Raw genomic sequence first — 130,240 nt, 5'->3', positions numbered from 1 at the left:
TCAAACAGCTGATCCAGTATTTACGGAAACATACGTGGTTTACCATAGATTTTAAATTTTAGAACATTAATTAAAGCTTCGGTTTCATGAAATTAAACAAAATAGAAGTGTTGTCCCGCTGCGGCAATCCTGGGTGATTCATTGTTCCGTTTATAATTTAGACAGTTTTCACTATCTAATTTTCTTTTCATGACTATACCGGGATTTCAACCCAGGATATCCTGGCCACGCCCTCTATTCGAACCTCTTTTGCAATTTGGTTGCATGGTTAACTAATTGCAAGTTATCTACTGCAGGTTGTCATGCTGACTGCAAGCAGACCAAGTTAAAAGTAGATCTTGTAGGCTTATTTTACGCAACCGTTGTGCTCTTACCAAACTAGGCATTCGCTGACAAGGCACCATACATACCAGTGCTTCCCAACCAGTGTCTCGCGAAGCATTTTTCACAGTTTTCCATTAGATCACGAAATTATTGCATTATAATTGTTTTTTATTCGTTTGGTCATCTCATTGAGGGTCACACAATAAAACTTGCATTAAAAGTGGGTCGCGAACTGAAAAAGGCTGGGAAGCACTGATGTATACCAAACTATCATAGTTATCGACATTATACATGAAATTTAAATTTTGACACGTGCAATGCTCAATAAACAAAAAGCATAGCATGTTGCAAGGCACGCTACGCCAAACGGGACTAAAATTATTTTTCTGACACATTCTACTTCAAATTGCATTACCAATACGGACGTGCCGTGAGTGTCGTGGTGCAGGCTGTGTCTGTTTTTAACGACAAATATGCGAGAGCACAATGCGTTTCAGCGCGGTTGAGATAAAATGGCGTTTATAATACTAAATCTTTCAACTAAAATCCTTCGTTATCAGAGTCTGGCCATAGATATTTCACTAAAATCTACAGCACATTTTGTGGTAACGATTTGGGTCCTTGTATTGATGCGCGCCTCTGGCACAAATATATACAAGCTTACGTACCTTTCATGTGCTTGTAAAGTATTTGTTTACTCTTAGTTGACGAGTGTTAATCGGACAAAACAAGTCATTCTGGTCGTTTTCTGATCAAATCACAACGATAATATGGATTAAGCCCAAATAGTCCTCATGTAAAAATTAGTACAGATCAGAAAATATTTGTTGTCTGAAATTTGTAATGTAAAGTATTCTGAAGTCTCGATAACTATTCTTGAATTGGATTGAAAAGATGCTGAATAGCACACTGTGGTAATGTATGTGCATCATACAGTTGGAGAATTATAAATATGAACAAGAAATAAATCTTTGCCAGAATGTATACGCATATACCGCAGCTTGTTGACATAAAATTGGTGTGTATTTTTGACATTTTTAAAGCTTCACAACGTCTGACTGATCGAAAGAGAGTAGGTATCGCCTTTTTAACATCCACTAATCCTGTACCCAAAAGTGAATTTATCATTATCTTTAAATTGATTTCGGTTTACGTTTTATGTCATGCTAATGTTTTGCAATAGCTGGTGGCTCTGACTTTGCTGGTAGCTCTGAAGTTAAGATTGGAATATCCATTACACCAAACGTTTATTCTTGAATGGTTTATGTTTTGGTGGTCTAAGTATCGTTTCAAAACGTACGAATACAAGAACAAAAAAAAATGCAGCCTTGAAATCAATAAACACTGATTGGTTTGAATTAAATTTTAATCCATGCTCTGGGTGTGATTCAAGGGCATAGAGGTCATATTTCAGGCATAAAGCGAGAAATGAACACCAGCACAATCTGTCATTCTATGCTGCAACTCATGTCAAATCGATCTAGAAGGACACCATATGCAATTCAGTGTTAATGAGAATTTTAGAGAGCATTTGTTTTCTTTGCCCTGTTCACAATATCAATATCGAAAAAAAATCACTGCAAAAAATACGAGATTTGTAACTATTTTTATACATTAACATAATCAGCAGTTTCTGGCCTGACAACGTAAAACATGAATGGGTTTCCAATTTCTCGATTTCAGGTTATGTAGGATTGTTAAACACAAAAATCAACAATACATGCGCAATAAACCCATACACTTGTATATTCGTTTTATAGAAATGTTTAATCATTGCCAGATGTCGGGGGTGTTTTCAAGAAAACCTTTGGAGTTGTTAGGTTGTTATCCGTGCTGTTATCTACATGAAGAGTTACCACTACCTTGGGATTTGGGTTGTTCTTTCCTTGTGGACTTAACTTTATGCTTTTGGAAGAGGACTTCACGCAGTTGACCTTTGACCTTTCTCTGATCATGGCAAATGGAAACAAGCGTTTTTTGTAGTCCGGAAATGAGAGCAGTAGCGCCAATATGCCGACAATGAAGCACACTTCGAGAAAACAACCAAAAATTGCTTGCGACAGCCAACCCCATTCTGCAATTTTGGGTTTAAAGTAAAGAAGTAAAATTATTTTTAATACATCTGCACCCAAACAAACCGCAGCGCAAACTGCACAGCGTTTATACACTTTCGCAATGCCACTCAAGTGTCCGAAATACTTGCTCGATGGTAGGAAAAGCAAAATCAATACCCCGAAGTGGAAAAGCATTAGACCGGCTGTGTAAACTACTGAAAACGTCGCTGTGGTTCTTTCTCTCACACACAAATTTTCTGGCTCAAATACTGACGTGGTAAGAAGCGTTCCAGTGGTTTGCAGTATAAAGAAAAATGTCATTCCGCACAAAACGACCTTGCTGCAAAATTTTGACACAATCAACTGAGTGTTCACCGACTCGACGCGTTCATACATAAGACTCTGGCGCTGCCAAAGAGACAGATAAACGAGGTACGTTGAAACACTCATCGAAACCATTGCAATATTGGACACCCAAGTGCAAGTTCTGTCAGTGATCGTCTTCATAGTAAGCATCAACGGTAGTAAACTACGTGAAACCAGCAGACTCGCGCACGAAACCGAACACAGGCGGTTTGTGACTTTCAAGCTTTCATTCCTGGAACAGAGCTGATAGATCACCGAAGCAACGGTAAGATAGAAAAGTAGCAGAATCAGAAAACCGCCAAACAACCATTCTGCGATGATATTCGCCTGACCTCGGTTTTGTGATGATATTTCTGTCATGATGGTCCTGTTTGTCTCCATTTGTCAATTTCACAGTAAAATGCTGCTATTGATGAAAATCATCCAGTTGTAGTAAGCTGCAAGGGTTTGTTGATTAAATCAGTGTACTTGGCAAGGTATTTGTACCGAACAAATCGCAAATTAGATAACCAAGCAAATACCTCACCGTCGTTTTAAGCAAGCTATACAACTATTGCCAATATCTAGCCTACAGGAAGAGAAATATTGACTCCGCATAATTGCAATGACGATAAAGGCCGCTGTTATATGATAGGTGATCCAATATGCATACGTATGTTGTCAAAACGCATCTCCCGCTGATTATGTTTGGCTAAAAAGGTTTTCCCATATGTGTCACAAGCTAGGCTTACAACGATCCCTATTAATAGCAGTGTACTGGGTATAGAGGCCGATTTTTGGTTGTAGCTGTTTTTTTAGTTTAGACTCCAGCTTTACGTATTTATACATTTTCATCTCTTTTGTGCACACAAATCATTAAATTGTATTGTACCAAAATTAAAATGACAAACATTCTACCACTGTTGCCAGCTTGTAAACAAGCACCTTGTCAAATGTTTTTACCACCTGGTAAAGATTATTAATAATCTGTCTATTACTTGCTGCTGTGCTCATCACGATAAACATAGCAAATTATTATACAGAGCAGTAGTTAAATATTAACAATATACCAAGGAATTGGAGCATAATTTGGAACAAAGTTACTTTCACTTATACGAGCAGTTAAGCCCGGACGAGATATGAAAAAAGGCAGAAGAGAAATCCCGAATTTGAGCATTACGGCCACAAACACTACTGCATCGCTGGACTGCTGTATTACTCAAAAGTTACGGTTTGTTTGCAAGACTACTAACATGAGAAAATTGATATTCTCCTCTGTTTCTGTCATACTCGTTTTTAAAGTCTAATTCTAATTTATAAAATTAATCAATAGCTTTTTGCCATATTTTCATGTTAAGCACGAGAACACGTTTCGTTGACCAAGTTCGTTACATTTCCATACAGCCGAATTTTGCTGGGCGTCATTGAAATGACGTAATCCTTCGGGCAATTGCATGTTCGATAAATGACGTCGATTTCTGATGACGTAAGAACCCGAGGCCACATCACAAAGTCAGAAACAGTTCCGCTACAAAAGAATTTTCATTAGACAAAGTTGTCTAAAATTAGGGGTCCTATTCCATAACTACAAAATATCGTTATAACTGTTTGCTGCCTGGTTAATCCGGGAGTTCCCAACCTTTTTTGCAACCTGTGCCAGTTTATTTGGTTTGAACGTTCGCCGTACCGCTGTGATAGTTTTTAGGAATGAAACTAGGTATTCTTTTGCAATTGCATGTTAAAAAACAATCAAAGGCACATTTTAAAAATTTGTTTCCAATTACTGCACAGTTAATTATTGTTAAAGCAAAACACTATTTTATTAACTGAACAAGTAACTTCGTATCCCACACCAATAATCTATCAATAATATAGTGACCTAATATGAGTGTACCAATAAAGCCTAACTATACATCATAAATACTCAACAGAAAAGATTGGGCTGGGTCCAAGCGTCCTGCGTTAACAGCATCTTGTTCTTGTCCGATAATAAAGCTTCCATTAGCTGTGGTTGGTGATATATTAAACGTCTTTTCGTCCGTTTTGTTGGCGTTGCTGTAAGTTCCGGCCAAGTTCTTAGTTGTATCAAACCATACGCACAGATGAACCTGTCGTATTCAAGTATTCCATAACATATTAACAGCAAACTGTTGCTTTGATCAACTGCACAGAGATATGTACATAAGCAGCATGAGTTAATTTTATCTCTATTTGGAAGCACATGCACTCACTTGCACATAAAAACACAATAACACTTACACTTAGATGCAAAGACACAATGTTTTATTATGGCTCTTTTGCTTCTGTACTTACATTAGTTTTGAGAGGGATGCTGACGTTTAGAAACGTATACGTTTGCGAAACCCAGAATTCAACTACTTTCCCCGCATCTTTGCCGTAAAAGTATAGCAAAAAGTCGTTGTCTTTTCCTGGGACGGCGTAACTTGCCGTTGTCAGATCGTGGCTGTAGGTGGATACGTTCATCCACATGCAAGCCGTGGCACTTACAAACCGGGGAACATGTCCCTGGAACCATGCGTAGTCCACGATTTGTTCGTTGTGTGAAAATACAAGTTTTGATCTTGGGCATCCCATTCCTATAAAAAATGCAAATGCCCTCCCTTACGAATATATGGAAGTCAGAAATTTTGTGTTGTAATTGAAAATTGTATTCGCAATAGTAATGCGTTGGCAACTGCAAATATATTGTAATCTAGTACCTATACTGTATAACCTATAAATTCTATGATATCTGTAACGTACAAGTACTATAATTAATCACTGTGTCTTATTTGGTCCTGTTGCTGTATTCGTTGTTTTAATGTCGATATATCAAACCTGACACGGGTGTATATAAAATGCCTGGACACCTACCCGTTTCACAAGTTTTTCCGGTAAAAGCTGAAGCACAAATGCATGCGAAATCCCCCAACAGGTCAACACATGTACCACCGTTAAGACATGGGGAAGCAACCAAGCACGGATTAACGTCTTAAAATAACTATTGTTACAAGACTGCAAATATTTGTTTTAAAAAAAATGCAAAAACTTGGTGCAATGAAAACTTTCGAAAGATACATGTCTCCCGCCTGCTTTTTGTAAACCACAAGTTTCACGCAAAAAGTCCGCAACATACACGCACGTTATTAGAACTGGAATATTTAATGCAAATAAAAGCTGATATCGAAAAAATTACTTTGTGCTTCTTTTTCAGCTCATTGTTTGAAATACTGAGCAAAAATGTGTTTCATCACATCGCCAGAACAAAAAAAATTTAAACCAATATCGTACCTGTAAGTACAAACCACGACGAACTCCCACAAAAGTTGTTTCCACCAGCTGGAATCAGTATATTGCTGCCATTCGTGTACTTGTATATTGTAACTTCACCACCAGAAGCTTCACATATTGCATTGGTAATAAAACTTTGTGCAATTGCATTTTCTTCTCTGAGAAAATGAGTTTTTTTTATCGTTGCCTCACCTGTAAGTTTTCCCGTTCTAATCGCCGCGGCGCACACTGAACTATTCAAGTGAAACGCACTGTTTCCGCATGGATAGGTTTGACCTTGACAGTTTGCCGGACAATAGACCTTCGTAATTGCGTACTGGGTATTTCCTTTTGTTGTACATGTCACTAAAGTAAGAAGCAACTAACTGTTGATATCCACATGTTTAGTCTTCCCACGAATTAAAAGTTTTCATTTAAATTGATTAAACGCTTTCTTACTTTCAAAAGTGTAAGCAGTAGGACCTGCATGCGTGCATGTCTGACTTGCCACTCCATTCTGCACAGTTGAAGAAAATGTAGCCGGTTTTGAACTCTCGTACACGGTAAGAAGTCCGCCCGAAGCTTCAAAAAATATTTTCCTTGCAGTAGCAAATATTATAAAAAAAGTTCTTGGTAAGTACATTGCTTTCCACATACCTAATACGAAACTTTTTTCTGTACCGGGGTCGCAGATATTTAGAAAAAAGTTAGCTTTTGGGCTACACACAACTAACAGTTACTGCCCACTATTCTCAATGATGTATAAAAAGTGTTGCCAAGTCCCCAACTCGCACCTTTTTTTGAAGCAATACATTGCTTGCTTTGTTTCCTCGTTTAAACGTGTTGTAACCCATGTCTAAAAAGTTTAACACTTTACCGTCAATAAGCTGTTCCTGCATAGCTGCAAGACAAATTGGCCCCTTCGCGTAAACACCGCTTCCACATAAATTTGAGCGGCGTTTCCAGCAGTTTGGTGGACAAAACACCTTCGTGATAGAATGATTTAACGCCTGAAAATCCGTGTTGCAGGAAACTGTTTAAAAGTAGGTTAACTTGTAGTTACTCTCTTTTCAGGGCGTATCGTGATGTCTGTTGTTGTTTTTGTTGTTGGAGCAAATACTACAATTAGGAATATTATGCCATATGTGAGGCAAACCTATAACATACATTGATGGCTTAATAAATGCAACAGAAACTGGCGTTAGTTTGCCAAGATCTTCAAATAAGTAAATGCCTTAACTGGACGTTAGCAAAGTTTACATTTACATAATATTTACATACCTGTAAACGCCAAAACCTGCGGACAGAAATACCAAAGCAAAGCCAATAAAATCATCCTTGTATTGTAAAAAGTTTTAAACCAATATAATTCCTGAAAAGTGAGGTTGCTTGTAGATCAAATTCGTATGCCTGTTGACTGTACTTAATCAATCTATAAGTGAGAATTCCTGAGTTTACAAACGATGTTACTATTTAGACTGGTCATCAAAACTCAGCATTGCTGATGGAAGTTAATGTACCATCCTGTTCAACACTGTGGCTGCTTTTTAACCGGATATTTTACGGAAAAGGGTCATTTGTCAAACACACTTCCTAATTAGAGGGGTAGCTGGGTTGGAAGTTATTTCTTATGATGACGCAATGAACAAGATAAAGGTGGTGTTGATTTGAATGCCTCAACTGTGAACTGCTCCGGACCATATTTGTTTGGTGTCGTGAAAAATATTATTACAAACTTAAAACGACATTTACAAAGTGGAGGATGCGTGTTGTATGTCAGTGTGTGCAATAATCAAAGATAAGTACTAACAGCATAGGATGGGCACTGCAAGAAGCAAAAGAATAAATTCAATTCCGCGATTTCCCAACCCTGTGCCTTTAAAAGAGTACAAGACAATGCGGAAAGTGAACTAACGGTCGTGTATAACAGTAGGGAGGAAAGCAGCAAAAAAATTAATTTCAATTTCTTTCAATACACGAAAAAGGATTTTGCACTCCCCCAGAGTAGCAGCGAAAACAATATTGCGAAAATTGATGGCTCTTTAGAACGCGATGAACTCGTGGTAGCAATATTGGTCTGCAAAGTGTCATTACTAGTAGTTGCAGTAGCATTTGGACTCAACGAAGTGTCGTTGGCATTCGCGAAAGTCTCTTCTGTGTAGATTGTTGAAGCTGCTTCCAACTGCTTTGTCGTAGCAACATTGTATCCTGTAGTGGTTTGTGTGGTTGTTGTTGACGCATTGTTGGTCATTTCACTGGAATATGTCACACTTCCTGCGTTCGTTTCGGAATTGGTTCCTACAAGTGCTGTTAAAGAAACATTTTGAAGTTGACTTTATGTGGTGTGGGTCTATTTCTTGAAGGTCGCGTTCCTAACAGTTTTGCTTCATTAAACAAATGCTTTGTTATAACAACAAGTTTTGTGCAACTGTCAAAGATTATTAAGTGCAAACGCATGCTGCATGCTAATCATTTTTGCATTAATGTAAGCTCCATTCGCCTATTACCGCATCCAGATATAATTCCGCAAAGCATTGCGATAATTTGTGCCACGGTCAAGCGACCTGTGGATATTCTGTACCTTGCGTTGATTTTATTACTGTTGATGCTCGATAAGTGAAAGTGGTTGTATCTGAATTTTGTGTCTCAGTCTGTTGGGTGTCCGATGTTGCGTTTGAATTTGGATTTTTTTCCGTGGTCGCCCGGGTTCCTGCATTGACGGATTCATATGCTTTTAAACAATGCATATATTGTGTCAAAAAAAATTCATATAAAAACAAATACGTTCAGATAACTTGCAGGTGGTGGTATTCTAAAATACCTCGTACAGTGCTACATGGACAAACATCAATAGTAACAGTGGTTTACAAACCGAAGAAATGCAACAAATTAAGGCTAACGACAAAATCTGCTTCTCTACATCTAAACAGCTTCATTATATAAATCTCAACCAACTGAGCCACAGCAACAAAAACGCATACATTGCAAGTGCAAAGAACCGGATATCACCTTGGCCTGGCGCATTAGAGGCGGTGGAAAAGGTTTGATTTGGTTCTGTTGTTGTACCGCTGGTCACCCTGTCAGTGGTTGAAGTTTGTGAGGTGATCTCAGTTGGAAAGGTTGCTGCAGTTGTGATTGATGGAGTGGTAGACGTTTTTGCAGCTGATGTTGTTGGCGGTGTTGTCGTTGTTGGTGGTGCAGTAACAGACGCTTCTGTAGTTGTTGTCGCCATGACTGTTATCTCCGCAGTGCTCGCACTTGTTGATGTTTCTTGTGGGGGTGCTGGCGTCAGGGTGCTCCCTGGTGTAACTTCAATTTCGTTCAGTGGGACTAAACCTAAAGCGTTGAATATTATGTTGATAGTTACAGCAGAGCGTGACGTAACGCAAAACTCAAGCATATATTGGAAAAATGTTTTCATCAAATCATATTTACTCCACAGCAAAATAACGACCGGAAATTCAATCAAGTTGTGAAAAGGAAAATTAATATTATTGTAACGTTCCTTACAAACCTACCGCTGATCCATTCATAATACGATGATACTCGCGTGTAAATCCCTGGTTCACCCAGTTGACCACAGTTCAGACCAAACGAAGCGATACCATGTTGAAACCACGAGTTCTCTCCCATAAGTTGGACAAGCGGACCTCCATAGTCTCCCTGTAACACAACACAGATTTATACAACATGCATGGTAGACCAGGATTTACCCAGTTACGAGTGATGAAAGTAACGAAGGAGAGCAGTTTTTAAATCAATGGCCATGTAGTTTGAGGTTGTCAAATAGTCTCAATGTAGGACTTATTACAGTCGCAATGCGGAGATTTGCCATTACACCATATTGTAAATGTTTTTAACGTTAGATTTGGAACAAGAAATGTAAAAATCATAAAACCCAGTGACTGAAATCATTTAGCAAGACGTATTCTTAATGTTAAAGTAATCATTTGATATATTTTACTCTCAGGGCGCAATATTGACATACGTTGCACAAGTCTCGTCCGCCAGCTATTCCACCAGCACATAACTGTGAGTCGGTTATAGTGGTGGTTGCGCTGTAGCTGCTTACACAATCTTCCTGATTTGCAATGAGCAAACGTACTTGCCTCAAGTTGTCAGGTATGTTTCCTCCATTACCTAATACACAAGAATGTAAGTAATTAATATTTTGTAAATGGGTTCGAGTTACCCACCCAAGACTCCCCAGCCTGTAGCTACGGCCCATGTCCCTTCGGTTGCTGTTAAATTGGTTGTTGCGAGACATATCGGACGAACATTCCTGCTAAACGTTATGTTTGATTCCAGCTTCAATAAAGCAATGTCATTTCCAGATTCCTTGCTGTAAAAGCAAAAATGCGTTATGCGACCAAGAAGACAATTTGAGAAAACTCTTGATTTTGAACTAATCTTAGAGTTTCAACATACAATTATCGGAACATATTGTTTACAAACTTTGCAAAGTCAGGGTGAACAGTGATGGACTCAACGTTTAAAACTTGGTCACCAGCTTCAACAAAGCTGTGTTTTCCCACTCGAACTTGCAATGAAGCTCTACAAAATATCAAACGCATGTTGTCAGTGGTTGTTTATTTCTTAAGAAGAGCTCCGTTTATGCCTGTACATATAAATAAATAAGTTCCAAAAGATAAATTAGGAAAACACCTCAATCCTGTTTCTTAGTTTTAACATCTCTAGTGGTTCAAACTTTCCAGTCCTCAACTCAGTTAAAACAAACGCATTGAAACTATGAATTTACGGTGTTTCGGTTGCCACGCAGTGAGCTGCAGTTAATATCCAACTTTTATGTATTATAGAACCTCCGCAAGAGGGCGAAGTTGTACCAAGGGTGATAGCAGCTTGCCAAGGCCAAGAGTGTGCAACCGCTTCGCTGCCTCCTACGATGCGAGGATCCTTTAATGCATATTATATTGTGCTTATAAAGTCATGCATATGGGTTAGGTTTGTGGACTATTCTTAATTGAAAGTTGCTTACCCACGTGAAACTTGGTGGTATTTCCACCTTTCCGCATTGATTGATATTTGTTGGTATTTGCACTAAAAGCAAATACAATTCATTTTAAATCAATTTGACACTGTCATTGGCCCGCCAATGCTGAAGTTAACCAAACAAACTATGCAAATAATTTATGATATTGAATTTTGAAGTGACGTATTAAGCAACTTTCGACAATCTTAGCAGCGAATTGTTTTACTGAAGGTCACAAAAAATATATTTCTGGTTGTCCCCCTTCTAAGATTTGCGCAACTCAGTGTTGCCTAAACCCTTTCTTAAATGCCCTCATGTGGCGATATGTATTGTACACTTTTACCACACTCCGCTTCGTCACTATCGTCGGGACAGTTCTTTACCAGATCACATCGTTCACTAATTGGGATGCAGTTGCCATTCCAGCATGTGTATTCGGTATCCATGCATCTTGCTGCTCAAAATAAGTATTGTGTGGTAAAGTCCTGTATATAGAGATCTATTAAAACTAACGATCGTCAAGTTACACTTTAACGCACATTTATCAAAAGCATTTTGTATCTCACCAACTGTTGTCCATTCTACCAAGAATCCAGAAAAGCCTGTAGATTCGTCGCTGATAAATTCAAATCGTATAGTTGTGCTGTTTGCTGCGAAGTTGGGTGGAAGGGTTGTCCCACAAAAAGAAGTGCCAGTATACTAAATGTTTTCCAAACAACACAATTTTACACATTATTAGTACATTTTGACACAATTTAAAAAATTTCCAGGAGCCTAATTTTACATATTGTTAGTATATCTTGATATATAATGCCCGTTTGTAAACCTTCACCGAGAACGCTCTGTATGTGTGTCGAAAGTTTCCGGCAATGATGTTAACCCTACAATATCCAGACTTGTGCTATGAGATTCGGTTAAGGGAATTCTTGTTTCAACGGCTTGTGTCGACATGGTTGCTTGTTTATCATATCGCAAAATTACCACTTATAATTGACTTTTCGTCAATACAAGAGTTACATTGGGGCTAGTGAATGATTTAAAAATATCAGAGAGCACCTAATGGAAAGTTCCTTACCAGTAGATCTCCGTCGTACACACGCAGATAGTCGTAGATGCATCCTGGAATCAGTTCGATGTTAATCGCAAGAAACTTTATTTCCAAAACCTTTGAAAGTATTTTCAGTTACATTAGACCCTCAATGTTTGTTTCCAGGAGTTTTGCCGAAAAAAGCTTATCTTTATCAGAAGTTATTGTTATGCCGTTCACACAATTGTTTTTTTACGTATGGATTTCGATGTGATATTTGAATAACTCCGTAAATAATCCTAAGTCGTCGGTTTGACGTTGTTCAAAAAATATATATACATTTATAATAATCGAGAGCTGCTATATACATTTACATTTTCATAATCATAATCGTGTTGGTTTTTAAAATGCATTGTTTGTTTTTTTAGCGATACTGACGAGGCGAAACATATATATCCAGGAAAATCGTCAAACAATCAATTTAAGGATAACTTACAAGAGTTGATCAAAAAATATGTTATTCTTTGTTAGCTATAAAGATAACAGGGGATTCCCGTAGTGCAAAACCTTCATCCCCTATTGACTTAGTTGATTTTTGCCACCTCTTGCTCCATGCAAAATCAAACAAGGGTAAAATACACGCATTGCCTACCTGGTCAGGATCGCACTGTACAGTCCATTTACAATCTAAGTTATCCCCGTAAGTTCCAGGATGACCAGGGGTGGATATTCGACCAGTGTCATTTATAAGCGTAACGTCCCCGCAAGCTAAAAAGCAACAACAAACATTAAAATGCCATTTAGCTAATTGAACGAACTTACTGTCTACAGTAGGCGGTGTTGGTGCAGGCGTTGTTGTTGTGGTTGTCGTTGTTGTTGTTGTCGTTGTAGTTGTTGTTGTCGTTGTTGTTGTCGTCGTTGTAGTTGTGGTTGTCGTAGTTGTTGTGGTAGTTATTAAGTTTGGAATAGCTGTAACGAAATGTATCTGCGATTCGCATTACTCCGAAACTATATACAGTAAGGGAAAATGTCTGTATTTAAACGGAAATGACTGCTGACATCTTTCAGATGCATGAAAAAAAAACTAAAAAAAAAACGATTGTAAAAACACATACTTTCATTAATCCACTGCTCGTATTTGGAGACTCTGGTGTACACCCCTGGATTTGTGGGGCCTGCGCACGCGTTGCCCCTGGAAACCACCCCGAGTAAAAACCAGGCCCTCTCGTCAATGTAGCACACAAGAGGACCGCCAGAATCTCCCTAATTTGGAAAATAACTGTCAAAGTTTTTTCCCGTGGTTGTATCAAACAAATACAACAAACGTTGAAGCAGTTATAGTCATGTTGGCAGCTCACTTGAACGTTTGTAAAAGACAAATTTATGAAAATGCATAACTTTACACGGTAGGGCAACAATTTTATACAGGAAATTATATTGCAATCCATTATGGTTTATTATGTCAACAATCTCTTCACAACTAGATTTTGAAACAAAAATCTTACTTGGCATGCATCCAAACCACCAAATTCGAGATCCCCAGCGCAAATGTGATTTTCAGTGATGGAACTGGCTCGAAATTCACAATCTGACTGTGACACGATCGGAACACGAACTTGATGTAGCTCGTCGGGGCCACTACCCAAATACTCTTGGGGGTAAAGTGCAAAAAGTTAGGTACTGCTGGTTCTACAACAACACGTGTTCACCACTTGTGTTTTTGCATTTGTATTTAATTTCCTACCCATTTTTTTAAGTATTTTAACTTTTTTTGTCTAAACGTGACTTCACTTTAGCAAATGTCAGTTAAAACAAAGAAATATAAGCCATCTCTTCGGGGCCGAACTGCTTGCATGGGACCTCTTTTATTCCGATATAAGCTGTTTTCATTGCCTTTAACCGTTATTGTTGAATATGGAATTTAGAAATATGAATGGGTAATTTTTAGATTACGTGGCTTAAAAACAATATAACCAGTTATTGTGTATGATTCGTGAAGTGGAACTAATAATATACGAGGCCACAAACTGGTTGTCTGACAAATATGTCATAACATTTAATCCTTACAAAATGGAGTGTTCACAAAAGGGTACTTCTGACAAAAAACTGTTCTTGGGTTTTGATGCGAATGCTGGCAATGCGAAAAGGATAACCAAAATCATTGAATTATATCATGGTTTCTCACCCAGATTACCCCATCCAGTAACAATACATGTTGTTCCAGCTTTCGGGCTGAATCCCGGTGTGTCTGTTGGTAAACAGATCGGTCGAATAATCGAAGTGAAATTGAGGCTGGTGCTAAGGCGCAGCAAAGATATGTCATTGGCGAATGTAGGACTGTAACAAATAAGTCTTAGAATGAATAATAATAAAATATAACAGATTAGTAGGCCCAACTATTGATGTTGTCCATGTGCTGATGATTTTAACGTACCATAAAAGCGCAGTAAGGTGGTGAAACACTGTCATATGTCATCTTGAGCAAGTAGCATTTACATACATGTGGCTGCGCGGACTTGCGCTAACTTACTGGTCGTAATCAGGATGATCAACAACTTCCGCCACCGACCTTTGTTGAAAGCCGTTGGTCTGCGAAAGGGAATGAATCCCTGCCCTGATCGTCATCTGAGCGGCTCTGCAATTGTATTTGCTTGAAAATATATACGAGCCGTTATCAGCCACTGATGTGTTTATCACATCGTGCTATAGTCTAAGTGGAAACAAACTGATTTATCCTGAAATGCAAGGACATCGTGTTTTATAGTAGGGTCGTGTTTTTGTGCCATATACCCTTTACGTGATTGAACTCTGAAACCAGCGTTTATGAAGACAATGTTTTGTCCGGTGTTTTTATGAAAATTAAATCTAACAAAATAATCGTAAAATGTAGCACCCTACATTGACAAGATATATTGCTTACGTTCTTTCGTGAGTGCAGTGAGCAGCGGTTACCACCCAATCAGGATGAACAATCGACGCACCACAGAGAAACTGCTTTACTCCGACCACAATGGCAAGGTGGACTTGCCAAGGCCACGAACCAACCGTTGCCTCGTTGCCCCCGACAATCCTGTTGTTCTGTGATATAAAACTTATATTGCGCCTCAGATTACAAAAGCAACGTCTGTACGGTCACTATGGAGATGTAATACTCTATCACACTATAGGTGATTGTTATAGTGTGGTCCAATGCTTGCTTTGGCAACATGGTGTAAATACTGCAGACAATGGTGAACACTAAAGAAGGTATAAATAATCACCATGTCGATGTCTAAACGCAGTCATAACAATGTAATATTATAGTATGAAAAATTAATTTAAAAGCACAACCACTGTGATTGAACAACATGCATTCCTTTTTTGCTCCTTTTCGGTTAACCTTCACGGTCTACGAACTTTTATATGTTTAAGGAATTGTTTTGTCGAGATTTTGTGTGTGTTTTTCACGCACCATGTGACGTGGCGAACGTGGGTAAGGTCGCCGTAACTCATTGTTTTTCAAAACTGAGTTTCATGAGCTAACTTTTTTTTTCAAAGTAATGATGTGCCCAGAGATAATACATGCGTATAATTACGTGTAATTTAATACAAAAAGTAAAATAAAAAATAGCATATTGCTCAATCTGAAGGCTGCTATATTGAAACACTTAATACAACTTGCCCACAGAAATGCTGGTGCCGACGAAACCTTTCCGCATTCTCCAAAGTCTGTCGATTCTTGAACTACAAAAATTTTATAAACTTGATTTAGTGAAAAAGATGTAAAATCCGTAGAAATTAAAAAATCAATTGTCTGATACATAAAGCGTACCGCATTCAATTTCATCGCTGTCATCGGAGCAGTCTCCCTCACCGTCGCACTGATCTGATGAAGGAAGACAACTTCCATTCCAACAAGTGAATTGTGTATCTAAGCATCTATCTGTAAAATTTGAAAATTTAGATGTCGCACTGTGTATGATGAGATATGCCCTATGATGGGATTTGTTAGATCTTTTATAAGAAGAGGACCCTTTTTCCGCACGATGAGCAATGCAAAATACAACATGAATATTTATTGCTCAAAAAAGTTTATTTTTGATTACAAGTATTACCTTCTAAGTGCCACTGAAGAAAAAACCCTCTGCCGGTGACGTTGTTTTGATCGGAAGTGAAAACGAACGTTACGTTGGTGTGGAATGCAGCAACTGCACGTGGCCTGGCAGCAGGAAACACCAGGCCGCAGAACGGTCTACTTGTGTACTGGTAAAAAAAGGAGTCAAATGCAAAGCACCCCTTCACTTCACAATAACATACAGTAAAACCTATCCACATAAAGTTGAAATAACTATTTCTTTATTACGTGTTTGATTCACGTGGTTTGGAATGATTAGTGGATGAGTAAAGTGGATGCTTTGATTTGATTTTGCTGTTTCTTCACAATTAAAAACACGTTGCTAATATAGCTGGGCTTTAAATCTCGTGCAATTTACCAACACTGGTCCGTCGAACACTCTAAGCGAATCTTGGATGCAGTTTGCTTCAAATTCTACTTGGAAGTCGAGAAACTGAACGACTATTACCTAAAAATGTATTCGCTTGGTAACCATGTCACGGAAACCTTATAATATATAATATACGCCTACTGCGAATACACGAGAACAGTCAAAAAGGTATACGCAAAGTTCCAGAATGTTAGTCACGGGTTGTTGTTACGGGATAATAAAAGTTAATTGATATTGTACTGCATACGAACAGCGATCATGAATCTTCTTGAGTTTAAAAACATGAATTGCTCAAATGTCCATCCACAAATTCAAATGTGGTGAAATATTATCAATCAAATTCAAAAAAACCTTAGCAATACACTCATTCTACGATATCATCATTATTACGTCGGTATATGCACCTTGTCGTCAGTGGTGACAATAGACGAAGTACAATGCAATCCATCTCCGTAGGAGGACGGATAATCGGGCGTCGACAAATTGCCACTTGCGCCGTTCAATGTCAAACCATCGCAAATGTTGAATGCTGAAAGTAACAAATGAGAAATCAGAGTTGAACTTTGTCCCAACTCGAGCTTTAATCCTAAATAAACAGGCTACATATGCACCAGCACAGTCACTTTACACTTGTACACAGTAACTGTTTCCCGTGGTATTTGTGCATTATACAACTTTCGTTCAGCTTTAAAAGGCACAAATTTCCGACTGGCTCGTGAAATGGCACATTGTGAATCTAATTTTGTCAATTGCGTTTGTTTGCAAAATGACGTTTTGTTGCAAACATTTCGTTGTACGTACGTTTGGTTGAGAAAATCAACTCTATATTAACATAAAATGTTTCAATTCGTTAACAAAGGAAAAATATAAACGTATTTAGTCACGTCAAGTAGTTTGTCATTTTGGCCCTGATATCTCTTGGTTCTCACAAGATTAAAGATTCAACACCTATTTACCTTTGCTAACTGGAAGCAGAATAGCACTGACGACAATTACAAGCAAAAGCATGTCTTTCCTTGTCATGTAACGGTTGAGTCCTGCTTCAACAGTATGTAATCCTATTTTCCCTATTACCGTTCTCTACAAATGTACAGAAATGTGATTGTTGCTTGGTTAACATACAACCCCGAAGTGAACCTCAATTTGTTTGTCACCTTTGCAAGGCATGAACATTTTTACATGTTCGAATCAAAGCCCGATTAGGAATGTGCTGATACTCCAACCAATGTCAAAACTTTGATTGCCTTTTGCTCCCTGTGCTTTATACGGGAACGAAAAACAAAAGTTTGAGTTACATTATCAAGTTTCGTTTTCAATCAAGCCGCAGTGACGTAGCAAACAAAATCCCCGTCCAGGTACTATAACCGTACAGCGCTGGGCTCTTAAAACATTGCGCTGTATAGGCCCAGTATTGCCGTTTAAACTCAGTCTACAACCTCGATTGATTTCATTTTGAAACAAACTGGGAACTTCATGCCCTAAATTGTGTTGAAGGTATTGTCAGGAATTGATCAAATCAAAGGCATCTTATCATCACTGTTACAATACTGTGCTACATCAACAATGCTATCTGGCAACCCCTTTCACTACACATCTGTTTGTAACGCGAACTACCAACGCTCCTTCTCTTATTCACCTGCGATAAACAGGGTTACGCCACACACTTGTTTTGCTCACTGGGTCACGTGTGTCTGGTGTGACAGTGCCTTTGCACGCAACATGCTGTGCTTCAAACCAAGACAGTTATAACGAACGGCAGTAAACAATTTAAAAAAAGAGGTAGTACTTCGCCAAGTGGATCATACTGTCGGTGATATATGAGTACCATTCATAACAAACCGAGTGGGTTTGTTTACATTTTCTGTTTCCTTGCACTGTCACAATCGCAAGTTAACATTCGTAGATTGACTTACAGCCTTCTTAGCTTCGTTTGCCACATATTGTTTGCTTCATACCGTGTTGCAAATATACCTACTGCACCAAACATTAACATGTAATTGAAATATTACAGCCGTGACTTATCCTACTACACAGACAACCAAAACATCTTGACATCTTGCTGCAACACAACACACTGTAACCGTTTATTAACTATTTTGCAAAGAATCCTTTTTCGTACAAATGTGCGAGTAAATGTATTTGGAACACCTGTCATTTATTTAAAAGATGAAGTCTACAATCCACGCGGTAATCATCGGATATTTTCGACAAAGTGTAACAGCTTAGAGTGCAGCCAAGCGTAACGCAGCGGAACAGTCCTATTTTCAGTACATTTTGTTAGCTCCAACACAAAGGCAAAACATTTGCGATGCAGTGCTATCTGAAAAATTGAATGATTTGTCGAAAACACGTAACTTAAAATTAACATCGCAAAACTTCACGTTGAGCCTTTTAACTTCCTGCACGTTTAGGGAAGGCAATCGCCTGCTCTTTGGCCCTGTTGAGTGATTACAAAGGTAGCTTGTCAATATCTAACCCCTATTTCAATGTGCCTTTAGATTTTTAAATACTTCAGTGTCTTTTTGCGATTATTTAGGAAGCAATCGAATAAATTAAAACTAAAATGTTACGTTTACCGCATTATTGGCCTTCTCAGTGTTTTAAACATAAAATAATACACCAAATGCTTGATATGACCCATGGCACAAAAACCTCCGTCTACACAAAAAATGTTGGTGGGAACTTTGGGAAATTAAAAGCGCCGTTTTTTGCAGTGATCTGTTCGTTTACGTATGACCTTGCGGTATTACCAAGTAACCCACATCTTGCGGTTTTGAGACTGAAGCTGTTAGAATCTCCAATTGGAAAGCACAAGGGAATATTTGTGACAAGCTCCATCAAATGAAAAAACGACATATTCCTGCAATTGCTCGTACACATTGTTTATGGACCATTTACGACGTATGTTCTGCGTTGTTCTGAAAGATCTGCAATAGCTATTTTATGGCAGATATTAAGTCATGAACTTTAGTTTAATCCGTTGACGTTATACGTAGGCGTTGGTACGTACACACAAGCAAGACCGCGTCATACTGTCCTGCTGTTCAACTTCCTGCATCTTTCTCACTGGTAAATACTTGACAGAATATTTTATCTGGTGTTGTTATTCAGCTGCTTTTTGCGCTGTGCATTGAAGTAATGTGATAAACAAATACTATTTTCAACCACTATCAGCGTTGCAGAAAAACCGAGAAATACACATACGATAAGCTATTGGATACCCGGAAGACCTGCGATTTTGATACATGCGTGAAGGTTGTTGCTGTATTTCATAAGGTGGCACAAAAATAACCACATAACCTCCTGAACGAGAATTTGCAATTGCAAATGAATTCAAGAATCCTTTTATTCAATCCAAACCTCATAGAAGTTGTTCTTAATCTTTTCACCCCGGTTGGTGTGAGAATGCATAGCATTAACTCTTCCGAGTGTACTCGTTGACGTCACGCAGGACGCGCCAGCATCTGTTGTTTTACCATTGTCTATTTCCGGCAGAATAAACCTATTTGCCCACTATTACGTGCGTATTTGTGCGCCCACCTTCAGATTTACCGCGAGTGGCATTTCATCATTTGCCTACGCTTTTACGTCATTTGGTCAGGTGACAAATTCGTTTAAAGTGTTCCACTGTAGTGGTGGCTTCGTAACTTCGAAGAGACGTTTGTAGGAGCAGGCCGTATGTAGTAAGCAAGTCGTAGGTCTTTGGTATTAAATGACAGGATGCTTTTGTAATATAGACTGCTATACCTTTTGCTTTGTTAAAATAATTTAAAAGGATTTTAGTAACTTATGCAAGCATCATTGACGCGACAGACATTATGAGATCTCCATGTATGTTCCGATTGCGTTAAAACGGGAAAATTATTTAACGACCTACGTGGGTTTATGAGCTACGTAAACGCTATGCATGTAATAACCCTTATCATGCAAGAGATCCTCAATGCAACGAACCACCCATTGCTTATTGTGTTATTTTGCAGTGCTTGAAAACAATAAGTATCATTTTACCCAAGACAAATTTCATAGAGTGATGTATTTGATTTTCTCTTTCGTATGGGCAGCTTCTTTCATCATATGTGCTACAGGTATGCAATATCCATTTCCGTACATTGGGCTAATGCCGTTTTACAGGCATACGTAAGCACTGCTACGTAAGCAGTTCCATCATAATATCCTTCAATCTAACTTCCTGCCTTAGCGCGGGTGTTGTGTTGTTATGAGGCCTATACTGCACATTTTATACTGTCTACAAACACAGGCCGTATACGTGCGAGGAAATGGTTTAAGAAATCCTTTCGTATAATTCCGATTGTTTGATGTTTAAAAAATCTCACCAACGCAACTGCGAAAATTACGTTTTATAAGCTAGCTTATCCGCATGCTTGTTGTGTAGTCGTGTGAAACAATAACGTACAAACAAACGAATGTGGACATATAATTAACTAATAATTGAACAGGACAATACAATATATGCTCACAAGCAACACTCACACAAGCGAAAGGAAACATTTCTACTCCAAATTATCCCTCAAATTACGGCGACAACCTAGACTGCACCACAAAAATAACAGCCCCCACAAACAAGGTAACTCTTTTTTAAAACTGTTCTCTGTATTTACACGACATAATTATTCAACATATTATTTTCAGTTGATAACAGTCAAGTTTCTTGATTTCTCGCTGGAAGAAGATTCGACGTGTCCCAGATACGACAGTCTCACTATATTAGACGGGCCAGTGCAGGTGCGGTTTCAAAGTTTGGGCAACCATTATTTATTTTTTTACCAAAATACCTTGTCGTTCTGATAGTACACCAGCAGAAGTTACTGCAGCAAGGATCGTCCACCCGATTTTGCTGCACATCATTCTGAAGTAACCTTCCGCTTCGTGTCAGATTCAGGAACAAACGATAAAGGGTTTCTAATTCATTGGACAATAACAGGTACATGCTACTGTCAAGAGAGGAAAGTAGCGTTGTAATAAAAAACTACTTGTGACATGCAGTAAAGGATTTACAACACAACACACCAAAATTATCCACACAAGTATTATTCTTACAAATGTTCGGTTTGGGTGCTGGGCAGGTTGCAGGCATGGCGTACTCTATTAACGATCATTTTTGTTAATTCTGTGCAGATCGCTGTCCCGCCAACCAGTTCCAGTGTTCAGATGGAAAATGCATACAATTAAATCAGCGTTGTGACGGGTTACAGCAGTGTACAGATAACAGCGATGAAATGGAGTGTGGTAAGGCGATGTGAGATACGGTCGTTACTCGTTATAGAGTTTACGCAAAGGTTACGCGCGTCACGTAACGATACTCTATGCGTCTTTAAACAAATTACTTTGACGACTATGATTTACGTGCGTCAATCGGTGTTCATTCGTGCGCATTATTAGCTTTATACGTACAGGTCCAATGCATTGGCCTACAGGTATGAGGTTTTTAAACTTTTGTGTACCCTGGCCCCACCCACATTAACGTTCCTCCTGCTGTACACTGACCTTCGTATTCTGTTAGCTTCAATTATTTATGGTATGCGTTAATGGCAACATTTGCCTTTGTGACGGACCAACCTTTAGTGATATGGCATATATATCGTTGATAAATGAGTTTTTTCATACGGCTAAAATCAGAGATCTTCTACTCACGTTTTTAGTATTACCAAGTTCCAGTGATAATGAATGTGGAAAACCGCAGAACGCGTCTTCATTTATGTGGGTAAGTGAACACACATAGCTCCTTAGTGAAAAACCATGTGTCGGTCTGTTGACTACTTTACAAGTTTTGAACGTTTTTTACATTTTACACACTTTACATTATAGGATGTACTGACTACATACATTTTTAAATTGTTGTTTGTGGTTGCATTCAGTTTCGAAAACTGACTGGATTTGATTTGGTTGTTTTTGTGTTTTATAAGTTCCCACGTCATGTAATGTATAGGAGTGTTGAGCCATGAAATCTAGTCCAAAATAAAATAACTTTCACGTAAAAAATAATGTTTCAATAAATTGCTGAAATAGTTTTTCATAGTATGATATATCAAATATTCCTCAGAATGCGAGAATCGTTGGAGGAAACGAGGCTACTGAAGGCTCATGGCCTTGGCAGGTGTATCTGGGAATTACAACAAATACGATACAAACATCCTGTGGCGGATCTCTAATTACATCCCAGTGGGTTGTGTCGGCTGCTCATTGTACAGTGGATGTTCGGGATCAAACGTGAGTCAAACAGTAGCTTGGTATGAGTACATTTTCAGACAGGTGATTCCCAACCTGAATTGTATGGCCGCGAACCACCTATTTATATGTTTCAATAAACAATATATCTAGTCTTATTAGTGAGGTTAGTGCTGCTTTCTTCTGAGAGAGCAACCGTCTATAAGCCTCGCCCTGCTTCGGTTGGTAGGCACAGAACAGTAGAACATCCCACACACAAAACAACAGTTTGTGTGTGACTGAAAACGGTTACATTCATGAAATGGCAGTGTGGTGAATGAACCAATCTCTATTTCTTGTGTTTCCTTCGTACCTCCTCTGGAGATGGGGTGCAACAATTTTTTTGCCAACGGCATTGCCTCACTCGTCAACAGCAAACTTGAAAGAAGTTCAATAAAATATATATGGCACAAACGTCTGAAGTCCCTTCATTACGCCTTGTTTTGGCCGCATTGTTTGAGGACTGTACATGAGTATCTCATTAATTAAAAATTTTAATATGTAAGTGGGTTTGTCCACATTAAACGTTTTTGTAAAATGTTCTCGAGACCTCCTAAGTGCCCGTTTTCGCGATTTGTTTTCTTCCAGATATTATACACCAGTGTTTCTCAAACATTACAGGTTTAAAACCCAATTGTTAAATGCTTGCATGTTTATTTAATACTACCAGTCAATTTGAAATAAAATGTTAGTGATGAAAAGGTTAAATGGTTACTGAAATTGATAAACTTGGTCATATTACACGAGCCCAGCAGAGGTTTGCGCTGTCCTTCTTCTCCTTCTCACACGCACCAGTTAACTAACTTTTTGTTTTTCCACAATTATTTGTTTACTTACATCGTTTCAAATATTGTTATATTTTTGTGTGAAAATGTATCCTCCAAGTATTGTTGAATAAGATATGGTGTCCTTTAAGAGTATCTCTTTTCAATTATTTTTATTTTTGCTAGGTCAGTAACTGCGTACGCCGGAATGAACGCCTTATCCCAAGCAGAACTGTCCCGCAAATCTAAGCGAGTTATAAACCACGAATCCTATACACCGTAAGAGTAAGATTTCAAAATATTCCAACTAATATGTGACTAAAAAAATTGCACTAAAGGCTATTAATAAAATTAATTTTTTATATGTCAAAATTTTTGTTTTTTTTAGGGTAAATTTTCGAAACGACATTTCCTTGATCGAACTGGAAACCCCTTTCGTGTTCACAAGTAAAACCCGACCAGTTTGCTTACCGACAGACACGCCGACATTCAATATTCCAGCCGGCACGGTCTGTGTTGCCACTGGTTGGGGTAAATTAGGTAATATCATCGTTAACAGTAATTTTGTGACTACAATCAACAACCTGTTTAGTAACACTGTTCCTTAGCAATTACAAACTCCCATATATTTGGTAATGATAACTTTGATCAATGAATAAATAGTCTCCTATAAGGAAACGTGAAGAAATGACTGGTACATTATAAACAATAGCACGAGGAAACATAGTACTTTTTGTCAACAACTTTTCATTCCGACCTTTTTGATTAATAAACGCGAATAATCTAAATACGTACAAAAAATGTAAAGCTTTCGTATCTGAAAGGAAACGGACTTAAAGTCTCAACACCGGACGTCCTCCACCAAGTTCGCCTTCCAATCGTGGACCAAGAGATCTGCAGGAATTCGTTTACGATTTTTGAAACTAGCATTTGTGCTGGAGGGTCGGCGAAAGGTGGAAGAGACACTTGCCAGGTTCAAAGAATATCAGATCAACACGGTCTTAAATATTATTTATGAGTTTTCGTAAGATTTGTCAAAACATGTTTATAGACGTCTATTTGAGTTTAACGCCATAAAATATTGCGTGACATATGTTGTTTTGAAGTTCTATGCATGGAACATTTTACTCTTTGTCCTACTCCCTATTGTTGTTCTCGAAGAATCTATTGTCTAAAAATAGTTTGGTTTAACGAATGTAAATATAACTCTTGTGTATAAGCTGCAGACAGATGGCCACTGTTTCGACCTAAAAGGCCATCTGTCTGCAGCTTATACACAAATTCATATTATTGGCTCCACATTGCTTATCGTAAATATAACTCTTTTAAATTTTAATAAAGTCTGAAAAACTCTTTGTTCATAAATACCAGTGTAAGTCCCAAAAACACTATATCATGTACAATTCCTATGAACGTCAAAATAATTGTTTCAGGGCGATTCTGGAGGACCACTGGTGTGCTTGATTAACAGCCAGAGGTGGTATCTCATTGGAATAACCTCTTTTGGGCCAAAAAAATGCGGAACTCCAAACGAACCAGGAGTGTACGCACGCGTGGCAAAGTACAACTCCTGGATCAAAAAATGTAAGGATTTGCCATTTCGATGCATTGTTTCAACAGCAGTTTCAAGCATGTGCTTGAGCAAAGTTTGTGAAGTATTTCGGTATTATGTGCTAATGCCTTTCATGAGCCATTAATGAAAAACATGCTGGTGCCGTAAACAAATTTGTCATTTAATAAATAAAGCACAGCTGACAAAATCTCTTTAGAAGTATTTCAGCATTTCATTTTTCATTTAGAGTATTGTTAACAAGTAATTTTTGGTACCATAGATGTATCGTTACCTGATACACCCGTTCCAACAAAACCAACAGCACTAACCAGCGAAGCGACAACATCTACCAGCGCAGCTACTACATCCACCATAAAAGCAACAACATCTAGCATCGCAGCAACAACATCCACCATAAAAGCAACAACATCTAGCATCGCAGCAACAACATCTACCATAAAAGCAATAACATCTACCTTTGCAGCTACTACATCTACCATAAAAGCAACAACATCCACCATAAAAGCAACAACATCTACCATCGCAGCAACAATCACACCAAGAACAACCTCAGCACGAGAGGCATCAACATCTACATCAATAGCAACAATCACACCAAGAACAACCTCAGCACGAGAGGCATCAACATCTACATCAATAGCAACAATCACACCAAGAACAACCTCAGCACGAGAGGCATCAACATCTACATCAATAGCAACAATCACACCAAGAACAACCTCAGCACGAGAGGCATCAACATCTACATCAATAGCAACAATCACACCAAGAACAACCTCAGCACGAGAGGCATCAACATCTACATCAATAGCAACAACGACAAAAGACACCGATGCTCGACAAGGTTAACATGACTTTTTTACTTGTTATTTTGCACTAGATACCAACAAAAATCCAATACATAAGTATGTGGTAGTCTGCAAATCGTTAAGGAATTGCTGCCTGAATATCAATTTGTAAAATAACAGCATATAAACTATAGCGGATAAACTGTGCTGTTCTCGTATTGTTTTTTGAATGAACACAACAACGTGATATGCATTCGTGAAACGATGCCTGAAGTCTGACATAAACATGCTTTTCAGCATCCTAAAAAGACCATGGAAAAATACTAATTTTAATTATGTTTGACTGAGCAGAAAACTTTTTATTTTTGCAGATTCTGTAGCAGTTGAAGCCGTTTATGGCCGAAATATGACAAACAGGAGTGTTCCTTCCCCATTATTGCTGTTTTCGATTTTGTTGGCGTCACTGGTGTCACTGGTGTCATTGGTGTAATTGCGTTTTATAGTTTGCAAGATTGTGAAGATAGTTATACATATTTGCAAAAATATTGCAATAAATCTCCCAAAAGAAGTATGTTAAGGTTAAATGACTGATTTCAATATTGTGACAATCGCAATTATTGTTTCATTTTGACTGTTTTCTGTGTTTTACAATATACTTTATTTTTTTAATGGTGTTTCTGTGATATATTAATAAGACTTTTTGTTGCTATACAATATGTTTTATTTCTTTATTAGTGTTTTCTGTGATATATTTATAAGACTTTATTTTGTTTTACAATATACTTTATTTCTATGTTAAATGGTGATAAGAATAAAAATAGTGAAATGGTCTTAATATATGCTATACGTACAAACGTCGGTGTTGCAAAAGTGCGGGTTCAAAGTTAAATTTCCATTATATTTACTGGGTAAAAAAGGGGATGAAAGGACTTTCTACGTTCTTTTTGCAAGCAAGACTTCCCTCAGATAGGTGAAAAATTTAATCGTTACTTTACAGTACGTTTTAGTTTGACATAAGAGTGGCGAATTTTTCACGAAATATCCGAATTTGGGTCTTTTCCCAAATGGTCGGCACATTCACCATGTAGCATAAATAAAACATAAAACAAGAGATTTTGAGCCTGTGAAAGAATCTATAAATGTGAATATTGCCTTTATATACATTAGGGGTATTTACTAAGCTGAACTGCGGGTAAACTGGCATGATTATCATTACCTTGACGGAAATATGCAGATGTTTGCATGCAGGCGCGTGTATACACACGAATTCTCCAGGAACTGTGAATGACTTTATTGCTGCACATATGGATTTTCTTACTGTAGCTTAAATGAGTTGAGCAAATTCGCTTTAAATATAAATACATGCACATATACAAACGCCGCATTTCGTCAATGAAGTGTTCAACTATCATTTTTAAAGTAAAATAATTATACGACACGATAAAAATAAAAAACGACTTTTACCAAACGAAATCACATGAGTGGCAAATCACAATAAACCGTAAAGTTGAAAAAAGGAAAGGCCCAATAAATGCATTTCGACAGATAATAATTCTCCAGCACATATTCCAGATAGTTTGTGTGCCATTGATTGCAGAAAAGGTGACTTTAGAAGCAATAATTTTCAATAGAAGAAATCCAAACAAAACAATACTATAGGGCAGCTACTTTACGGCTATTTAAATCTACTCATATGTACCCCACGCTTCTACCAATTTCTCATTAACAATCAATTCACAATTAAACTCCTTGTCGTCGATTCTGGTTCCTTTCACAACAGCCAGCTTGCTTAGGATCAGTTCAAGTGCAAATGAAATCATGCTCAATTGTGTGGCAAATTGTGTATTTCCACTCAATATCTCTTTCTGCATTTCCACAGCCTTTAATCTAGCGTTGTTGTAATCCATGAGCTTCAAAGCGGTATTTATAGAATAGAAGGTGGCGTATACTCTAGTAAGCGACATGGTTTCTTGGTGTGATTGGTTATCGACGATCAGTTGGAACAGGTTCTCATATTTAATGACCAACGTATCAAACAAGTTAATGGTCATGTTGTGTTGTGTCTGAACTATGTCTGATGTTATTCTGTCCTTTACCATTAGATTGACGGCGTGCACAGACACCAGTGGGGTGAAATTGTGTGTCTTTACTGGCGAACAACCGAGCTGTCTGTGTGAGTCGTTGAGCAGAATGATGAGGGCACACAACGTTTTGTCATCGCAAGGGTTTTGTGCAATTTGTCTTCTAATATCAATGGCGCATTCGCAAACAGATATCGCTTCATTTTGGCGACCGAATTCACGGTAACATCGTGCCAAATTAAGTAGGAACTGGGTGTCTATATCGTCAAAATGTGTGCAGGACATCGCACGAATCTCCATAATCTTTAGATATGCCTCTTTGAAGCTTTTTCCTTGCACGAGATCTTCAACTATGTTAAGGTTTTTTGTACGGTCATAGTTGCTAATGGAACCAACAAGAACTTTAATCCATTTCCATTCTAAGGAAGTGCATGATTTAAAGAGAACTTTTACTGATATCCTACCCTGGCAATAGGTGATTAGCTTTTCATTGAACTCAACGTGTTCAGGATTAGCAAACGGTTCTTTCTGAAACTGCTCCTTGGCTTCCTGCAGTATCGCCAACCCTTCATCATACTTTTGTTGTTTGTACAAACATTCTCCATAGAGGCTTAAAAAGCTTCCGAACGTATAACCGACGAAGTCTGTACCGGGATCAGTAACTTTACCAAGATTTTCGGTAACTCTTGGACTGTGAACCGGGATCTCGCCGTTAGCGAAACAGGCATGCAATTGCGGCTTGATATTGCGGCAAAATTCCACACCCTGCTTAGGAGTCTGCTGAAGAAAGACTGCTGTGGCGCAGGCGTATAGCAAGAGATCCCCACCCTCGAAGCGGTCACTCGGATTTCCTGTAACAAACTGCAGTGCGACTTTGATATAAGAGTCTGGGCGTTTCATATCCATAAAACAACAAAAAAGTCCCAACTGGTACTGGCACCAGAAGTTGTCGCGTCCTGGGTCGGCGGCCACTCTTCTTCGCCACTCAACGCATTGATTAAGACATGCAACCGCTTCTTCAGTCAGTTTTAGTTTCTTCAGTAAATCAGATTTTGCTTCCAAGGTGTTGTAGTAAATCTGCTCGGAAATAAAATCACACTTGTAAAGTTTCATCGAGCGTAAAATTCTCTCCGTGGCCTCTAGCGCTTCTAGTGGTTTCCCTATTTCTTTATAGCATATATGCATCAAGCTCAAGAACGTCAACAAATACAAGTTGCCGTGAATTTCTGAACTGTTTTCGACTAATTCAATCGCATGCAATGCCTTTTCTAGGCGTTTGAGGCATGTTTCGAAATGTTTCATTGTGAAAGATGACATCGCCACGGACAAATAAACTCGACATTGCAGGGAAAAATCGTTTTGCCCATCTTCATTGCTTTCGTATTGATTCAGTATTTTTGAGGCAAGCTGCATCGCTTTTTCGGGAAAAATCTCGATAACGTGCCCCACGAGCCATGTATCTGTATTGACCTCGCCAGTAAAGCGCAACTCGTTATTGTCGATGTACTTTGTTTCCACCAATGTTTTAACTTCGGATGTCGGCACTCCTAACATGTCCAAGACACTTAAGTCATAAGAATGCAGCAAACCGTTAGTTTGGAAGTCCAAAGACCAGTTCAGGTAAAAGTGTCCGTAAGTAAGTTCTTGTAATATGAGCCCTGTTTCAAGACAATTCCTCAGGGCCTGTTTTCCCACCAAAATTTCAAGGTGTTGAGTTGTTGCCTTGCTATTGAATGCAAAAAGAAAACTTCTGCCATTGCGACCATAGTTGTCGTTTTGTGCGCTGCGCTCGCAGTAAACCTTTTGACGCAGCTCACAAGAAACAGCCAAAGTGTATTTAATCTTGTGTGCATCTGACGTGGTGAGAAGTTGTTTCTCCGCCAGTAGGCCGACAATTTCATTACAAGAAAAGTCACGAATGCCGTGATATCGTCCCAGGGACGCGACTGCCAATGTTGGCGTTCGGAACACAAACTTTTTCACGTCTACTTGAGTAGCGAATTGAATTTTCATAGCGTTGAGCAGGAAATTGAACTTGTCGTAGTCCTCACGAAACTCGCTTAAAATTTTAGACATATAGACATCCCTCAGTGGCCCATCAGACTTTAGATACGTTTCCAGCTCCAAGCATACTCCATTGTAAAATTTATCATAAACCGTTTCATCTCCTTGGACGAAACATGTCTTCGTTAGCATGTCAGCTATGTGATAACCGTTTTTGAGATCTTCGTCTTTACTCAGGTATTCAAGCATGTCGCTTACTGTTCGTATCAGCTCAGTCTTCCATGGTTTAGCGTCAGTGTGCTGCTGACGACCGAGGGGAGATTTGCAAGCAAAAGGGACCATTCCGTCGAAAGATATACCAGACGGAGTGTAAGCATCGTAAAACCACCTGTACTTTTTCTTCACAGCGGGATCGTTGTTGTAAGCGTTATTTAAAGTCGGGACAGCGACACAGGGCACTAGAGTTTCTCCAAAGTTGATCAGAATCATTTGAAAAACAACCGCAAACCACCGAAAATATTCAACATTTGTCGCTATATTAGTTTCTGGCTGATCTTCAAGAATAATAATGCACTCGAAATCAGAGTAGGGCGTCACCTCCCGTTTTGCGAGCGATCCCATGCCGACTAAGGCGTATTGGCAAGGAGGTTTTCCGAGTGCTTCTACACAGCATTTCGCGATACGTTTCATAATATCTCCAAATGTCGCTGAAATATTCTCTTGTATCACTTCCATGTCGTTGACTCGTTGAGATTCAAATTTGTGGCGTTCACCTGCTGTCAAACCTTCCTGCATGTTTTCGAGGCTGTTCAGGTCGTCGTTGACTTGCATTCTAAGCAAATCAAATTCTTTTTTAAAGTCAGTTGCCAGATTTAACAAATTTGAATGATTCACAGCGTTTGACAAGACCAAAGTGTGTGAGCACAGTTCCTCTAAACTTTCTTTGACGTATTCGGCATCGGGCTTTCTCACTATCGCAGCATTAAACAAAGCTGCACTCTGAATAAGGGAAATTTTGTCGGGACTTTTTTGGCGGTAAATTTTTCCCAGTCCGTGGAATATTTCGACCGATTCAGCAGGGCATTTTTCTTTTCCATTTGTAAAACAATTGTCTTTCAGTAATTGCACAAGCTCGTCTTCCTCACCACTTACTTCCATTGTGGCAACAATCAAAGTACTTATTGCGAAACTTTCTTAAGACATTTGTATATTGCTGCCTGAAAGAAAGTGTTGTTCATGTTTCAACAATCAAACTATATGGTTCATAACCAAATATACATAACATGCAAACTGAGAACTTTACATACATCGGATGCATGATTGAAACAAGTTCAAAATAAAAAAACGGAGTTATTAGGTTGCTGCAACGTATGCCGCTATAGGTAGCTTTTATTTTAGGCATAAAGTTTTCAGGTGAACCTCAAGTTAGAGTTTATGCTCTTTGACCGTTAAAAGGCCTGAGTCTTGTGGCTAGAATTTGGCAAACTCCTTTCTTCTGGTTTCGAACTAATCAATCTTCCAATTTGTATACACAATTTTATTCTTACGAAGTGGTAATAAAGACACAACGCAGGCAATGTTAAATTCACTTCTTTCACATAAGCAGTTATAGCAATCGATAGAGTATAAAATACCAGTCACAGTACTTAAAAAGCGAACGTTGGCATTAAGGATAATATTGTCTTATGCAAAACCTTGTCGTGGACTTTGAGGTAACGTAATCTGTGGATTCTCCTATGTTTGAAACTATTCGATATCTGCAATATAAGGCGCCTTCTGCTATGTAAACAATGCATTTTTCGACGCGAGCGCCTTGTGATGTCAATTTTACCACAGTGAAAAAGGTTTACGATTTTTGGTCGCCGCTACTTTTCGTGCAGTTTTATACATTTTTTAGTTGACGTAGAACCGAAATACTTTTGATATATGTTTGTATAAAGTTGCCATGACTGTGTCATATGCACTTTAAAGGATTCTGCGAACACGCTCTTGTAAATAATTTGAACCAAAACCACGCTCACAAATTTTTAGTACTATATGCTTGCTTGTGCACTGCTTTTATAAGAGACTGACTGTTAAACAACTTTATTCGCACGAGCTTTCGCGAGATTGATCTCGCTTCATCAGGTGCACAAGCAAGCATATAGTCATAGATCAGAGACTGACACGACAAACTGAAGAAATTGAATAAATTTTTAGTGTAAGCATTGGGCCTCCATCTTCGTATTTCAATGGAAAAAGTTTCTTGGTAGTATTTAACTATTTACATTGCCTAACACTGCGACTGCTTGCATTTATTTTCAACACTCGGAGGAATATTTATCTCAACAAGTTGCTTACAACTTTGGATTCTTGTACTGGATCTTTCAGCGACTATAGGAAGAACGCACTTTATACTTGCAAGCGATAAATTATGCTACAGTAAGGCCAAATTAAATATTAAATAGCCATCAACCTATCCACGAAAAACTGGCACTTTATGTCCAAGTCAAAGCATATCAGCAGTTAGTAACAGCGTTCTCGTCAATACCTCACACAAGGAAATAGCTTGGCTCAACAGCTTAGATACAAACGCTACAGGTCCAAATGAGTAGGCGCTACAGTATGGATGTCTACGTCATTAATGAGTTTCCTCATGAATCGACATAAGTTTCATTTTCAATTGGTTTGGATTATTAAGTCAATTACCTTTTTCTTCTTATCGTTGTTATCTTACTATTATTGTTGCGTGCTTGGCCGGCGTTGAATGTACAAGTTTTATCAAAACAATGTAAAATAAGCACGGTTGGTTGAATGTGTTTGGATGCTGAACAATCTATATGTCTTCCAGCAACATTTGTTGATAATCCAAGCGAAGAATATTGCCCGTTGCGCAATAGGTTACACTTTTATTACGACGGTTGTGCTCTGATGCGCTCCTAGTGGTTGCGTTACGTGTTAGTCGGTCGTAGGTGTGGTTTTTAATACGGTTTGCTGGTTGCCCTGCTGGTGAGCCCAGCACGTAAACTGCTAGTCTTTGATTCATTAATTTTTATCTAATACTAAACATGCATGTTTGTAATTTAGTTTGTGCACTTGGGAAAATGATAAATGTTGGCCTCACATTCAAATAATCTCCAAATATTAGTCCACTTGAATATGAACGCCAAAGCTGTCTGCTCGTTAACAAAGATCGTAGCAGAATCAGTTACCTTTGTGCGGTGACAGAATTTGCACAGCTGATGTGATACAATTTCTCACGGTACCTATAGATGTCCTGTTCACTATGCATGAGCAATGAATGGTTTGTTGTAGCACCCACTAATTGCGTCATTTTCTTTGAAATCGTTTCATTTAACATTATGGACAAATTGAAGGTAAATTTTACCGCCATTCAGTCTACTTGGAAATGGTTTGTCTTACATGGGCTCTTATCAGTGTAGCTAAAGCCTTACGACATATCATTTTACAAAAATGTGGCAGTTATGATTGCAGAAAAGTATTTTGGCTGGATGAAGGTTCACTGGAAATGCAGCCAAGCTGGATCCGCCTCTTTTTCCCGACAAGTCGGAGAGAGATATACAATATCAAGCTTCCAGTGAGGTTTGAACTCACGACCCTGGGTTAACAAGATCCAACGCTCTACCAACATGAGCTTCAGGAGCTCAGCGGTTTTGTGGGGTACATTGTGGCCAAGGTGCATTGGTGTTTAAGCGCACACTTTGCCGAGCGATCAACAACTGTTGGAATAAATGGATAGGTGTAGCAGTACTCACTGTTTGAGGAATGCAAGTTTCTATTTATAGACTGTAAAAGTACGTAATAATTCCTATTTCTTAATATAGTTTTGACATTTTCGCTGGTCTCGTTATGTCGCAAAAAAATTACCTATGTTATGACAGTCAGCACAAAGATTATAATGAGAAACTTCCTTTCTTAGACCTGCTTCCAATTGGTTTCATAACGCGTCACACGACAGACTCATAGCAAATCGTATCTTTATTTTACCAGGTTACACTCACATTATTTACAAACCCCGTGTTTTGTTAATGGACTGTTCAAATATCATTTTTAAAGTAAAATAATTATAGGACAGTTGCACGATCAAAATAAAAAAGAACTGTTACCAAACGGAATCACAACAAACCGTAGGCCTAAAGTTTATAAAAGAAAAAGGGCCGATAAATGCATTTGTAACAGATAATAATTCTCCAGCACATATTCTAGATAGTTTGTGTGCCATTGATTGCAGAAAAGGCGACTTTAGAAGCAATAATTCTCAATGCAAGCAATCCAAACAAAACAATACTATAGGACAGCTACGTTACGGCTATTCGAATTTTTTCATATATACACCCCACGTTTCTACCAATTTCTCATTAACAATCAATTCACAATTAAACTCCTTGTCGTCGATTCTGGTTCCTTTCACAACAGCCAGCTTGCCTAGGATCAGTTGAAGTGAGAATGAAATCATGCTCAATTGTGTGGCAAATTGTGTATTTCCACTCAATATCTCTTTCTGCATTTCAACCGCCTTCAATCTAGCGTTGTTGTAATCCATGAGCTTCAAAGCGTTCTTTATAGAATAGAAGGTGGCGTATACTCTAGTAAGCGACATGGTTTCTTGGTGTGATTGGGTATCGACGATCAGTTGGAACAGGTTCTCAAATTTAATGACCAACGTATCAAAGAAGTTTACGGTTCTGTTGTGTTGTGTCAGAACTATGTTTGATTTTACTGTGTCCTTTACCATTAGATTGAAGGCGTGCACAGACACTAGTGGGGTTAAATTGTGCGTTTTCACTGGCGAACAACCGAGCTGTCTGTGTGAGTCGTTGAGCAGAATGGTGAGGGCACACAACGTTTTGTCATCGCAAGGGTTTTGTGCAATTTGTCTTCTAATATCAATGGCGCATTCGCAAACAGATATCGCTTCATTTTGGCGACCGAATTCATGGTAACATCGTGCCAAATTAAGTAGGAACTGTGTGTCTATATCGTCAAAAGATGTGCACGACATAGCACGAGTCTCCATAATCTTTAGATATGCCTCTTTGAAGCTTTTTTCTTGCACGAGATCTTCTACAATGTTAAGGGATTTTATACGGTCATAGTTGCTAATGGAACCCACAAGAACTTTAATCAATTTCCACTCTAAGGAAGTGCATGACTTATATCGAGCTTTTGCTGATATTTTATCCTGGCAACCGCTGAAGAGCATTTCATTGAACTCAACGTGTTCAGGATTAGCAAACGGTTCTTTCTGAAACTGCTCCTTGGCTTCCTGCAGTATCGCCAACCCTTCTTCATACATTTGTTGTTTGTACAAACATTCTCCATAGAGGCTTAAAAAGCTTCCGAACGTATAACCGACGAAGTCTGTGCCGGGATCAGTAACTTTACCAAGATTTTCGGTAATTCTTGGACTGTGAACCGGGACCTCGCTGTTGGCGAAACAGGCGTGCAATTGCGGCTTGAAATTGCGGCAAAATTCCACACCCTGCTGAGGCGTCCGCAGAAGAAAGGCTGTGGCGCAGGCGTATAGCAAGAGATCCCCACCCTCGAAGCGGTCACTCGGATTTCCTGTAACAAGCTGCAGTGCGACTTTGATCCAATAGTCTGGGCGTTTCATATCCACAAAACAACAATAAAGTCCCAACTGGTACTGGCACCAGAAGTTGTCGCGTCCTGGGTCGGCGGCCACTCTTCTTCGCCACTCAACGCATTGATTAAGACATGCAACTGCTTCTTCAGTCAGTTTTAGATTCTTGAGTAAATCAGATTTTGCTTCCAAGGTGTTGTAGTAAAACTGCTCGGGAATAAGATCACACTTGTAAAGTTTCGTCAAGCGCAAAATTCTCTCTGTGGCCTCTAGCGCTTCTAGTGGTTTCCCTGTTTCTTTGTAGCAGATATGCATCACGCTCAAGGTCATCAACAAATACAAGTTGCCGTGATTTTCCGAACTGTTTTCGTCTAATTCAATCGCATGCAATGCCTTTTCTAGGCTTTTGTGACATTTTTCAAAATGTTTCATTGTGAAATATGATGTCGCCACGGACAAATAAACTCGACATTGCAAGGAAAAATCGGTTTGCGCATCTTCATTGCTTTCGTATTGATTCAGTATTTTTGAGGCAAACTGCATCGCTTTTTCGGGAAAAATCTCGTTAACGTGCCCCACGAGCCATACATCTGTATTGACCTCGCCAATAAAGCGCAACTCGTTATTGTCGATGTACTTTGTTTCCACCAATGTTTTAACTTCGGATATCGACACTCCTAACATGTCCAAGACGCATAAGTCATAAGGAAACAGCAAAACGTTAGTTTGAAAGTCCAAAGACCAGTTCAGGTAAAAGTGTCCGTAAGTAAGTTCTTGTAATATGAGCCCTGTTTCAAGACAATTCCTCAGGGCCTGTTTTCCCACCAAAATCTCAAGGTGTTGAGTTGTTGCCTTGCTATCGTTTGCGAAAAGAAAACTTCTGCCATTGCGACCATAGTTGTCGTTTTGTGCGCTGCGCTCGCAGTAAACCTTTTGACGCAGCTCACAAGAAACAGCCAAAGTGTATTTTATCTTGTGTGCATCTGACGTGGTGAGAATTTGTTTCTCCGTCAGTAAGCTGACAATTTCATTACAAGAAAAGTCATGAATGCCGTGATATCGTCCCAGGGACGCGACTGCCAATGTTGGAGTTCTGAACACAAACTTTTTCACGTCTACTTGAGTAGCTAATTGAATTTTCATAGCGTTGAGCAGAAAATTGAACTTGTCGTAGTCCTCACGAAACTCGCTCAAGATTTTGGACATATAGACATCCCTCAGTGACCCATCAGACTTTAGATACGTTTCCAACTCCAAGCATACTCCATTGCAAAATTTATCATAAACCGTTTCATCTCCTTGTACGAAACATGTCTTCGTTAGCATGTCAGCTATGTGATAACCGTTTTTGAGATCTTCGTCTCTACTCAGGTATTCAAGCATGTCGCTTACTGTTCTAATCAGCTCAGTCTTCCATGGTTTAGCGTCAGTGTACTGCTGACGACCAAGGGGAGATTTGCAAGCAAAAGGGACCATTCCGTCGAAAGATATACCAGACGGAGTGTAAGCATCGTAAAACCACCTGTACTTTTTCTTCACAGCGGGGTCGTTGTTGTAAGCGTTATTTAAAGTCGGGACAGCGACACACGGCACAAGTGTCTCTCCAAAGTTGATCAGAATCATTTGAAAAACAACCGCAAACCACCGAAAATATTCAACATTTGTCGCCATATTAGTTTCTGGCTGATCTTCAAGTATAATAATGCACTCGAAATCGGAGTAAGGCGTCACCTCCCGTTTTGCGAGCGATCCCATGCCGACTAAGGCGTATTGGCAAGGAGGTTTTCCGAGTCCTACTACACAGCGTTCCGCGATTCGTTTCATAATATCTCCAAACGTTACTGAAATATTCTCTTGTATCACTTGGATGTCGTTGATTCGTTGAGATTCAAATTTGTGGCGTTCACCTGCTGTCAAACCTTCCTGCATGTTTTCGAGGCTGTTCAGGTCGTCGTTGACTTGCATTCTAAGCAAATCAAATTCTTTTTTAAAGTCAGATGCCAGATTTAACAAATTTGATTGATTCACAGCGTTTGACAAGACCAAAGTGTGTGAGCACAGTTCCTCTAAACTTTCTTTGACGTGTTCGGCATCGGGCTTTCTCACTATCGCAGCATTAAACAAAGCTGCACTCTGAATAAGGGAAATTTTGTCGGGACTTTTTTGGCGGTAAATTTTTCCCAGTCCGTGGAATATTTCGACCGACTCAGCGGGGCATTTTTCTTTTCCGTTTGGAAAACAATTGTTCTTCAATAATTGCACAAGCTCGTCTTCCTCACCACTTACTTCCATTGTGGCAACAATCAAAGTACTGACCGCGAAACTTTCTTATCACATTTGTATATTGAGGTCTGTAAGACAGTAGTAATGATAGTTTTGTTTATGTTACAACAAAGAAACTATATGGTTCATAACCAAATATACATAACATGCAAACTGAGAACTTTGCAAACATCCGGTGCATAATTGAAACGAGTTCGAAATAAAATACATATAAAGTAACATATTTTATTACCATCCTCACCATAACTCAAATCTTAGCAACCAAACATTACATGGTTATCTAAATGTACAATGTGTTCGCGGCAACTCGCTGCTTTCGCTTTTTGTTTTGAACTCAGCGGTGTCAGTTCATTGCTACAGCATGACTCAACAGCCGTTTTGGGGTTTTACGCTTTGTTAGCTCGGGGATGTAGCAGTGACGCCGGGAAAGTCCAATCATAGTCATACATTGAAGCAAATACAGCGTAAGATGGAGACACTCAGTTTTACAGTAAATTTGACTGCGAGTTAAAGGAAAAATGTTGAATCGCTGAATCGCATAGTGCCAATTTGCCACTAAACATTAGTCACCTTTTCAAAACGACATTTTCAAAATTTATTATCACTTTAAACCTAAACCACTGTTCGCAATGCTCACGGCGCAACATCTACCTACCGAAGATTGATCTTTGCATCAGGTGAGTGGTGAAACCACATTGTAGATTTTCCTAATTTATAGTGTTCTTAGTGGAGTGCCGGGATCAAATTTAGGTGTGCTTGTAACATAAATTAAACATTTTCTACTAGCTTCGGTTCCAAATCTTTACCACCCAGGGGAAACACTTTAATTTGAAACGTACGTCTGCCATAGCGTTTGTCAGTAATGACAGTAATCCAACGAGCATCCTTGCGGTGCATCGGGCATGTGCACAAAGCATTGTATATGGAACTCCAACATTAAAGGAAGTAGCGTCGTAGTGTTTTCTTGTCTTCTGTACTTGTTTACGTTGCATCACGCGTGCAGGAGAAGACATGCAGAGTGTCAAATTTGTCCGTTGGGATTTTACTTCAAAATTGCACAATAAGAGTACGCCTGCAGACAGGTGTACACACTGTTTCGACCTGTAAGGTCTCATCAGTGCAGCTGGTGACCATGCTGGTTGCACATGCTAGCTGGTAGACTAGCAGGCACACAGATTTCCACTTTGTGGTGCTATTCGACTCGTCTGTGTTGATTGGTACCTATAGTTTGGTACCTAACATATCGACGATTGCCCGTAAGGTACCACAAAGTGGAAATCTGTGTGCCTGCTAGTCTACCAGCTAGCATGTGCAACCAGCATGGTCACCAGCTACACTGAGACCTTACAGGTCGAAACAGTGTGTACACCTGTCTGCAGCTCTCATTGCTTATTATTGCGCATATAAGAGTACGCCTATTTTGGCGATTGGTGTAAAAGTTTAGCACTTGTAATTGAATCATTGAAAAGGAAGTAATTCCAACGATGCAACTATCTAGTAACTGTTCGTTTTGCATTCATTTATTATTACACGATCTGGAGTTTGGCGTGCGTCCGTATTTCAGACAGCGTAGTTAAATCTACAGCAGAAACCGATGATAAAACTGCCAGAGGCACGAGCACTCCGAATTACATCGAAAACACGCGAAACCACATAAGGCGCTTGTGGTAAACATAATATGAGCAAAAATGCAGTGACTCAACCATGCAAAAAGACGTGTTGTTACAAAGTAGAGGTTGCTTCCACAAAACCGGGGGCCGAAAAGGACAAAAAAGCGTTTTTCCTATAATTCTTTTATGACTTAAAGTTGCTAACATCGAACAAATACATCTAAAACTTTCCTGTCACAAACGTATCTTTCTCAGCTTCATGCAAAGCAACATAGGTCGCACATACATCGCCACTTGTATGCTGTGAGTGTGTTATCTGTGTTGTGGTTGTTTGGCGTCACTCAATGTGCCATTGTTGAGTCACACGTACCTTTGTCTTAGTGGAACACTGCTGCCTGCCACTGTTGTCGACTTGTTATTGTCTACCCGTGCTGCTGACTTACTGTAAATTTATATTCAATTTGAATAGCCTATTGCATAAGGATAATTTAATTGACATTGTTTTCCGCTGATAGGTTGATCTGAAACCTCCCGAAATTTGTACCTCTGGTTCTACAATAATTTGGTAAGCAGAATTTGCTTATTTCTCTGTGTTTGCTTTTGGTCGCTAATTCTTCAACTGTTTATGTAGAAACCGCAGCTTCTTCAGAATAAAGCAGATTTGTTCGTTTTCACGGAAGTGGGTTGCGCGTTGCGACTATTGAATGAATTTCCCTGTTGCACTGTCCGGACGCAATGAGTCGTGCCCACCTGCACTACCAAGGAGAGCGCAACAGATATTGTAGTTTTGAAATACAAATTTGCATTGCTATGTAAGACCCTTGCAATGGGTAGTTTCATTATCAGAAGAAAACAAATGTTTTATTTACTCAAACGTATCCTATGGTCTACGGACGGCTTTTTTCCGCAATACCAAGTATCTATAGAATTGCTGTAAGGAACCTACATCCTGTAAACTCGTCCAACACCTGTCAACGCCTCGCACAGCTGAACATCATCATCAGCATCCACAATGACTGTGTTTTCCGTGCTCTATCCGACACGTTCAACTCTTTCAAAATTAAAAACTTCCTCTTTCCACTGTCCAACCACAGGTTATGCACACCACATAACAGCACAGTCCAATCACCGAGACATTTTCCAGTACTACTTTCCATAGCTGTTGAAAACACTAAGCTCACTGCCAGGTTCGACATAATTACTGAGCTCGGTTGCTCAGGTCGATACGTCAAACTCTTAAAGTGCATATGACACGTAAAAATAAAACATGTTAATAATCAAACTAAGAAATGTACATAACTTTAGAACATTTTTGGCGAAAAAAGTAGCTTGATACGACGACTGGTTTCTGAAAAACAGCTGATCAAAGTCGCACTTTTGCCGCTGCGAGCAAAATCGTGCGAAAGCGAGATATTGTTGCGAGACGTCATAGAAGGCGCTTCAGTCGTGAATTACTGGGACAGGGTGTTCTTGTTGTTACAGCATTTATGATCGCTAACGTGATACATGAACTTTTGAAAACACGACAGAGACAAACCGTTAGTTTAGCATTGTCGTTTTGTCCACCTACACGTCCTACAGTTATGTCGTTTCTGCTATACCCTATGGTCTTCCGTTAATTTGGGACAAATAAGCCTTTGATTCGTGACGTCACAATGACAAATTTTTGTGTGATGCAAAACCCTGTCCTGACCTTTAAGGTAACGTAATCTGTGGATTCTCCTATGTTTGAAACTATTCGATATCTGCAAAAAGAGGCGCTCTCTCCTATCTAAACAACGCATTTTTTCGACGCAAGCGCCTTATATGATGTCCTTTTCTCCTCAGCGCAAAAGGTTTACGATTTTTGGTGGCCGTTACTTTTCGTGCAGTTTTCTACATTTTTCAGTTGACGTACAACCGTAAAACTTTCGATATATGTTTGTTGTGGATGTACCTTTAGTTTTACGCAAAGTTGTCATGGCGTGGCATATGCACTAAACTTGTTTGCGACACGTGCATTGTATGTAGTGCTAGTAAACGTTACGTGATCGTTTACATAAAACATCACAGGCAGAGCAGACCGTAGAAACTGCCGAATTAAATGATACACCTGCCCACATATATCCAAACTTAACCACACCTTGTGTAGCTGAACAATCGCTGTAACCAGGGTGGCTTACCTTTTCCATTTCTTTTGTGTTTGTATGCGTCTTTTGTGTCATTAATTGTGTTTTCTTGACCCAGACTTCGCCGAAAACTTAATTGTGAAGGCTTATATTCGGCGGGGAGGAACGTACAACGATCAAGCTAAATTTTTGAGCCAATCCTGTTTCACATGTGAAACGTTAAGTGCTAGTCCATTATTGGGTGTAAATTGTTTCCTCTGCTCTGGGATACCTGATGTGTTGCAGTCTACATGATGTTTGGTCATTCAGACTAATTCATTGATAACTGAGAGACTGAAGTTAACGTTGCCTGCGTCGGTCGATATTCGTTCGATAAGACCTGTGCATGGAATATTTTAAGAAAAGACAATAATTTGTTCAGGAGCATCGTTGTGTTTATTCACGCGTGACTTTTATCAAACTAAGAAAATATATTCAACGCTTGCATACCGGCAGTCGATAGCGGGTAACACCGTTCTTGTAGTAACTAAATACAATAGATTTGGTGGGACCAGAAGACATCAGGAAGTAAACAAATCCAACGATTATCAAGTTACAAATGCAACTTTAAAAGCACCAGTGTGTTTTGATTCATAATTGTAATTAGAAGACGTTTTTGCATGGATTGAAGGTTAGACGTCCGTTTAGCAGGATGCATTATCGTGCAGAAACATCCGGTTATCGTGCAATGTATACAATTTGCGGCTGGTGCTGTGGTTGACAATCATAGCCAATGTAGATTTTTCTGGAAAGAAAATTAAACTGCACTTAACAGTAGTGCGTAGATTTTTAATTTTGAAGGTAGGTCTGTAAATTGCAGCACCGTAATCTGGAAACAATGTAGTTCTGTTGTTTTAGATCATCAATCTGCATCATATTACATTTACATAATTTTTTTGTTATTCAATGGTCAGAACAGGATGGTTTATATGTCTTTTTTCCACCAATGAGTGAGGTTTATCAGGTGTTACTAAGCTTATTTGTGGCGAAAAGTATCTACCAAACCTTTACAAGAAATTGTACGCCGATTGCACAGAAGTTTATGCAAAATCTTGCAACACAGAGAAACGCTTTATCTGTTTACATCATCACAAGATCACACCAATACTTTTAACATGCAAATGCATCGTTTTGTTTTCAGTCGGATCACTAATTTAGACATTGAGACTTGCGAGAAAGCATTTACCTTTCGTCGTTTTGAACTACTTCTACGACCATGGAGAGAAAACCTCAAAGGTATGACGTTTCCTCCATTACTTACTTTATTGCATATGCTAAGAACATACACGTTTACCGCCTTTAATGAAGGGATATTAAAATTAAAAGGCATTAAATTGGCTACAATTCATTCTAACAGTTTTTGTTCATGCTTGTGAAAGCGACCATCTGCTTTTCGTAAATACCCTAAATTGAAGAGAACTTGTCAACTATTTTGAAAACGTATTCGACTATATGTTTATTTGTGATGATACAGAGATGAAATAATGAACCAGCCGTTGACTGAAGACGCAAAATATCAGCAAGAAATTATTTGGACACACGTCTTCGCCATATTTGCCATCCATGCCACAGGTCTCTATGCTTTGCTGAACCTGCACAAAGTGATGACCCATACAATTTTGTGGGGTGAGTGTTATTTACTACACTTGTTTGCTGGAAAACAACCAGAATCATTAACACTGCAATTAATGTTACAAGTAAAATTTTGTGTGTTTTTCATGATGTGCATGAGAAAACCATCGCGAGAGAACGTATTACATACCTGCAATGTGTTGTTTCACAGGAATAGTGATATACTTACTATCAGGGCTGGGTGTTACTGCTGGGGCGCACCGGTATTGGTGTCACCGATCCTATCAAGCAAAACTTCCTCTTCGTATCTTTTTGTTTCTTTGTCACTCGATGTCTTACCAGGTAAGGTTTGTACTCAGGCATTACGAATTTATATACATTCACAAAATTTTCTTTAATTTCTGTTCAATTTTTTTATTTAGAGCTCGTTATTTGAGTGGGTACGAGACCATAGAACCCACCATAAGTTTTCTGAAACGGATGCCGACCCTCACAATTCACTCCGGGGATTTTTCTTCTGTCACGTTGGTTGGCTTATGGTTAAAAAACACCCGGATGTGTTAAGTAAGGGAAAAACTGTTGGTCTCAGCGATCTCTACGACGACCAGATTGTTATGTTCCAACGCAAGTGAGCTTTTAGTTTGGAGCAAGTTTTTTTTTAAATGTTTTTTCTTTTAAAAAATATGTTATGTTTAAATGAAAAACTTATTTTTAGATACTTCAAAAGTTGCATTTGGTCAATGAGTGTAATACTTCCTACAGGTCAGTTTTGAAATTAGAAAGCTTTAAATTATTTTGCGTAGTTGTTTACAGGCAAGTTTGTGGCTAAATTTTACACCATTTCTGTATTCCAGTTGTGCCTCTACTTTGGGGAGAAACAATGGTCATGTCGTTTCTTATGAACGCACTCAGATACTGCGTTGTTGTGAATGTCACATGGTCAATAAATAGTGTAGCCCATATGTGGGGAGACCGACCTTACGACAAAAACATCAAGCCTGTCGATAACCTTTTCGTATCATTGTTTGGTTTAGGTACGAAAAATTTACATTTTTGCCTGCCTTCTCTGAAGTTAATCTGACTGGTTGCAGAAAATTTTATTCAATCTCTATATTGGAGCTATGGTCGCCATTCTCTGCACGAAATAACACAATTTTATTTTACCAGGCGAAGGTTTTCACAATTACCACCATGTCTTTCCGTACGACTACAGTTCCAGCGAATTAGGAACGCGCTTCAACGTCGCGACTGCTTTCATTGACCTTATGGCTTACGTTGGACTAGCCACAAATCTCCGCAAGGTGTCGCCAGAGTTGTTAAAAGCACGAATCCAACGAACCGGTCAATGCAAAGATTGAAGCGTTCTTATATTCGTGAAAGTTTGTGCATACTGTACTATGGTGTGTCATACATTAGTCCGGAATAAACCTGAAATTGCTCAAAAAGACCATGCAGAATCATCATGGAGTTTATTTTCCATGCAGAATCATCAGGGAGTTTGCAACAGCCCAATTTCATTCTAAACGTGCCACCCCAAAAACGGTTTCGAGTATAACAATAAGGCGTGCCGTAATTATGCGAATAAACATAATTTGTTGTAAATTTTTTAGGCAATAATTAGGTCAAAAAATTAATATTTTGAAGGTGAACTTTTACGATTTGAACTTGTACGACTGTACGATTCTTCTCGGCGAGATGAAAATATATACATTATTTTTTTCGTTTTTGGAGGTAAAATGCAAGTATCCAATTTCCCAAAAAAGAAGAAAATTATTGAGAACTGCTTACATCCCCTTTTAAGAAATATTCCATTCTCAGTAATCGGCAGGATATAAGCAATCCAAAAATTAGTGAGTTATCCATTCTACAGTATGTTGCGAAAGTCTGCTTCCGCAAGATGTTTCACTTGCTTCCGCAAAGTTGTAATGCGTGGTTGTTCCAACAAGACATGCAATCTTCCAACCACGTAAGGAGTGCAAGTTTCCAAAATAAGTAAAATGTGCACATGCCCGTTTTTTTTTTTTTAAAAAAAAACCTTACAAATATTCAGCGTAAAAAACATTGCATGACATATAAGTAGTCTATCAAAAGCATGGATCAAAAAGATTTTGTTTCAGAAAATAACATTTTTCTTTATTTACGGAAAATCAATTCATCAATAAAGCAAACTATTAGGAATTAGCGAAACACTGTTACAAAATAGAAATAACGTAATGTTTATTTTTTTAATGTTTATATAGATTTATATTTTGATTTGCGATTATCTCCGTTCGCATATCGAAAGTTGTGTAGCAATGCAATTCCTGTCATATTTTGCGAATTTTTCCATCACTTGCAATAACTCCCCACAACCTTCCATGCCTCCTGAGTTATTTGGTTCGTTGGGAAGAAATTCGGTGTTATTACTTGCCGCTACAACACCATCCACATACTTCCAAACACCTCCAACATCCATGCTCAAACCAATCCAATATGGTGAATTGGGTCGAACTTTGAGAAATTCATCAATGATATACCTGAAGTTTTATATTGCGTGAAATGATACACCTGCCCACATATATCCAAACTTAACCACACCTTGTGTAGCTGAACAATCGCTGTAACCAGGGTGGCTTACCTTTTCCATTTCTTTTGTGTTTGTATGCGTCTTTTTGTGTCATTAATTGTGTTTTCTTGACCCAGACTTCGCCGAACACTTAATTGTGAACGCTTATATTCGGCAGTGAGGAATATACAACGATCAGGCTAAATTATTGAGCCTATCCTGTTTCACATGTGAATTGTTAAGTGCTGGTCCATTATTGGGTGTAAATGGTTTCCTCTGCTCTGGGATACCTGACGTGTTGCAGTCTACATAGTGTTTGGTCATTCAGACTAATTCACTGCTAACTGAAAGACTGAAGTTAACATTGCCTGCGTCGGTCGATATTCGTTCGATAAGACCTGTGCAAGGAATATTTTGAGAAAAGACAATAATTTGTTCAGGGGCATCGTTGTGTTTATTCACGCGTGACTTTTATCAAAGTAAGAAAATATATTCAACGCTTGCATACCGGCAGTCGATAGCGGGTAATACCGTTCTTGTAGCAATTAAATACAATAGATTTGGTGGGACCAGAAGACATCAGGAAGTATACAAATCCAACGATTATCAAGTTACAAATGCGAGTTTAAAAACACCAGTGTGTTTTGATTCATAATTGTAATTAGAAGACGTTTTTGCATGGAAAACTGCATGGTCTGGACAAGAAAACGTATTGAAGATTAGGCGTCCGTTTAGCAGGATGCATTATCGTGCAGAAACATCCAGTTATCGTGCAATGTATACAATTTGCAGCCGGTGCTCTGTTTGAGTATTATTAAACCTTCTAAGAACCAATGTAGATTTTTCTGGAAAGAAAATTAAACTGCACTGAACAGTAGTGCGTAGATTTTTAATTTTGAAGGTAGGTCTGTAAGTTGCAGCATCGTAATCTGGAAACAATGTAGTTCTGTTGTTTTAGATCATCAATCTGCATCATATTACATTTACATAATTTTTTTGTTACTCAATGGTCAGAACAGGATGGTTTAGATGTCTTTTTTCCACCAATGAGTGAGGTTTATCAGGTGTTACTAAACTTATTTGTGGCGAAAAGTATCTACCAAACCTTTACAAGAAATTGTACGCCGATTGCACAGAGGTTTATGCAAAATCTTGCAACACAGAGAAACGCTTTATCTGTTTACATCATCACAAGATCACACCAATACTTTTAACATGCAAATGCATCGTTTTGTTTTTAGTCGGATCACTAATTTAGACATTGAGACTTGCGAGAAAGCATTTACCTTTCGTCGTTTTGAACTATTTCTACGACCATGGACAGAAAACCTCAAAGGTATGACGTTTCCTCCATTACTTACTTTATTGCATATGCTAAGAACATACACGTTTACCGCCGTCAATTAAGGGATATTAAAATTAAGGTCATTAAATTGGCTACAATTCATTCTAACAGTTTTTGTTCATGCCAATATTGTGAAATCGACCATCTGCGTTTCGTAAATACCCTAAATTGAATAGAACTTGTCAACTATTTTAAAAACGTATTCGACTATATGTTTATTTGTGATGTAACAGAGATGAAATAATGAACCAGCCGTTTACTGAAGACGCAAAACATAGGCAAGAAATTATTTGGACACACGTCTTCGCGATACTTGCCATCCATGCCACAAGTCTCTATGCTTTGATGAACCTGCACAAAATGATGACCCATACAATTTTGTGGGGTGAGTGTTATTTACTACACTTGTTTGCTGGAAAACCACCAGAATCATTAACACTGCAATTAATGTTACAAGTAAAATTTTGTGTGTTTTTCATGATGTGCATGAGAAAACCATTGCGAGAGAACGTATTACATACCTGCAATGTGTTGTTTTACAGGAATAGTGATATACTTACTATCAGGGCTTGGTGTTACTGCTGGGGCGCACCGGTATTGGTGTCACCGATCCTATCAAGCAAAACTTCCTCTTCGTATCTTTTTGTTTCTTTGTCACTCGATGTCTTACCAGGTAAGGTTTGTACTCAGGCATTACGAATTTATGTACATTTAAAAAATTTTCTTTGTTTTCTGTTAAATTTTTTTATTTAGAGCTCATTATTTGAGTGGGTACGAGACCATCGAACCCACCATAAGTTTTCTGAAACGGATGCCGACCCTCACAATTCACACCGTGGATTTTTCTTCTGTCACGTTGGTTGGCTTATGGTTAAAAAACACCCGGATGTGTTAAGTAAGGGAAAAACTGTTGGTCTCAGCGATCTCTACGACGACCAGATTGTTATGTTTCAACGCAAGTGAGCTTTTAGTTCGGAGCAAGTTTTTTTTATAAATGTTTTTTATTTTTAAAAATATGTTATGTTTAAATGAAAAACTTATTTTTAGGTACTTCAAAAGTTGCATTTGGTCAATGAGTGTAATACTTCCTACAGGTCAGTTTTGAAATTAGAAAGCTTTAAATTATTTTGCTTAGTTGTTTACAGGCAAGTTTGTGGCTAAATTTTATACCATTTCTGTATTCCAGTTGTGCCTCTACTTTGGGGAGAAACAATGGTCATGTCGTTTCTTATGAACGCCCTCAGATACTGCGTTGTTGTGAATGTCACATGGTCAATAAATAGTGTAGCCCATATGTGGGGAGACCGACCTTACGACAAAAACATCAAGCCTGTCGATAACCTTTTCGTATCATTGTTTGGTTTAGGTACGAAAAATTTACATTTTTGCCTGCCTTCTCTGAAGTTAATCTGACTGGTTGCAGAAAATTTTATTCAATCTCTATATTGGAGCTATGGTCGCCATTCTCTGCACGAAATAACACAATTTTATTTTACCAGGCGAAGGTTTTCACAATTACCACCATGTCTTTCCGTACGACTACAGTTCCAGCGAATCAGGAACGCGCTTCAACGTCGCGACTGCTTTCATTGACCTTATGGCTTACGTTGGACTAGCCACAAATCTCCGCAAGGTGTCGCCAGAGTTGTTGAAAGCACGAATCCAACGAACCGGTCAATGCAAAGATTGAAGCAGTCTTATATTCGTGCAAGTTTGTGCATACTGTACTATTGTGTGTCATACATTAGCCCGGAATAAACCTGAATTTGCTCAAACACACGTAACGACATGTTATGACACTGCATGCAAACATGTTTGCCTTTCTGGCATTCAACGATACTTTATAGTGTAGTACAATATTTTGTCTGAAGTCACCCAACTACCACTGTGATACAAAATCCATACACTGACGAAAACCAAAACTAGAGGTACAATGAGGCCCACTGAAGGCAGTAACCAGTCTGCAAAGCTTATCTGATGAGGTCTTTATTTAGCGATTTCAGCGCTATAATAATAATTGTAAGGAAATGGAGTCGGCAAGATTTTGTTAGGATAAACTAAAGTTACACTTTTTTCTGTTAATTTACAATCAAATTTATGCTTTCTTTTGTCCGTTTGCCTATTCCGCTAGACACAAAAAAATGTTGTACTTCGCTAAATGTAGTTTCTGCAATTCCTATCAACCCTTGCATGTTTTCCAATCAAAAGGCATAAAATCTGTTTTTACATTTACTGATTTATTGGAACACACACGTAACACACGAAATATATCGATAAATGTGTAGTAATCTCCGTTTATGTGACAAAACCCCTATATATGGTTTTTGAATACATTTTACTCGCTTACATTAGACACCAAATATTCGTGTCTCAAACTGACATGACTGTGCCATTCTTTTGGAAGCACACGGAGTTTTACTGCAATAGCCGGCCGAGAGAAGATGTTTCTCACCTTGGTGACCGCATCGCTGTTTCCGGAAAAGAGCTAAGTAGGACATACATTATAAAAGATACCCACGGATCAGAAAACAGGTGAGATTTGTTTATTGTGAAGATTTTAATCAATTTTCCGTTGGAGGGAGATTTGGAATATTCGACAACAGCACGGGATTATAACGGACGATGTTGTCAAGCGTCGCAGCATGCTTGGAAAGCGATGCCCCACAATCCGTGCCGTCTATTAGGAAGTCTTTTGATTCGTACACATGCAGCATGATAACGACGAATATACTAATTTCGCTTACCTTTTCTTACATATTCTATGGCATAGTTCCACATCTCCAAAGACGTATTTGTTCTACAAATCCATATGACCGCAGCCCATAACGTGGACAGACAGACATTAAACCACGACCATCGACTCGCGGCAGACGTTACCAACCCTTTTGTCAGCTTGGCTGTTGTTGTGGTAGAGCTGTGTGGCCTGTTAATCTTAAGCAAAAACATAGCCAATAATAAACATCACAATCAAAGTAGACTAAATGCAGACATTTAATTGAAAACAAACATTTAACGACGGTATGATGAACGCTTTTTAGTTATATTAGTGTTTTTTGAATAACAGCATTTTTGAAACTCTGGAGACTCTATATTGCTTGACAATTTCTTCAATGCCCCGTGTCAGTCTCTGGTCTACATCTACAGTACTTCTGTACTACTGTTTTGATAAGAGACTGATTGTTAAAACAAAACAGTCTGTCTCTTATCAAAACAGTGCATCAGCAAGTACTATGGTTAGTTCAACACAGAATGCTTTTCACGGCTACTTTCATCAACTGGGAGGAGCTTTTACTTGTTGGGTTCTGTATTGTTTATTGACAAGTTTTTGTTGAGATTGCCAGTAACAATTTATAATGCCCAGGAAGGAAATGAAACTTACTTGCGCACAAGAAGCGTGATTAAATTTTTACGACAAGTACACATCAGATACACGGAACGTTTTAATTCTGAACACGATAAAACACATTAGGTTGTCTTTGTACACAACGAAAAGTAATAAAACTGAATGGAAAAGATAGCAGACACAATTAATCATTAATGTTGTGCGCCTCACAAATGCGTACACAAGAACGCCAAAATAGGCTACCAAGTCTCTTGGAACAATCGTTTGAATACATGACTCAATTTGTGTCGTTTAAATAAGTTTTTCCAACATTTTCAGAATTAGTATGCAGATTGACACTTGGCCATTGAATTTGCTTTAAAGTTTTTTGATATGTCATTTAAACATTGGGGAATTTTAGGTATGTTGGGTGCATATTCCAATCAACCCATATTGAATAAAGCAGCTAACAAAAACAGTGTTACGAAATGATGTCGATTTAAAAACAATTTACTGGAAGCAACACACTTCCAAATTAAGACTTTAATTGATGGAAAGGGAATCAGAAACCAAATTCTTTTTATAGTCTTCAAAATCAAGGATTAATGTATTCATGGTAAGAAAACTACAGGCTATATATAAATTTGTGAAAAACTTGAATCTTTTTTTCAGGGAGGAAGTTCGTGATAAATCTTAAAAAACAGTAGCCTACTATACAAAAAGAAAAGACATTTATAAATCAGGGGCTCGAGCTTGCAGTTGGCAGCAGCTACATAACTTACTATCAGGTCGACCAAGAGCTCAAGTAAGTAAATTAAACTTGCAAGTATCATAAACATATAATTTCGTTTAGGCAATGAAGGCTGAAAGTGGGATAGACACATCTGAAACACCCAAATTTAAACCTGTGCCAAAACAAGGTAATTTTGTGTCACTATTTTACTTTCTATTTGGTTACAATACAATGCTACATTAGGGGAGGAGATGATAACATTAATATTGGAATCTTGTGAGGAGGATCATATTTCATCCAACGAGGAAAATGACATGAGCACTTCTTCAAACAGCTCCAAAGAGTCCTTGGCAGCAGAGAGCACAAAACTTCTGTCTGATGGACAGAAACAAACGAGTGGTCACACTAGAAAACGAAGTAAGTCGAATGTTGTATTTCTATGCAATCCTGTAAGAGCTAAGTTTTAACTTTTGTCTTCAGAAACAGCCACAGAATATCATCTGACAAACATAGTGGCAGCCTTTAGAGAGGAGTCACAGAAAGACAGGGAAGTGACCGAAAAAATGTTTGATCGCCTTGTCAGTGCGATTGAACAACGAAGTAAATGAGTTTGCATGCTTTGTAGTTCAGCGTTTATTACTGTTCCTTTTTTTCGTTTTTCAGGAAGTTCTGCATGCCACTGTTCTCTTCGCATTGTACATTGCTATTCATTCAAATGTTCTTTTATTTTCTTTGTGTGCTCATTTACTGTACGTCCAACATATTTTTGCAACTGTGATACCACTTTCCACTAGACTGTATTTATAACAATAATTCTATTCTTTTTACTGTCATGTATTTCCAAAATCCAATAACAAAAAGAGCACAAAAAAATAGCGATTATTACCTTGAAGATTGACGCAGTGGTAAATTTTGGTTTATGTGTTGCTGCAGTGCATTTCTGCAAGTAGCACCGCTCCCTGTTTGAGTTGCACGTGGTGTGCACACAGGCTGTGAAAGTAAAGTGCTTTGTGTTGTTTGGCTACAGGCGGGAATAGGTATGTTTGAAGCTTCACAAATGTTATGCAATACAGCATCAATTTTTTTTCCCATTGTTCTCCATTGAGCTTTTAATCTTCCAAAAGCATGTTCAACAGCAATTCTTACACTACTATGATAACAATTAAATGACTTCTTATCTGGAGACAAATTTGTTCCAATAAATGGTTTTATAAGCCAAGGCAAGAGGGGGTAATTAAGCTGGGTCGCCCAATATCATCAATGGGCACTCTACACCTCCAACGTAAACTGGAGCGTACAAAAATCAGACCACTTTGTAAGTATGTTGTTTATCATTTTTTGACATATTACCTTAGGCAACTGCGAAGAATTTTTAAAAAGTCCAGATTCTTTGAAGACGGAAGCGTCATGACAACAGCCAGGCATTTTTACACTGATGTCAATAAATCTACAAATTAAAATGATTTTTTTGCGTTTTAGCCTAATATGCTATAAAGCAAATTGTTTACTTTCCACTGTCCAGGTTTTTATTTGCATTCTCTAATTTTTAATTTTTTTAATTTTTATTAAGGTACTTTCCTTTATGTGGCAGACTTCTACTTAGTTATTTTGCGCTGTTTTGTACACTTTGCAGAAACTGATGATGCCCTTTTCAGGGCGGAATATATTTTTCTGACAAAAATAAAATCATCTTTAAAAGAGCTGTCTGAAAGATTGACTTAAAAGTTTTACTCAGCTACTTTCCACTGTCATCAACAACTCCTTGTAATATGAGGGAATCCAAACCCTTTCTGTTTGTGGAATCGTTTTTTCCAATGCTGGGCGCAGTTACAGCAATATGTGTGCCATCAATGCAACCAAACACCTAAAAATATGTTGTGTGTTACAGAAAAGCAAAAGTGTTGTATGTATCATACCTGAGGAAATTGGTGATTTGCTTCAATACGTTTTGCAATTTTAACTGCATCATCAAGTAGTGGGATGGAAATAAACGTTTTCACTTTTTTGCAAAGTGCAAAACAAAGCCTACAAATATTGCACAAGTACTAAATACAATTGATGTTCAAATTTATTCTTACCACTTCAAACAATTGTGAACAGAAGACGAACTAACTCCAAAAAGTTCAGCAACAGTCCTATATTCGGCAGAAGATGCCAGTTTAAACAGTGCTATTGTTAAGTCATCTGAAAATAAAACAATTTAAGACTTATGTACAATCTATTTGGGGAATACAATTTATCTGTAATCGTCCCTACCAGGTTTTTTATCATCCCACACTTCTTCACACAAACACGCAAAGCATTCTTTACTCAATCTGAAATGGGTCAACCACTGGGAATCATTAAAACCGGGAACAATAAGATTCCACCATTGCCCTGACCTAAAACAAATAAAAATAACATTTAACTTAACCAAGATTCAAAACGAAGCACAGTATTCCACTTCCAGGAAGCATAAAGTCTGGCCCATATACCTCACCTCTGTAATCGCCATGGCCGACCAAGTCTTCGATTGTGAGAAAGTAACGCATTGACATGTAACAACAGCAAAGCCTTTCTTCGTTTGCACTGTTTTTGATAATTATGAAGTAAAAGAGCCCTAACTTCCAATAAACTATCTGTTGCCGCCATATTCATTTCGCGAAAACCGAATTTCGCGCGCTCATGTAAATTGAGCCCCGAAGCTCGCTCGTTATGGTCTGTTAGTTCTTCACGGCTCCATGCCGCAAGCTCGCTCGCAAACCGTTCATGTAAACAGGGCTGCAGTCACTAGCGTTAGGTCTTTCTTTGGAATACAGAAAGCGTACGTCGCGAAAACAAGCCCGTCTGCGGTTCAGCTTCACAGCTTCCTCACATCAGTCTAGCTAGCGAGTCACGATTCGTTACACGACATGAATAGAGAGTTGACGCGAATGTTATTTGCGCTTCAGGTTTAAAGCATCTTCTCATACAGTGAACTTGTCTGCCCTCTAAGCACAAAACATTATGGTTTCTTTGCCTACTGCTGTTACTTTGTAGGCTTAGCTTTAATAGAACACAACTAATTCGAATTCACCTTTTTCAGCTACCTTATATTTTACTATAACTATTGCGCTGCGGTGCGCCGTTCCAAACAAATCAATAGAAATCATATTTCAGCTGTACCACTGTTTGTTTGTTTTTAAAACAGAATTCATGTTACGAAGTCTGTGATAATGTGAAATAAGGCAGAATAATTCGTTTAGAACTATAAAACAGAATGATTATCACAGCTATTTTCATCATATGGGAAGTGCTTTTCTTTGTTGTATGGGTTCTGTGTTATTGTTCGTTGACAACTTTTTGTTGAGATTGCCAGTAACAATTTGTAATGCCCAGGAGGAAAGTGAAACTTACTTCCGCACACAAAACATGATTGAATTTTTACGACAAGTACACATCAGATGCACTGAACGTTTCAGTTCTGCACAACACAATAAAACATTTTAGGTTGCCTGTGTACACAAAGGAAAGTAACACAACTAAATGGAAAAGTCAGCAGACACGATAAATCGTTAATGTAGAATGATTTTAAGTGTTACGAAATGATGTCGATTTAAACACAATTCACCGGAAGCAACACACTTCCAAAATAAGACATCAAGTGAACTCTTAGGATACCAAGTACTCGTGACGCAAGCTAATATGACCATGCCACTCAACAGGGACCAGGCGAAGCTTGACTGCAACAACCGGCGACTGAAAAATGTTGGTGACCTTCGTGTCCCTATCGCTGTTGCCGTACAAAACCTGTAAAAACCTTATTTTTTTGCTATGTGTTCAAAAGCCTAAATCACGATAGCAAAAAAGCTGAACTAGTAAAGTTTCTGTGTGCTTGCCGAGGGTCAATAAACATGATAACGTGAGGTGGTAGACGGGAACAAAAAAACAATTACTATTTGGATTGTAACTTCTAGCTGTTATAAATTCTGTCACATGTTTTCACGCCAACTTTTAATATAGTTTAAAATAGTAATGAAAGGCAACCTCATTTCCATTTCCGTATGAATCTTTTGCTGTTTTCCAGTTGAAATCGGAAGGACCAACATACAAAACTTTGTATCGTGTAACCCATTGTCCTGGTTCGAAGCCATTTCTACCTTGTGTGATGACCCCAGCTATTCTGGTTGGACTTGTCAAATCAACTTGAATCCATTGGTTTGAATCGTCTAAATTTCAGTGATTAAGTTTCTTACTTGGCAAAACAATAATTGGAGTGTTTCACATTTACTCACTTGTCCTGGCAGCCCATGCGCCGATATGTAGACCGGGTCTGTTTGGTGTGCTCAGTCGTCCGTAACGTGGTTCATGTTGGCCGTCCCAACTGCTTGAAGCTGATATGGCGTGGTTAGGAACTGTTCCACACTTTAGACCAAGTTTTTGAAGGGGTTTTACGAACGCTCTTTCTTGGTAAACTGTAAACAACCGAACAAACACAGAAAGGATTACATCGAATTTTGATTATAATTATCGTAAGTTATAGGTTTTTGGCCTGTAATTTCAGTAAAGAAGCAAAATTTATTTTGATGCTCAAAAATGCAACATTAGATTGCAAAAAATGAATATGTTCAGTTTAACAATGTTACCAAGAGACGCTCTACTTCTTGCGTTACTTGACATAGTTGATTCTTAACCACTGAGTTACAGTAACAAGTAGATTGAAACTTCGGATTGTTCAAAAACTGTTCAATTCCTCTACTAACTTATGCAAGGCTGTGCAGTTAAGAAATGTTGTACAGTAAGTGGGCATTTAAGCGTATTAGGCTTCATTTAATGCTGAATAGCACTCACATACGAAACGAGCTTCCACGCGAAAATCCCACCTATCCTATAAATTGTTCACTAGATAAAACAGCATGAACCAACTTTCCATTGCGGTAATCTGAAACCACACAGTCACTAGCCTGTGGTCTTTGCTTGAAATACAGAAAGCGTACGTCGCGACAACAAGCCCGACTGCGGTTTAGTTTCACAGCTTCCTCCCATCAGTCTAGCTAGCGAGTAAAGTTTCGTTACACTTGACATGAGTTGAGATTTGACGAGAATGTTATTTGCGCTTCGGTGAAAGCATCTTCTCACACAATGAAATTGTCTGCCTTCTAAGCACCAAAGATTATGGTTTCTTTGCCTACTTCTGTTGCTTTGTACGTTTGGCTTTAATTGAACATAACTAAAGCGAATTCACCCTTTTCAGCTACCTTATTTTTTTTTTACTCTAACTATCGCGCTGCGGTGCGCCGTTCCAAACAAATCAATAGAAATCAAGTTCTAGGAGTTTCACTGTTTGTTTGTTTTTGAAACAGAATTCATGTTGCGAAGTCTGTGATAATGTGGAATATGGCAGAATAATTCGTTTAGAACTATAAAACAGAATGATTATCACAGCTATTTTCATCAACTGGGAAGAGCTTTTCTTTGTTGTATGGGTTCTGTGTTATTGTTCGTTGACAAGTTTTTGTTGAGATTGCCAGTAGCAATTTCTAATTCCCAGGAAGGTAATGGAACTTACTTGCGCACACAAAACATGATTGAATTTTTACGACAAGTACACATCAGATGCACTGCACAACACAATAAAACACATCAGATTGCCTTTGTACACAAAAGGAAAGTAATACAACTAAATGGAAAAGTCAGCAGACACGATTAATCGTTAATGTAGAATGATTTTAAGTGTTACGAAATGATGTCGTAAATACAATTCACTAGAAGCAACAAACTTCCAAAATAAGACATCAAGCGAACTCTTAAGATACCAAGTACTCGTGACGCAAACTAATATGACCATGCCACTCAACAGGGACCAGGCGAAGCTTGACTGCAACAACCGGCGACTGAAAAATGTTGGTGACCTTCGTGTCCCTATCGCTGTTGCCGTACAAAACCTGCAAAAACCTTATTTTTTTGCTATGTGTTCAAAAGCCTAAATCACGATAGCAAAAAGCTGATCTTCAGTAAAGTTTCTGTGTACTTGCCGAGGATCAATAAACATGATAACGTGAGGTGATAGACGGGAACAAAAAACCAATTACTATTTGGATTGTCACTTCTAGCTGTTATAAATTCTGTCACATGTTTTCACGTCAACTTTTAACATAGTTTAAAATAGTAATGAAAGGCAACCTCATTTCCATTTCCGTATGAATCTTTTGCTGTTTTCCAGTTGAAATCGGAAGGACCAGCATACAAAACTTTGTATCGTGTAACCCATTGTCCTGGTTCGAAGCCATTTCTACCTTGTGTGATGACCCCAGCTATTCTGGTTGGACTTGTCAAATCAACTTGAATCCATTGGTTTGAATCGTCTAAATTTCAGTGATTAAGTTTCTTACTTGGCAAAACAATAATTGGAGTGTTTCACATTTACTCACTTGTCCTGGCAGCCCATGCGCCGATATGTAGACCGGGTCTGTTGGGTGTGCTCAGTCGTCCGTAACGTGGTTCATGTTGGCCGTCCCAACTGCTTGAAGCTGATATGGCGTGGTTAGGAACTGTTCCACACTTTAGACCAAGTTTTTGCAGGGGTTTTACGAACGCACTTTCTTGGTAAACTGTAAACAACAGAACAAAAAAGGATTACATCGAATTTTGATTATAATTATCGTAAATTATAGGTTTTTGGCCTGTAATTTCAGTAAAGAAGCAAAATTTATTTTGATGCTCAAAAATGCAACATTAGATTGTAAAAAATTAATATGTTCAGTTTAGCAATATGTTACCTCTACTTCTTGCGTTACTTGACATAGTTGGTTCTGCACCACTGAGTTACAGTAACAAGTAGACTGAAACTTCGGATTGTTCAGTTCCTCTACTAACTTATGCAAGGCTGTGCAGTTAAGAAATGTTGTACAGTAAGTGGGCATTTAAGCGTATTAGGCTTCATCTAATGCTGAATAGCACTCACGCACGAAACGAGCTTCCACGCAAACATCTCACCCATCCTATAAATTGTTCACTAGTTAAAACAGTATGAACCAACTCTCCATTGCGGTAATTTGAAACCACACAGTCACTAGCCTGTGGTCTTTGCTTGAAATACAGAAAGCGTACGTCGCGAAAACAAGCCCGTCTGCGGTTCAGCTTCACAGCTTCCTCCCATCAGTCTAGCTAGGGAGTCACGATTCGTTACACGACATGAATAGAGAGTTGACGCGAATGTTATTTGCGCTTCAGGTGAAAGCATCTCCTCATACTGTGAAGTTGTCTGCCTTCTAAGCACCGAAGATTATGGTTTCTTTGCCTACTTCTGTTGCTTTGCACGTTTGGCTATAATTGAACATAACTAAAGGATGCATATTGGTATTTCTGTGAAAATTAGTTTTGGTGCTGGGAAATGCCCACCGTGTAGACCTGTGTCACAATGCAAAGTCATGCATCACCAAGCAAAGCAGTGACGCAATTAAGTTAAATTTACGGTTGAATGAGCGCACATGTACGTGCTGTTGTCATGGCGAAGTTTAGGGTGTTTTGGGCTATTCCAATTAGGTAGTAACTTGCTGGTGGGTGCTGCTGAAAATTATGTTGAAAATAGAGCACAAAAATCAGGCTGTATTTGTGAAAAAATGAATTGTTTAAGTGTCCAATCATTTGTGATTTTATGAAAGATCCATTTCATATCTACAAAGTTTGATCGAAATTAGTCTCCGAAAAATGGTTTAACCATTCCCCTAGGGCCATTTGCCCCCCTGGTTACTCAGTATTTTGGTTAAAAGAGCAACAAAAAATGAAACTGGATTTTGCAGAAAAATGAATCGTTCAACTACCCACTCATTTGCATTTTTTGTAAGTTCCAACTCTTCTCTATGCGATGGCATCAAATTTAGTTGCTGAAAAAATGTCAAAGCCCTCCCCAAGGGCTGGGTATACTCCCCTGTTGGTCATATGATCTTCCAGGAGGCCCAAAAAGTCCTTGCTCTGTACAGTCTCATCCAGGAGCAAATTTTTTTTTTCAACTTTGTAGAATTTAAGTCCCTATGTAAGTCACAAGACCCATCAACGGTCATTGGGAAACAAGCGGAACAGTCGCTAGATGCATTACAGCCGAGGGCCTTGAACACAGGATTTCTCCAATCTAATACCCATATAGGCCCTAAAGCGAGTTCACCCATTTCAGCTACCTTTTTTTCCCCTAACTATCGCGCTGCGGTGCGCCGTTCCAAACAAATCAATAGAAATCAAGTTTCAGGAGTTTCACTGTTTGTTTGTTTTTAAAATAGTATTCTTGTTACGAAGTCTGTGATAATGTGAAATATGGCAGAATAATTCGTTTAGAACTATAAAACAGAATGATTATCACAGCTATTTTCATCAACTGGGAAGAGCTTTTCTTTGTTGTATGGGTTCTGTGTTATTGTTCGTTGACAAGTTTTTGTTGAGATTGCCAGTAAAAATTTCTAATTCCCAGGAAGGTAATGGAACTTACTTGTTTAAACGAAGCATGATTAAATTTTTACGATTAGTAAATAACAGATGCACCAAACGTTTCAGTTCTGCACAACACAATAAAACACATCAGATTGCCTTTGTACACAAAAGGAAAGTAATACAACTAAATGGAAAAGTCAGCAGACACGATTAATCGTTAATGTAGAATGATTTTAAGTGTTACGAAATGATGTCGTAAATACAATTCACTAGAAGCAACAAACTTCCAAAATAAGACATCAAGCGAACTCTTAAGATACCAAGTACTCGTGACGCAAGCTAATATGACCATGCCACTCAACAGGGACCAGACGAAGCTTGACTGCAACAACCGGCGACTGAAAAATGTTGGTGACCTTCGTGTCCCTATCGCTGTTGCCGTACAAAACCTGTAAAAACCTTATTTTTTTTCTATGTGTTCAAAAGCCTAAATCACGATAGCAAAAAAGCTGAACTAGTAAAGTTTCTGTGTACTTGCCGAGGATCAATAAACATGATAACGTGAGGTGATAGACGGGAACAAAAAAACAATTACTATTTGGATTGTCACTTCTAGCTGTTATAAATTCTGTCACATGTTTTCACGTCAACTTTTAATATAGTTTAAAATAGTAATGAAAGGCAACCTCATTTCCATTTCCGTATGAATCTTTTGCTGTTTTCCAGTTGAAATCGGAAGGACCAACATACAAAACTTTGTATCGTGTAACCCATTGTCCTGGTTCGAAGCCATTTCTACCTTGTGTGATGACCCCAGCTATTCTGGTTGGACTTGTCAAATCAACTTGAATCCATTGGTTTGAATCGTCTAAATTTCAGTGATTAAGTTTCTTACTTGGCAAAACAATAATTGGAGTGTTTCACATTTACTCACTTGTCTTGGCAGCCCATGCGCCGATATGTAGACCGGGTCTGTTTGGTGTGCTCAGTCGTCCGTAACGGGGTTCATGTTGGCCGTCCCAACTGCTTGAAGCTGATATGGCGTGGTTAGGAACTGTTCCACACTTTAGACCAAGTTTTTGAAGGGGTTTTACGAACGCTCTTTCTTGGTAAACTGTAAACAACCGAACAAACACAGAAAGGATTACATCGAATTTTGATTATAATTATCGTAAATTATAGGTTTTTGGCCTGTAATTTCAGTAAAGAAGCAAAATTTATTTTGATGCTCAAAAATGCAACATTAGATTGTAAAAAATGAATATGTTCAGTTTAACAATGTATTACCAAGAGACGCTCTACTTCTTGCGTTACTTGACATAGTTGATTCTGCACCACTGAATTACAGTAACAAGTAGATTGAAACTTCGGATTGTTCAAAAACTGTTCAATTCCTCTACTAACTTATGCGAGGCTGTGCAGTTAAGAAATGTTGTACAGTAAGTGGGCATTTAAGCGTAATAGGCTTCATTTAATGCTGAATAGCACTCACATACGAAACGAGCTTCCACGCGAAAATCCCACCTATCCTATAAATTGTTCACTAGATAAAACAGCATGAACCAACGCTACATTGCGGTAATCTGAAACCACACAGTCACTAGCCTGTGGTCTTTGCTTTTGGTCTTTGCTTGGAATACAGAAAGCGTACGTCGCGACAACAAGCCCGACTGCGGTTCAGTTTCACAGCTTCCTCCCATCAGTCTAGCTAGCGAGTAAAGTTTCGTTACACTTGACATGAGTTGAGATTTGACGAGAATGTTATTTGCGCTTCAGGTGAAAGCATCTTCTTACACAATGAAGTTGTCTGCCTTCTAAGCCCCAAGATTATGGTTTCTTTGCCTACTTCTGTTGCTTTGTACGTTTGGCTTTAATTGAACATAACTAAAGGATGCATATTGGTATTTCTATGAAAATTAGTTTTGGTGCTGGGAAATGCCCACCGTGTAGACCTGTGTCACAATGCAAAGTCATGCATCACCAAGCAAAGCAGTGACGCAATTAAGTTAAATTTACGGTTGAATGAGCGCACATGTACGTGCTGTTGTCATGGCGAATTTTAGGGTGTTTTGGGCTATTCCAATTAGGTAGTAACTTGCTGGTGGGTGCTGCTGAAAATTATGTTGAAAATAGAGCACAAAAATCAGGCTGTATTTGTGAAAAAATGAATTGTTTAAGTGTCCAATCATTTGTGATTTTATGAAAGATCCATTTCATATCTACAAAGTTTGATCGAAATTAGTCTCCGAAAAATGGTTTAACCATTCCCCTAGGGCCATTTGCCCCCCTGGTTACTCAGTATTTTGGTTAAAAGAGCAACAAAAAATGAAACTGGATTTTGCAGAAAAATGAATCGTTCAACTACCCACTCATTTGCATTTTTTGTAAGTTCCAACTCTTCTCTATGCGATGGCATCAAATTTAGTTGCTGAAAAAGTGTCAAAGCCCTCCCCCAAGGGCTGGGTATTCCCCCCTGTTGGTCATATGATCTTCCAGGAGGCCCAAAAAGTCCTTGCTCTGTACAGTCTCATCCAGGAGCAAATTTTTTTTTTCAACTTTGTACAATTTAGGTCCCTATGTAAGTCACAAGACCCATCAACGGTCATTGGGAAACAAGCGAAACAGTCGCTAGATGCATTACAGCCGAGGGCCTTGAACACAGGATTTCTCCAATCTAATACCCATATAGGTCCTTAAGGCGAAATGTCAAATTTTTTAAATGGTGAAATAGACATTAAATTTGCACTGAAATATGTTTATTTATGTAAGTTAAACATCATAGGAGGATTTTAAACCAGCTCCAGTCATCCATCGCCACTTAGTGACAAAAATTAATTTTTTCAATGCCTAATGTACATAAAGTATGGGGTATGTTGCTTGACTTCCAGCTTTTAAACAACTTGAAATATAGCTTAAAATGCATGCATTTCCTTTATTGTCATTCCCCAACACATTTTGAGTCATTTATAACACATAGTTTTTGCAATGTATTGTTCATTCGTCATGGCATTTGTGCATGTGCTGTCTTTCACAGCATCAATTCATTTGTTGACCTAATTTGCAAAATCTCGAATTAAAATCTATTTAATCTTGTTTAGTCATAACACATGAAATTTAATTATTTTGTGGCCTAATTACTGTATTTATTGCCACAGAAAGAAGTGGTCCAATGCCGGTGGGTGATACTTCATACGAAAGGATTCCAATAAACCCACTGCTGAAACTGCCGCAACCAACAATGTATTTCCTGTATGTACTGCACTTGTTGACATGTACAGTAGTTGCTAATTGTGTTTGGGCCATTAAATTTCAATACAAAACACTTTGCAAGGTCTTGTGAGCCACTTAACAGCACTTTTTTCGTGTCATTTTCATGCTTTGGAGATAGCCATGATTTCTTACCATTATGCATGTGACTAATTAGCCTCGAATATTGATTATTTGAAACTTTTGTTGTGTCGTTGAGCATGTGTGCATACAAATGGGTGTTGCCATGACTGGTGCATGATGTTTCGGTGTAATTTATGTGAACCGCTTAAGGTCGGTGGCATCATTTTCTGCCTATTAGCTGTACTGCTTGTAGCCCTGCTGATAAGGCCATTTTCTGTTGTTTAGGTGGTGTTGGTAAAACAGCCATAACTCTGGGATCGATGATCAACCAGGTGTGAAACTTCACATTGTGATAGGTGAATGTCCCATATACTTTGCGGCTTAGGCCAATTGGGAATCTGGTCCATTGACCTCCTATTGAAGGACGCATATTGGTATTTCTATGAAAATTAGTTTTGGTGCTGGGAAATACCCACCGTGTAGACCTGTGTCACAATGCAAAGTCATGCATCACCAAGCAAAGCTGTGACGCAATTAAGTTAAATTTACGGTTGAATGAGCGCACATGTACGTGCTGTTGTCATGGCGAATTTTAGGTTTTTGGGCTATTCCAATTAGGTAGTAACTTGCTGGTGGGTGCTGCTGAAAATTATGTTGAAAATAGAGCAAAAAAATCAGGCTGTATTTGTGGAAAAATGAATCGTTTAAGTGTCCATTCATTTGTGATTTTATGAAAAATCCATTTCATATCTACAAAGTTTGATCGAAATTAGTCTCCGAAAAAATGGTTTAGTCATCCCCCTAGGGCCATTTGCCCCCCTGGTTACTCAGTATTTTGGTTAAAAGAGCAACCAAAAATGGAACTGGATTTTGCAGAAAAATGAATCGTTCAACTACCTACTCATTTGCACTTTTTTGTAAGTTCTAACTCTTCTCTATGCGATGGCATCAAATTTAGTTGCTGAAATAATGTCAAAGCCCTCCCCAAGGGCTGGGTATACTCCCCTGTTGGTCATACGATCTTCCAGGAGGCCCAAAAAGTCCTTGCTCTGTACAGTCTCATCCAGGAGCAAATTTTTTTTTTCAACTTTGTAGAATTTTAGGTCCCTATGTAAGTCACAAGACCCATTAACGGTCATTGGGAGACAAGCGGAACAGTCGCTAGATGCATTACAGCCGAGGGCCTTGAACACAGGATTTCTCCAATCTAATACCCATATAGGCCCTAAAGCGAGTTCACCCTTTTCAGCTACCTTTTTTTTACCCTAACTATCGCGCTGCGGTGCGCCGTTCCAAACAAATCAATAGAAATCAAGTTTCAGGAGTTTCACTGTTTGTTTGTTTTTAAAATAGTATTCATGTTACGAAGTCTGTGATAATGTGAAATATGGCAGAATAATTCGTTTAGAACTATAAAACAGAATGATTATCACAGCTATTTTCATCAACTGGGAAGAGCTTTTCTTTGTTGTATGGGTTCTGTGTTATTGTTCGTTGACAAGTTTTTGTTGAGATTGCCAGTAAAAATTTCTAATTCCCAGGAAGGTAATGGAACTTACTTGTTTAAACGAAGCATGATTAAATTTTTACGATTAGTAATTAACAGATTCACCAAAAGTTTCAGTTCTGCACAACACAATAAAACACATCAGATTGCCTTTGTACACAAAAGGAAAGTAATACAACTAAATGGAAAAGTGAGCAGACACGATTAATCGTTAATGTAGAATGATTTTAAGTGTTACGAAATGATGTCGTAAATACAATTCACTAGAAGCAACAAACTTCCAAAATAAGACATCAAGTTTACTCTTAAGATACCAAGTACTCGTGACGCAAACTAATATGACCATGCCACTCAACAGGGACCAGGCGAAGCTTGACTGCAACAACCGGCGACTGAAATATGTTGGTGACCTTCGTGTCCCTATCGCTGTTGCCGTACAAAACCTGTAAAAACCTTATTTTTTTGCTGTGTTCAAAAGCCTAAATCACGATAGCAAAATGCTGAACTTCAGTAAAGTTTCTGTGTACTTGCCGAGGATCAATAAACATGATAACGTGAGGTGATAGACCAGAACAGAAAACCAATTACTATTTGGATTGTCACTTCTAGCTGTTATAAATTCTGTCACATGTTTTCACGTCAACTTTTAACATAGTTTAAAACAGTAATGAAAGGCAACCTCATTTCCATTTCCGTATGAATCTTTTGCTGTTTTCCAGTTGAAATCGGAAGGACCAACATACAAAACTTTGTATCGTGTAACCCATTGTCCTGGTTCGAAGCCATTTCTACCTTGTGTGATGACCCCAGCTATTCTGGTTGGACTTGCCAAATCAACTTGAATCCATTGGTTTGAATCGTCTAAATTTCAGTGATTAAGTTTTTTACTTGGCAAAACAACAATTGGAATGTTTCACATTAACTCACTTGTCCTGGCAGCCCATGCGCCGATATGTAGACCGGGTCTGTTTGGTGTGCTCAGTCGTCCGTAACGTGGTTCATGTTGGCCGTCCCAACTGCTTGAAGCTGATATGGCGTGGTTAGGAACTGTTCCACACTTCAGACCAAGTTTTTGAAGGGGTTTTACGAACGTTCTTTCTTGGTAAACTGTAAACAACAGAACAAACACAGAAAGGATTACATCGAATTTTGATTATAATTATCGTAAATTATAGGTTTTTGGCCTGTAATTATAAGTAAAGAAGCAAAATTTATTTTGATGCACAAAAATGCAAGATGTTGCAAAAAATGAATATGTTCAGTTTAGCAATATGTTACCAAGAGATCCTCTACTTCTTGCTTTACTTGACATAGTTGATTCTGCACCACTGAATTACAGTAACAAGTAGACTGAAACTTCGGATTGTTCAATTCCTCTACTAACTTATGCAAGGCTGTGCAGTTAAGAAATGTTGTACAGTAAGTGGGCATTTAAGCGTATTAGGCTTCATCTAATGCTGAATAGCACTCACATACGAAACGAGCTTCCTCGCGAAAATTCCACCTATCCTATAAATTGTTCACTAGATAAAACAGCATGAACCAACTCTCCATTGCGGTAATCCGAAACCACACAGTCACTAGCCTCTGGTCTTTGCTGGAGTACAGAAAGCGTACGTCGCGAAAACAAGCCCGTCTGCGGTTCAGCTTCACAGCTTCCTCCCACCAGTCTAGCTAGCGCGTCACGATTCGTTACACGACATGAATAGAGAGTTGACGAGAATATTATTTGCGCTTCAGGTTTAAGGCATCTTCTCATACAGTGAACTTGTCTGGCTTCTAAGCCCCAAAGATTATGGTTTCTTTGCCTACTGCTGTTGCTTTGTACGTTTGGCTTTAATTGAACAAAACTAGTTCGAATTCACCTTTTTCAGCTGCCTTATATTTTACTATAACTATTACGCTGCGGTGCGCCGTTCCAAACAAATCAATAGAAATCAAGCATCAGGAGTTTCACTGTTTGTTTGTTTTTAAAATAGTATTCATGTTGCGAAGTCTGTGATAATGTGAAATAAGGCAGAATAATTCGTTTAGAACTATAAAACAGAATGATTATCACAGCTATTTTCATCATATGGGAAGTGCTTTTCTTTGTTGTATGGGTTCTGTTTTATTGTTCGTTGACAAGTTTTTGTTGGGATTGCCAGTAACAATTTCTCATGGCCAGGAAGGTAATGGAACTTACTTGCGCACACAAAACATGATTAAATTTTACGACAAGTACACATCAGATGCACTGAACGTTTCAGTTCAGCGTAATACACAGGTTGCCTGTGTACACAACGGAACGTGATATAGCTGAATGGAAAAGTTAGCAGACACGATTAATCATTAATATTGTGCGCCTCACAAATGTGTACACAACATCGCCAAAATAGGCTTACAGGTCTCTTGGAACAAATTGTTTGTGAGTACTTGATTCAATTTGAGTCGTCCAAATACGTTTTCCCAACATTTTCATAAATAGCATGCAGATTGACACCTACCAAGTGTATTGAATTTGTGCACATCCCAATTTACCATATTTGATGAATTATCTCACCAATAACACCAATAATGAACAAGATACTGAAACTAAAATCCATTTCAAACGAGTTCACTAATTACATTTTAACCTCGCATGAGTTTGAGTATTACGAAATGACTCAAACACGATTCACTGGAAGCAACAAATTCTTCATAAAATGACATCAAGTTTACTCTTAAGATACCAAGTATTCGTGACGCAAACTAATATGACCATGCCACTCAACAGGGACCAGACGAAGTTTGACGGCAACCACCGGCGACTGGAAGATGTTGGTCACCTTCGTGTCCTTATCGCTGTTGCCATAAAAAACCTGTAAAATCCACAACGTTTTACTATGTGTTTGAGGGAATAAATTACGATAGCACAAAAAATGAACATTAGTAAAGTTTTTGTGTACTTGCCGAGGAACAACAAGCATGGTAACGTGAGGTGATAGACCGGAACAGAAAATTAATTACTAATTCGATTGTAACTTCCATCTGTTATAAGTGCTGTCACACGTTTTCACGTAAATTTTTAAAATAGTTTAGTCACGTTAATCTGCTGGGTTTTTTTTCATTGATCTGACAATAACCTAAATTAAGATGAGAAAGGCAACCTCATTTCCATTTGCGTTAGAATCTTTTGCTGTTTTCCAGTTGAAATCGGAAGGGCCAACATACAAAATTTTGTACCGTGTAACCCACTGTTCAGGTTTAGACCCATTTCTTCCTTGTGTTATGACCCCAGCTATTCTGGTTGGACTTGTCAAATCAACTTGAATCCATTGGTTAGAGTTATCTAAATTAATAGTAATTGGAGTGTGAAAATAGAGATTCAACAAAACTTTATATTTACTCACTTGTCCTGGCAGCCCATGCGCCGATATGTAGACCGGGTCTGTTGGGTGTGCTCAGTCGTCCGTAACGTGGTTCATGTCGGCCGTCCCAACTGCTTGAAGCTGATATGGCGTGGTTAGGAATTGTTCCACACTTTAAACCTAGTTTTTGAAGGGGTTTTCGGAATGTTCCTTCGTGGTAAGCTTTAAACAACAAAACAAAGTTAGAATGGATTACATTTAAATTTAACATTGAACTTCGTAAATGATAATTTGATGATAATTCGCTGTAATTTCATTGAAATCTAGGAAGCAAAATTTAGTTTTATATTCAGTTATGCATACGTACAAACCACATTGTTAAACTACAAATTTTCGTTTTATCAATTACTTACCTGTCATAGTTGATTCTGCACTATTGAATAACAGTACCAAGTAAATTCAAACTTCGGCTTGATCAAAAAAACGGTTGATTCTTCAGCAAATTCGAACTAGCAGTAACACAATATTGTACTGTAGGTTCACAATCAAACTGTCTAGCGATTAAAAGTTCGGAATCGTTGACATGAGTTAAACAGTGAGCTTATCTACTTCGTGCGCACCCGCACTCACTTTATCAAACTGAATATAGCTGCTTTTCCAACTGCTGTTGCTTAGTATCGATGGTTACGATTCGCTTTAATTGAAATTAGCTAATTCGAATTCATCCTACTCAGCAGCCTTGCCCCTTTTTTGTCTTAAACAAATGCGCCGCAGCGCGCCGTTTGAGACGAGTCAATAGAAATCAAAGTATCAGCTAATAACACTTTTGGGCCAATGCGTGTCACAGTTTCTCTGCTATGTTGGTCTTAAGATAGCGTCCAGATATAAGATGTGATAATATGACATACGGCAGAATAACTCGTTGCTAACTGTGTTCCTGGTATGTATTATTTTATTGACATTCACAGTGCAGCCTTTCAGTTGCTTCTCAAGTTTTAATTTCGCTCACGGAGAAATTTGATTTCCAACCCTTGGCATAAATTCTTGTGTTCATCTCTATACCATCACTAAATCAACCAATTTCGGACGTATAAACGCAAGAAAATAACGAATTGTGAACGGAATTTTTGTGGTAGGGTCTAACACATTTACCATTGATTTTGGTTTTGTAGGAACGCTGTACTTACGTCGTGTGTCAATCACTGTTATTAATCAGCCAATTGGTCACGTCGACACAAAATAACGTCACATTTTAAAATGCCAAGACAACAATTCACAAACATATTACCTTATATGTTACTGTTATCATCCTATGCTTTTTTACGTCTGAAGTAGTTTACTTTGAGTGTGGTCGACATTAAAAGTAATCGAAGACAGACTTATAGCAGTACTATTATAGGCTATTAATAAAATGACTGCAATATCACAATGGTAAATATAACACTTTCCGCTTAAATGGTAGCCGAAGTCTAAATAAATGGTAGCCTGTTGTCTTTTTACATTTCAGAACACGTCAAGTATTCGTGACGCAAACTTATATGATCTTTCCACTCAACAGGGACCAGACGAAGTTTTACTGCAACCACCGGCGAGTGAAAGATGTTGGTCACCTTCGTGTCCGCATCGCTATTCCCATGAAAAAGCTGTTGTTTATTAAAACAAGTGTTTTCAGACAATAATGACTTAAAGACGAAACGTTGCATTATATCAACAGATATAAAGAAAAGAATCCTACCTCAGTTTTGCTCCCCGAAGAATCCTTCACTGTCTTCCAGTCCCTATCGAAAGGACCCATATATAAAATATGGTACTGTGTAACCCACTGGCCTGGATCGTAACCGTTTCTTCCCTGCGTTATGACTCCAGTTACTTTAGTCGCTCTGTCCAAATCCACTTGAATCCATTGACTTCCGTCATCTAAATTGTTGCAACATAGTCAGAGATAAAATAAACCCTTTTTCCCATTTACATACTGGATTTAGCAGCCCAAGCCCCGATATGTAAACCCGGTCTGTTGGGTGTGTTCAGTCGTCCGAAACGGTGTTCATGCTGAGGATCCCAGCTGCCTGATGATGATATGGCGTGGTTCGGCACTTTTCCAGACTTCAGTCCCAGCCTTTTAAAGGATTCTGCGAACACACTTATATAAATAATTTGAACCAAAATTACGCTCATAAATTTTCAGTGTAAGGATTGGGCCTCCATCTTCGTATTTCACTGTTAACTGTTCAACGCTCTTACCGATGCATGCTGTCGTTGCCATGGTTACTGTTGACCCAGTGAGGAATATTTATCTTAACAAGTTGCTTACAACTTTGAATTCTTGTACTAGATTTTTCAGCGACTATAGGAAGAACGCATTTTATGCTTGCAAGCGATATAACAGTTAATTATGCTACAGTAAGGCCAAATTAAATATTAAATAGCCATCAACCTATCCACGAAAAACTGGCACTTTATGTCCAAGTCAAAGCATATCAGCAGTTAGTAACAGCGTTCTCGTCAAAACCACACACAAGGAAGTAGCTAGGCTTATCATCTGAGATACAAACGCTTCAGGTCGTATGGAATGCGTAGGCACTACAGTATTGATGTCTACGTCAGTAATGAGCTTCCTCTGTGGGATTGACGTGAATTTCCTTTGCAATTGGTTTGCACCTTTTTCTTCTTATCTTATTATTATTATTGTTGCGTGACAAGTTTTATCAAAGTTAAAGACAAGAGCATTATCACCATCGAACATGCAATGATATATGGCATCAAGACAATTTTAGGCTGAATGGGACTTTCCATAACCCTGCTCATGGCATGATCACGGCAGATATCGGAAAAACGCCAAAAACTTGGTGAAAAGTACTACTTTACAGTACCTTTACGCCAAAGTTTAATTATACTCCGTAAATCCACAATTTGAATTGCAACAGCACTTTTGAGAAATGACTTGCACAACAGGACGTTATAACTGATGGGCGGATCCTTCTGTTTGCTAAGCTTCAAGCAGTTTCATTGTTCATTGTCAAGTCCATGTTGACATTGCCAGAGTAACACTCGTTGAAGGGACTTCGAACTTCTGTTGTGCACACAAAACGCTTAATACGGATCTAGCTGATGGTGCCAGTGGTCACATATTCACGACAAGTACACATCAGATATAATGAACGTTTGAGTTGATGCAACACCACAAAAACTCATTAGGGACCCATTTACGAAAACGAGTAAAAAAACTGAATGGGAGGCCAACATTTTTTTATCAACGTGGTACTCTCCGCCTTACATATTTCTGTGCGTCATCACAGAGGCTGCTACTACAACCGCCGATGTAAATTTTTTCAACTTAAACAATCGTTTGCGTAATCGACTCTAATGCAGCAATATTTGCTATTGTAGTGTTTTTAACTATGCATTAAATATTGCAGCAGAAACGAAATGCATGAAAAATCATCGTCTTCTAATCAAGTACAAGTCAATTTGACTGATTGTGCAACGAAAGCGGTTGAAAACACAGTAAAAGTTTGTTTTGAGTTTTGCGGTGCAAATGACTGGTTTCATTTTTGCAACATAGATCAATGTAGTCCTATCAGTCTGGTTTCAGAATTTGAACACGTGGTTTGAGCTGTTTTGTTGACTTAACTGTCTGAACTATGTAGGCAAAAGGCTAGATTTCCCTCAGAAGTCTCTTGTTCTGAACTTAGTACGTCACGGCAGCAAACTGTTTGCGGAAAGTGGCCATTAGCAGAATAACGCCGTTGTTTCCTGAAAAAAAAGGCGACAAGTTGCCAGAGTAAAGCAAACTTGGGAAACTGCAGTAAGCTTTGGATGCACTTTAAGTCTTAAATCTGTTGACTAGCTGCGCCTGGCTGTGTCAACGTGCGTTACATAGAAAATAAAGTGCTTACGGTATTTGATGAGGTTTTATACTTGCATTGGTTTTGTTCGTGCTATATATTTGACATCTATACTAGTAATAGAATAGGTTCACCTGAAGCTACTGTTACGTAATGGCTTAAGTCATTCACTTCACATGAACAATGAACTGTGCGTGATTGCGTGAGATGTGCTTGGTCTGCCAAGCTAGGGAATGTTATTTTACTAGTCAGTTTGACTGGACGATATTCGAGATGATAACTTTGGCAATTACGCAAGCAACTGCTGCTACAGTGCGAGCTGTTGTTGATTGTTAATTGTTTATTGCGTATAACTCTATTGCCCCGTCTGCTGTAAGGCCTCAACAACATCCATAAAGGAATACAATAAAAAAATCCTTTTATTATGCACGTCGTTCCCAAATAACACCAACCTTTGTTAGGACAAATTGCTTTGTGAATTGTAACGATACAGAAATCACTTGCCTTTGATTTTTACTTGCTCGCAGTGCGCCTCCCTAGACGAAACACGCACCGATCATGGATTCGTCACGCATTCATCGCGTGGGCCGCTTGGTTTAATGCAAACTAACCCGCAAAACTATACTTAAAAAAGAAAATACTTCTATGTTTATCAGAATTGTGTGTAAACTGGCGTGAAATTACGTCAAACGCACTGACGCGTGCTTAATCCCCATCGCCCTTTTCCCTGCTCTGATTATCCTTGGCATTCTGGTTCCTGGTTTCGTAATGTCGGAACGTATTCAAGTTTCCTGCGAACATGTATAAAACCCCGTCATGTTAGACCTGAGATTAGATGGAATTTTAGATGCACTTTTGAATCTGAATTTGTGTTAATTTGCAGAAAGTCATAAAAAGTGACTCCGTGTTAAAACACTGTGTTAAACTTTTGTTGAAGTAACTTTCGTAATTTTAAACGCTCTAACATGTTTGTATCGAATGAACCAATATTATAAATAACTGTGCTTTTACAAAATAAGTTGCGGCAGGTGTTTTGTGAATGAAAAGGCTTATGTTCTGTAAAAGGAAGTTAACTATTTGTCTGGTAAATCCAAATAGTATGTGAAATACGAACTCACATAAACGTGACAAGAAACACGTTACAGTTACTTATCAGATAATTTGATATTGTGTGGCTATTTAGAAACTAAAACCGTGTGTTTTTTTGAGACCAAAATCGAATAAACCTGTATTGACAAGCAGGCAATTTTATATCATCAAATCGGCACGTCATCGTCAACTATGGCAACAATTGCATGTATTGGTGAGAATAATAACAAGCACAATATCTCAGAATAATCATCGACATCATAAGTACAGTGATATTATTGTTTTACGAAAGTGTGCCATAAGCCACTGGTTTGAAACGGTGTATGTACATACCTTAATCACTTAGGACTTTCTTTATAGCTGTAGAGGGATCTGGCCCTCGGTTAGGCGTTGTTTATTTATCTGCGACAGCGAATTACTTTAGTTGGTGTATATAGTGAAGCAACCAGTCAATGATTTACGTCATCAGATCATATTTTTTCAATAATTTCGATTTCGCTTATGGGTTACCATAACATCGTCAGTCTATTTGAATAAGAAACTGACGATGCCTTTGGTAACCTACACAAGCGAAATCGATTTTTCAATATAAAATCTGCTGACATAAATCAGAGGCTTTTTGCTTCACTAAATGCACCTTAATCACGTACATAGACATAACAGAAATTGCGCCAAGTCAAGTCGAAATTTGCATAGCCTACGGTTACAAGCAACGTTTGTTCTCAGATTCATTTAAAAAACTTGGGCTGAAGTCTGGAAAAGTCCCGAACCACGCCTTGTCATCTTCAAGCCAATGGGATGCTAAACATCACGCCCGTTATGGTCGACTGAACACACCCAACAGACCGGGTCTGCATATCGGGGCTTGGGCTGCTAAAATCAGTATGTATATGTGACAAGCACTTAGACGCACAATTTCCTCGATTTGTCAAATATTAAACATCGGTAGTGTTTTTTAGATGAGCCTGGGGAATGGATTCAAGTCACTTTGGTTAAACCAACCAAAGTTACCGGTGTTATTACACAAGGCAGAAATGGCCTCGACCCTGGACAATGGGTAACGCGATATAATATAATGTACATGGGCCCTTTCGACAATGACTGGAAAACAGTCCAGGACTCTACAGGCGAAAAGGACGAGGTTTTTACGTTGATTGTTGAATTGGTTTAAATTTGGTTTACTTTGTTACATTGGGGAGGGTCTATATTATTTAACTACAATTTCGCACCTCCCTAACCCTTTATTGTAAAAAACAGTTAATAATTTTTCAATCCACGTTAAGCGGGTTTTTTGTTCACACTTTCATTGAAACTTGTTTTTGGATACATTCTGGTCAAGACACAAGTATCAAAAAACTTCTAACCATTTATTTGTTTTAGTATGTTTTAAATACTACTTCCTAACATTTTTCGCAGCTTTTTCATGGGAACAGCGATAGGGACACAAAGGTGATCAACGTCTTCCACGAACCGGTGGTTGCAGTAAAACTTCGTCTTGTCGCCCAAGAGTGGAAAGGTCATATTAGTTTGCGTCACGAATACTTGATGTCTACTTAAGAGTGACTTGTGACAAACAACAATATCACAATATGTACATTTGACATGCTGCATATGAGCGATATTATTTGTAACAGAACTAACATTGAAAAATAAAAACTGATTGGAAAAATGCATCTCTTTCAATGTAACTGTTGTTGTATTCTTGGCAGGTAGAAGCTTTAAACTGCATTTATACCATAATTACGACACGACCAACCCCTTTTGTGTGGAATACGAATCCCACAAAATTGAATAATATTATTGTATAAACGATATATAAACACACCTTTAAGGCCTTATCTTACAATTAAATCTTGAAAATTGAGCTTTAGAGGTCATTCGCCTTACAGCACCTGGTTGCAGTTTCTCTTGTTTGCCAAAAACAGTTTCCGGGTCTGATGACTCATGAAGGGGGACTACTATTACTTAACAGAAAAAAAATTGATTGCAGCTGCATTAAGACAGCACGTGGGTGGGGGCGTTTGCAAAGGCTTATCGCCAAACTGCCAGTCCTAGGTTTGTCTCTGTCTTAGTAATGAAAGGCAACCTCATTTCCATTTCCGTATGAATCTTTTGCTGTTTTCCAGTTGAAATCGGAAGGACCAACATACAAAACTTTGTATCGTGTAACCCATTGTCCTGGTTCGAAGCCATTTCTACCTTGTGTGATGACCCCAGCTATTCTGGTTGGACTTGCCAAATCAACTTGAATCCATTGGTTTGAATCATCTAAATTTCAGTGATTAAGTTTTTTACTTGGCAAAACAATAATTGGAATGTTTCACATTAACTCACTTGTCCTGGCAGCCCATGCGCCGATATGTAGACCGGGTCTGTTTGGTGTGCTCAGTCGTCCGTAACGTGATTCATGTTGGCCGTCCCAACTGCTTGAAGCTGATATGGCGTGGTTAGGAACTGTTCCACACTTCAGACCAAGTTTTGAAGGGGTTGCACAGTAAGTGGGCATTTAAGCGTAATAGGCTTCATCTAATGCTGAATAGCACTCACATACGAAACGAGCTTCCACGCGAAAATCCCACCTATCCTATAAATTGTTCACTAGTTAACACAGCATGAACCAACTCTCCATTGCGGTAATCTGAAACCACACAGTCACTAGCCTTTGGTCTTTGCTGGAATGCAGAAAGCGTACGTCGCGAAAACAAGCCCGTCTGCGGTTCAGCTGCACAGCTTCCTCCCATCAGTCTAGCTAGCGAGTCACGATTCGTTACACGACATGAATAGAGAGTTGACGCGAATGTTATTTGCGCTTCAGGTGAAAGCAACTTCTCATACAGTGAACTTGTCTGGCTTCTAAGTCCCAAAGATGGTTTCTTTGCCTACTGCTGTTGCTTTGTACTTGGCTTTAATGGAACATAACTAATTCGAATTCACCTTTTTCAGCTGCCTTATTTTATTTACTATAACTATCGCGCTGCGGTGCGCCGTTACAAACAAATCAATAGAAATCATATTTCAGCTGTACCACTGTTTGTTTGTTTTTAAAACAGAATTCATGTTACGAAGTCTGTGATAATGTGAAATAAGGCAGAGTAATTCGTTTGGAACTATAAAACAGAATGCTTATCACAGCTATTTTCTTCAACTGGGAGGAGCTTTTCTTTGTTGTGTGGGTTCTGTTTTATTGTTCAATGACAAGTTTTTGTTGAGATTGCCAGTAACAATTTCTAATGCCCAGGAAGGAAATGAAACTTACTTGCGCACACAAAACATGATTGAATTTTTACGACAAGTAAACATCAGATGCACTGAACGTTTCAGTTCTGTACAACACAACAAGCACACCAGGTTGCCTGTGTACACAACGGAAAGTAATATAGCTGAATGGAAGAGTCGGCAGACACGATTAATCATTAATATTGTGCGCCTCACAAATGCGTACACAACATCGCCAAAATAGGCCTACAAATCTCTAGGAACAATCGTTTGAGTACTTGATCAATTCGAGTCGTCCAAATACGTTTTCCCAACATTTTCATAAATAGCATGCAGATTGACACGTACCAAGTGTATTGAATTTGTGCACATCCCAATTTACCATATTTGATGAATTATCTCACCTAGAACAATGAACAAGATACTGAAACTGAAATCCATTTCAAACGAGTTCACTAATTACATTCTAACTTCGCATGAGTTTGAGTATTACGAAATGACTCAAACACAATTCACTGGAAGCAATAAATTCTTCATAAAATGACATCAAGTTTACTCTTAAGATACCAAGTATTCGTGACGCAAACTAATATGACCATGCCACTCAACAGGGACCAGACGAAGTTTGACGGCAACCACCGGCGAGTGAAAGATGTTGGTCACCTTCGTGTCCTTATCGCTGTTGCCATAAAAAACCTGGAAAATCCACAACGTTTTACTATGTGTTCAAGGGAATAAACTACGATAGCACAAAAAATGAACATTAGTAAAGTTTTTGTGTACTTGCCCAGGGATCAACAAGCATGATAACGTGAGGTGATAGACCGGAACAGAAAATTAATTACTAATTCGATTGTAACTTATAGCTGTTACAAGTGCTGTCACACGTTTTCACGTAAATTTTTAAAATAGTTTAGTCACGTTAGTCTGCTGGTTTTTTTTTCATTGATCTGACAATAACCTAAATTAAGATGAGAAAGGCAACCTCATTTCCATTTGCGTTAGAATCTTTTGCTGTTTTCCAGTTGAAATCGGAAGGGCCAACATACAAAATTTTGTACCGTGTAACCCACTGTTCAGGTTTAGACCCATTTCTTCCTTGTGTTATGACCCCAGCTATTCTGGTTGGACTTGCCAAATCAACTTGAATCCATTGGTTAGAGTTATCTAAATTAATAGTAATTGGAGTGTGACAATAGAGATTCAACAAAACTTTATATTTACTCACTTGTCCTGGCAGCCCATGCGCCGATATGTAGACCGGGTCTGTTGGGTGTGCTCAGTCGTCCGTAACGTGGTTCATGTCGGCCGTCCCAACTGCTTGAAGCTGATATGGCGTGGTTAGGAATTGTTCCACACTTTAAACCTAGTTTTTGAAGGGGTTTTCGGAATGTTCCTTCGTGGTAAGCTTTAAACAACAAAACAAAGTTAGAATGGATTACATTTAAATTTAACATTGAACTTCGTAAATGATAATTTGATGATAATTCGCTGTAATTTCATTGAAATCTAGGAAGCAAAATTTAGTTTTATATTCAGTTATGCATACGTACAAACCACATTGTTAAACTACAAATTTTCGTTTTATCAATTACTTACCTGTCATAGTTGATTCTGCACTATTGAATAACAGTACCAAGTAAATTCAAACTTCGGCTTGATCAAAAAAAACGGTTGATTCTTCAGCAAATTCGAACTAGCAGTAACACAATATTGTACTGTAGGTTCACAATCAAACTGTCTAGCGAATAAAATTTCGGAATCGTTAACATGAGTTTTGACGTAAGCTTGATCTCAAACATTGAACTTATCTACTTCGTGCGCACCCGCACTCACTTTATCAAACTGAATATAGCTGCTTTTCCAACTGCTGTTGCTTAGTATCGATGGTTACGATTCGCTTTAATTGAAAATAGCTAATTCGAATTCATCCTAGTCAGCAGCCTTGCCCCTTTTTTGTCTTAAACAAATGCGCCGTAGCGCGGCGTTTGAGACGAGTCAATAGAAAGTATCAGGTAATAACACTTTTGAGCCAATGCGTGTCACAGTTCCTCTGCTATGTTGGTCTTAAGATAGCGTCCAGATATAAGATGTGATAATATGACATACGGCAGAATAACTCGTTGCTAACTGTGTTCCTGGTATGTATTATTTTATTGACATTCACAGTGCAGCCTTCCAGTTGCTTCTAAAGATTTAATTTCGCTCACGGAGAAATTTGATTTCCAACCCTTGGCATAAATTCTTGTGTTCATCTCTATACCATCACTAAAAACAACCAATTTCGGACGTATAAACGCAAGAAAATAACGAATTGTGAACGGAATTTGTGTGGTAGGGTCTAACACAGACGTACTTGTTGTGCTGGTTTACTATTGATTTTGGTTTTATAGGAACGCTGTACTTACGTCGTGTGTAAATCATTGTTACTAATCAGCCAATTGATCACGTCGACACAAAATGACGTCACAACTTATAATGCCAAGACAACAATTCACAAACATATTACCCTCTGTTACTGTTATAATTCTATGCTTATTTACGTCTGAAGTAGTTTACTTTGAGTGTGGTCGACATTAAAAGTAATCGAAGACAGACTTATAGCAGTACTATTATAGGCTATAAATAAAATGACTGCAATATCACAATGGTAAATATAACACTTTCCGCTTAAATAGTAGCCTAAGTCTAATTAAATGGTAGCCTGTTGTCATTTTACATTTCAGAACACGTCAAGTATTCGTGACGCAAACTTATATGATCTTTCCACTCAACAGGGACCAGACGAATTTTTACTGCAACCACCGGCGAGTGAAAGATGTTGGTCACCTTCGTGTCCGCATCGCTGTTCCCATGAAAAAGCTGTTGTTTATTAAAACAAGTGTTTTCAGACAATACTGACTTAAAGACGAAACGTTGCATTATATCAACAGATATGAAGAAAATAATCCTACCTCAGTTTTGCTGCCCGAAGAATCCTTCACTGTTTTCCAGTCCCTCTCGAATGGACCCAAATATAAAATATGGTACTGTGTAACCCACTGGCCTGGATCGTAACCGTTTCTTCCCTGCGTTATGACTCCAGTTACTTTAGTCGCTCTGTCCAAATCCCATTGAATCCACTGACTTCTGTCATGTAAATTGTTGCAACATAGTCAGAGATACAATAAACCTTTATCCCATTTACATACTGGATTTAGCAGACCAAGCCCCGATATGTAAACCCGGTCTGTTGGGTGTGCTCAGTCGTCCGAAACGGTGTTCATGCTGAGGATCCCAGCAGCCTTATGATGATATAGCGTGGTTCGGCACTTTTCCAGACTTCAGTCCCGGCTTTTTAAAGGATTCTGGAACACGCACATATAAATAATTTGAACCAAAACAACGCTCATTAATTTTCAGTGTAAGCATTGGGCCTCCATCTTCGTATTTCTGTTAACTGTTCAACGCTCTTACCGATGCATGCTGTCGTTGCCATGGTTAATGTTGACCCAGTGAGGAATATTTATCTCAACAAGTTGCTTACAACTTTGAATTATTGTACTAGATCTTTCAGCGACTATAGAAAGAACGCATTTTATACTTGCAAGCGATATAACAGTTAATTATGCTACAGTAAGGCCAAATTAAATATTAAATAGCCATCAACCTATCCACGAAAAACTGGCACTTTATGTCCTGTATAAAGCATATCAGCAGTTAGTAACAGCGTTCTCGTCAAAACCTCACACAAGGAAATAGCTTGGCTCAACAGCTTAGATACAAACGCTTCATGTCGTATGGAATGCGTAGGCACTACAGTATTGATGTCTACGTCAGTAATGAGCTTCCTCTGTGGGATTGACGTGCATTTCCTTTGCAATTGGTTTGAATTGCCAAGTCCATCACCTTTTTCTTCTTATCTTATTATTATTATTGTTGCGTGACAAGTTTTATCAAAGTTAAAGACAAGAGCATTATCACCATCGAACATGCAATGATATATGGCATCAAGACAATTTTAGGCTGAATGGGACTTTCCATAACCCTGCTCATGGCATGATCACGGCAGATATCGGAAAAACGCCAAAAACTTGGTGAAAAGTACTACTTTACAGTACCTTTACGCCAAAGTTTAATTATACTCCGTAAATCCACAATTTGAATTGCAACAGCACTTTTGAGAAATGACTTGCACAACAGGACGTTATAACTGATGGGCGGATCCTTCTGTTTGCTAAGCTTCAAGCAGTTTCATTGTTCATTGTCAAGTCCATGTTGACATTGCCAGAGTAACACTCGTTGAAGGGGCTTCGAACTTCTGTTGTGCACACAAAACGCTTAATACGGATCTAGCTGATGGTGCCAGTGGTCACATATTCACGACAAGTACACATCAGATATAATGAACGTTTGAGTTGATGCAACACCACAAAAACTCATTAGGGACCCATTTACGAAAACGAGTAAAAAAACTGAATGGGAGGCCAACATTTTTTTATCAACGTGGTACTCTCCGCCTTACATATTTCTGTGCGTCATCGCAGAGGCTGCTACTACAACCGCCGATGTAATTTTTTTCAACTTAAACAATCGTTTGCGTAACCGACTCTAATGCAGCAATATTTGCTATTGTGGTGTTTTTAACTATGCACTAAATATTGCAGCAGAAACGAAATGCTAGAAAAATCATCGTTTTCTAATCAAGTACAAGTCAATTTGACTGATTGTGCAACGAAAGCGGTTGAAAACACAGTAAAAGTTTGTTTTGAGTTTTGCGGTGCAAATGACTGGTTTCATTTTTGCAACATAGATCAATATAGTCCTATCAGTCTGGTTTCAGAATTTGAACACGTGGTTTGAGCTGTTTTGTTGACTTAACTGTCTGAACTATGTAGGCAAAAGGCTAGATTTCCCTCAGAAGTCTCTTGTTCTGAACTTAGTACGTCACGGCAGCAAACTGTTTGCGGAAAGTGGCCATTAGCAGAATAACGCCGTTGTTTCCTGAAAAAAAAAGGCGACAAGTTGCCAGAGTAAAACAAACTTGGGAAACTGCAGTAAGCTTTGGCGTATTTCTTTTGCAGGCGGAACAATAAGTCGCAGTGAAAACCATTAGATTAGGCATGTGGAGAATATTTGTCGGATAACATCATCTCAGCATGGTCTGCAAAACTTTGGATATATGTTCATTGTAAATGTACCCTTAGTTTTACGCAAAGTTGTCACATGCACTTTAAGTCTTAAATCTGTTGACTAGCTGCGCCTGGCTGTGTCAACGTGCGTTACATAGAAAATAAAGTGCTTACGGTATTTGATGAGGTTTTATACTTGCATTGGTTTTGTTCGTGCTATATATTTGACATCTATACTAGTAATAGAATAGGTTCACCTGAAGCTACTGTTACGTAATGGCTTAAGTCATTCACTTCACATGAACAATGAACTGTGCGTGATTGCGTGAGATGTGCTTGGTCTGCCAAGCTAGGGAATGTTATTTTACTAGTCAGTTTGACTGGACGATATTCGAGATGATAACTTTGGCAATTACGCAAGCAACTGCTGCTACAGTGCGAGCTGTTGTTGATTGTTAATTGTTTATTGCGTATAACTCTATTGTCCCGTCTGCTGTAAGGCCTCAACAACATCCATAAAGGAATACAATAAAAAAATCCTTTTATTATGCACGTCGTTCCCAAATAACACCAACCTTTGTTAGGACAAATTGCTTTGTGAATTGTAACGATACAGAAATCACTTGCCTTTGATTTTTACTTGCTCGCAGTGCGCCTCCCTAGACGAAACACGCACCGATCATGGATTCGTCACGCATTCATCGCGTGGGCCGCTTGGTTTAATGCAAACTAACCCGCAAAACTATACTTAAAAAAGAAAATACTTCTATGTTTATTAGAATTGTGTGTAAACTGGCGTGAAATTACGTCAAACGCACTGACGCGTGCTTAATCCCCATCGCCCTTTTCCCTGCTCTGATTATCCTTGGCATTCTGGTTCCTGGTTTCGTAATGTCGGAACGTATTCAAGTTTCCTGCGAACATGTATAAAACCCCGTCATGTTAGACCTGAGATTAGATGGAATTTTAGATGCACTTTTGAATCTGAATTTGTGTTAATTTGCAGAAAGTCACAAAAAGTGACTCCGTGTTAAAACACTGTGTTAAACTTTTGTTGAAGTAACTTTCGTAATTTTAAACGCTCTAACATGTTTGTATCGAATGAACCAATATTATAAATAACTGTGCTTTTACAAAATAAGTTGCGGCAGGTGTTTTGTGAATGAAAAGGCTTATGTTCTGTAAAAGGAAGTTAACTATTTGTCTGGTAAATCCAAATAGTATGTGAAATACGAACTCACATAAACGTGACAAGAAACACGTTACAGTTACTTATCAGATAATTTGATATTGTGTGGCTATTTAGAAACTAAAACCGTGTGTTTTTTTGAGACCAAAATCGAATAAACCTGTATTGACAAGCAGGCAATTTTTTATCATCAAATCGGCACGTCATCGTCAACTATGGCAACAATTGCATTTATTGGTGAGAATAATAACAAGCACGATATCTCAGAATAATCATCGACATCATAAGTACAGTGATATTATTGTTTTACGAAAGTGTGCCATAAGCCACTGGTTTGAAACGGTGTATGTACATACCTTAATCACTTAGGACTTTCTTTATAGCTGTAGAGGGATCTGGCCCTCGGTTAGGCGTTGTTTATTTATCTGCGACAGCGAATTACTTTAGTTGGTGTATATAGTGAAGCAACCAGTCAATGATTTACGTCATCAGATCATATTTTTTCAATAATTTCGATTTCGCTTATGGGTTACCATAACATCGTCAGTCTATTTGAATAAGAAACTGACGATGCCTTTGGTAACCTACACAAGCGAAATCGATTTTTCAATATAAAATCTGCTGACATAAATCAGAGGCTTTTTGCTTCACTAAATGCACCTTAATCACGTACATAGACATAACAGAAATTGCGCCAAGTCAAGTCGAAATTTGCATAGCCTACGGTTACAAGCAACGTTTGTTCTCAGATTCATTTAAAAAACTTGGGCTGAAGTCTGGAAAAGTCCCGAACCACGCCTTGTCATCTTCAAGCCAATGGGATGCTAAACATCACGCCCGTTATGGTCGACTGAACACACCCAACAGACCGGGTCTGCATATCGGGGCTTGGGCTGCTAAAATCAGTATGTATATGTGACAAGCACTTAGACGCACAATTTCCTCGATTTGTCAAATATTAAACATCGGTAGTGTTTTTTAGATGAGCCTGGTGAATGGATTCAAGTCACTTTGGTTAAACCAACCAAAGTTACCGGTGTTATTACACAAGGCAGAAATGGCCTCGACCCTGGACAATGGGTAACGCGATATAATATAATGTACATGGGCCCTTTCGACAATGACTGGAAAACAGTCCAGGACTCTACAGGCGAAAAGGACGAGGTTTTTACGTTGATTGTTGAATTGGTTTAAATTTGGTTTACTTTGTTACATTGGGGAGGGTCTATATTATTTAACTACAATTTCGCACCTCCCTAACCCTTTATTGTAAAAAACAGTTAATAATTTTTCAATCCACGTTAAGCGGGTTTTTTGTTCACACTTTCATTGAAACTTGTTTTTGGATACATTCTGGTCAAGACACAAGTATCAAAAAACTTCTAACCATTTATTTGTTTTAGTATGTTTTAAATACTACTTCCTAACATTTTTCGCAGCTTTTTCATGGGAACAGCGATAGGGACACAAAGGTGATCAACGTCTTCCACGAACCGGTGGTTGCAGTAAAACTTCGTCTTGTCGCCCAAGAGTGGAAAGGTCATATTAGTTTGCGTCACGAATACTTGATGTCTACTTAAGAGTGACTTGTGACAAACAACAATATCACAATATGTACATTTGACATGCTGCATATGAGCGATATTATTTGTAACAGAACTAACATTGAAAAATAAAAACTGATTGGAAAAATGCATCTCTTTCAATGTAACTGTTGTTGTATTCTTGGCAGGTAGAAGCTTTAAACTGCATTTATACCATAATTACGACACGACCAACCCCTTTTGTGTGGAATACGAATCCCACAAAATTGAATAATATTATTGTATAAACGATATATAAACACACCTTTAAGGCCGTATCTTACAATTAAATCTTGAAAATTGAGCTTTAGAGGTCATTCGCCTTACAGCACCTGGTGGCAGTTTCTCTTGTTTGCCAAAAACAGTTTCCGGGTCTGATGACTCATGAAGGGGGACTACTATTACTTAACAGAAAAAAAATTGATTGCAGCTGCATTAAGACAGCACGTGGGTGGGGGCGTTTGCAAAGGCTTATCGCCAAACTGCCAGTCCTAGGTTTGTCTCTGTCTTAGTAATGAAAGGCAACCTCATTTCCATTTCCGTATGAATCTTTTGCTGTTTTCCAGTTGAAATCGGAAGGACCAACATACAAAACTTTGTATCGTGTAACCCATTGTCCTGGTTCGAAGCCATTTCTACCTTGTGTGATGACCCCAGCTATTCTGGTTGGACTTGCCAAATCAACTTGAATCCATTGGTTTGAATCATCTAAATTTCAGTGATTAAGTTTTTTACTTGGCAAAACAATAATTGGAATGTTTCACATTAACTCACTTGTCCTGGCAGCCCATGCGCCGATATGTAGACCGGGTCTGTTTGGTGTGCTCAGTCGTCCGTAACGTGATTCATGTTGGCCGTCCCAACTGCTTGAAGCTGATATGGCGTGGTTAGGAACTGTTCCACACTTCAGACCAAGTTTTGAAGGGGTTGCACAGTAAGTGGGCATTTAAGCGTAATAGGCTTCATCTAATGCTGAATAGCACTCACATACGAAACGAGCTTCCACGCGAAAATCCCACCTATCCTATAAATTGTTCACTAGTTAACACAGCATGAACCAACTCTCCATTGCGGTAATCTGAAACCACACAGTCACTAGCCTTTGGTCTTTGCTGGAATGCAGAAAGCGTACGTCGCGAAAACAAGCCCGTCTGCGGTTCAGCTGCACAGCTTCCTCCCATCAGTCTAGCTAGCGAGTCACGATTCGTTACACGACATGAATAGAGAGTTGACGCGAATGTTATTTGCGCTTCAGGTGAAAGCAACTTCTCATACAGTGAACTTGTCTGGCTTCTAAGTCCCAAAGATGGTTTCTTTGCCTACTGCTGTTGCTTTGTACTTGGCTTTAATGGAACATAACTAATTCGAATTCACCTTTTTCAGCTGCCTTATTTTATTTACTATAACTATCGCGCTGCGGTGCGCCGTTACAAACAAATCAATAGAAATCATATTTCAGCTGTACCACTGTTTGTTTGTTTTTAAAACAGAATTCATGTTACGAAGTCTGTGATAATGTGAAATAAGGCAGAGTAATTCGTTTGGAACTATAAAACAGAATGCTTATCACAGCTATTTTCTTCAACTGGGAGGAGCTTTTCTTTGTTGTGTGGGTTCTGTTTTATTGTTCAATGACAAGTTTTTGTTGAGATTGCCAGTAACAATTTCTAATGCCCAGGAAGGAAATGAAACTTACTTGCGCACACAAAACATGATTGAATTTTTACGACAAGTAAACATCAGATGCACTGAACGTTTCAGTTCTGTACAACACAACAAGCACACCAGGTTGCCTGTGTACACAACGGAAAGTAATATAGCTGAATGGAAGAGTCGGCAGACACGATTAATCATTAATATTGTGCGCCTCACAAATGCGTACACAACATCGCCAAAATAGGCCTACAAATCTCTAGGAACAATCGTTTGAGTACTTGATCAATTCGAGTCGTCCAAATACGTTTTCCCAACATTTTCATAAATAGCATGCAGATTGACACGTACCAAGTGTATTGAATTTGTGCACATCCCAATTTACCATATTTGATGAATTATCTCACCTAGAACAATGAACAAGATACTGAAACTGAAATCCATTTCAAACGAGTTCACTAATTACATTCTAACTTCGCATGAGTTTGAGTATTACGAAATGACTCAAACACAATTCACTGGAAGCAATAAATTCTTCATAAAATGACATCAAGTTTACTCTTAAGATACCAAGTACTCGTGACGCAAACTAATATGACCATGCCACTCAACAGGGACCAGACGAAGTTTGACTGCAACCACCGGCGACTGGAAGATGTTGGTCACCTTCGTGTCCCTATCACTGTTGCCATAAAAAACCTGTAAAATCCACAACGTTGTACTATGTGTTCGAGGGAATAAATTACGATAGCACAAAAAATGAACATTAGTAAAGTTTCTGTGTACTTGCCGAGGAACAACAAGCATGGTAACGTGAGGTGATAGACCGGAACAGAAAATTAATTACTAATTCGATTGTAACTTCCATCTGTTATAAGTGCTGTCACACATTTTCACGTAAATTTTTAAAATAGTTTAGTCACGTTAATCTGCTGGGTTTTTTTTCATTGGTCTGACAATAACCTAAATTAAGATGAGAAAGGCAACCTCATTTCCATTTGCGTTAGAATCTTTTGCTGTTTTCCAGTTGAAATCGGAAGGGCCAACATACAAAATTTTGTACCGTGTAACCCACTGTTCAGGTTTAGACCCATTTCTTCCTTGTGTTATGACCCCAGCTATTCTGGTTGGACTTGCCAAATCAACTTGAATCCATTGGTTAGAGTTATCTAAATTAACAGTAATTGGAGTGTGAATATAGAGATTCAACAAAACTTTATATTTACTCACTTGTCCTGGCAGCCCATGCGCCGATATGTAGACCGGGTCTGTTGGGTGTGCTCAGTCGTCCGTAACGTGGTTCATGTCGGCCGTCCCAACTGCTTGAAGCTGATATGGCGTGGTTAGGAATTGTTCCACACTTTAAACCTAGTTTTTGAAGGGGTTTTCGGAATGTTCCTTCGTGGTAAGCTTTAAACAACGAAACAAAGTCAGAATGGATTACATTTAAATTTAACATTGAACTTCGTAAATGATAATTTGATGATAATTCGCTGTAATTTCATTGAAATCTAGGAAGCGAAATTTAGTTTTATATTCAGTTATGCATACGTACAAACCACATTGTTAAACTACAAATTTTCGTTTTATTAATTACTTACCTGTCATAGTTGATTCTGCACTATTGAATAACAGTACCAAGTAAATTCAAACTTCGGCTTGATAAAAAAAAACGGTTGATTCTTCAGCAAATTCGAACTAGCAGTAACACAATATTGTACTGTAGGTTCACAATCAAACTGTCTAGCGAATAAAATTTCGGAATCGTTGACATGAGTTTTGACGTAAGCTTGATCTCAAACATTGAACTTATCTACTTCGTGCGCACCCGCACTCACTTTATCAAACTGAATATAGCTGCTTTTCCAACTGCTGTTGCTTAGTATCGATGGTTACGATTCGCTTTAATTGAACATAGCTAATTCGAATTCATCCTACTCAGCAGCCTTGCCCCTTTTTTTGTCTTAAACAAATGCGCCGTAGCGCGCCGTTTGAGACGAGTCAATAGAAATCAAAGTATCAGGTAATAACACTTTTGAGCAAATGCGTGTCACAGTTCCTCTGCTATGTTGGTCTTAAGATAGCGTCCAGGTATAAGATGTGATAATATGACATACGGCAGAATAACTCGTTGCTAACTGTGTTCCTGGTATGTATTATTTTATTGACATTCACAGTGCAGCCTTCCAGTTGCTTCTCAAGTTTTAATTTCGCTCACGGAGAAATTTGATTTCAAACCCTTGGCATAAATTCTTGTGTTAATTCCCTTACCATCATTTAAAACAACCAATATCGGACGTACAAACGCAAGAGAATGACGAATTGTAAACGGAATTTTTGTGGTAGGGTCCAACACATTTACTACTGACACTGATTTTGTAGGAACGCTGTACTTACGTCGTGTGTAAATCATTGTCACTAATCAGCCAATTGGTCTCGTCGACACAAAATAACGTCACATTTTAAAATGCCAAGACAACAATTCACAAACATATTACCCTATATGTTACTGTTATCATCCTATGCTTATTTACGTCTGAAGTAGTTTACTTTAAGTGTGGTCGACATTAAAAGTAATCGAAGACAGACTTATAGCAGTACTATTTATAGGCTATTAATAAAATGACTGCAATATGACAATGGTAAATATAGCACTTTCCGCTTAAATGGTAGCCTAAGTCTAAATAAATGGTAGCCTGTTGTCATTTTACATTTCAGAACACGTCAAGTATTCGTGACGCAAACTTATATGATCTTTCCACTCAACAGGGACCAGACGAAGTTTTACTGCAACCACTGGCGAGTAAAAGACGTTGGTCACCTTCGTGTCCGCATCGCTATTCCCATGAAAACGCTGTTGTTTATTAAAACAAGTGTTTTCAGACAATAGTGACTTAAAGACGAAACGTTGCATTATATCAACAGATATGAAGGAAAGAATCCCACCTCAGTTTTGCTGCCCGAAGGATCCTTCACTGTTTTCCAGTCCCTATCGAATGGACCCATGTATAAAATATGGTACTGTGTAACCCACTGACATGGATCGTAACCGTTTCTTCCCTGCGTTATGACTCCAGTTATTTTAGTCGCTCTGTCCAAATCCACTTGAATCCACTGACTTCTGTCATCTAAATTGTTGCAACATAGTCAGAGATACAATAAACCTTTTTCCCATTTAGAGATTGGATTTAGCAGCTCAAGCCCCGATATGTAAACCCGGTCTGTTGGGTGTGCTCAGTCGTCCGAAACGGTGTTCATGCTGAGGATCCCAGCTGCCTGATGATGATATGGCGTGGTTCGGCACTTTTCCAGACTTCAGTCCCAGCTTTTTAAACGATTCTGGAACACGCACTTGTAAATAATTTGAACCAATACTACGCTCATAAATTTTCAGTGTAAGCATTGGGCCTCCATCTTCGTATTTCACTGTTTACTGTTCAACGCTCTTACCGATGCATGCTGTCGTTGCCATGGTTAATGTTGACCCAGTGCGCGGGTGAGGCCAGCACGTAAACTGCTCTTCTTTGATTCAATAATTTTTATCTAATACTAAACATACATGTTTGTAATTAAGTTTGTTCACTTGGGAAAATGATAAATGTTAGCCTCACATTCAAATAATCTCCAAATATTAGTCCACGTGAATAGGTTTACATACCTACTGTTTGAATAACAGCGCCGATCATTTTTCTAACGCATTTGCATTGATAATTCCCATTCACTATTTCTTGACTGCATTTCATATAATAAACAACATGTATGTTGCACCAAAGTATTATTTTCACAATTCTGAAAAACACATTGCTGTGAGGAGTTGCATTTTGCCACTCACTTGTTTCATTAGGTTGTCTGCATAGGTACATGACCTATAAATTTTTCCTTCAATCCAAACTTATATCATATTAAGCACAATTCTGGGAGTGTTTTATTGTAGAAAATACCAATTCGTTTTTTTTTTGTGAATCAATCTACAATGTTTGTGCAATATTTTAACTTGCATTCAGATGTCATGGATAATTTAGTAGTGTTTAAAGCTCATGCTCAAGTCCAAAAACACCAAATAGTAACTAAAGGTAATGTTCTCTTTGTTTCGAGTTGTTCGTGCTATTGTAGAACATTTCGGTCGCTGTTCCCACTATTGGTTTTAGCGTTTTTTTTACCAGCAGCGCTGTTAAACTTGGCTGCAGTTTGCTCACAAAAGTCACCCGGATAGAGACCACAACATTGATCGTTACAAATCAGTGAAACATGTATACTTTACTTGCAGTTAAAGACGAGAGCATTACCACCATCGAACATGCAATGATATATGGCATCAAGACAATTTTAGGCTAAATGGGACTTTCCATAACCCTGCTCATGGCATGATCACGGCAGATATCGGAAAAACGCCCAAAAATTGGTAAAAAAAGTACTACTTTACAGTACCTTTACGCCAAAGTTTAATTATACTCTGTAAATCCACAATTTGAATTGCAACAGCACTTTTGAGGAATGACTTGCACAATACAGCATGTTTATGTGGAAGGGACGTTATAACTGATGGGCGGATCCTAATGTTTGCTAAGCTTCAATCAGTTTCATTGTTCATTGTCAAGTCCATGTTGACATTGCCAGAGTAACACTCGTTGAAGGGACTTCGAACTTCTGTTGTGCACACAAAACGCTTAATACGGATCTAGCTGATGGTGCCAGTGGTCACATATTCACGACAAGTACACATCAGATATAATGAACGTTTGAGTTGATGCAACACCACAAAAACTCATTAGGGACCCATTTACGAAAAAGAGTAAAAAAACTGAATGGGAGGCCAACATTTTTTTATTAACGTGGTTCTCTCCGCCTTACATATTTCTGTGCGTCATCGCAGAGGCTGCTACTACAACCGCCGATGTAAATTTTTTCAACTTAAACAATCGTTTGCGTAACCGACTCTAATGCAGCAATATTTGCTATTGTAGTGTTTTTAACTATGCATTAAATATTGCAGCAGAAACGAAATGCATGAAAAATCATCGTCTTCTAATCAAGTACAAGTCAATTTGACTGATTGTGCAACGAAAGCGGTTGAAAACACAGTAAAAGTTTATTTTGAGTTTTGCGGTGAAAATGACTGGTTTCATTTTTGCATCATAGATCAATATAGTCCTATCAGTCTGGTTTCAGAATTTGAAGACGTGGTTTGAGCTGTTTTGTTGACTTAACTGTCTGAACTATGGAGGCAAAAGGCTAGATTTCCCTCAGAAGTCTCTTGTTCTGAACTTAGTACGTCACGGCAGCAAACTGTTTGCGGAAAGTGGCCATAAGCAGAATGACGCCGTTGTTTCCTGAAAAAAAAAGGCGACAAGTTGCCAGAGTAAAACAAACTTGGGAAACTGCAGTGAGCTTTGGCGTATTTCTTTTGCAGGCGGAACAATAAGTCGCAGTGAAAACCATTAGATTAGGCATGTGGAGAATATTTGTCGGGTAGCATCATCTCAGCATGGTCTGCAAAACTTTGGATATATGTTCATTGTAAATGTACCGTTAGTTTTACGCAAAGTTGTCACATGCACTTTAAGTCTTAAATCTGTTGACTAGCTGCGCCTGGCTGTGTCAACGTGCGTTACATAGAAAATAAAGTGCTTACGGTATTTGATGAGGTTTTATACTTGCATTGGTTTTGTTCGTGCTATATATTTGACATCTATACTAGTAATAGAATAGGTTCACCTGAAGCTACTGTTACGTAATGGCTTAAGTCATTCACTTCACATGAACAATGAACTGTGCGTGATTGCGTGAGATGTGCTTGGTCTGCCAAGCTAGGAAATGTTATTTTACTAGTTAGTTTGACTGGACGATATTCGAGATGATAACTTTGGCAATTACGCAAGCAACTGCTGCTACAGTGCGAGCTGTTGTTGATTGTTAATTGTTTATTGCGTATAACTCTATTGTCCCGTCTGCTGTAAGGCCTCAACAACATCCATAAAGGAATACAATAAAAAAATCCTTGTAATTTGCCCGTCGTTCCCAAATAACACCAACCTTTGTTAGGACAAATTGCTTTGTGAATTGTAACGATACAGAAATCACTTGCCTTTGATTTTTACTAGCTCGCAGTGCGCCTCCCAAAAAGAAACACGCACCGATCATGGATTCATCACGCATTCATCGCGTGGGCCGCTTGGTTTAATGTAAACTAACCCGCAAAACTATTCTTAAAAAAAAGAAATACCTGTTTGCAAACTGGCGTGAAATTACGTCAAACGCACTGACGCGGGCTTATTGGGGCCATCACCCTTTTCCCTGCTCTGACTATCTTTGGCATTCTGGTTCCTGGTTTCGTAATGTCGGAACGTATTAATGTTTCCTGCGAACATGTATAAAACCCCGTAATGTTAGAGCTGAGATTAGATGGAGTTTTAGATGCACTTTTGAATCTGAATTTGTGTTAATTTTTGTAAAGTCATAAAAAGTGACTCCATGTTAAAACACTGTGTTAAACTTTTGTTGAAGTAACTTTCGGAATTTTAAACGCTCTAACATGTTTGTATCGAATGAACCAATATTATAAATAACTGTGCTTTTACAAAATAAGTTGCGGCAGAATAAATTTGTAAATGTAAAGGCTTATGTTCTGTGAAAGGAAGTTAGCTATTTGTGTGGTAAATCCAAAAAGTTTGTGAAATATGAACTCACATAAACGTGACATGAAACACGTTCTAGTTACTTATCAGATATTTTGATATTGTGTGGCTATTTAGAAACTAAAACCGTGTGTTTTTTAAGACCGAAATCGATTAAACCTGTATTGACAAGCAGGCAATTTTATATCATCACATCGACACGTTATCGTCAACTATGGCAACAATTCCATGTATTGGTGAGAATAATAGCAAGCACGATTGATCAGAATAATCATCGACATCATAAGTACAGTGATATTATTGTTTTACGAAAGTGTGCCATAAGCCACTGGTTTGAAACGGTGTATGTACATACCTTAATCACTTAGGACTTTCTTTATAGCTGTAGAGGGATCTGGCCCTCGGTTAGGCATTGTTTATTTATCTGCGACAGCAAATTACTTTAGTTGGTGTATACAGTGAAGCAACCAGTCAATGATTTACGTCATCAGATCGATTTTTCAATATAAAATCTGCTGACATCAGAGGCTTTTTGCTTCACTATATGCACCTTAATCATGTACACAGACATAACAGAAATTGCGCCAAGCCAAGTCGAAATTTACATAGCCTACGGTTACAAGCAACGTTTGTTCTCAGATTCATTTAAAAAACTTGGGCTGAAGTCTGGAAAAGTCCCGAACCACGCCTTGTCATCTTCAAGCCAATGGGATGCTAAACATCACGCCCGTTATGGTCGACTGAACACACCCAACAGACCGGGTCTGCATATCGGGGCTTGGGCTGCTAAAACCAGTATGTATATGTGACAAGAAGTTAGACGTACAATTTCCCCGATTTGTCAAATATTAAACATCGGTAGTGTTTTTTAGATGAGCCTGGGGAATGGATTCAAGTCACTTTGGTAAAACCAACCAAAGTTACCGGTGTTATTACACAAGGTAGAAATGGCCTCGACCCTGGACAATGGGTAACGCGATATAATATAATGTACATGGGTCCTTTTGACAATGAATGGAAAACAGTCCAGGACTCTACAGGCGAAAAGGACGAGGTTTTTACGTTGATTGTTGAATTGGTTTAAATTTGGTTTACTTTGTTACATTGGGGAGGGTCTATATTATTTAACTACAATTTCGCACCTTCCTAACCCTTTATTGTGAAAAACAGTTAATAATTTTTCAATCCACGTTAAGCAGGTTTTTTGTTCACACTTTCATTGAAACCTGTTTTTGGATACATTCTGGTCAAGACACAAGTATCAAAAAACTTCTAACCATTTATTTGTTTTAGTATGTTTTTAATACTACTTCCTAACATTTTTCGCAGCTTTTTCATGGGAACAGCGATAGGGACACAAAGGTGATCAACGTCTTCCACGAACCGGTGGTTGCAGTAAAACTTCGTCTTGTCGCCCAAGAGTGGAAAGGTCATATTAGTTTGCGTCACGAATACTTAATGTCTACTTGTGACTTGTGACAAACAACAATATCACAATATGTACAATTGACATGCTGCATATAAGCGATATTATTTGTAACAGAACTAACAATGAAAAATAAAAACTGATTGGAAAAATGCATCTCTTTCAATGTAACTGTTGTTGTATTCTGGGCAGGTGGAAGCTTTAAACTGCATTTATACCATACTTACGACACGACCAACCCCTTTTGTGTGGAATACAAATCCCACAAAATTGAATAATATTATTGTATAAACGATATATAAACACACATTTAAGGCCGTATCTCACAATTAAATCTTGAAAATTGAGCTTTAGAGGTCATTCGCCTTTCTGCACCTGGTAACAGTTTCTCTTGTTTGCCAAAAATAGTTTCCGGGTCTAATGACTCACGAAGGGGGACTACTATTGCTTAACAGAAAAAAAAATGGTTGCAGTTGCAGAAAGACAGCACGTGGGGGGGAGGGGAGGTCGTTTGCAAAGGCTTACCGTCAAACTGCCAGTCCTAGGTTTGTCTCTGTCTTGATTTCAAAATTTTATGTATCACGTTAGCGATCATAAATGCTGTAACAACAAGAACACCCTGTCCCAGTAACTCTTTTATTACTACGCAACTAACTAAGACTTAATATGTCGAAACAGCGGCCATATGTCTGCAGCTCAAATTAACATCAAAATTCGATTGTAGCTCTTGTTCACTTGTTGTCCCACGTTTAATGCAATACTATACTAAACCAGTTTTACAATGTTTTCCATTCCTACGCATGAGGCTTGCTGCCAGCACTCGCACGACCAAAGCGCCTAAAATGACATCACGCAACAATAATCTCGCTTTCGCACGATTTCGTTCGCAGCGGTAAAATTGCGACTTTGATCAGCTGTATCTCAGAAACCAGTCGCCGTATCAAGCTACTTTTTTCGCCAAAATTGTTTTAAAGTTATGACCATCTCTTATTTAAACTGTGTTTAAAACTAACATGTTTTACTTTTCCGTGTCACATGCACCTTATATCTGTTGCCTAGCTGCGCCTGGCTGTATCATCGTGCGTTACATAGGGAATAAAGTTATAACGGTATTTGATGAGGTTTTGTACATGCATTGGTTTTGTTCGTGAGATATATTTGACAATACATATTTGACATATACTAGTTATAGACTAGGTACACCTGAGCTGCTGTTACGTAATGGCTTAAGTCATGCACTTTACATGAACAATAAACTGTGCGTGATTTCGTGAGATGCGCTGTAGTGTACCAAGCTAGGCAATGTTATTTTGTGAGTTAGTTTGATTGTACGATGTACGAGACGTTAACTTTGAACTTGACTCAAAGTGATTTCCTGTTTGCTATAATGCACCAGAAAACTGCAGTTTTGCCATCGTTAAGTGTTTCGCATCAGTATTTTTCCTGAGTACGCATTGTCCCGTCTGCTGTAAGGCCTCAACAACATCAATAAAGGAATGCAATGCAAAAATGTTTTTATTATGAACGTCGTTGCCAAATAACATCACAAACCTTTGTTAGGACAAATTGCTTTGCAAATTGTTACGATGCAGAAAGCACTCGCCTTTGATTTTTACTTGCTCGCAATGCGCCTCCCTAAACACGCACCGATCATGCATTCATCACGCATTCATCGCGTGGGCCGCTTGGTCTTGGCGTAAACAAACCCGCAAAACTATTTTTGAAAACATTGGAAATTCTTCTATGTTTATTAGAATTGTGTGCAAACTGGCGTGAAATCGCGTCAAACGCACTGACGCGTGCTTAATTACCCCATCGTCCTGATCCTGTTCTGACTATCCTTGCAATTCTGGTTCCTGGTTTCGAAATGTCAACACGTTTTCACGTAAAACTTAAAAGTTTATGACTTTTTTCCTTTCCTGCAAATATGCATAAAACCCCGTCATGTAAGAGCTGAGATTAGATGGAGTTTTAGATGCACTTTTGAATCTGAATTGTGTTAATTTGCGTAAAGTCATGAAAAGTAACTCCGTGTCAAACCCTGTGTTAAACTTTTTTGATGTAACTTTCGTAATTTTGAAAACTCTAACAGGTTTGTAGCGAATTAAACAATATTGTAAATAACTGTGCTTTTACAAAATAAGTTGCGACAGAATAATTTTGTAAATGAAAAGGCTTATGTTCTGTAAAAGGAAGTTAACTATTTGTCTGGTAAATCCAATCAGTATGTGAAATATGAACTCACATAAACGTGACATGAAACACGTTACAATTACTTATCATATATTTTGATATTGTGTGGCTATTTACGAACTAAAACAGTGAGTTTTTTAAGATCGGAATTGAATAAACCTGTACTGACAAGCAGGCAATATTATTTTATCAAATCGGCTTTCATCGTCAACTATGGCAGCAATTCCATGTATTGGTGAGAATAATAACAAGCACGATTTATCAGAATAATCATCACACATCATAAGTACTGTGATATTAGCGTTTTACAAAAGTGTGCCATAAACCACTGGTTTGAAACCGTGTATACACGTAGAGGGATCTAGCCCTCGGTTAGGCATTGTTTTTTATCTGCGACAGCAAATTACTTTAGTTGGTGTATATAGTGAAGCAACCAGTCAATGATTTACGTCAGCATATGTTATTTTAAATAATTTCGATTTCGCTAATGGGTTACCATAAGCATTGTCATTTCATTTGCATAAGAAACTGACGATGCCTTTGGTAACCTACACAAGCGAAATCGATTTTTCAATATAAAATCTGCTGACATAAATCAGAGGCTTTTTGCTTCACTATATGCACCTTAATCACTTACATAGACATAACAGAGATTGCGCCAAGCCAAGTCGAAATTTGCATAGCCTACGGTTACAAGCAACATTTGTTCTCAGATTCATTTAAAAAACTTGGGCTGAAGTCTGGAAAAGTCCCGAACCACGCCTTGTCATCTTCAAGCCAATGGGATGCTAAACATCACGCCCGTTATGGTCGACTGAACACACCCAACAGACCGGGTCTGCATATCGGGGCTTGGGCTGCTAAAATCAGTATGTATATGTGACAAGCACTTAGACGTACAATTTCCTCTATTTGTCAATTATAAAAAATCAGTAATGTTTTTTAGATAAGCCTGGGGAATGGATTCAAGTCACTTTGGACAAACCAACCAAAGTTACCGGTGTTATTACACAAGGTAGAAATGGCTTCGAGCCTAGACAATGGGTGACGCGATATAATATAATGTTCATGGGCCCTTTCGACAATGACTGGAAAACAGTCCAGGACTCTACGGGCGAAAAGGACGAGGTTTTTACGTTGATTGTTGAATTAGTTTAAATTTGGTTTTTGCACCTTCCTAACCCTTTATTGTAAAAAAAATCAGTTCACGTTAAACAGGATCTTTGTTCCCACTTTTATTGAAACTTGTTTTTGGAAACATTCTGGTTAAGACATGAAATACCAAAACACTTCTAACCAATCGTTTGTTTTAGTCAGTTTTTGGTACTACTCCCTAACATTTTTCGCAGCTTTTTCATGGGAACAGCGATAGGGACACAAAGGTGATCAACGTCTTCCACGAACCGGTGGTTGCAGTGAAACTTCGTCTTGTCGTCCAAGAGTGGAATGATGGCATTAGTGTGCGTCACGAATACTTGACGTCTTCACAAGAGTGACTTGTGGCAAACAACAATACCACAATGTATATATTTAACATGCAGCATATCAGCGATATTATTTGTAACAGAACTAACATGGAAAAATAAAAACTGATTGGAAAAATACATCTCTTTTAATGTAACTGTTGTTGTATTCTGGGCAGGTAGAAGCTTTAAACTGCATTTGTACCATACTTACGACACGACCAACCCCTTTTGTGTGGAATACGAATCCCACAAAATTAAATAATATTATTGTATAAACGATATATAAACACACCTTTAAGGAATCTTGAAAATTTAGCTTTAGAGGTAATTCGCCTTTCTGCACCTGGTAACAGTTTCTCTTGTTTGCCAAAAACAGTTTCCGGGTCCAATGACCCACGAAGGGGGACTACTATTACTTAACAGAAAAAAAATTGATTGCAGTTGCATTAAGACAGCACGTGGGGGGGAGGGGAGGTCGTTTGCAAAGGCTTACCGTCAAATTGCCAGTCCTAGGTTTGTCTCTGTCTTGTTTTCAAAATTTTATGTATCACGTTAGCGACTATAAATGCTGTAACAACAAGAACACCCAGTCCCAGTAACTGTTTTATTAGTACGCAACTAACTAAGACTTAATAGGTCGAAACAGCGGCCATATATCTGCAGCTCAAATTAACATCAAAATTCGATTGTAGCTCTTGTTCACTTGTTGTCCCACGTTTAATGCAATACTATACTAAACCAGTTTTACAATGTTTTCCATTCCTACGCATGAGGCTTGCTGCCAGCAATCGCACGACCAAAGCGCCTAATATGACGTCACGCAACAATAATCTCGCTTTCGCACGATTTCGTTCGCAACGGTAAAATTGCGACTTTGATCAGCTGTATCTCAGAAACCAGTCGCCGTATCAAGCTACTTTTTTCGCCAAAATTGTTTTAAAGTTATGACCATCTCTTATTTAAACTGTTAACATGTTTTATTTTTCCGTGTCACACCTTAGATCTGTTGCCTAGCTGCGCCTGGCTGTATCAACGTGCGTTACATGGGGAATAAAGTTATAACGGTATTTGATGAGGTTTTGTACTTGCATTGGTTTTGTTCGTGAGATATATTTGACAATACATATATTTAATTTTTTTTTACATTTTTGACAATACATATTTTTAATTTTTTTTTACATTTTTGACAATACATGTTTGACATTTACTAGTTATAGACTAGGTTCACCTGAGCTGCTCTTACGTAATGGCTTAAGTCATACACTTTACATGAACAATGAACTGTGCGTGATTTCGTGAGATGCGCTGTAGTGTACCAAGCTAGGCAATGTTATTTTGTGAGTTAGTTTGATTGTACGATGTACGAGACGTTACCTTTGAACTTGACTCAAAGTGATTTCCTGTTTGCTATAATACACCAGAAAACTGCAGTTTTGCCATCGTTAAGTGTTTCGCATCAGTATTTTTCCTGAGTACGCATTGTCCCGTCTGCTGTAAGGCCTCAACAACATCAATAAAGGAATGCAATGCAAAAATGTTTTTATTATGCACGTCGTTGCTAAATAACACCACAAACCTTTGTTAGGACAAATTGCTTTGTAAATTGTTACGATGCAGAAAGCACTCGCCTTTGATTTTTACTTGCTCGCAATGCGCCACCCTAAACACGCACCGATCATGCATTCATCACGCATTCATCGCGTGGGCCGCTTGGTCTTGGCGTAAACAAACACGCAAAACTATTCTTGAAAAAAAAAGACATACCTGTTTGCAAACTGGCGTGAAATTACGTCAAACGCACTGACGCGTGCTTATTCCCCATCGCCCTTTTCCCTGCTCTGACTGTCCTTCGCATTCTGGTTCCTGGTTTCGTAATGTCGGAACTTATTAATGTTTCCTGCGAACATGTATAAAACCCCGTAATGTTAGAGCTGAGATTAGATGGAGTTTTAGATGCACTTTTGAATCTGAATTTGTGTTAAATTTTGTAAAGTCATAAAAAGTGACTCCGTGTTAAAACACTGTGTTAAACTTTTGTTGGAGTAACTTTCGTAATTTTAAACGCTCTAACATGTTTGTATCGAATGTACCAATATTATAAATAACTGTGCTTTTCCAAAGTAAGTTGCGGCAGAATAATTTTGTAAATTAAAAGGCTAGTGTTCCGTGAAAGGAAGTTAACTATTTGTGTGGTAAATCCAATAAGCATGTGAAATATGAACTCACACAAACGTGACATGAAACACGTTACAGATACTTATCAGATATTTTGATATTGTGTGGCTATTTAGAAACTAAAACCGTGTATTTTTTAAGACCGAAATCGGTTAAACCTGTATTGACAAGCAGGCAATTTTATATCATCAAATCGGCACGTCATCGTCAACTATGGCAACAATTGCATGTATTGGTGAGAATAATAACAAGCACGATTGATCAGAATAATCATCGACATCATAAGTACAGTGATATTATTGTTTTACGAAAGTGTGCCATCAGCCACTGGTTTGAAACGGTGTACATACCTTAATCACTTAGGACTTTCTTTATAGCTGTAGAGGGATCTGGCCCTCGGTTAGGCATTGTTTATTTATCTGCCACAGCAAATTACTTTAGTTGGTGTATATAGTGAAGCAACCAGTCAATGATTTACGTCAGCAGATTTTATTTTTTCAATAATTTCGATTTCGCTTATGGGTTACCATAACATCGTCAGTATATTTGCATAAGAAACTGACGATGCCTTTGGTAACCTACACAAGCGAAATCGATTTTTCAATATAAAATCTGCTGACATAAATCAGAGGCTTTTTGCTTCACTATGTGCACCTTAATCACGTACATAGACATAACAGAAATTGCGCCAAGTCAAGTCGAAATTTGCATAGCCTACGGTTACAAGCAACGTTTGTTCTCAGATTCATTTAAAAAACTTGGGCTGAAGTCTGGAAAGGTCCCGAACCACGCCTTGTCATCTTCAAGCCAATGGGATCCTAAACATCACGCCCGTTATGGTCGACTGAACACACCCAACAGACCGGGTCTGCATATCGGGGCTTGGGCTGCTAATATCAGTATGTATATGTGACCAGCACTCAGACGTACAATTTCCTCGATTTGTCAATTATTAAACATCGGTAGTGTTTTTTAGATGAGCCTGGGGAATGGATTCAAGTCACTTTGGTAAAACCAACCAAAGTTACCGGTGTTATTACACAAGGTAGAAATGGCCTCGACCCTGGACAATGGGTAACGCGATATAATATAATGTACATGGGTCCTTTTGACAATGAATGGAAAACAGTCCAGGACTCTACAGGCGAAAAGGACGAGGTTTTTACGTTGATTGTTGAATTGGTTTAAATTTGGTTTACTTTGTTACATTGGGGAGGGTCTATATTATTTAACTACAATTTCGCACCTTCCTAACCCTTTATTGTGAAAAACAGTTAATAATTTTTCAATCCACGTTAAGCAGGTTTTTTGTTCACACTTTCATTGAAACCTGTTTTTGGATACATTCTGGTCAAGACACAAGTATCAAAATACTTCTAACCATTTATTTGTTTTAGTATGTTTTTAATACTACTTCCTAACATTTTTCGCAGCTTTTTCATGGGAACAGCGATAGGGACACAAAGGTGATCAACGTCTTCCACGAACCGGTGGTTGCAGTAAAACTTCGTCTTGTCGCCCAAGAGTGGAAAGGTCATATTAGTTTGCGTCACGAATACTTGATGTCTACTTAAGAGTGACTTGTGACAAACAACAATATCACAATATGTACATTTGACATGCTGCATATGAGCGATATTATTTGTAACAGAACTAACATTGAAAAATAAAAACTGATTGGAAAAATGCATCTCTTTCAATGTAACTGTTGTTGTATTCTTGGCAGGTAGAAGCTTTAAACTGCATTTATACCATACTTACAACACGACCAACCCCTTTTGTGTGGAATACGAATCCCACAAAATAGAATAATATTATTGTATAAACGATATATAAACACACCTTTAAGGCCGTATCTTACAATTAAATCTTGAAAATTGAGCTTTAGAGGTCATTCGCCTTTCAGCACCTGGTGGCAGTTTCTCTTGTTTGCCAAAAACAGTTTCCGGGTCTGATGACTCATGAAGGGGGACTACTATTACTTAACAGAAAAAAAATTGATTGCAGCTGCATTAAGACTGCACGTGGGTGGGGGCGTTTGCAAAGGCTTATCGCCAAACTGCCAGTCCTAGGTTTGTCTCTGTCTTAGTAATGAAAGGCAACCTCATTTCCATTTCCGTATGAATCTTTTGCTGTTTTCCAGTTGAAATCGGGACCAACATACAAAACTTGTATCGTGTAACCCATTGTCCTGGTTCGAAGTCATTTCTACCTTGTGTGATGACCCCAGCTATTCTGGTTGGACTTGCCAAATCAACTTGAATCCATTGGTTTGAATCATCTAAATTTCAGTGATTAAGTTTTTTACTTGGCAAAACAATAATTGGAATGTTTCACATTAACTCACTTGTCCTGGCAGCCCATGCGCCGATATGTAGACCGGGTCTGTTTGGTGTGCTCAGTCGTCCGTAACGTGATTCATGTTGGCCGTCCCAACTGCTTGAAGCTGATATGGCGTGGTTAGGAACTGTTCCACACTTCAGACCAAGTTTTGAAGGGGTTGTACAGTAAGTGGGCATTTAAGCGTATTAGGCTTCATCTAATGCTGAATAGCACTCACATACGAAACGAGCTTCCACGCGAAAATCCCACCTATCCTATAAATTGTTCACTAGTTAACACAGCATGAACCAACTCTCCATTGCGGTAATCTGAAACCACACAGTCACTAGCCTGTGGTCTTTGCTGGAGTACAGAAAGCGTACGTCGCAAAAACAAGCCCGTCTGCGGTTCAGCTTCACAGCTTCCTCCCATCAGTCTAGCTAGCGAGTCACGATTCGTTACACGACATGAATAGAGAGTTGACGCGAATGTTAATTGCGCTTCAGGTGAAAGCAACTTCTCATACAGTGAACTTGTCTGGCTTCTAAGCCCCAAAGATGGTTTCTTTGCCTACTGCTGTTGCTTTGTACGCTTGGCTTTAATGGAACATAACTAATTCGAATTCACCTTTTTCAGCTGCCTTATTTTTTTTACTATAACTATCGCGCTGCGGTGCACCGTTCCAAACAAATCAATAGAAATCATATTTCAGCTGTACCACTGTTTGTTTGTTTTTAAAACAGAATTCATGTTACGAAGTCTGTGATAACGTGAAATAAGGCAGAATAATTTGTTTATAACTATAAAACAGAATGCTTATCACAGCTATTTTCATCGACTGGGAGGAGATTTTCTTTGTTGTATGGGTTCTGTTTTATTGTTCGTTGACAACTTTTTGTTGAGATTGCCAGTAACCATTTCTAATGCCCAGGAAGGTAATGGAACTTACTTGCGCAGACAAAACATGATTGGATTTTTACGATAAGTACACATCAGATGCACTGAACGTTTCAGTTCTGCACAACACAATAAAACACATCAGATTGCCTGTGTACACAACGGAAAGTGATAAAGCTGAATGCAAAAGTCAGCAGACACGATTAATCATTAAAATTGTGCGCCTCACAAATGTGTACACAAGATCGCCAAAATAGGCTTACAAATCTCTTGAAACAATCGTTTGCGGACTTGATTCACTTCGAGTCGTCTAAATACGTTTTCCCAACATTTTCATTAATAGTATGCAGATTGACACCTAAAAAGGCTATTGAATTTGCTTCAAAGTTTTTTGATTTGTCATTTTATTTTAAGTATGTAGGTTGTATTAGTGTTATTTTAATAACTGCATATTAAAACTCTTGAGACCATATACTGGTTGACAATTTCTTCAATGCGCCGTGTCAGTCTCTGATCTACACCTAAAGTATTTCTGTACCACTGTTTTGATAAGAGACTGATTGTCAAAACAAAACAGTGCACCAGCAAGTACTATGGTTAGTTCAACACAGAATGCCTTTCACGGCTACTTTCATCAACTGGGAGGAACTTTTACTTGTTGGGTTCTGTTTTATTGTTCATTGACAAGTTGTTGTTGAGATTGCCAGTAAAAATTTCTAATGCCCAGGAAGGTAATGGAACTTACTTGCGCAGACAAAACATGATTGGAATTTTACGATAAGTACACATCAGATGCACTGAACGTTTCAGTTCTGTACAACACAACAAGCACACCAGGTTGCCTGTGTACATAACGGAAAGTAATATAGCTGAATGGAAGAGTCGGCAGACACGATTAATCATTAATATTGTGCGCCTCACAAATGCGTACACAACATCGCCAAAATAGGCCCACAAATCTCTCGGAACAATCGTTTGAGTACTTGATCAATTCGAGTCGTCCAAATACGTTTTCCCAACATTTTCATAAATAGCATGCAGATTGACACCTACCAAGTGTATTGAATTTGTGCACATCCCAATTTACCATATTTGATGAATTATCTCACCTAGAACAATGAACAAGATACTGAAACTGAAATCCATTTCAAACGAGTTCACTAATTACATTCTAACTTCGCATGAGTTTGAGTATTACGAAATGACTCAAACACAATTCACTGGAAGCAACAAATTCTTCATAAAATGACATCAAGTTTACTCTTAAGATACCAAGTATTCGTGACGCAAACTAATATGACCATGCCACTCAACAGGGACCAGACGAAGCTTGACGGCAACCACAGGCGACTGGAAGATGTTGGTCACCTTCGTGTCCTTATCACTGTTGCCATAAAAAACCTGTAAAATCCACAACGTTTTACTATGTGTTCGAGGGAATAAATTACGATAGCACAAAAAATGAACATTAGTAAAGTTTTTGTGTACTTGCCGAGGAACAACAAGCATGGTAACGTGAGGTGATAGACCGGAACAGAAAATTAATTACTAATTCGATTGTAACTTCCATCTGTTATAAGTGCTGTCACACGTTTTCACGTAAATTTTTAAAATAGTTTAGTCACGTTAATCTGCTGGGTTTTTTTCATTGATCTGACAATAACCTAAATTAAGATGAGAAAGGCAACCTCATTTCCATTTGCGTTAGAATCTTTTGCTGTTTTCCAGTTGAAATCGGAAGGGCCAACATACAAAATTTTGTACCGTGTAACCCACTGTTCAGGTTTAGACCCATTTCTTCCTTGTGTTATGACCCCAGCTATTCTGGTTGGACTTGCCAAATCAACTTGAATCCATTGGTTAGAGTTATCTAAATTAATAGTAATTGGAGTGTGAAAATAGAGATTCAACAAAACTTTATATTTACTCACTTGTCCTGGCAGCCCATGCGCCGATATGTAGACCGGGTCTGTTGGGTGTGCTCAGTCGTCCGTAACGTGGTTCATGTCGGCCGTCCCAACTGCTTGAAGCTGATATGGCGTGGTTAGGAATTGTTCCACACTTTAAACCTAGTTTTTGAAGGGGTTTTCGGAATGTTCCTTCGTGGTAAGCTTTAAACAACAAAACAAAGTTAGAATGGATTACATTTAAATTTAACATTGAACTTCGTAAATGATAATTTGATGATAATTCGCTGTAATTTCATTGAAATCTAGGAAGCAAAATTTAGTTTTATATTCAGTTATGCATACGTACAAACCACATTGTTAAACTACAAATTTTCGTTTTATCAATTACTTACCTGTCATAGTTGATTCTGCACTATTGAATAACAGTACCAAGTAAATTCAAACTTCGGCTTGATCAAAAAAACGGTTGATTCTTCAGCAAATTCGAACTAGCAGTAACACAATATTGTACTGTAGGTTCACAATCAAACTGTCTAGCGAATAAAATTTCGGAATCGTTGACATGAGTTTTGACGTAAGCTTGATCTCAAACATTGAACTTATCTACTTCGTGCGCACCCGCACTCACTTTATCAAACTGAATATAGCTGCTTTTCCAACTGCTGTTGCTTAGTATCGATGGTTACGATTCGCTTTAATTGAAAATAGCTAATTCGAATTCATCCTAGTCAGCAGCCTTGCCCCTTTTTTGTCTTAAACAAATGCGCCGTAGCGCGGCGTTTGAGACGAGTCAATAGAAATCAAAGTATCAGGTAATAACACTTTTGAGTCAATGCGTGTCACAGTTCCTCTGCTATGTTGGTCTTAGGATAGCGTCCAGGTATAAGATGTGATAATATGACATTAGGCAGAATAACTCGTTGCTAACTGTGTTCCTAGTATGTATTATTTTATTGACATTCACAGTGCAACCTTCCAGTTGCTTCTCAAGTTTTAATTTCGCTCACGGAGAAATTTGATTTCAAACCCTCGGCATAAATTCTTGTGTTCATTCCCTTACCATCATTTAAAACAACCAATATCGGACGTATAAACGCAAGAAAATGACGAATTGTAAACGGAATTTGTGTGGTAGGGTCTAAAACAGACGTACTTGTTGTGCTGGTTTACTATGGATTTTGGTGTTATAGGAACGCTGTAATTACGTCGTGTGTAAATCACTGTTATTAATCAGCCAATTGATCACGTCGACAAAATGACGTAACAACTTAAAATGCCAAGACAACAATTCACAAACATATTACCCTCTGTTACTGTTATAATTCTATGTTTATTTACGTCAGAAGTAGTTTACTTTAAGTGTGGTCGACATTAAAAGTAATCGAAGACAGACTTATAGCAGTACTATTATAGGCTATTAATAAAATGACTGCAATATCACAATGGTAAATATAACACTTTCCGCTTAAATAGTAGCCTGACGTCTAAATAAATGGTAGCCTGTTGTCATTTTACATTTCAGAACACGTCAAGTATTCGTGACGCAAACTTATATGATCTTTCCACTCAACAGGGACCAGACGAAGTTTTACTGCAACCACCGGCGAGTAAAAGATGTTGGTCACCTTCGTGTCCGCATCGCTATTCCCATGAAAAAGCTGTTGTTTATTAAAACAAGTGTTTTCAGACAATAATGACTTACAGACGAAACGTTGCATTATATCAACAGATATGAAGAAAATAATCCTACCTCAGTTTTGCTCCCCGAAGAATCCTTCACTGTTTTCCAGTCCCTATCGAATTGACCCATATATAAAATATGGTACTGTGTAACCCATTGACCTGGATCGTAACCGTTTCTTCCCTGCGTTATGACTCCAGTTACTTTAGTCGCTCTGTCCAAATCCACTTGAATCCACTGAGTTCTGTCATCTAAATTGTTGCAACATAGTCAGAGATACAATAAACCTTTTTCCCATTTACAGACTGGATTTAGCAGCCCAAGCCCCGATATGTAAACCCGGTCTGTTGGGTGTGCTAAGTCGTCCGAAACGGTGTTCATGCTGAGGATCCCAGCAGCCTGATGATGATATGGCGTGGTTCGGCACTTTTCCAGACTTCAGTCCCAGCTTTTTTAAAGGATTCTGCGAACACGCTCTTGTAAATAAATGGAAACAAAATTACGCTCATAAATTTTCAGTGTAAGGATTGGGCCTCCATCTTCGTATTTCACTGTTAACTGTTCAACGATCGTAGCGAATCAAAAAAATCATTTATGACGCGAACTCTGTCGGAACGTCGGAACGTATTCATGTAAAACTTAAAAAAAAATACGATTTCGATTTGCTGAATCTCAGAAACCAATTGCGTATCAAGCTAATTTTCTCGCCAAAAATGTTTTAAAGTGATGAGCATTTCTTATTTTAATTATTAACATGTTTTATTTTTCCGTGTCACATGCACTTTATATCTGTTGGCTAGCTGCGCCTGGCTGTGTCAACGTGCGTTACATAGGTGAAGCTACTGTTACCTAATGGCTTTTAAGTCATTCACTTCACATGAACAATGAACTGTGCGTGATTGCGTGAGATGCGCTGTAGTCTGCCACGCTAGGGAATGTTATTTTGCGAGTTAGTTTGATTGTACGATGTACAAGACGTTAACTTTAAACTTGACTCAAAGTCAGGATTCAGTCGGTTTCACCGGTTTTCCAGTACTGCCTCACGGAATTTTACGAGATCAGCGAACCGGTTAGCATCACCGGTTACTGTTAATGGATTTTTGCATGTTAGAACCCGCTTAAAAATATGACTTTTGTGATAGAGCCGGCAGAGAAAAAATTTGAATTTCACCACTGATCAAAGTGATTTCCTGTTTCCTAAAATGCACCTGAAATACTGTCTTTTCCAAAGAAACTGCACCTATAGTTTTGCCATCATTAACTGTTTCGCATCAGCAGTTTTCCTGTGTACGCATTGTCCCTTCTGCTATAAGGCCTCAACAACATCATTAAATGAATGCAATAAAAAAATGTTTTTATTATACACGTCGTTGCCAAATAAAACCACAAACCTTAGTTAGGACAAATTGCTTTGTGAATCGTTGCGATACAGAAATCACTTGCCTTTGATTTTTCACTTGCTCGCAATTAATGCGCCGTCCCAGACACCCACCGATCATGCATTCATCACGCATTCATCGCGTGGGCCGCTTGGTGGTGACGTAAACCAACCCGCAGAACTATTTTTTAAAAAAAAGAAATACTTCTATGTTTATTAGAATCATGTGCAAATTGACGAGAAATTACGTCAAATGCAATTACGCGTGCTTAATTACCCCATAGCCCTTTTCCTGTTCTGACTATCCTTGGCATTCTGGTTCCTGGTTTCGTACTGTCGGAACGTATTCATGTAAAACTTAAATAAAATCCGATTTCGATTTGCTGAATCTCAGAAACCATTCGCGTATCAAGCTAATTTTCTCGCCAAAAATGTTTTAAAGTGATGAGCATTTCTTATTTTAATTATTAACATGTTTTATTTTTCCGTGTCACATGCACTTTATATCTGTTGACTAGCTGCGCCTGGCTGTGTCAACGTGCGTTACATAGGTAATAAAGTGCGAACGGTATTTGATGGGGTTTTGCACTTGCATTGGTTTTGTTCGTGCTTTATATTTGACATCTATACTAGTAATACACTAGGTTCACCTGAAGCTACTGTTACGTAATGGCTTTTACGTCATTCACTTCACATGAACAATGAACTGTGCGTGATTGCGTGAGATGCGTTGTAGTCTGCCAAGCTAGGGAATGTTATTTTGGGAGTTAGTTTGATTGTACGATGTACAAGACGTTAACTTTAAACTTGACTCAAAGTCAGGATTCAGCCGGTTTCACCGGTTTTCCAGTACCGCCTCACGGAATTTTATGAGATCAGCTAACCGGTTAGCATCACCGTTTACTGTTAATGGTTTTTTGCATCTTAAAACCCGCTCAAAAATATGACTTTTGTGATAGAGCCGGCTGAGAAAAAATTTGAATTTCACCACTGCTCAAAGTGATTTCCTGTTTCCTAAAATGCACCTGAAATATTGTCTTTTCCAAAGAAACTGCACCTATAGTTTTGCCATCATTAACTGTTTCGCATCAGCAGTTTTCCTGTGTACGCATTGTCCCGTCTGCTATAAGGCCTCAACAACATCATTAAAGGAATGCAATGAATAAATGTTTTTATTATACACGTCGTTGCCAAATAACATCACAAACCTTAGTTAGGACAAATTGCTTTGTGAATCGTTGCGATACAGAAATCACTTGCCTTTGATTTTTCACTTGCTCGCAATTAATGCGCCGTCCCAGACACCCACCGATCATGCATTCATCACGCATTCATCGCGTGGGCCGCTTGGTGGTGACGTAAACCAACCCGCAGAACTATTTTTGAAAAAAAGAAATACTTCTATGTTTATTAGAATCATGTGCAAATTGACGAGAAATTACGTCAAACGCAATGACGCGTGCTTAATTACCCCATAGCCCTTTTCCTGTTCTGACTATCCTTGGCATTCTGGTTCCTGGTTTAGTAATGTCGGAACGTATTCATGTAAAACTTAAATAAAATCCGATTTCGATTTGCTGAATCTCAGAAACCAATCGCGTATCAAGCTAATTTTCTCGCCAAAAATGTTTTAAAGTGATGAGCATTTCTTATTTTAATTATTAACATGTTTTATTTTTCCGTGTCACATGAACTTTATATCTGTTGACTAGCTGCGCCTGGCTGTGTCAACATGCGTTACATAGGGAATAAAGTGCTAACGGTATTTGATGGGGTTTTGCACTTGTATTGGTTTTGTTCGTGCTTTATATTTGACATCTTTACTAGTAATACACTAGGTTCACCTGAAGCTACTGTTACGTAATGGCTTTTAAGTCATTCACTTCACATGAACAATGAACTGTGCGTGATTGCGTGAGAGGCGCTGTCGTCTGCCAAGCTAGGGAATGTTATATTGCGAGTTAGTTTGATTGTACGATGTACAAGACGTTAACTTTAAACTTGATTCAAAGTCAGGATTCAGCCGGTTTCACCGGTTTTCCAGTACCGCCTCACGGAATTTTATGAGATCAGCGAACCGGTTAGCATCACCGGTTACTGTTAATGGATTTTTGCATCTTAGAACCCGCTTAAAAATATGACTTTTGTGATAGAGCCGGCTGAGAAAAAATTTGAATTTCACCACTGATCAAAGTGATTTCCTGTTTCCTAAAATGCACCTGAAATATTGTCTTTTCCCAGAAAACTGCACCCTTAGTTTTGCCATCATTAACTGTTTCGCATCAGCAGTTTCCCTGTGTACGCATTGTCCCGTCTGCTATAAGGCCTCAACAACATCATTAAAGGAATGCAATAAAAAAATGTTTTTATTATACACGTCGTTGCCAAATAACATCACAAACCTTCGTTAGGACAAGTTGCTTTGTGAATCGTTGCGATACAGAAATCACTTGCCTTTGATTTTTCACTTGCTCGCAATTAATGCGCCGTCCAAGACACCCACCGATCATGCATTCATCACGCATTCATCGCGTGGGCCGCTTGGTGGTGACGTAAACCAACCCGCAGAACTATTTTTGAAAAAAAGAAATACTTCTATGTTTATTAGAGTCATGTGCAAATTGACGAGAAATTACGTCAAACGCAATGACGCGTGCTTAATTACCCCATAGCCCTTTTCCTGTTCTGACTATCCTTGGCATTCTGGTTCCTGGTTTCGTAATGTCGGAACGTATTCATGTAAAACTTAAATAAAATCCGATTTCGATTTGCTGAATCTCAGAAACCAATCGCGTATCAAGCTAATTTTCTCGCCAAAAATGTTTTAAAGTGATGAGCATTTCTTATTTTAATTATTAACATGTTTTATTTTTCCGTGTCACATGCACTTTATATCTGTTGACTAGCTGCGCCTGGCTGTGTCAACGTGCGTTACATAGGGAATAAAGTGCTAACGGTATTTGATGGGGATTTGCACTTGCATTGGTTTTGTTCGTGCTATATATTTGACATCTATACTAGTAATACACTAGGTTCACCTGAAGCTACTGTTACGTAATGGCTTTTAAGTCATTCACTTCACATGAACAATGAACTGTGCGTGATTGCGTGAGATGCGTTGTATTCTGCCAAGCTAGGGAATGTTATTTTGGGAGTTAGTTTGATTGTACGATGTACAAGACGTTAACTTTAAACTTGACTCAAAGTCAGGATTCAGCCGGTTTCACCGGTTTTCCAGTACCGCCTCACGGAATTTTATGAGATCAGCTAACCGGTTAGCATCACCGTTTACTGTTAATGGATTTTTGCATGTTAGAACCCGCTTAAAAATATGACTTTTGTGATAGAGCCGGCTGAGAAAAAATTTGAATTTCACCACTGATCAAAGTGATTTCCTGTTTCCTAAAATGCACCTGAAATATTGTATTTTCCAAAGAAACTGCACCTATAGTTTTGCCATCATTAACTGTTTCGCATCAGCAGTTTTCCTGTGTACGCATTGTCCCTTCTGCTATAAGGCCTCAACAACATCATTAAAGGAATGCAATAAAAAAATGTTTTTATTATACACGTCGTTGCCAAATAAAACCACAAACCTTAGTTAGGACAAATTGCTTTGTGAATCGTTGCGATACAGAAATCACTTGCCTTTGATTTTTCACATGCTCGCAATTAATGCGCCGTCCCAGACACCCACCGATCATGCATTCATCACGCATTCATCGCGTGGGCCGCTTGGTGGTGACGTAAACCAACCCGCAGAACTATTTTTTAAAAAAAGAAATACTTCTATGTTTATTAGAATCATGCGCAAATTGACGAGAAATTACGTCAAATGCAATTACGCGTGCTTAATTACCCCATAGCCCTTTTCCTGTTCTGACTATCCTTGGCATTCTGGTTCCTGGTTTCGTAATGTCGGAACGTATTCATGTAAAACTTAAATAAAATCCGATTTCGATTTGCTGAATCTCAGAAACCATTCGCGTATCAAGCTAATTTTCTCGCCAAAAATGTTTTAAAGTGATGAGCATTTCTTATTTTAATTATTAACATGTTTTATTTTTCCGTGTCACATGCACTTTATATCTGTTGACTAGCTGCGCCTGGCTGTGTCAACGTGCGTTACATAGGTAATAAAGTGCGAACGGTATTTGATGGGGTTTTGCACTTGCATTGGTTTTGTTCGTGCTTTATATTTGACATCTATACTAGTAATACACTAGGTTCACCTGAAGCTACTGTTACGTAATGGCTTTTACGTCATTCACTTCACATGAACAATGAACTGTGCGTGATTGCGTGAGATGCGTTGTAGTCTGCCAAGCTAGGGGATGTTATTTTGGGAGTTAGTTTGATTGTACGATGTACAAGACGTTAACTTTAAACTTGACTCAAAGTCAGGATTCAGCCGGTTTCACCGGTTTTCCAGTACCGCCTCACGGAATTTTATGAGATCAGCTAACCGGTTAGCATCACCGTTTACTGTTAATGGTTTTTTGCATCTTAAAACCCGCTCAAAAATATGACTTTTGTGATAGAGCCGGCTGAGAAAAAATTTGAATTTCACCACTGCTCAAAGTGATTTCCTGTTTCCTAAAATGCACCTGAAATATTGTCTTTTCCAAAGAAACTGCACCTATAGTTTTGCCATCATTAACTGTTTCGCATCAGCAGTTTTCCTGTGTACGCTTTGTCCCGTCTGCTATAAGGCCTCAACAACATCATTAAAGGAATGCAATAAAAAAAGGTTTTTATTATACACGTCGTTGCCAAATAACATCACAAACCTTAGTTAGGACAAGTTGCTTTGTGAATCGTTGCGATACAGAAATCACTTGCCTTTGATTTTTCACTTGCTCGCAATTAATGCGCCGTCCAAGACACCCACCGATCATGCATTCATCACGCATTCATCGCGTGGGCCGCTTGGTGGTGACGTAAACCAACCCGCAGAACTATTTTTGAAAAAAAGAAATACTTCTATGTTTATTAGAATCATCTGCAAATTGACGAGAAATTACGTCAAACGCAATGACGCGTGCTTAATTACCCCATAGCCCTTTTCCTGTTCTGACTATCCTTGGCATTCTGGTTCCTGGTTTCGTAATGTCGGAACGTATTCATGTAAAACTTAAATAAAATCCGATTTCGATTTGCTGAATCTCAGAAACCAATCGCGTATCAAGCTAATTTTCTCGCCAAAAATGTTTTAAAGTGATGAGCATTTCTTATTTTAATTATTAACATGTTTTATTTTTCCGTGTCACATGCACTTTATGTCTGTTGACTAGCTGCGCCTGGCTGTGTCAACGTGCGTTACATAGGGAATAAAGTGCTAACGGTATTTGATGGGGTTTTGCACTTGCATTGGTTTTGTTCGTGCTATATATTTGACATCTATACTAGTAATACACTAGGTTCACCTGAAGCTACTGTTACGTAATGGCTTTTAAGTCATTCACTTCACATGAACAATGAACTGTGCGTGATTGCGTGAGATGCGCTGTAGTCTGCCAAGCTAGGGAATGTTATTTTGGGAGTTAGTTTGATTGTACGATGTACAAGACGTTAACTTTAAACTTGATTCAAAGTCAGGATTCAGCCGGTTTCACCGGTTTTCCAGTACCGCCTCACGGAATTTTATGAGATCAACGAACCGGTTAGCATCACCGTTTACTGTTAATGGATTTTTGCATCTTAAAACCCGCTTAAAAATATGACTTTTGTGATAGAGCCGGCTGAGAAAAAATTTGAATTTCACCACTGCTCAAAATGATTTCCTGTTTCCTAAAATGCACCTGAAATATTGTCTTTTCCAAAGAAACTGCACCTATATTTTTGCCATCATTAACTGTTTCGCATCAGCAGTTTTCCTGTGTACGCATTGTCCCGTCTGCTATAGGGCCTCAACAACATCATTAAAGGAATGCAATGAAAAAATGTTTTTATTATACACGTCGTTGCCAAATAACATCACAAACCTTAGTTAGGACAAGTTGCTTTGTGAATCGTTGCGATACAGAAATCACTTGCCTTTGATTTTTCACTTGCTCGCAATTAATGCGCCGTCCAAGACACCCACCGATCATGCATTCATCACGCATTCATCGCGTGGGCCGCTTGGTGGTGACGTAAACCAACCCGCAGAACTATTTTTGAAAAAAAGAAATACTTCTATGTTTATTAGAATCATCTGCAAATTGACGAGAAATTACGTCAAACGCAATGACGCGTGCTTAATTACCCCATAGCCCTTTTCCTGTTCTGACTATCCTTGGCATTCTGGTTCCTGGTTTCGTAATGTCGGAACGTATTCATGTAAAACTTAAATAAAATCCGATTTCGATTTGCTGAATCTCAGAAACCAATCGCGTATCAAGCTAATTTTCTCGCCAAAAATGTTTTAAAGTGATGAGCATTTCTTATTTTAATTATTAACATGTTTTATTTTTCCGTGTCACATGCACTTTATGTCTGTTGACTAGCTGCGCCTGGCTGTGTCAACGTGCGTTACATAGGGAATAAAGTGCTAACGGTATTTGATGGGGTTTTGCACTTGCATTGGTTTTGTTCGTGCTTTATATTTGACATCTATACTAGTAATACACTAGGTTCACCTGAAGCTACTGTTACGTAATGGCTTTTAAGTCATTCACTTCACATGAACAATGAACTGTGCGTGATTGCGTGAGATGCGTTGTAGTCTGCCAAGCTAGGGAATGTTATTTTGGGAGTTAGTTTGATTGTACGATGTACAAGACGTTAACTTTAAACTTGACTCAAAGTCAGGATTCAGCCGGTTTCACCGGTTTTCCAGTACCGCCTCACGGAATTTTATGAGATCAGCGAACCGGTTAGCATCACCGTTTACTGTTAATGGATTTTTGCATCTTAAAACCCGCTTAAAAATATGACTTTTGTGATAGAGCCGGCTGAGAAAAAATTTGAATTTCACCACTGCTCAAAATGATTTCCTGTTTCCTAAAATGCACCTGAAATATTGTCTTTTCCAAAGAAACTGCACCTATATTTTTGCCATCATTAACTGTTTCGCATCAGCAGTTTTCCTGTGTACGCATTGTCCCTTCTGGTATAAGGCCTCAACAACATCATTAAAGGAATGCAATGAAAAAATGTTTTTATTATACACGTCGTTGCCAAATAACATCACAAACCTTAGTTAGGACAAGTTGCTTTGTGAATCGTTGCGATACAGAAATCACTTGCCTTTGATTTTTCACTTGCTCGCAATTAATGCGCCGTCCAAGACACCCACCGATCATGCATTCATCACGCATTCATCGCGTGGGCCGCTTGGTGGTGACGTAAACAAACCCGCAGAACTATTTTTGAAAAAAAGAAATACTTCTATGTTTATTAGAATCATGTGCAAATTGACGAGAAATTACGTCAAACGCAATGACGCGTGCTTAATTACCCCATAGCCCTTTTCCTGTTCTGACTATCCTTGGCATTCTGGTTCCTGGTTTAGTAATGTCGGAACGTATTCATGTAAAACTTAAATAAAATCCGATTTCGATTTGCTGAATCTCAGAAACCAATCGCGTATCAAGCTAATTTTCTCGCCAAAAATGTTTTAAAGTGATGAGCATTTCTTATTTTAATTATTAACATGTTTTATTTTTCCGTGTCACATGCACTTTATATCTGTTGACTAGCTGCGCCTGGCTGTGTCAACGTGCGTTACATAGGTAATAAAGTGCTAACGGTATTTGATGGGGTTTTGCACTTGTATTGGTTTTGTTCGTGCTTTATATTTGACATCTTTACTAGTAATACACTAGGTTCACCTGAAGCTACTGTTACGTAATGGCTTTTAAGTCATTCACTTCACATGAACACAGAACTGTGCGTGATTGCGTGAGATGCGCTGTCGTCTGCCAAGCTAGGGAATGTTATTTTGCGAGTTAGTTTGATTGTACGATGTACAAGACGTTAACTTTAAACTTGATTCAAAGTCAGGATTCAGCCGGTTTCACCGGTTTTCCAGTACCGCCTCACGGAATTTTATGAGATCAGCGAACCGGTTAGCATCACCGGTTACTGTTAATGGATTTTTGCATCTTAGAACCCGCTTAAAAATATGACTTTTGTGATAGAGCCGGCTGAGAAAAAATTTGAATTTCACCACTGATCAAAGTGATTTCCTGTTTCCTAAAATGCACCTGAAATATTGTCTTTTCCCAGAAAACTGCACCCTTAGTTTTGCCATCATTAACTGTTTCGCATCAGCAGTTTTCCTGTGTACGCATTGTCCCGTCTGCTATAAGGCCTCAACAACATCATTAAAGGAATGCAATAAAAAAATATTTTTATTATACACGTCGTTGCCAAATAACATCACAAACCTTCGTTAGGACAAGTTGCTTTGTGAATCGTTGCGATACAGAAATCACTTGCCTTTGATTTTTCACTTGCTCGCAATTAATGCGCCGTCCAAGACACCCACCGATCATGCATTCATCACGCATTCATCGCGTGGGCCGCTTGGTGGTGACGTAAACCAACCCGCAGAACTATTTTTGAAAAAAAGAAATACTTCTATGTTTATTAGAGTCATGTGCAAATTGACGAGAAATTACGTCAAACGCAATGACACGTGCTTAATTACCCCATAGCCCTTTTCCTGTTCTGACTATCCTTGGGATTCTGGTTCCTGGTTTCGTAATGTCGGAACGTATTCATGTAAAACTTAAATAAAATCCGATTTCGATTTGCTGAATCTCAGAAACCAATCGCGTATCAAGCTAATTTTCTCGCCAAAAATGTTTTAAAGTGATGAGCATTTCTTATTTTAATTATTAACATGTTTTATTTTTCCGTGTCACATGCACTTTATATCTGTTGACTAGCTGCGCCTGGCTGTGTCAACGTGCGTTACATAGGGAATAAAGTGCTAACGGTATTTGATGGGGATTTGCACTTGCATTGGTTTTGTTCGTGCTATATATTTGACATCTATACTAGTAATACACTAGGTTCACCTGAAGCTACTGTTACGTAATGGCTTTTAAGTCATTCACTTCACATGAACAATGAACTGTGCGTGATTGCGTGAGATGCGTTGTAGTCTGCCAAGCTAGGGAATGTTATTTTGGGAGTTAGTTTGATTGTACGATGTACAAGACGTTAACTTTAAACTTGACTCAAAGTCAGGATTCAGCCGGTTTCACCGGTTTTCCAGTACCGCCTCACGGAATTTTATGAGATCAGCGAACCGGTTAGCATCACCGTTTACTGTTAATGGATTTTTGCATTTTAAAACCCGCTTAAAAATATGACTTTTGTGATAGAGCTGGCTGAGAAAAAATTTGAATTTCACCACTGCTCAAAATGATTTCCTGTTTCCTAAAATGCACCTGAAATATTGTCTTTTCCAAAGAAACTGCACCTATAGTTTTGCCATCATTAACTGTTTCGCATCAGCAGTTTTCCTGTGTACACATTGTCCCGTCTGCTATAAGGCCTCAACAACATCATTAAAGGAATGCAATGAAAAAATGTTTTTATTATTCACGTCGTTGCCAAATAACATCACAAACCTTAGTTAGGACAAATTGCTTTGTGAATCGTTGCGATACAGAAATCACTTGCCTTTGATTTTTCACTTGCTCGCAATTAATGCGCCGTCCCAGACACCCACCGATCATGCATTCATCACGCATTCATCGCGTGGGCCGCTTGGTGGTGACGTAAACCAACCCGCAGAACTATTTTTGAAAAAAAGAAATACTTCTATGTTTATTAGAATTATGTGCAAATTGACGAGAAATTACGTCAAACGCAATGACGCGTGCTTAATTACCCCATAGCCCTTTTCCTGTTCTGACTATCCTTGGCATTCTGGTTCCTGGTTTAATAATGTCGGAACGTATTCATGTAAAACTTAAATAAAATCCGATTTTGATTTGCTGAATCTCAGAAACCAATCGCGTATCAAGCTAATTTTCTCGCCAAAAATGTTTTAAAGTGATGAGCATTTCTTATTTTAATTATTAACATGTTTTATTTTTCCGTGTCACATGCACTTTATATCTGTTGACTAGCTGCGCCGGGCTGTGTCAACGTGCGTTACATAGGGAATAAAGTGCTAACGGTATTTGATGGGGTTTTGCACTTGTATTGGTTTTGTTCGTGCTTTATATTTGACATCTTTACTAGTAATACACTAGGTTCACCTGAAGCTACTGTTACGTAATGGCTTTTAAGTCATTCACTTCACATGAACAATGAACTGTGCGTGATTGCGTGAGATGCGTTGTAGTCTGCCAAGCTAGGGGATGTTATTTTGGGAGTTAGTTTGATTGTACGATGTACAAGACGTTAACTTTAAACTTGATTCAAAGTCAGGATTCAGCCGGTTTCACCGATTTTCCAGTACCGCCTCACGGAATTTTATGAGATCAGCGAACCGGTTAGCATCACCGTTTACTGTTAATGGATTTTTGCATCTTAGAACCCGCTTAAAAATATGACTTTTGTGATAGAGCCGGCTGAGAAAAATTTGAATTTCACCACTGAACAAAGTGATTTCCTGTTTCCTAAAATGCACCTGAAATATTGTCTTTTCCCAGAAAACTGCACCCTTAGTTTAGCCATCATTAACTGTTTCGCATCAGCAGTTTTCCTGTGTACGCATTGTCCCGTCTGCTATAAGGCCTCAACAACATCATTAAAGGAATGCAATAAAAAAATGTTTTTATTATACACGTCGTTGCCAAATAACATCACAAACCTTAGTTAGGACAAGTTGCTTTGTGAATCGTTGCGATACAGAAATCACTTGCCTTTGATTTTTCACTTGCTCGCAATTAATGCGCCGTCCAAGACACCCACCGATCATGCATTCATCACGCATTCATCGCGTGGGCCGCTTGGTGGTGACGTAAACCAACCCGCAGAACTATTTTTGAAAAAAAGAAATACTTCTATGTTTATTAGAATCATCTGCAAATTGACGAGAAATTACGTCAAACGCAATGACGCGTGCTTAATTACCCCATAGCCCTTTTCCTGTTCTGACTATCCTTGGCATTCTGGTTCCTGGTTTCGTAATGTCGGAACGTATTCATGTAAAACTTAAATAAAATCCGATTTCGATTTGCTGAATCTCAGAAACCAATCGCGTATCAAGCTAATTTTCTCGCCAAAAATGTTTTAAAGTGATGAGCATTTCTTATTTTAATTATTAACATGTTTTATTTTTCCGTGTCACATGCACTTTATGTCTGTTGACTAGCTGCGCCTGGCTGTGTCAACGTGCGTTACATAGGGAATAAAGTGCTAACGGTATTTGATGGGGTTTTGCACTTGCATTGGTTTTGTTCGTGCTATATATTTGACATCTATACTAGTAATACACTAGGTTCACCTGAAGCTACTGTTACGTAATGGCTTTTAAGTCATTCACTTCACATGAACAATGAACTGTGCGTGATTGCGTGAGATGCGCTGTAGTCTGCCAAGCTAGGGAATGTTATTTTGGGAGTTAGTTTGATTGTACGATGTACAAGACGTTAACTTTAAACTTGACTCAAAGTCAGGATTCAGCCGGTTTCACCGGTTTTCCAGTACCGCCTCACGGAATTTTATGAGATCAGCGAACCGGTTAGCATCACCGTTTACTGTTAATGGATTTTTGCATCTTAAAATCCGCTTAAAAATATGACTTTTGTGATAGAGCCGGCTGAGAAAAAAATTGAATTTCACCACTGCTCAAAATGATTTCCTGTTTCCTAAAATGCACCTGAAATATTGTATTTTCCAAAGAAACTGCACCTATATTTTTGCCATCATTAACTGTTTCGCATCAGCAGTTTTCCTGTGTACGCATTGTCCCGTCTGCTATAAGGCCTCAACAACATCATTAAAGGAATGCAATGAAAAAATGTTTTTATTATACACGTCGTTGCCAAATAACATCACAAACCTTAGTTAGGACAAGTTGCTTTGTGAATCGTTGCGATACAGAAATCACTTGCCTTTGATTTTTCACTTGCTCGCAATTAATGCGCCGTCCAAGACACCCACCGATCATGCATTCATCACGCATTCATCGCGTGGGCCGCTTGGTGGTGACGTAAACCAACCCGCAGAACTATTTTTGAAAAAAAGAAATACTTCTATGTTTATTAGAATCATCTGCAAATTGACGAGAAATTACGTCAAACGCAATGACGCGTGCTTAATTACCCCATAGCCCTTTTCCTGTTCTGACTATCCTTGGCATTCTGGTTCCTGGTTTCGTAATGTCGGAACGTATTCATGTAAAACTTAAATAAAATCCGATTTCGATTTGCTGAATCTCAGAAACCAATCGCGTATCAAGCTAATTTTCTCGCCAAAAATGTTTTAGAGTGATGAGCATTTCTTATTTTAATTATTAACATGTTTTATTTTTCCGTGTCACATGCACTTTATATCTGTTGACTAGCTGCGCCTGGCTGTGTCAACATGCGTTACATAGGGAATAAAGTGCTAACGGTATTTGATGGGGTTTTGCACTTGCATTGGTTTTGTTCGTGCTATATATTTGACATCTATACTAGTAATACACTAGGTTCACCTGAAGCTACTGTTACGTAATGGCTTTTAAGTCATTCACTTCACATGAACAATGAACTGTGCGTGATTGCGTGAGATGCGTTGTAGTCTGCCAAGCTAGGGGATGTTATTTTGGGAGTTAGTTTGATTGTACGATGTACAAGACGTTAACTTTAAACTTGATTCAAAGTCAGGATTCAGCCGGTTTCACCGATTTTCCAGTACCGCCTCACGGAATTTTATGAGATCAGCGAACCGGTTAGCATCACCGTTTACTGTTAATGGATTTTTGCATCTTAGAACCCGCTTAAAAATATGACTTTTGTGATAGAGCCGGCTGAGAAAAATTTGAATTTCACCACTGAACAAAGTGATTTCCTGTTTCCTAAAATGCACCTGAAATATTGTCTTTTCCCAGAAAACTGCACCCTTAGTTTAGCCATCATTAACTGTTTCGCATCAGCAGTTTTCCTGTGTACGCATTGTCCCGTCTGCTATAAGGCCTCAACAACATCATTAAAGGAATGCAATAAAAAAATGTTTTTATTATACACGTCGTTGCCAAATAACATCACAAACCTTAGTTAGGACAAGTTGCTTTGTGAATCGTTGCGATACAGAAATCACTTGCCTTTGATTTTTCACTTGCTCGCAATTAATGCGCCGTCCAAGACACCCACCGATCATGCATTCATCACGCATTCATCGCGTGGGCCGCTTGGTGGTGACGTAAACCAACCCGCAGAACTATTTTTGAAAAAAAGAAATACTTCTATGTTTATTAGAATCATCTGCAAATTGACGAGAAATTACGTCAAACGCAATGACGCGTGCTTAATTACCCCATAGCCCTTTTCCTGTTCTGACTATCCTTGGCATTCTGGTTCCTGGTTTCGTAATGTCGGAACGTATTCATGTAAAACTTAAATAAAATCCGATTTCGATTTGCTGAATCTCAGAAACCAATCGCGTATCAAGCTAATTTTCTCGCCAAAAATGTTTTAAAGTGATGAGCATTTCTTATTTTAATTATTAACATGTTTTATTTTTCCGTGTCACATGCACTTTATGTCTGTTGACTAGCTGCGCCTGGCTGTGTCAACGTGCGTTACATAGGGAATAAAGTGCTAACGGTATTTGATGGGGTTTTGCACTTGCATTGGTTTTGTTCGTGCTATATATTTGACATCTATACTAGTAATACACTAGGTTCACCTGAAGCTACTGTTACGTAATGGCTTTTAAGTCATTCACTTCACATGAACAATGAACTGTGCGTGATTGCGTGAGATGCGCTGTAGTCTGCCAAGCTAGGGAATGTTATTTTGGGAGTTAGTTTGATTGTACGATGTACAAGACGTTAACTTTAAACTTGACTCAAAGTCAGGATTCAGCCGGTTTCACCGGTTTTCCAGTACCGCCTCACGGAATTTTATGAGATCAGCGAACCGGTTAGCATCACCGTTTACTGTTAATGGATTTTTGCATCTTAAAATCCGCTTAAAAATATGACTTTTGTGATAGAGCCGGCTGAGAAAAAAATTGAATTTCACCACTGCTCAAAATGATTTCCTGTTTCCTAAAATGCACCTGAAATATTGTATTTTCCAAAGAAACTGCACCTATATTTTTGCCATCATTAACTGTTTCGCATCAGCAGTTTTCCTGTGTACGCATTGTCCCGTCTGCTATAAGGCCTCAACAACATCATTAAAGGAATGCAATGAAAAAATGTTTTTATTATACACGTCGTTGCCAAATAACATCACAAACCTTAGTTAGGACAAGTTGCTTTGTGAATCGTTGCGATACAGAAATCACTTGCCTTTGATTTTTCACTTGCTCGCAATTAATGCGCCGTCCAAGACACCCACCGATCATGCATTCATCACGCATTCATCGCGTGGGCCGCTTGGTGGTGACGTAAACCAACCCGCAGAACTATTTTTGAAAAAAAGAAATACTTCTATGTTTATTAGAATCATCTGCAAATTGACGAGAAATTACGTCAAACGCAATGACGCGTGCTTAATTACCCCATAGCCCTTTTCCTGTTCTGACTATCCTTGGCATTCTGGTTCCTGGTTTCGTAATGTCGGAACGTATTCATGTAAAACTTAAATAAAATCCGATTTCGATTTGCTGAATCTCAGAAACCAATCGCGTATCAAGCTAATTTTCTCGCCAAAAATGTTTTAGAGTGATGAGCATTTCTTATTTTAATTATTAACATGTTTTATTTTTCCGTGTCACATGCACTTTATATCTGTTGACTAGCTGCGCCTGGCTGTGTCAACATGCGTTACATAGGGAATAAAGTGCTAACGGTATTTGATGGGGTTTTGCACTTGCATTGGTTTTGTTCGTGCTATATATTTGACATCTATACTAGTAATACACTAGGTTCACCTGAAGCTACTGTTACGTAATGGCTTTTAAGTCATTCACTTCACATGAACAATGAACTGTGCGTGATTGCGTGAGATGCGTTGTAGTCTGCCAAGCTAGGGAATGTTATTTTGGGAGTTAGTTTGATTGTACAATGTACAAGACGTTAACTTTAAACTTGACTCAAAGTCAGGATTCAGCCGGTTTCACCGGTTTTCCAGTACCGCCTCACGGAATTTTATGAGATCAGCGAACCGGTTAGCATCACCGTTTACTGTTAATGGATTTTTGCATCTTAAAACCCGCTTAAAAATATGACTTTTGTGATAGAGCCGGCTGAGAAAAAATTTGAATTTCACCACTGCTCAAAATGATTTCCTGTTTCCTAAAATGCACCTGAAATATTGTCTTTTCCAAAGAAACTGCACCTATAGTTTTGCCATCATTAACTGTTTCGCATCAGCAGTTTTCCTGTGTACGCATTGTCCCGTCTGCTATAAGGCCTCAACAACATCATTAAAGGAATGCAATGAAAAAATGTTTTTATTATACACGTCGTTGCCAAATAACATCACAAACCTTAGTTAGGACAAATTGCTTTGTGAATCGTTGCGATACAGAAATCACTTGACTTTGATTTTTCACTTGCTCGCAATTAATGCGCCGTCCTAGACACCCACCGATCATGCATTCATCACGCATTCATCGCGTGGGCCGCTTGGTGGTGACGTAAACCAACCCGCAGAACTATTTTTGAAAAAAAGAAATACTTCTATGTTTATTAGAATCATGTGCAAATTGACGAGAAATTACGTCAAACGCAATGACGCGTGCTTAATTACCCCATAGGCCTTTTCTTGTTCTGACTATCCTTGGCATTCTGGTTCCTGGTTTCGTAATGTCGGAACGTATTCATGTAAAACTTAAATAAAATCCGATTTCGATTTGCTGAATCTCAGAAACCAATCGCGTATCAAGCTAATTTTCTCGCCAAAAATGTTTTAAAGTGATGAGCATTTCTTATTTTAATTATTAACATGTTTTATTTTTCCGTGTCACATGCACTTTATATCTGTTGACTAGCTGCGCCTGGCTGTGTCAACGTGCGTTACATAGGGAATAAAGTGCTAACGGTATTTGATGGGGTTTTGCACTTGCATTGGTTTTGTTCGTGCTATATATTTGACATCTATACTAGTAATACACTAGGTTCACCTGAAGCTACTGTTACGTAATGGCTTTTAAGTCATTCACTTCACATGAACAATGAACTGTGCGTGATTGCGTGAGATGCGTTGTAGTCTGCCAAGCTAGGGAATGTTATTTTGGGAGTTAGTTTGATTGTACGATGTACAAGACGTTAACTTTAAACTTGACTCAAAGTCAGGATTCAGCCGGTTTCACCGGTTTTCCAGTACCGCCTCACGGAATTTTATGAGATCAGCGAACCGGTTAGCATCACCGGTTACTGTTAATGGATTTTTGCATTTTAAAACCCGCTTAAAAATATGACTTTTGTGATAGAGCTGGCTGAGTAAAAATTTGAATTTCACCACTGCTCAAAATGATTTCCTGTTTCCTAAAATGCACCTGAAATATTGTCTTTTCCAAAGAAACTGCACCTATAGTTTTGCCATCATTAACTGTTTCGCATCAGCAGTTTTCCTGTGTACGCATTGTCCCTTCTGCTATAAGGCCTCAACAACATCATTAAAGGAATGCAATGAAAAAATGTTTTTATTATACACGTCGTTGCCAAATAACATCACAAACCTTAGTTAGGACAAATTGCTTTGTGAATCGTTGCGATACAGAAATCACTTGCCTTTGATTTTTCACTTGCTCGCAATTAATGCGCCGTCCCAGACACCCACCGATCATGCATTCATCACGCATTCATCGCGTGGGCCGCTTGGTGGTGACGTAAACCAACCCGCAGAACTATTTTTGGAAAAAAGGAAATACTTCTATGTTTATTAGAATCATCTGCAAATTGACGAGAAATTACGTCAAACGCAATGACGCGTGCTTAATTACCCCATAGCCCTTTTCCTGTTCTGACTATCCTTGGCATTCTGGTTCCTGGTTTCGTAATGTCGGAACGTATTCATGTAAAACTTAAATAAAATCCGATTTCGATTTGCTGAATCTCAGAAACCAATCGCGTATCAAGCTAATTTTCTCGCCAAAAATGTTTTAAAGTGATGAGCATTTCTTATTTTAATTATTAACATGTTTTATTTTTCCGTGTCACATGCACTTTATATCTGTTGACTAGCTGCGCCTGGCTGTGTCAACGTGCGTTACATAGGGAATAAAGTGCTAACGGTATTTGATGGGGTTTTGCACTTGCATTGGTTTTGTTCGTGCTATATATTTGACATCTATACTAGTAATACACTAGGTTCACCTGAAGCTACTGTTACGTAATGGCTTTTAAGTCATTCACTTCACATGAACAATGAACTGTGCGTGATTGCGTGAGATGCGTTGTAGTCTGCCAAGCTAGGGAATGTTATTTTGGGAGTTAGTTTGATTGTACGATGTACAAGACGTTAACTTTAAACTTGACTCAAAGTCAGGATTCAGCCGGTTTCACCGGTTTTCCAGTACCGCCTCACGGAATTTTATGAGATCAGCGAACCGGTTAGCATCACCGTTTACTGTTAATGGATTTTTGCATTTTAAAACCCGCTTAAAAATATGACTTTTGTGATAGAGCTGGCTGAGTAAAAATTTGAATTTCACCACTGCTCAAAATGATTTCCTGTTTCCTAAAATGCACCTGAAATATTGTCTTTTCCAAAGAAACTGCACCTATAGTTTTGCCATCATTAACTGTTTCGCATCAGCAGTTTTCCTGTGTACGCATTGTCCCTTCTGCTATAAGGCCTCAACAACATCATTAAAGGAATGCAATGAAAAAATGTTTTTATTATACACGTCGTTGCCAAATAACATCACAAACCTTAGTTAGGACAAATTGCTTTGTGAATCGTTGCGATACAGAAATCACTTGCCTTTGATTTTTCACTTGCTCGCAATTAATGCGCCGTCCCAGACACCCACCGATCATGCATTCATCACGCATTCATCGCGTGGGCCGCTTGGTGGTGACGTAAACCAACCCGCAGAACTATTTTTGGAAAAAAGGAAATACTTCTATGTTTATTAGAATCATCTGCAAATTGACGAGAAATTACGTCAAACGCAATGACGCGTGCTTAATTACCCCATAGCCCTTTTCCTGTTCTGACTATCCTTGGCATTCTGGTTCCTGGTTTCGTAATGTCGGAACGTATTTATGTAAAACTTAAAAGTTTATGACGTTTTTCCTTTCCTGCGAACATGTATAAAACCCCGTAATGTTAGAGCTGAGATTAGATGGAGTTTTAGATGCACTTTTGAATGTGAATTGTGTTAATTTGCGCAAAGTCATAAAAAGTGACTCTGTGTCAAAACCCTGTGTTAAACTTTAGTTGATATAACTTTCGTAATTTTGAACGCTCTAACATGTTTGTAGCGAATTAATCTATTGTAAATAACTGTGCTTTTACAAAATAAGTTGCGGCAGAATACTTTTGTAAATGAGCTAATTTGTAAGTTAGCTATTTGTCTGGTAAATCCAATAAGTATGTGAAATACGAACTCACATAAACGTGACATGAAACACGTTACAGTTACTTATCAGATATTTTGATATTGTGTGGCTATTTAGAAACTAAAACCGTGTGTTTTTTTTAAGATCTGAATTTAATAAACTTGTATTGATCAGCAGGCAATTTTATATCATCAAATCGGCATTTCATCGTCAACTATGGCAACAATTGCATGTATTGGTGAGAATAATAACAAGCACGATTTATCACAATAAGCATCACACATCATAAATACACTAGTACAGTGATATTATTGTTTTTCGAAAGTGTGCCATATGTCACTAGTTTGAAACCGTGTACATACCTTAATCACTTAGGACTTGCTTAATAGCTGTGGAGGGATCTAGACCTCGGTTAGGCATTGTTTATTTATCAGCGACAGCGAATTATTTTAGTTGGTTTATACAGTGAAGCAACCAGTCAATGATTTACGTCAGTAGATTTTGTTTTTTCAATAATTTCGATTTCGCTTATGGGTTACCATAAGCATCGTCAGTCTATTTGGATAAGAAACTGACGATGCTTGGGGTAACCTACACAAGCGTAATCGATTTTTCAATATAAATCTGCTGGCATAAATAAGAGGCTTTTTGCTTCACTACATACACCTTAATCATTTACATAAACATAACAGAAATTAAAATTGCGCAAAGTCAAGTCGAAATTTGCATAGCCTACGGTTACAAGCAACGTTTGTTCTCAGATTCATTTAAAAAACTTGGGCTGAAGTCTGGAAAAGTCCCGAACCATGCCTTGTCAGCTTCAAGTCAAATTGATCCTAAACATCACGCCCGTTATGGTCGATTGAACACACCATACAGACCGGGTCTGCATATCGGGGCTTGGGTTGCTAAAATCAGTATGTATATGTGACAAGCACTTGGACGTACAATTTCCTCGATTTGTCAATTATTAAACATCAGTAATGTATTTTTAGAACAGCCTGGGGAATGGATTCAAGTCACTTTGGACAAACCAACCAAAGTGACTGGTGTTATTACACAAGGTAGAAATGGCCCCGAACCTAAACAATGGGTATCGCGATATAATATAATGTACATGGGCCCTCACGACGAGGAATGGAAAACAGTCCAGGACTCTACAGGCGAAAAGGACGAGGTTTTTACGTTGATTGTTGAATTGGTTTAAATTTGGTTTACTTTGTTGCAAAGGGTAGGGTCTATACTATTTAACTACAATTTTTCACCTTCCTAATCCTATATTGTAAAAAAACAGGTAACAATTTTTCAATCCGTTAAGCATGAACTTTGTTCACACTTTCCTTGTTACTTGTTTTTGGTTACATTCTGGTCAAGACATAAAGTAGCTAACAACTTTTGACCAAATGTTTGTTATGTTTTGGGTACAACTCCCTATCATTTTTCGCAGCTTTTTCATGGGAACAGCGATAGAGACACAAAGGTGATCAACATCTTCCACGAACCGGTGGTTGCAGTGAAACTTCGTCTTGTCGTCCAACAGTGGAATGATCATATTAGTTTGCGTCACGAATACTTAGTGTCTTCGTAAAAGTGACTTGTGACAAACAACAATATCACAATGTGTATACATTTATCATGCTGCATATAAGCGATAATATTCGTAATACAACTAACATGGAAAATTAAAAACTGATTGGAAAAATGCATCTCTTTCAATGTAACTGTTGTTGTATTCTGGGCAGGTGGAAGCTTCAAACTGCATTTATACCATACTTACGACACGACCAACCCCTTTTGTGTGGAATACAAATCCCACAAAATTGAATAATATTATTGTATAAACGATATATAAACACACCTTTAAGGCCGTATCTCACAATTAAATCTTGAAAATTGAGCTTTAGAGGTCATTCGCCTTTCAGCACCTGGTGGCAGTTTCTCTTGTTTGCCAAAAACAGTTTCCGGGTCTGATGACTTATGAAGGGGGACTACTATTACTTCACAGAAAAAAAATTGATTGCAGCTGCATTAAGACAGCACGTGGGTGGGGGCGTTTGCAAAGGCTTATCGCCAAACTGCCAGTCCTAGGTTTGTCTCTGTCTTCTTTTCAAAATTTTATGTATCGCATTAGCGATCATAAATGCTGTAACAACAAGAACACCCTGTCCCAGTAACTGTTTTATTAGTACGCAACTAACTATGACTTAATAGTTCGAAACAGTGGCCATATGTCTGCAGCTCAAATTAACATCAAAATTCGATTGTAGCTCTTGTTCACTTGTTGTCCCACGTTTAATGCAATACTATACTAAACCAGTTTTACAATGTTTTCCATTCCTACGCATGAGGCTTGCTGCCAGCACTCGCACGACCAAAGCGCCTAAAATGACGTCACGCAACAATAATCTCGCTTTTTTTTCGCCAAAATTGTTTTAAAGTTATGACCATCTCTTATTTCAACTGTTAACATGTTTTATTTTTCCGTGTCACATGCACCAGATGACAACACATATTTTCAATTTTTTTTTATATTTTTGACAATACATATTTGACATATACTAATAATAGAATAGGTTCACCTGAGCTGCTGATACGTAATGGCTTAAGTCATTCACTTCACATGAACAATGAACTGTGCGTGATTTCGTGAGATGCGCTGTAGTGTACCAAGCTAGGCAATGTTATTTTGTGAGTTAGTTTGATTGTACGATGTACGAGACGTTAACTTTGAACTTGACTCAAAGTGATTTCCTGCTTGCTATAATGCACCAGAAAACTGCAGTTTTGCCATCGTTAAGTGTTTCGCATCAGTATTTTTCCTGAGTACGCATTGTCCCGTCTGCTGTAAGGCCTCAACAACATCAATAAAGGAATGCAATGAAAAAATGTTTTTATTATACACGTCGTTGCCAAATAACATCACAAACCTTAGTTAGGACAAATTGCTTTGTGAATCGTTGCGATACAGAAATCACTTGCCTTTGATTTTTCACTTGCTCGCAATTAATGCGCCGTCCCAGACACCCACCGATCATGCATTCATCACGCATTCATCGCGTGGGCCGCTTGGTGGTGACGTAAACCAACCCGCAGAACTATTTTTGGAAAAAAGGAAATACTTCTATGTTTATTAGAATCATCTGCAAATTGACGAGAAATTACGTCAAACGCAATGACGCGTGCTTAATTACCCCATAGCCCTTTTCCTGTTCTGACTATCCTTGGCATTCTGGTTCCTGGTTTCGTAATGTCGGAACGTATTCATGTAAAACTTAAATAAAATCCGATTTCGATTTGCTGAATCTCAGAAACCAATCGCGTATCAAGCTAATTTTCTCGCCAAAAATGTTTTAAAGTGATGAGCATTTCTTATTTTAATTATTAACATGTTTTATTTTTCCGTGTCACATGCACTTTATATCTGTTGACTAGCTGCGCCTGGCTGTGTCAACGTGCGTTACATAGGGAATAAAGTGCTAACGGTATTTGATGGGGTTTTGCACTTGCATTGGTTTTGTTCGTGCTATATATTTGACATCTATACTAGTAATACACTAGGTTCACCTGAAGCTACTGTTACGTAATGGCTTTTAAGTCATTCACTTCACATGAACAATGAACTGTGCGTGATTGCGTGAGATGCGTTGTAGTCTGCCAAGCTAGGGAATGTTATTTTGGGAGTTAGTTTGATTGTACGATGTACAAGACGTTAACTTTAAACTTGACTCAAAGTCAGGATTCAGCCGGTTTCACCGGTTTTCCAGTACCGCCTCACGGAATTTTATGAGATCAGCGAACCGGTTAGCATCACCGTTTACTGTTAATGGATTTTTGCATTTTAAAACCCGCTTAAAAATATGACTTTTGTGATAGAGCTGGCTGAGTAAAAATTTGAATTTCACCACTGCTCAAAATGATTTCCTGTTTCCTAAAATGCACCTGAAATATTGTCTTTTCCAAAGAAACTGCACCTATAGTTTTGCCATCATTAACTGTTTCGCATCAGCAGTTTTCCTGTGTACGCATTGTCCCTTCTGCTATAAGGCCTCAACAACATCAATAAAGGAATGCAATGCAAAAATGTTTTTATTATGCACGTCGTTGCTAAATAACACCACAAACCTTTGTTAGGACAAATTGCTTTGTAAATTGTTACGATGCAGAAAGCACTTGCCTTTGATTTTTACTTGCTCGCAATGCGCCTCCCTAAACACGCACCGATCATGCATTCATCACGCATTCATCGCGTGGGCCGCTTGGTCTTAGCGTAAACAAACCCGCAAAACTATTTTTGAAA

General features: G+C 38.5%; 20 protein-coding genes across 20 annotated transcripts; 9 read left to right on the top strand and 11 right to left on the bottom strand.

The window, feature by feature from the left end:
* Nucleotides 1-7,683: 7,683 nt before the first annotated feature.
* Nucleotides 7,684-17,570, bottom strand: LOC145912544 (ovochymase-like). The gene is made up of 25 exons (XM_083000049.1): nucleotides 17,451-17,570; nucleotides 16,899-17,023; nucleotides 16,483-16,572; nucleotides 16,105-16,252; nucleotides 15,822-15,932; nucleotides 15,672-15,733; nucleotides 14,931-15,088; nucleotides 14,541-14,645; nucleotides 14,196-14,347; nucleotides 13,516-13,661; nucleotides 13,126-13,273; nucleotides 12,833-12,979; nucleotides 12,663-12,778; nucleotides 12,059-12,148; nucleotides 11,550-11,682; nucleotides 11,327-11,437; nucleotides 10,990-11,051; nucleotides 10,753-10,907; nucleotides 10,449-10,547; nucleotides 10,190-10,335; nucleotides 9,982-10,133; nucleotides 9,512-9,656; nucleotides 9,003-9,329; nucleotides 8,575-8,703; nucleotides 7,684-8,300 (listed from the first exon to the last, which is right to left on the bottom strand). The coding sequence occupies exons 1-25, from the start codon at nucleotides 17,515-17,517 to the stop codon at nucleotides 7,963-7,965; spliced, it is 3,462 nt and encodes a 1,153-aa protein (XP_082856175.1). The 5' UTR covers nucleotides 17,518-17,570; the 3' UTR covers nucleotides 7,684-7,962.
* A 2,908-nt stretch (nucleotides 17,571-20,478) lies between these two features.
* LOC145912553 (suppressor of tumorigenicity 14 protein-like) lies at nucleotides 20,479-26,674 on the top strand. The gene is made up of 13 exons (XM_083000061.1): nucleotides 20,479-20,579; nucleotides 20,952-21,079; nucleotides 21,145-21,237; nucleotides 21,304-21,436; nucleotides 21,631-21,741; nucleotides 22,155-22,216; nucleotides 22,556-22,722; nucleotides 23,670-23,762; nucleotides 23,872-24,023; nucleotides 24,308-24,456; nucleotides 24,917-25,067; nucleotides 25,316-25,900; nucleotides 26,216-26,674. The coding sequence occupies exons 1-13, from the start codon at nucleotides 20,525-20,527 to the stop codon at nucleotides 26,332-26,334; spliced, it is 1,998 nt and encodes a 665-aa protein (XP_082856187.1). The 5' UTR covers nucleotides 20,479-20,524; the 3' UTR covers nucleotides 26,335-26,674.
* Nucleotides 26,675-27,120: 446 nt separating this feature from the next.
* Nucleotides 27,121-31,137, bottom strand: LOC145912534 (uncharacterized). The gene has a single exon (XM_083000037.1). The coding sequence runs from the start codon at nucleotides 31,085-31,087 to the stop codon at nucleotides 27,530-27,532; it is 3,558 nt and encodes a 1,185-aa protein (XP_082856163.1). The 5' UTR covers nucleotides 31,088-31,137; the 3' UTR covers nucleotides 27,121-27,529.
* An 11,632-nt stretch (nucleotides 31,138-42,769) lies between these two features.
* Nucleotides 42,770-44,483, top strand: LOC145898766 (stearoyl-CoA desaturase 5-like). The gene is made up of 7 exons (XM_082987406.1): nucleotides 42,770-42,789; nucleotides 43,028-43,179; nucleotides 43,337-43,467; nucleotides 43,548-43,753; nucleotides 43,841-43,887; nucleotides 43,980-44,159; nucleotides 44,293-44,483. The coding sequence occupies exons 1-7, from the start codon at nucleotides 42,770-42,772 to the stop codon at nucleotides 44,481-44,483; spliced, it is 927 nt and encodes a 308-aa protein (XP_082843532.1).
* Nucleotides 44,484-46,986: 2,503 nt separating this feature from the next.
* On the top strand, nucleotides 46,987-48,705 carry LOC145898688 (stearoyl-CoA desaturase 5-like). The gene is made up of 7 exons (XM_082987283.1): nucleotides 46,987-47,006; nucleotides 47,249-47,400; nucleotides 47,558-47,688; nucleotides 47,769-47,974; nucleotides 48,063-48,109; nucleotides 48,202-48,381; nucleotides 48,515-48,705. The coding sequence occupies exons 1-7, from the start codon at nucleotides 46,987-46,989 to the stop codon at nucleotides 48,703-48,705; spliced, it is 927 nt and encodes a 308-aa protein (XP_082843409.1).
* Nucleotides 48,706-52,805: 4,100 nt separating this feature from the next.
* Nucleotides 52,806-53,564, bottom strand: LOC145898601 (uncharacterized). The gene is made up of 5 exons (XM_082987158.1): nucleotides 53,545-53,564; nucleotides 53,327-53,451; nucleotides 53,149-53,254; nucleotides 52,987-53,095; nucleotides 52,806-52,934 (listed from the first exon to the last, which is right to left on the bottom strand). The coding sequence occupies exons 1-5, from the start codon at nucleotides 53,562-53,564 to the stop codon at nucleotides 52,806-52,808; spliced, it is 489 nt and encodes a 162-aa protein (XP_082843284.1).
* Nucleotides 53,565-54,137: 573 nt separating this feature from the next.
* On the bottom strand, nucleotides 54,138-70,001 carry LOC145898514 (uncharacterized). Its single transcript, XM_082987039.1, has 22 exons — nucleotides 69,860-70,001; nucleotides 69,592-69,747; nucleotides 69,354-69,535; nucleotides 69,119-69,261; nucleotides 68,032-68,051; nucleotides 67,661-67,840; nucleotides 67,418-67,599; nucleotides 67,001-67,129; nucleotides 65,674-65,683; nucleotides 65,217-65,396; nucleotides 64,969-65,150; nucleotides 64,600-64,732; nucleotides 60,387-60,566; nucleotides 60,139-60,320; nucleotides 59,773-59,901; nucleotides 57,905-57,914; nucleotides 57,460-57,639; nucleotides 57,212-57,393; nucleotides 56,841-56,973; nucleotides 55,324-55,503; nucleotides 55,076-55,257; nucleotides 54,138-54,838 (listed from the first exon to the last, which is right to left on the bottom strand). The coding sequence occupies exons 1-22, from the start codon at nucleotides 69,879-69,881 to the stop codon at nucleotides 54,701-54,703; spliced, it is 3,015 nt and encodes a 1,004-aa protein (XP_082843165.1). The 5' UTR covers nucleotides 69,882-70,001; the 3' UTR covers nucleotides 54,138-54,700.
* A 2,622-nt stretch (nucleotides 70,002-72,623) lies between these two features.
* Nucleotides 72,624-74,225, top strand: LOC145912613 (EGF-like repeat and discoidin I-like domain-containing protein 3). The gene is made up of 4 exons (XM_083000149.1): nucleotides 72,624-72,766; nucleotides 73,279-73,434; nucleotides 73,512-73,693; nucleotides 73,969-74,225. The coding sequence occupies exons 1-4, from the start codon at nucleotides 72,745-72,747 to the stop codon at nucleotides 74,107-74,109; spliced, it is 501 nt and encodes a 166-aa protein (XP_082856275.1). The 5' UTR covers nucleotides 72,624-72,744; the 3' UTR covers nucleotides 74,110-74,225.
* A 261-nt stretch (nucleotides 74,226-74,486) lies between these two features.
* LOC145912681 (lactadherin-like) lies at nucleotides 74,487-75,262 on the bottom strand. The gene is made up of 2 exons (XM_083000244.1): nucleotides 74,887-75,262; nucleotides 74,487-74,820 (listed from the first exon to the last, which is right to left on the bottom strand). Exons 1-2 carry the CDS (start codon nucleotides 75,056-75,058, stop codon nucleotides 74,621-74,623), a joined length of 372 nt encoding a protein of 123 aa, XP_082856370.1. The 5' UTR covers nucleotides 75,059-75,262; the 3' UTR covers nucleotides 74,487-74,620.
* A 1,064-nt stretch (nucleotides 75,263-76,326) lies between these two features.
* LOC145898431 (lactadherin-like) lies at nucleotides 76,327-77,430 on the bottom strand. The gene is made up of 4 exons (XM_082986916.1): nucleotides 77,368-77,430; nucleotides 76,997-77,176; nucleotides 76,754-76,935; nucleotides 76,327-76,464 (listed from the first exon to the last, which is right to left on the bottom strand). Exons 1-4 carry the CDS (start codon nucleotides 77,372-77,374, stop codon nucleotides 76,327-76,329), a joined length of 507 nt encoding a protein of 168 aa, XP_082843042.1. The 5' UTR covers nucleotides 77,375-77,430.
* A 4,753-nt stretch (nucleotides 77,431-82,183) lies between these two features.
* On the top strand, nucleotides 82,184-83,764 carry LOC145912639 (EGF-like repeat and discoidin I-like domain-containing protein 3). Its single transcript, XM_083000187.1, has 4 exons — nucleotides 82,184-82,305; nucleotides 82,818-82,973; nucleotides 83,051-83,232; nucleotides 83,508-83,764. Exons 1-4 carry the CDS (start codon nucleotides 82,284-82,286, stop codon nucleotides 83,646-83,648), a joined length of 501 nt encoding a protein of 166 aa, XP_082856313.1. The 5' UTR covers nucleotides 82,184-82,283; the 3' UTR covers nucleotides 83,649-83,764.
* Nucleotides 83,765-83,814: 50 nt separating this feature from the next.
* LOC145912692 (lactadherin-like) lies at nucleotides 83,815-84,801 on the bottom strand. The gene is made up of 2 exons (XM_083000255.1): nucleotides 84,426-84,801; nucleotides 83,815-84,359 (listed from the first exon to the last, which is right to left on the bottom strand). Exons 1-2 carry the CDS (start codon nucleotides 84,595-84,597, stop codon nucleotides 84,160-84,162), a joined length of 372 nt encoding a protein of 123 aa, XP_082856381.1. The 5' UTR covers nucleotides 84,598-84,801; the 3' UTR covers nucleotides 83,815-84,159.
* Nucleotides 84,802-85,865: 1,064 nt separating this feature from the next.
* Nucleotides 85,866-87,044, bottom strand: LOC145898335 (lactadherin-like). The gene is made up of 4 exons (XM_082986799.1): nucleotides 86,906-87,044; nucleotides 86,535-86,714; nucleotides 86,292-86,473; nucleotides 85,866-86,003 (listed from the first exon to the last, which is right to left on the bottom strand). Exons 1-4 carry the CDS (start codon nucleotides 86,910-86,912, stop codon nucleotides 85,866-85,868), a joined length of 507 nt encoding a protein of 168 aa, XP_082842925.1. The 5' UTR covers nucleotides 86,913-87,044.
* Nucleotides 87,045-92,054: 5,010 nt separating this feature from the next.
* LOC145912596 (EGF-like repeat and discoidin I-like domain-containing protein 3) lies at nucleotides 92,055-93,428 on the top strand. Its single transcript, XM_083000126.1, has 4 exons — nucleotides 92,055-92,175; nucleotides 92,579-92,734; nucleotides 92,812-92,993; nucleotides 93,269-93,428. Exons 1-4 carry the CDS (start codon nucleotides 92,154-92,156, stop codon nucleotides 93,416-93,418), a joined length of 510 nt encoding a protein of 169 aa, XP_082856252.1. The 5' UTR covers nucleotides 92,055-92,153; the 3' UTR covers nucleotides 93,419-93,428.
* A 2,263-nt stretch (nucleotides 93,429-95,691) lies between these two features.
* LOC145912603 (EGF-like repeat and discoidin I-like domain-containing protein 3) lies at nucleotides 95,692-97,158 on the top strand. Its single transcript, XM_083000138.1, has 4 exons — nucleotides 95,692-95,793; nucleotides 96,272-96,427; nucleotides 96,505-96,686; nucleotides 96,908-97,158. The coding sequence occupies exons 1-4, from the start codon at nucleotides 95,772-95,774 to the stop codon at nucleotides 97,052-97,054; spliced, it is 507 nt and encodes a 168-aa protein (XP_082856264.1). The 5' UTR covers nucleotides 95,692-95,771; the 3' UTR covers nucleotides 97,055-97,158.
* A 2,008-nt stretch (nucleotides 97,159-99,166) lies between these two features.
* Nucleotides 99,167-100,889, top strand: LOC145912624 (EGF-like repeat and discoidin I-like domain-containing protein 3). Its single transcript, XM_083000161.1, has 4 exons — nucleotides 99,167-99,434; nucleotides 99,943-100,098; nucleotides 100,176-100,357; nucleotides 100,633-100,889. The coding sequence occupies exons 1-4, from the start codon at nucleotides 99,413-99,415 to the stop codon at nucleotides 100,771-100,773; spliced, it is 501 nt and encodes a 166-aa protein (XP_082856287.1). The 5' UTR covers nucleotides 99,167-99,412; the 3' UTR covers nucleotides 100,774-100,889.
* A 77-nt stretch (nucleotides 100,890-100,966) lies between these two features.
* LOC145912664 (lactadherin-like) lies at nucleotides 100,967-101,791 on the bottom strand. Its single transcript, XM_083000219.1, has 2 exons — nucleotides 101,547-101,791; nucleotides 100,967-101,480 (listed from the first exon to the last, which is right to left on the bottom strand). Exons 1-2 carry the CDS (start codon nucleotides 101,716-101,718, stop codon nucleotides 101,248-101,250), a joined length of 405 nt encoding a protein of 134 aa, XP_082856345.1. The 5' UTR covers nucleotides 101,719-101,791; the 3' UTR covers nucleotides 100,967-101,247.
* Nucleotides 101,792-103,681: 1,890 nt separating this feature from the next.
* LOC145898230 (lactadherin-like) lies at nucleotides 103,682-104,860 on the bottom strand. Its single transcript, XM_082986694.1, has 4 exons — nucleotides 104,721-104,860; nucleotides 104,350-104,529; nucleotides 104,107-104,288; nucleotides 103,682-103,819 (listed from the first exon to the last, which is right to left on the bottom strand). The coding sequence occupies exons 1-4, from the start codon at nucleotides 104,725-104,727 to the stop codon at nucleotides 103,682-103,684; spliced, it is 507 nt and encodes a 168-aa protein (XP_082842820.1). The 5' UTR covers nucleotides 104,728-104,860.
* An 838-nt stretch (nucleotides 104,861-105,698) lies between these two features.
* Nucleotides 105,699-106,390, bottom strand: LOC145898123 (retinoschisin-like). The gene is made up of 3 exons (XM_082986588.1): nucleotides 106,312-106,390; nucleotides 106,079-106,260; nucleotides 105,699-105,986 (listed from the first exon to the last, which is right to left on the bottom strand). Exons 1-3 carry the CDS (start codon nucleotides 106,388-106,390, stop codon nucleotides 105,840-105,842), a joined length of 408 nt encoding a protein of 135 aa, XP_082842714.1. The 3' UTR covers nucleotides 105,699-105,839.
* A 19,361-nt stretch (nucleotides 106,391-125,751) lies between these two features.
* LOC145912632 (EGF-like repeat and discoidin I-like domain-containing protein 3) lies at nucleotides 125,752-127,882 on the top strand. Its single transcript, XM_083000172.1, has 4 exons — nucleotides 125,752-126,181; nucleotides 126,705-126,860; nucleotides 126,939-127,120; nucleotides 127,391-127,882. The coding sequence occupies exons 1-4, from the start codon at nucleotides 126,160-126,162 to the stop codon at nucleotides 127,529-127,531; spliced, it is 501 nt and encodes a 166-aa protein (XP_082856298.1). The 5' UTR covers nucleotides 125,752-126,159; the 3' UTR covers nucleotides 127,532-127,882.
* Nucleotides 127,883-130,240: the final 2,358 nt, after the last annotated feature.

The sequence above is a fragment of the Ascidia mentula genome, chromosome 1 (genome assembly GCF_947561715.1).
Source record: "Ascidia mentula chromosome 1, kaAscMent1.1, whole genome shotgun sequence".
In the NCBI taxonomy this organism is placed as follows: domain Eukaryota; kingdom Metazoa; phylum Chordata; class Ascidiacea; order Phlebobranchia; family Ascidiidae; genus Ascidia; species Ascidia mentula.
Note: the sequence above shows the minus strand (reverse complement) of the source record. Positions and strands in the feature narration are given on the sequence as shown.

What these genes read in the sequence shown, in the direction of transcription:
- LOC145898514 (XM_082987039.1), bottom strand. Translation starts at nt 69,881, where the DNA reads ATGGCAACGACAGCATGCATCG. An exon ending in GGCTTGGGCTGCTAAATCCA is followed by an intron (nt 69,536 to 69,591) that starts GTATGTAAATGG and finishes GCAACAATTTAG; the next exon opens with ATGACGGAAGTCAATGGATT. An exon ending in CGCATGGGCTGCCAAGACAA is followed by an intron (nt 60,321 to 60,386) that starts GTGAGTAAATGT and finishes ACTGAAATTTAG; the next exon opens with ACGATTCAAACCAATGGATT.
- LOC145898123 (XM_082986588.1), bottom strand. Translation starts at nt 106,390, where the DNA reads ATGAACACCGTTTCGGACGACTTAGCACACCCAACAGACCGGGTTTAC. An exon ending in TGGGCTGCTAAATCCAGTCT is followed by an intron (nt 106,261 to 106,311) that starts GTAAATGGGAAA and finishes GCAACAATTTAG; the next exon opens with ATGACAGAACTCAGTGGATT. An exon ending in CTTCGGGGAGCAAAACTGAG is followed by an intron (nt 105,987 to 106,078) that starts GTAGGATTATTT and finishes AATAAACAACAG; the next exon opens with CTTTTTCATGGGAATAGCGA.
- LOC145912681 (XM_083000244.1), bottom strand. Translation starts at nt 75,058, where the DNA reads ATGCCCACTTACTGTGCAACCCCTTCAAAACTTGGTCTGAAGTGTGGA. An exon ending in CGCATGGGCTGCCAGGACAA is followed by an intron (nt 74,821 to 74,886) that starts GTGAGTTAATGT and finishes ACTGAAATTTAG; the next exon opens with ATGATTCAAACCAATGGATT.
- LOC145912596 (XM_083000126.1), top strand. Translation starts at nt 92,154, where the DNA reads ATGGCAACAATTCCATGTATTG. An exon ending in GGCTTGGGCTGCTAAAACCA is followed by an intron (nt 92,735 to 92,811) that starts GTATGTATATGT and finishes AGTGTTTTTTAG; the next exon opens with ATGAGCCTGGGGAATGGATT. An exon ending in CTACAGGCGAAAAGGACGAG is followed by an intron (nt 92,994 to 93,268) that starts GTTTTTACGTTG and finishes CATTTTTCGCAG; the next exon opens with CTTTTTCATGGGAACAGCGA.
- LOC145898230 (XM_082986694.1), bottom strand. An exon ending in CGCATGGGCTGCCAGGACAA is followed by an intron (nt 104,289 to 104,349) that starts GTGAGTAAATAT and finishes CTATTAATTTAG; the next exon opens with ATAACTCTAACCAATGGATT. An exon ending in CTAACGCAAATGGAAATGAG is followed by an intron (nt 103,820 to 104,106) that starts GTTGCCTTTCTC and finishes TGGATTTTACAG; the next exon opens with GTTTTTTATGGCAACAGTGA.
- LOC145912639 (XM_083000187.1), top strand. Translation starts at nt 82,284, where the DNA reads ATGGCAACAATTGCATTTATTG. An exon ending in GGCTTGGGCTGCTAAAATCA is followed by an intron (nt 82,974 to 83,050) that starts GTATGTATATGT and finishes AGTGTTTTTTAG; the next exon opens with ATGAGCCTGGTGAATGGATT. An exon ending in CTACAGGCGAAAAGGACGAG is followed by an intron (nt 83,233 to 83,507) that starts GTTTTTACGTTG and finishes CATTTTTCGCAG; the next exon opens with CTTTTTCATGGGAACAGCGA.
- LOC145912692 (XM_083000255.1), bottom strand. Translation starts at nt 84,597, where the DNA reads ATGCCCACTTACTGTGCAACCCCTTCAAAACTTGGTCTGAAGTGTGGA. An exon ending in CGCATGGGCTGCCAGGACAA is followed by an intron (nt 84,360 to 84,425) that starts GTGAGTTAATGT and finishes ACTGAAATTTAG; the next exon opens with ATGATTCAAACCAATGGATT.
- LOC145898688 (XM_082987283.1), top strand. Translation starts at nt 46,987, where the DNA reads ATGGACAGAAAACCTCAAAG. An exon ending in GTCACTCGATGTCTTACCAG is followed by an intron (nt 47,689 to 47,768) that starts GTAAGGTTTGTA and finishes TTTTTTATTTAG; the next exon opens with AGCTCATTATTTGAGTGGGT. An exon ending in CGTATCATTGTTTGGTTTAG is followed by an intron (nt 48,382 to 48,514) that starts GTACGAAAAATT and finishes TTATTTTACCAG; the next exon opens with GCGAAGGTTTTCACAATTAC.
- LOC145912603 (XM_083000138.1), top strand. Translation starts at nt 95,772, where the DNA reads ATGGCAGCAATTCCATGTATTG. An exon ending in GGCTTGGGCTGCTAAAATCA is followed by an intron (nt 96,428 to 96,504) that starts GTATGTATATGT and finishes AATGTTTTTTAG; the next exon opens with ATAAGCCTGGGGAATGGATT. An exon ending in CTACGGGCGAAAAGGACGAG is followed by an intron (nt 96,687 to 96,907) that starts GTTTTTACGTTG and finishes CATTTTTCGCAG; the next exon opens with CTTTTTCATGGGAACAGCGA.
- LOC145912624 (XM_083000161.1), top strand. Translation starts at nt 99,413, where the DNA reads ATGGCAACAATTGCATGTATTG. An exon ending in GGCAACAATTGCATGTATTG is followed by an intron (nt 99,435 to 99,942) that starts GTGAGAATAATA and finishes GTTTGTTCTCAG; the next exon opens with ATTCATTTAAAAAACTTGGG. An exon ending in CTACAGGCGAAAAGGACGAG is followed by an intron (nt 100,358 to 100,632) that starts GTTTTTACGTTG and finishes CATTTTTCGCAG; the next exon opens with CTTTTTCATGGGAACAGCGA.
- LOC145898431 (XM_082986916.1), bottom strand. An exon ending in CGCATGGGCTGCCAGGACAA is followed by an intron (nt 76,936 to 76,996) that starts GTGAGTAAATAT and finishes CTATTAATTTAG; the next exon opens with ATAACTCTAACCAATGGATT. An exon ending in CTAACGCAAATGGAAATGAG is followed by an intron (nt 76,465 to 76,753) that starts GTTGCCTTTCTC and finishes TGGATTTTCCAG; the next exon opens with GTTTTTTATGGCAACAGCGA.
- LOC145912553 (XM_083000061.1), top strand. Translation starts at nt 20,525, where the DNA reads ATGTATTTGATTTTCTCTTTCGTATGGGCAGCTTCTTTCATCATATGT. An exon ending in AACCACGAATCCTATACACC is followed by an intron (nt 23,763 to 23,871) that starts GTAAGAGTAAGA and finishes TGTTTTTTTTAG; the next exon opens with GGTAAATTTTCGAAACGACA. An exon ending in AGACACCGATGCTCGACAAG is followed by an intron (nt 25,901 to 26,215) that starts GTTAACATGACT and finishes TTATTTTTGCAG; the next exon opens with ATTCTGTAGCAGTTGAAGCC.
- LOC145912534 (XM_083000037.1), bottom strand. Translation starts at nt 31,087, where the DNA reads ATGGAAGTAAGTGGTGAGGAAGACGAGCTTGTGCAATTACTGAAAGAC.
- LOC145898335 (XM_082986799.1), bottom strand. An exon ending in CGCATGGGCTGCCAGGACAA is followed by an intron (nt 86,474 to 86,534) that starts GTGAGTAAATAT and finishes CTGTTAATTTAG; the next exon opens with ATAACTCTAACCAATGGATT. An exon ending in CTAACGCAAATGGAAATGAG is followed by an intron (nt 86,004 to 86,291) that starts GTTGCCTTTCTC and finishes TGGATTTTACAG; the next exon opens with GTTTTTTATGGCAACAGTGA.
- LOC145898601 (XM_082987158.1), bottom strand. Translation starts at nt 53,564, where the DNA reads ATGGCGATTACAGAGGTGAG. An exon ending in ATGGCGATTACAGAGGTGAG is followed by an intron (nt 53,452 to 53,544) that starts GTATATGGGCCA and finishes TATTTGTTTTAG; the next exon opens with GTCAGGGCAATGGTGGAATC. An exon ending in CAAATCACCAATTTCCTCAG is followed by an intron (nt 52,935 to 52,986) that starts GTATGATACATA and finishes ACATATTTTTAG; the next exon opens with GTGTTTGGTTGCATTGATGG.
- LOC145898766 (XM_082987406.1), top strand. Translation starts at nt 42,770, where the DNA reads ATGGAGAGAAAACCTCAAAG. An exon ending in ATGGAGAGAAAACCTCAAAG is followed by an intron (nt 42,790 to 43,027) that starts GTATGACGTTTC and finishes GTGATGATACAG; the next exon opens with AGATGAAATAATGAACCAGC. An exon ending in GACCCATACAATTTTGTGGG is followed by an intron (nt 43,180 to 43,336) that starts GTGAGTGTTATT and finishes GTTGTTTCACAG; the next exon opens with GAATAGTGATATACTTACTA.
- LOC145912613 (XM_083000149.1), top strand. Translation starts at nt 72,745, where the DNA reads ATGGCAACAATTGCATGTATTG. An exon ending in GGCTTGGGCTGCTAAAATCA is followed by an intron (nt 73,435 to 73,511) that starts GTATGTATATGT and finishes AGTGTTTTTTAG; the next exon opens with ATGAGCCTGGGGAATGGATT. An exon ending in CTACAGGCGAAAAGGACGAG is followed by an intron (nt 73,694 to 73,968) that starts GTTTTTACGTTG and finishes CATTTTTCGCAG; the next exon opens with CTTTTTCATGGGAACAGCGA.
- LOC145912632 (XM_083000172.1), top strand. Translation starts at nt 126,160, where the DNA reads ATGGCAACAATTGCATGTATTG. An exon ending in GGCAACAATTGCATGTATTG is followed by an intron (nt 126,182 to 126,704) that starts GTGAGAATAATA and finishes GTTTGTTCTCAG; the next exon opens with ATTCATTTAAAAAACTTGGG. An exon ending in CTACAGGCGAAAAGGACGAG is followed by an intron (nt 127,121 to 127,390) that starts GTTTTTACGTTG and finishes CATTTTTCGCAG; the next exon opens with CTTTTTCATGGGAACAGCGA.
- LOC145912664 (XM_083000219.1), bottom strand. Translation starts at nt 101,718, where the DNA reads ATGCCCACTTACTGTACAACCCCTTCAAAACTTGGTCTGAAGTGTGGA. An exon ending in CGCATGGGCTGCCAGGACAA is followed by an intron (nt 101,481 to 101,546) that starts GTGAGTTAATGT and finishes ACTGAAATTTAG; the next exon opens with ATGATTCAAACCAATGGATT.
- LOC145912544 (XM_083000049.1), bottom strand. Translation starts at nt 17,517, where the DNA reads ATGACAAGGAAAGACATGCTTTTGCTTGTAATTGTCGTCAGTGCTATT. An exon ending in CAGCGATGAAATTGAATGCG is followed by an intron (nt 15,734 to 15,821) that starts GTACGCTTTATG and finishes AAATTTTTGTAG; the next exon opens with TTCAAGAATCGACAGACTTT. An exon ending in TACAGTGCGATCCTGACCAG is followed by an intron (nt 12,149 to 12,662) that starts GTAGGCAATGCG and finishes ATACTTTCAAAG; the next exon opens with GTTTTGGAAATAAAGTTTCT.